The sequence below is a fragment of the Squalius cephalus genome, assembly GCF_949319135.1.
Source record: "Squalius cephalus genome assembly, chromosome: 10".
In the NCBI taxonomy this organism is placed as follows: Eukaryota; Metazoa; Chordata; class Actinopteri; order Cypriniformes; family Leuciscidae; genus Squalius; species Squalius cephalus.
In genome coordinates, this window is record NC_137131.1 from 11,103,824 (window position 1) to 11,222,070 (window position 118,247).

The following is a 118,247-nucleotide window of genomic DNA, read 5'->3' on the forward strand; positions in this document are numbered from 1 at the left end:
TCTTGAGCCACTCCCTTCACTCCATATAAGAGTTTGAGGGCACGTCTGACATCCCACCACTCTGACCCCTCAGTCCTCTCCAACTCTGACTTCTGTGTTGTCCAGAGATGCTGAACACGAAGAAAACCGTGAGGTCTTACAGCAGTCACTCCTCAGCGGGTGTGAGGAGCAACAGGCGGACCCCCCTCGCCCGTTCAGGGATGGTTTCGAGGGAAGGTTGGGGCTCCAGTCCTGTTCTCTGCCCTCCAATTACAGCTGTAAAGGTCAATGAAAGTCTTCTGGCACCTCTGAACCTGGAGATTGACCCAAACATCCAGGCCATTAGGACTGATGAGAAAGATCAAATCAAGACGCTCAACAACCGTTTTGCTTCATTTATTGACAAAGTAAGTTACTTCCTTCATCTTCCTTTTAACCTTTTGAGTAGACCTTTTATATTTTCACTTCTAACCGAATGCATGTGCATGTGTGTGGTTCATATGCTGGTGTGAGGAAATATGTGGTTGTAATAATACTTCAGTAACAGTAGGTCCAGTCCTATCAGTGTCATATTTTAGCAGGACCCCCACTTCACTGACTTACCTGAAGGGGCAATGTCCATTCTCTGCCATAAACACACCTTTGTCGTTTTTTGGGTTAATATCAGTTTACTATCAGGTGCAACGGCCGCTCCCTTATACATGCCTTTATTGAAAACACACACACGACACACACACACACACACCTATCTGTGCACACATCTTTGAACTCACATAATCTGTGAGGTAAAGGACAGAGAGACATTTGCACTTAGGCTGCATTTAACATTTCATTTGAAACTCTGCATGACTATTTAAATGAACTGCATTTTTTTATTGTCTCTCTGTACATTTTATTATTGTCTCTCTGTACAAATGTCTCTCTGTACATTTTATTGCAAAAAAAAATATTTTTCTTAAATAGTGACCAGTTACAGTATCTAAAAATATATCCATAAACATAGACCTAAGTCAAAATAATGACATATTTATTTGTTGACGTTAAAACAAGGCTGTACAGTGAAGCACAGTGTATTTAATGGATTTTACTGTTGTTTAACATTACAATTGTTCAGCTGAGGAAACACTTTTAGTGGATAGAAACTCCATAAAACAGGTCTGATAGTTACGGCATATGAAAATTACATTTTTCATCTAGGTTCGTGCCATTGCAATGACTAAGTTTTTCGCTCACAGCCTTGTTTTCATTTGTGTTAAATTCAATACACCCTGACAAAGGTTTAGACAAATTTTAATCTAAATCTTGATAAGTGTTGAAAAAAAGTTAATGTATGTCCAACTCATTTGTCAACTACCCAGATGCATGTGTTATATTTTATCATAAAAAAAACTGTAAATTCTCTCTTTCTCTTTTTCACTCTCTTCTTGTCTTTCCCCAGGTGCGCTTCCTGGAACAGCAGAACAAGATGCTCGAGACTAAATGGAGTCTCCTACAGGAACAGACCAGTCGCCAATCCAGCATTGATATTATGTTTGAGAGCTACATTGCTAACCTGCGCAGACAGTTGGATGGTATGGGAAATGAGAAGCTGCGTCTGGAGTCTGGGCTGAAGGACATGACCAGCCTGGTAGATGACTTCAAGATCAAGTGAGAGCATTGGAAACATCTGCACAAATCTTGCGTGTTTGTACATTAAAGAGTTTAAGGATGTTCCAAACAAACTTTGTATATTTGTCCTCAGGTATGAAGATGAAATTAACAAACGGAATGATTCTGACAATGAATTTGTGCTGCTTAAAAAGGTTAGCACAAAATAAGTGCACACAGATCAAACACTTTTACCCCCGGTTTCACAGACAAGGCTTAAGCTAGTCCCAGACTAAAATGCACTGACAAATCTTAAAATATGTCATTGTTTTGTCTCAGGATGGACACCAGTAATGTTTTTTTTTTTTTTCTAAGGCACATTTATAAAAGCTACTTTAATGCCCTAATTGAACTAAGGCTTAATCCTGGCTTAATCAAAGCCCTGTCTGTGAAACCAGGCCATAAAAACTTGTCAACAAATTATGATTACCATAATTCTATTATTAGAGATATATTTTGTACTGTTTTATGTTTATGCTAGGATGCTGATGGTGTATACCTGAATAAAGTGGAGCTGGAAAGCAAATTGGATTGCCTAACAAATGAGATCAACTTCCTTTGGCAGATTTACGAGGCGGTAACATTCACTCCCTTGACATTTCTAATAAATCTTTTCCTTCAGTCACATATTCACTTTGCAGATAGAATGTATTAAGTTAACTGATAGTAAAACATAACTCATAAGAGCTTATAAAACGTACTGAGTGAAAGCAATGTAAACCTTCAAAAATAGTGGTAAATGGATGCATAAACAAGATTCAGAATGAGTGTTTTCAGTAATTCTTGTTCCATGTTTATAGGAATTACGTGAGCTCCAGACTCAGATCAAGGACACGTCGGTTGTTGTAGAGATGGACAACAGCAGAAACCTGGACATGGACTCCATTGTGGCTGAAGTTCGTGCTCAGTATGAGGACATTGCCAGTCGCACTCGTGCTGAAGCAGAGAGCTGGTACCAACAGAAGGCGAGTTAACATTATTGCATTGTGTGTGTGCATGTCACAAATCACACATTTTTAAACATGCTTATTTTATTGTATTATCACAATTATGTGTCTGTACATGACTGTTCATGTCTGCTATAAAATGTTAGTATGAAGAAATGCAGTTGACGGCAACCAAACATGGGGATGACCTGAAAAGCACAAAGGCTGAAATTGCAGAGTACAACCGAATAATTGCACGTATACACTCCGAGATGGAACTTATAAAGGGACAGGTGAGAACTCTATTCAGGGCCAACTGTCAAAAAAAAAGAAAAAAAAAAAAAGATTAATACTTCAAAATGTCAGAAAACAATGCACAGCATACTTAGAGCTTGATTTTTTGGGGTGACATTTGACAAGAATAAAGCAAAGGTAAAGCAAGGTAAAGTGTATTATGTGAGTTAATCTCAGATGATCTCAATTAATCCCAGTTGATCTCAAGTTTTATGTGCCAGTGGGTGGGAAGGATGTAATCGTTTGTCTCCTCTTATTTTAGCATTCAAACTATGAGGTGCTGATTAAAGAAGCAGAAGAACGTGGTGAACTAGCTGTGAAAGATGCAAAACTCCGTCTGCAGGAGCTGGAAGCAGCTCTTCTGAGAGCTAAACAAGATATGGCTCGTCAGGTGCGCGAATACCAGTCATTGATGAACATCAAACTGGCTCTGGACATTGAGATTGCCACCTATCGGAAACTCCTGGAAGGAGAAGAGAGCAGGTGGGTGCAGCTTGAGACATCAGTGCTTGTTTAATACTATGAAACTTTAGTGAATCACAATACACTCCTATTAACGTCATGTACTTTTTGTGTGTTCATTCACAGAATGTATAGTTCATTCCAGACTTTCTCCATCTCTAAACCAAACTGTGAGTTTCTTTAGGCACATAAAGCATTTCTTTTAATATACATGCTTTTAGAAGTATTTCACATCAGCTACCCACATAATTCGCTGCATTTGACCAGCATTTGTGACTGTTTTATGTCCTTTTTTCTTAGCGTTGAACTATGACATTGAAAGCAGCCACTTCTCATCCCAAAGTGCTGGGAAAGATGTTCATAACACAGGCCTGGTTAAGAAGGAAGTCACGACTGCTAAGGGTGACAGCGCTAGCAGCTTCGTCAGCAGCACTGCCACTGTTACCAAAAGCACAAAGACCACCATCATCACCAGCGAGAACAAACTTGCAGCTATAGAGGGAAGTATGCAAGTGATGGATAAGTCTGCAGGCAAACTAGAGGAGGATGTTTTTGAATGACGGAAGAACAGATGAAAGGATTGTCTTGTGTACAGGGCCCAGGATCAGATTTATAGGTTGGCCTCCAGCTCCACCCTGGGCTCCGTTAGCATGTCGAGTTTAGCATCTGTTGCCAAGGTGTGGCAGATTAAAATGAATTACAGTTAGACAGTATATCATATTAAATATGTTGTAAATTTTTAAGGCCCTACGACAAACTCATAAATACTCTTATTTCTACTTAACTCCACTCTAAGTCTGTCACTCTAAGCACATTAAAACAATTGGAGAAACATCCTTTGTGTACTTTTCTGATTACTATTGTATTCAAATAAAGTGAATGGAGCAAAAAATAAATGAATACATTTTCGACCATGAGTTTTGAAGTCTTTATGCTTTATTTTATGTGCTCTAGTCTAGAAAGCCTAACACTGATGCAGCAGAAATATGAAGAAAATGTATTCGCATATAATATATGACTTTATACGGTCTGCTTGACGGTGATTGTCACGCTCCTGGATTGACATCTTTGTTGATCCTGGAACAATATTCCAATCAACCAATCAGATTTGAGAGACAAGTTTACAGTTTATGTCAAGTTTAGGCTTACAGCCAGGGTTAGGTGCTCCTACATCAGTGTTATTCACCTATCATTTCCTTTTTATATTAGTGATAAGTAATGGGTAGAATTATGTTTAGAAATAGGATTTGGTTTACAACTAAATTTTCAGATAGGAATGTTGTTCCAGGATCAACAAAATATGTTAATCCAGGAACATGTCTTACTTGGCAAAATCATGGTGACACTGCTTGACAGTCAGTTATGAAATAGGCTAGAATACAAATTAAGTGGTCAAGATTGTATCCATCCCTTCAGTTGATATCTCTATAGAAAAAAACCTGTGATGTAACGCAATAAAACTACTTTCTTTGAGCTTTCACACGTCTGCAGTTCAGCAATTTACTTTGAATTTGCCTATTTGAAGGAGAACCAACCTTGATGGCACTTCTATTCTGGACCAACAGGAGTGGTTGTGCACAGAAAAAAAGTAACCAAGAGTTTTTTTACTTTAAAAATGTATAATGTTAAAAATATTTACAAATATTTCTGGTTCTGATTATCTCAAGAAAATTAAATCAATTGCTTGCTCTTTTAACTCAAAAAAAAAAAAAAAAAATTATATATATATATATATATATATATATATACTTTTGCACAGACTAATATTAGTGATTATTATAAAGCAAATGTGATATCTGGAACTCTGTGAGTAGCCTGGTCATAACTGCATTTATGACAGCGTCTCCTCCCCTTTTAGCTAACACTGCCGTATAAGGGTTTGCAGTCGTAAGGGAATTTAGACTCCACACCTATGAACTGGTGTAAAACTCAAACTGCTCAGATCCGACTAACCTAATCCTTCACAATAATTTTAGCACTATTGAATTATTTTAGAAATAACCGATTACTTTTACAAATCTATTAAATGATTATATTTATATATTATGTATATGTATGCATGCATCAATGATGTATTAAACTAAAGAAACTGACAATAACCATATTCGGACGGGACTATGTTGTTAGCAGAGATCGGCATAAATACATGGAAATGTATTTAAAATAAAAATACATGTGAAATTGGCCATCCAGTGCAGGTATAGGTCACAGTGAATGAAGAAACTATATAGGCCTACTGACTTTTCATTCCTAACCTCATCTTTGCCCTCTCTGTCATTCTTACTTTCTTTCTGGCAATTACAAATAAACTTATGCAAAATAGCAGCCATTTATATACTTATTTCTGACCAGGTTACAATGTAGTCTATCACTTGTGGTGAACACTATTAAAAAAATCATACTGTATGTAAAACTGTGGGAACCTTTTCTGCTATCTAGCAAATGGGTGATATGACCAAAATATCAATTTGACTTCACAGTAACAATATATATCATGGTTTCACAATTCTCAATATCAGTTTTGATACCACAGGCTATAAACTGAATTTCAAACTCTTTTTTTTTTTTAAGTAATTTTATATTTATTTTATGTAAAGTTTATGCTTCTATGAGTTTATTGAAATTACAAAGTTTATCTAAAATTTTAAATTAGAATACATTTAGATTCATTTGACACTATTTACCCCTTTTTTATTATTGTTTTTTATGAACAATAAAGCTAAAAACTGAAGATTTGTGTGGTGTATCATTCATCAGTGTTTGTTTTTCCACTCCAACGTTCCAATAATTCCTGCCCACTAAAAGCTGCACGGTGCTTACCACACAAAAGGCCCAGGGCCATCTATGCAAATGATTTAGAGACAGTTCCATCGATTCACACTTTATATCAACGCTATGATATGTAGTGTCATATCACCAAGCCCAAACATGCAGTAATGCTTTAAACACATTTGACATCTGATCAAGAATGATTGGCTAACGCTATTTTCCCACTTATCTGTGCTCTTTTATTCTTTCATGTTAACTGAAGGCAAATCTGAATAATGCACTATTTTAACTTTAATCAACAAGTAGAATTGATCATGACATCCTCACCTTATTCCAGATTCAAATCACTGATCCAATGCTCAGTTGTAGGCTACTACAGCTCACATGCATGAATGTTGGTGTTGGTGTTGGGACTGGGAGGGAGGGACGGGGCGTGTCTGAACTAGTTGATGCACTAAATCAGTACCTTGATAAAGAGGTTTACTGGCAAAAAGTATTTTATGTATTTTGAAAATACAAAAATACTCATTTTAAATGTATTTAAATACAAAATTACATTTGATTATTTCCTACGACTTTAAAATACAAAATAGTTCCAATTCCAGGGCAAATTACCTACTGTTTTTCGGAAAACACAACGGTCCTCTGAGAAATCTAATGAGAATGTCTGTGATTGCTGATGTTGTATTATCCTAACGCTTCTCCTCATGTGTTTTGACCTACCTGAGATACCGTCTGCGCACCAATCTTCTGCAGTGCTTTAATTTCGTTTCGATATGGATGGTATCCAACGAAAAAAAGTTAATTATAAAATTAATAAATAGAGCCAAGTCGCGGAAACTGCGAAGACTGCCCATTTTTATAGGCTATGTCAGGTAAGAGTAAGATAGGCTACTTGTCTAGATTCCTCTGCTCACTTATTTAGCAACAGCCACTACTATAAACTCGTGAAGTTTACTTAAATGTTTTTTTATATATATATAGGCCTATAATCAATTAAAATCATATCAATAGATAACAGATTAAAATACATATAGCCTACGTGACGCACGCAGCACAGCACATGACCTTCTGTGTCCGAATCGGTAGCCTACATGAAATCACAGACGTCGAGTGATAAGAATTGTAACTCAAACGTCGTTTAGAAAACTAGTCGCGTCCGAATAGGTCTATTGATAAAAAAAAATTAAAAAAAATAAAACCTGCCTTTGTGGTTATAAATGGTCCTTGTGGTGGGGACAATCACAATAGGTTACACTGGAATTTCTCAAGTCTTGCCACAACATGCACTGAGCCATTATGTTCGGTTGCATGTGCCCTCATTGACTATAATTGTGCAGTTATTTAGAAGTTATTACTACGATGAGATACAAAGCAGTTATTGTTTTCTGTGGTTTGTTATACAAAATGTTAGCTGAGCTGAAAGGTGAGGTAAGAAAAAAAACTGTGAACCCTTGTAGAGAATGCCACAAATAGCAACAGTTCAGTGGATGCTTGATTTTGGTGATAGCCAACACTTTGACACATGTGAGCCCTAGGTGTTTAACCTTCTAGAGTTGTACCACACCTAAAAACACCCACCTAACCAGTCCCTTCAGATCCATATCTTCCCTCCCCCACACCCATCTTGCAACACATCAATCTTTATTCACGCTGACTTTCTTCTATCAACAGCTGCAATCTTTTCTAGTTTCTCTTTGTTTGACCTTTCACTCCTCCCTTTTATTGATATATTATTATTTTTATAATCTCCTGTCAAGTAGTTAAAAAACTTCTCTCTTTCTTTCACTCTCTCTATGTCAGTCTCTCTCTTTCTGTGCAGGCCTCAACAGGCCGATACTTTTTTTGAGGATACCAACAGAAACTCAAGGGATTACAGGGCTGATGCTCTGGTCAAGCCTCTCCATAAGCCTCCTACATCTGCACTCATTCGGTCACATATTGCTCCTGAATTTCATTTCCCATTTATGGATAAGAATGTGCAGTTTTTCTGAATTGCTAAAACACATTTCTCAAAAACATCACCCACTTTTTCAAAACCTTAAGCACAAAACCAAATCTTCAAACTGCATTGAGAGAACATCTGACTCTTTTGGTAAAATCAAACATTTCCTCAAAAACATTTTATCTGTGCTCAAAATCAAATAATGCTTTCCAATCTTACACACAGCCAGTCAAAATATAAACACTACAGATAATTCATTAGGCACTATACATCAAAGTTGTGTATAACACAGTGAACAAAGTTTGCAATTACGTAAAAAAAAGTATAGTAATTGAAACTTACAGTAAAAAGATGAATAAATTGTATACTGTATACACTGCAAGTATAGTATTGTACTGAATATTACTGAATGTCTGTATATTGAATATAAAAATATAAATGCAGTATATAAAATGTATATAAAATGCAATAGTCCAACTGCAAAAGCCAATAAGGTTTTGCAACACGAGTGCATCACAGTGCAATGTGTTTTAGTGAGTGATATTTGTTTTGCACAAAAAACCACCCAAACTTGTTTAAGGTTTTACAGAAAAAGTAATTTGGCTTTTCTCATGAAGTAAGCTTGCTCGGTAACACACCTGGTACAGCACTGATTTTATGATGCAGAAAGATCAGTTATAGGATTCCTGTGAAAAATGAGTCAAGATAAAAGAGCTCGAAGACTTGTAGAAACAAGCTATAATAGCATGGTTGCACTTTTGTTTCATGCATGGGGAGGGTTTGATGTAAGTGGTAAGTTATTTACATATAATAGCATATAGCATACGCGATATAGCATTAACCATTTAGCGACATTCACCAGACATTCATTTATGATCTGCCATGTTACAACAACTAACGTAATAAATTGTAGCCAGATTATCGTTCATAATTATTGGCCCCACACCGGATGGACTGACGACAAGTTAACGCGGTTGGGGGCTTGGGTGGACGCTTCTGTTAACTCGCACTGAGCCCCGCCCCATGTGTTTTTCCAATGGATTGCATAGTAGTTAGTAGTTACAGTACTTAGTTTTACATAGGCCTATTAGAGACACTTTAAATGTGTATAAACCATTTAGAGCCAAAAACCTGCAAAGATTTACAGTAGGCTAATGTCAAAACATGCTGCATAATGTCTGACTTTTTTCATTATTAAGTGAAAATGTGCTGTTTTTATCTTTTATCTATTATCTATTTCTTCATAAAATATTGCCTTAACTCAAAGTGGGCAGGTCTATTCGGCCATATTACATACCACATTCCAAGTACATTTGTGAGATACCTAACATTCTTGAAAATTTGTACATTTTCAAGATGGACTCAACTGACACCTTAACTTCACTTTTGCATGCACACACACAAACTGCATGAAATTGCAAAAGACAAATGCATACACGCAAGGGCGTAGATTTGGTTTGAACATTGGGGGGGTTGAAGTTTGGGGTCTGCATATTTTTCCTGTGATCATGGTATAAATATTGAGGGGGTTGTAATGCATAGATTTAAATATTGGGGGGGTTATCTCCCCCCCAACCCCCCCACAAATTACGCCCATGCATACACGTGCAACTTGCACCAATATGCGCAAATGGAGTGTGTTTGTATCTCTGTTTTACTTCTTTTTTTTAAAATGCTTATGCACTAAAAGTAGTTCTTGATGCCCACTCAGTGAAACCATTCACTCATGTACCTAATCTTCAGACCAAGTCTGCAAAATTGCAAGCACATTATATGCTTTACACTCGATTTACATTTGTAAAACAAACTTTTTGCAAAATGCTAAACACAGTTCTCTACATTAGACACGTCATTCAAAACTAACAGCTCTTGTGTTGCATGTAGAAAACACTGCCATTTAAATGCCACAATAATTACCTACACCCAACGATCATGTGGGGAAACACTTATACATAAATATAACATAAAAACGAAATGTTTTGAGAAACAAATACATTTTTGACCCTTGCATTTCTGTTTATTACAATTCAGATTGTTTCAAAGTAGCTTCCCAATAACAAATTCCCAATTCTGCTTTAAAGCAGCTCTAACAAGCCAATAGTGTCATTCTTCAGCTCAAGTTCAGTGTTGATTCAGTTTAGTTCAATAGCTGTAAAGTTTATCAATTGTGCATACAAACTGTATGTCCAGTGTATTTGTGCATACATGTATGTGTGACAAACTCCTGTGTGCTTCACTGCACAATGAACTAGCAAAACACACAAGATAGTTGTGTTTTACAGTTTTCACATCTGTGTGTAGTTTGGCTGATATGTGGCTAATCATTTAATGGTTTGTGTGTAGAGTTACTCTGCAAAAACACAATTTTATTGTTTTGAATGAAGTGTTTGCTTTTGCAAGAGATGTGTTCATCTCAGCCAATCACAATTTGGAAAATTAGCAGCTTTCCTTATTCTTTCGACAATTCTTGTGGTGTCCCTCCCTCTCCACAACTGCATCTCCACCTTTAATTTACAGTGTAGTTCTGTCTAGTATTTGCCATATTTTCACAGCACTTTTTACAGATGTAGTTCCACAGTTTGTAAATAAGTACATTTGCATGCATAATTATAATTGCAGCAGGTTTTTGCATAGTCGAGCAACAGTGTTCATTTCTCTGTCCGATTATACATGATACAGCATAATTGAATGTCTTTCGGAGCATGCCCACGAAATAAGACCATCTATTATGATTAATGTGTATACTTGCTGGATGAAGCAGAGCTATTATTGCATTATCTCAGTCCTGTGACGAATTCACAAAATAATTATGGGTACGAATTTAGTTGGTCTAAAGTGCTTAAATGGTATTTTATAAAGGTGAATTATTGCTTTAGTCAAATTTAAAATCTACCCTTTAAATGTCCCTTCCATTGCAGACAGCAAACACAACCTAATTACCTCTTTCTTAATCACTTTGATAAACATGCTCAAATGTGAATCTGTGAAACACAATACACAGGCTAAAACAAACTTGATCTAGGGCAGGAGGTCAGTGTAGAAAGAAAGAAAACAAACTGGGGAAAGCCCACTTACAGCCTGCTTTTTGTAAACGCATGTGTAAACTGCTGCTATGGTCCCAAAACTCTCTATAGAATGTATTGTGTGTGTGTGTGTGTGTTTGAGAGAGAGAGAGAGAGAGAGAGAGAGAAAGAGAGAGAGCAAGGAGCAGCATAAGGGCCCCTCATCAAGATTATGACAGAACATGTTGTTCCCTCCCACCTCCTCCCCCACCCCCACCCCCGCCCTCGCCCACGCCCACACACACACACACACACATTTTGACATTCATGAAGGACAAAACAAGGACAATTTCTTTACATAATAAATTTGCATAATGTTTACTGACATTTAATTCCTTTAACCATAGAAATACAGATAATATTTAATTTTTTTATTGAGGCGAAAGTGTTTACAGTGCATTTTTTGAGTCATTGCACAGTGGGCAGAGCACATGCAGATGGCTTGACACTTTCTTGTCTGCTCTCTACTGTCCTATTCTGTCTACAAATGTAGTTGAGGAAATGCATAGTTCTTCAAACTTTTGGAAGTACTCTTGAAAAGCTACTGAGGTCTGTCTGCAGAACAGGTTGCTTGCAAGATCACACAGAGACAAAAGCATTACGTGAACGTTTGAAAACTCTATTGTTCATTTTCCATTTCTCCCAGCAGAGAAATTGAATTTTTTGGCTCTGGATTTGCTTTTTGTCTTTTTCATGTCAAAGGGCCTTGAGTAACAGGTTTGCTGTTTCTTGCATTCCTTTTACTTTGGCTGCAGGGGCACATCAAACATCTTTCTCACTCTCATTCTCTTTATTTGCATAAGCTGATGGATATTTCTGACAGGTGTGTCTCATTCTTAAGGTGTGCTAAACAATGAAAGTAGCTATTTCAGCTATTCTGCTCCATTCTCACAATCAGTTGCTTATTAAGTGTTAAGGTCCACCCGATACTGGAATGAAACTTGAAAAACCAACAAACCAAGGAGCTGAAATGACTGGCTCAAAGTTTTCTTTGGGAAAATGTTTGTTGCGTTAGATTTATTTTAGTTAACGCTTCTGCATTTATTTACAAATCTACAAGGGTGTACTGCAAGTGATACTGCAAAATTCACTCATGTGAATGCAATGATTAAGTATACTGTAGGTTTTAGCCACATAGTGCATAATGCATATAGTGGGATCCAAAAGTTTCAGATCACATATAAACCTTGAAATAAACATTGTTGAATGTGATCCTTTTTTTTATAAATATATTTCAAATATTATTTTTTTAATATTTTATTTAAACATAAAATTAGCCATTTTTAGGGTTAAAACAAAACAATGAAGATGCAATTTTGTGCTAATCTGCACTATTTCTTGGTTACCATTTAAATGTAAGCAAATTTGTGACTATGTAAACTCCTTTGCACAAAAGGTCAGATTTAAAAAAAATACATTCTTAAGATTTTAACTTTGCTAAGATTATTTGGATCATTCTCAAGTCATTCTTAACATCATGTTTATTAAACATGAATATGTCTAGTGGTGTGGGTTTACTCTGTAGAGTAAGGTAAATGGAACATTCCTTCGAACTTACATATGTGTATGAGGTCAATGTGTTTTCAACACAAGACTGCTGCTGCAAGCCTGCCAGAGCTGTTTGTGCATGTGTGTGTGTGCGTGGTCCAGGTATTCCATATGTTGTGGGGACCAAATGTCCCAGCAAAGATAGTAAGAATTTGACATTGTTGGAACAAAATTCCTATGAGTATTTATTTTTATTGAAAACTTAAAAACACAGACCCCCGGTTTTTACAGACAACTTACACTGACTTATCTTAAAATATGTCAGTGCCATTGTTTTGTCTCAGGATGGACACCAGTAATGTGTTTTTTCTAAGGCACATTTATAAAAGCTACTTTAATGCCCTAACTGAACTAAGACCTAATCCTGGCTTAATCTAAGCCCTGTCTGTGAAACCAGGCTAGAATGTTTTTCATAGGGATGCACCGATACGAACATTTTGGCCGATACTGATAACCGATAATTCTTTATATGTGAAAGCCGATAACCGATACATTGGCAGATAACTCCAAATCCAAATTTTTATATACATTTTGAGAGCCTGATTACGAAAACAAAAATCTTACCATTAAAAGCCATGTCTCAAGCACACAATTATAATGTTTTCATTCTAATTTTATGTAGCCTATATGACAGACTTGCACTGCATATGTTGCACTTTACAGTATTTTTCTTTTTTGAAGAGATTCAAATCATATTTCAAGCAATTCAAAAACATCATGGAGAACAGTGCGCATCTGAAGTGTCTCAGCTGAATGAAATAATTTATTATATATTGGCTTTAATATATCGGCCAGATTTTCTTATTGGGCCGATAACGATAACATTGAAAGTGATCAAATACTGGCCGAGACCGATATGATATTTATAATAAAATCATTATGAAAATCACCTTTAAAGTTGTCCATTTATGTTCGTGATTGTGCTGCTTTCACTCACAAAATATTTACGGTAGGAAATATACAAAATATCCTCATGGAAAATGATCTTTACTTAATGTCCTAATGATTTTTGGCATTAATGAAAAATCTATATTTTTTACCCATACAATGTATTGTTGGCTATTGCCACAAATATACCCGTGCTACTTGTGACTGGTTTTGTGATCCAGGGTTACATATTTTTTCTTTGGGCATATTTTTTGCATGGGCGAGGGTGAAAGATCTTATAAAGGTTTGGAATGTAACATTAGGTGTTATTTGTTTTGTGTAACTCGTTTTTTTTTTCTTCAATCTGGTTCATCTTTTAAACACTGTCACACTTTAAGATACACACACCTTCTTGTGACAACTACTTGTATGACCTGTGTACTTAAGTTCACATAGTTTTCTTAGTTGTCAATGCTGAAAACTGAAGGAGCTTATAGTGACATTTCCCTTCTGCCAGAAGCGGTAAATCCTCACACTTGTCTATCTTTGAGACAGTGGCGGCTTTGTTCAAGGCCTGTCAGCTAATCAAACTTCCAGTGTCCCATAAAGGCGAGTGTAACCTGAATGGGTGTAGATGTGTGTGGAGGGAGTGTCCACTTGTCCAAACACATACCCTCATCAGGGGTGATGGGGGGGGTTAAATCTTTGATTAATGTAGTGGCACATATGAATGTGATAAGTAGTATACTTTTTTTATATACACAGAATATGTGAAGAAATAAAAATAAACTACAAGAGTGAAACTAGTAATCCCCTCGACACTCCACCCGCATTTTATGAGTTTGGATGACTGCACTCAGAAAGAGATAAGCTTGAGGAACGCCTCAGCATGGTATGATCCACACCCTCATGGGGATGTGACATTAACTGGGTAACTAAAGACTGAAATAAAGGATAGGGGGGGGGGGGGGTATCAAAAAGTAATAAGAACAATGTGTATGCACAAATACAAGTGCAACAGATTAGACACAGATAACAAGCAGCAGATGTTTCAGTGGCATTGGGCAAGAAAAGCTAGAGTTTGCATGTTCTACTGTGAGGTTGATATGGTGAAAGTGCTTGGCTATGGTTGGCATGTGTTACCAACAGGGGTGTGTGTGAATTGTGACTGTATGTTGCCATGGAAATTGTCTTTGGAAACAATGTGGAAACAATGATTTTAGATAAATAATTCACCCCCTTTAACAGAAAAAAGGTAGAACTAGAAAGACTGGAGTTACATAAGAAGACTGATGGGTAAATATCTCAGTATGTATATTACTTAGGAAAACAATGACTGAAATACATGATTCCCTTCAAAAAATGAGTTTATATGGCAAAAGAGACTCAAACATATTTATAAAGTAAATTTAAGCTACAGCAGTAGATTCACTGTGGGCTTTAGTCTTATGAATGGGGAGCATATGAATCAAATGGAGAGAAGGACTGAAAGCTCACTGTGTTACTGTGAATGGGAAGTCTTCGTCATAAACTCTGAGGTTGCTAGGCACTGAAAAACAAAAAGCAACAAGAGTAAATGCTACAGGAATACCCTCTTCTGACTGTTGAGACAAGTCAGGTCTAAGATATTTTATCCTTTGTAAAGAAATATGATCTGACTGCTTTATGCTAACACTTCAAAATAGGAATCCAAAACTAATTTTAGAATAGAGAAGCACTTCCATGGGAAAAACATTCTGTGGTCATGTCACTGTTGACTGCTGGATTATAGTGGCATTACCATATGATGGGAAAATATGACTGTATCTGCTACTGATGTAGAAATCAACAGTTGTCCACCACCCAGCCATCCTTCTCTGACTTCATCTCTCTGACTCCATCACTACATAAAAGACTGTCAAGACTAGACAATGTAGTTTAGGGAGTCTCTTCTAGACCAAGGGGGCAGTGCTTAGTTCGTCAGCATGGTCTAGTTAAGACCGTCTCACACTAAAAGATTTTTTAAATCTTATCAGATTTCAGAGTCCACAAACATAGATCATAGATTTCATAGATCATAGATTTACCAGTGTGAGTTTCGCAATGTGACCAAGTCAGCACAACACACAATAACAGATTCCATTCCCAAACAACCAGATTACGACTGTAACATGGGAAATCTCGCAAAATCTCTCGCCGTCAAACGTGCCTTAGAGTAAACAAACATGGCGGACGACGGGGAAGATATTTGAGATCGATGCGACCCCGACGACAAAGAGAACCTTAAAGGGATAGTTCACCCAAAAATGAAAATTCTGTCATCATTTACTCACCCTCATGTTGTTCCAAACCTGTATGATTTCCTTTCTTCTGCTAAACACAAAAGAAGATATTTTAAAGAAGGTTGGTAATTAAACAGTTGCTGGTCCCCTTGACATCCATAGTATTTTTTTTCCTATATGGAAGTCAATGGGGTCCATCAGTCGTTTGGTTACCGACTTTCTTCAAAATATCTTCTTTTGTGTTCAGCAGAAGAAAGAAAGTCATACAGGTTTGGAACAACTTGAGGGAGAGTAAATGATGACAGAATTTTCATTTTTGGGTGAACTATTCCTTTAATGTAAAGTGACATATAAAGCATAGAAAGCAACATTCATCCATCTATCCATTTTCCAAACTGCTTGTTCTAGGGTCATAGAGTAGGTCAGGTCATAGAGAAAATGTAAATCAACTTTGCTCATCTCATCTGTGTGCTAATGTTTTGAGCTACTGTATGTGTTCTGTTTATCTCTGCTTAACAGCTGACCACACCTGCTGTCAAGGCCCTTTCTCTTAGAAGTTTAAGTACTATTATATTTTATTACTTAATTTTTAACTGCACCTTTTTAGGCTTACACTTGTCTTGTATACCTATCATAATATGGACAGCTCTGAACCTGTTTTATTTGAAAACAGAAGTGTCTATATGAACGAGTAATTGCTCAACATCATGTTGAACAAGTAGGTAATTGCTCTAATGATATCCGAGTGAGTAGTACATGGCCATTAGCTACTGGCAATGAACTGTCTTAAAGCAAATCCTTTCATTCGTGAAGTTTTAAAGTCTGCCTGGAGCTGCAATAATATTCAAACACTCATAAATTTCCTTCTCACTCTTTTTATTTCTGTTCTTCCCTGTGTGTATCTTGTGCATTTTTATAGAATGAATCACACATATTGTGAAAAAACTGAACCTTGTCATTTCTTTTGGTCAAATTTAGTTGCCTAACCATTCCAGCTGTTTTTAATTCATTGGCCTTTTGAAATGGTGTATAAATGTCAGAAATGCTCTTAAAATAACAAAGTCTTACATTTCTAAGGGTAGATTCACTTAGTTTCTGTATAGGTCATAGGTTGTACCTTAAAATCTAAAGTCTAAAAAAAACATTTCCACATTTATTACAACGAGAAAATGCTGCTTTTTACTTATTTTATCATGTTTTTAATATGAAAAGGTCCACAAATATCTATATTTAAAATGTTTTATAGGCTACTGGATTTTCATAAATATGTAAGCAGAAAACATACAAATGTTTTAACAGCAAGTAACATACAAAAATGTCAAACCATGCATGTTTTTGATTAACATAAATAATAATTAATGGATTGCATAAAATAAAATTATTAAAAAAAAAAAATCAATACATATGCCCTGACACTTTTTAGGTAAAGTCCACCTTCAAAAAATAGTTGAACCTGTCCTCCCCAATTTGTGTGTGTGCAATATTTTTCCCCTAATCTTTATTGAGTTCAATAGTAAATCTGTTGAGATTATGGGTGTGCCTGAATCCCATAAAAGGCGGCTCTGTAAACTGGCAGACTTTGATGATTGTGGCTGTTTAAATGAGCACCCTCATTGTTTCAAGGTACGCTGGTTCACAGGCAACTCGCTGAATGAGTAATGAGTATACTCCAGAGTGAGTTCTCTAAACAAACACCCATCCACTATAAGAAGGCATGCTCATGTTATGAGGTAGGAAAGGGAGGAGAAAAGAGGCATGTAGAGACAGAGTCATTCATACACTTCTTGCACTCCTTGGCCTTTGAAACAAAAAAAACAAATACATTTTTTTTAATAGATACAAAAGTATTCTGGCTCAGTGCTGCACTTACAGTCATGATGAATTATATTTTTTATGCATTTCTATTGTAGTTTTTTAATGACATGATATCTGAAGAAATGGTTTGGTAGACCCCTAATATAGACCCACCAACTTAAATAACTTAATAACAGCCACAAACTAAAATTTACTTCTTTCTGCAAAATTACTTCTTACCTCTAAATTACTAACATTTACATTTGTGTGTGTGTGTGTGTGTGTGTGTGTGTGTGTGTGTGTGTGTGTGTGTGTGTGTAAATTAAAGTGATTTCATTAAGTTTTAGGGTGTTTCTGGATCCACCTAATAGATTGCGAACACATTGATGGTCATTATGAGTGTTGTAAGAAAAGTCTTGCCTGTGCAGATGCATGGTGTACTTTTGTTTAGGTGTTGGTTGTGTGTCTTTATATTATTAGGTCTCACTTTCGTTAACATTATTGCGTGTGCACAAAATATCTGGTACATATCATGATGGCCTTCAAAAGAAAAGGTTTGACAATAGCAGTTTTGGGTGGATGGAATGTGTGTGATTAGTGACACCTTTTTATTCAGTGCTTCTTAAGAAGCTCAGTCATGCCAAGCTGGGACAGGTTTAGCAAAACATGGGAAGTGGGCTTCAGTCTACCCTCCATAATCTGGAAATACAGACCCGACTGGTTTCATTCATCTGAATTCTTACTATAGAAACCTGAGATCTAAATTTAATTTAGTTTTGCATATTGGGTACAAAGCTGGTTGGATCAAGTCTGTTGATGTTTCTCATGAAGTCCCAAATAAGTCTTTACAAAACAATGCTTTTGCATGATCAGCATACCTTAGAATTTACATATTTTACTATTAAGGAAACATTGTGTAATCTATTAAAATGTTATATTATAGAATGCTGAGTGACTCTCCATTCTCCTTTTTTTTAAAAAAAAAGAGAAAAGAATAAAAAAACTCTGCTTTTATGCAAATTACACATACCACAGCATCTACAAGTCAAGTAAATCCAGGTATTCAACATTTAACAGTAGACAGGCATGTTCTGTTCTTGATATTGTTTAAAGATCAGTTCCAAAGATTTGAAAGATCTGACTTTGGTGTTTTTAAGTATTGATATCGCTACAATCCAGAAATGCTTAACAAGAAAGAAAACCTAAAATAATGAGTCCTTTTCAAAGTGGGTTGAAATGGAAATACTGAATGTATCATCCATGAATAGGACAATGAAAAGATAATAACATCCCATCCCCACATGCATTATTAAAAATTCAAATGAATGAATGTGCTGTTCAGTTGTGTTTTTGTTGTATTGACTTTTGTTTTGCACGCTTTTAAAATGCAGAAAGATGTTTTGTCTGTTTCTCTTGTTAATTCTCTTCAGAGAAACTACTGCGACTAGACTTAATAAGATTAAAAACAAGATTTTGGCTTTATTTTATCAGATCTAGACTATTGGGTGCCATTAAAATACATATCAGAAGATATTCTGTTCTGTCCTATCACTGTTTGATCTGCAAATATGTCTGAAATGTCTGAAAATGATTCCACCCTTGTGACTGACTGGTGGCCTGGCCGCATATTTTACAGTCTTTTTGTCTTTCTGATCTTACTGAAATAAAACTGTATTGAGAAAAATTATTGTGGGTAAAAGTGTGGGTCCAACCTATGAATATGTTAATCCATTTTTTTTATTTTTTTTTATTTCAAAGCATAATTTCAAAGGTGTTTTTAGTGTCAGTTGATGACCCTAATAAAGGGTGTGTCCAATCTTGTCACTAGTACTTAAACTAGGAATGTGCCAGATCTCTCATTAACAGACATGGCACTTTACATTTTTGGCACATGGCACTTTACATTACACACAATTTCTGAAACTATGGCTCCATTCCTCAAAACTCTACACACAAAACCTCAAAACACGCACATAAGATGTAAAACATCACACATCTCTTGCAAAAGCAAACACTTCATTCAAAACGATTTTAACTCTTTTGAAAATGTTTTTGCATAGTAACAAACCATTAAATGATTAGCCACATACACGCCAAACTACACGCAGATGAGAAAAATGTAAAACACAACTAACTGTACAGAGTGTCATAGCACTTACACACTTACATCTATGTGCACAAATACACTTTATATAGATTATGTATGCACCATTGATAAACTTCACTGTTATTGAACTAAACTGAATCAACACTGAACTTACGCTGAATAATGACACTATTGGCTTGTTAGAGCTGCTTTAAAGCAGAATTGGAATGTATTACTATTGTGAAGCTGCTTTGAAACAATCTGTATTGTGTAAAGTGCTACAGAAATGAAGGTGACTTGACTTGAATGCATATTCAGTATATATTACAAAATAGACAAATGCAAGGGTCATTTCTTTCATGATCATTGGGTGTAGGTAATTGGGAAATTATTGTGGCATTTAAATGGCAGTGTTTTCTACATGAAACACACGAGCTGTTAGTTTTGAGTGATGTGTCTAATGCAGAGAACTGTGTTTAGCATTTTGCAAAAAGTTTGTTTAACAATGCAAACTGAGTGTAAAGCATATAATGTGTTTGCAATTTTGCAGACTTGGTCTGAAGATTAGGTATATGAGTGAATTTTTTCACTGAGTGGGTCTCAAGAACCTCTAGTGTGAAAGCATTTTTTTTTTTTAAAAACTGTAAAACATAAATGCTCATTTGTGTTCTATATATTTCCGTGTGTGTGTGTGTGCATATTATTTAGTAAGATATCTACTGTCATCACCCTCGACACAGAAATATTTGCATATTCTTTTCACATTACTAGCAAAGAAAATGCGTGTGCTTACTGCATTGCAGTAATTCCAAGGTGCCAAGCCCTGTTACATTACCGAAGCAAATAATGTACACATTGGAAAATATGCATAATACACCCTAACTTCAGATCTACTAAAATTGCAAACACAAAAACATGTTTGCACACTAATGTGTGCACATGAATAATTTCCAAAAAGTTGATGATGAGTCTGCACCCTGCAGATAGCTTACAGTCTCTAGCCAAACCCCAGGCCAAACCCTTGTCTGATTACTGTAATGGTTTGCTACAGTAAACTTTCTCCACAATGTCCCGGAGATCCAGCCCGGACATGCATTCTCTTGCCTTACCTTCCCGTCTGACGTCTTTAAAGGGGCTTGTGCACGCCATAGCTAAAGACATAGCTAAAGCTTATTACTCATCACAAACACTCGGACAAAGCGATGATTGCTGTACCATGATCTCACACCTTTCACACCTGATTTATACTATCATAGTGTCATGATAGTTGTAGATGATTGTGTAATACTATGTAATGGTGGCTGTGACACCCAACCGTTGGCTTATCATGTTGACTTGAACTGGAAATGAGAAATGGTCTGACTATGTAGGGCGTATTGCGTGGGAACGCTGTATGAGTGATCATAAAAAAGTTTAAAGGTAGACCGAAATGTACTGTACTTTTGTGGCAAATTTTCTCGCTGTTGTTTTCTCCCAGCTCTATCACACCACTTTGCTCCACCTCAAACACACACACTCATATGTACACACATATGGTGGAGTTTAGAGTCATAAAATACATTAGCTGCATTAGCCGCTAGCGCTACAGTGCAGAAGAGTGTGTGCACATTTTCCAAGATCAATCCTGACGGAAACTCCGCTCTCTGTTCTTTTTCCCTTGTAAATCTCAACAATGCAACTCTTCTTCTCTTGGGGGAAAAAAGCCCTGCCAGTTCCAAACACTGGCAAACGTAGATGGAAAAAGGCCATTCATAAATGTGAAAGTTGCAACGTGCCCCACCCTGCTGAAAAGAGCAGAGGTTAACTCACTCTCTACGGCTGCCCAGCCAACCAGATACTGAGGCAGAAACACTCCCGCTGGCAGTCTGTGAGAATTACACAGTCTTGTCTGAATTTTTTTGTTTTACTGAAATGTCTGTCCTCAAGTCTCTGCCTCTCCTCACATTTTCTCACTCCACCTGGGGCAAAGCCTGGGGCTGGGTGTGACACCATTTATCTTGAACTTTCTCTCTGTACCTGTCTAACAGGTAGGGTGTGTGTTGATGTAAATCTGTGTGTGTGTGAGTGAGTGTGTGTGTGTGTGAGAAGAAGCTAGCTCCGCCCCCTAACCCCCCTTTCAGTGTGTGTATAAAATCAGTCAGCCAGCTGCAGAGAGACACACAGAGGGACTTTGACTCTCCTTTGTGAGTAACCTCCTCCACTCCACTCCTCTCTCAAAGAGCACTCTCGTACCTCCTCCTCAGCAACTGAAAGACACAGGCACCATGGCAAGCACCAGGTCTATCAGCTACAGCATAGGTGGCGGCAGCGGTGGCTCCGTCAGGAAGAGCTACTCCAGCCAGTCAGCCTATGCAGTTCCCGTCGGCTCTACCAGGGTCAGCTCCGTCAGGAGATCTGTTGTGGGTGCCGGCCCAGGCTTCGGTGCTGGAGGCAGCAGCTTCGGTGCTGGAGGCAGCAGCTACGGCTTCAGCAGCAGCAGCATGGGTGGAGGATATGGTGGTGGTCTTGGTGGAGGTTTCGGTGGAGGCATGGGCTTCGTTCCAGCTCCCATCACTGCTGTAACTTACAACCAGAGCCTGTTGACCCCCCTCAACCTGGAAATTGACCCCACAATTCAAGCTGTCCGCACTCAGGAGAAAGAGCAAATCAAGACCCTCAACAACCGCTTCGCATCATTCATTGACAAAGTGAGTATTCATGCATTTGTTCACTCTTGTAATGACAATGTATTTTACATATTATGCAAATATATGAAATGATATAGCTCTGCACAGTGCCTGGAGTGCATTCAAATGCGGAATTCTCATTTAATTTCTAAGTATGACCTTTGAACCAGTGGCTCTTAACACTGAATGCAGCGAGTGTTACTACACACCATAATAGCTTGCAGCTGTAAAATTATAAATTGAGTGACACTTAAATATGTTTTCCATTGCACAACAGCATTCTTTGAGAATATCTGCAAGCTAGGCTTTTTTCTTAGTTGTAAAGCAAAAATCATCTGCTTACACCAGAGGCCTGTGTGGTACTATATTTACTAATTGGGCAGTACAAGCATAGTAGTAGTTTTCAGCAAATAAGCTAATGTAAATTCTACAAATGTTAAACCATGTGTGCTAGATCTCTCAGTATGGCTTTAGCCTTGGAAAAAAGTACTCCAAAAACCCATGACTGGAGCTATCCAAATATGGGTGGAGTTTAGGTAATAACCTAGCAACCATGTGAGTCATATATACACACATACATAGAGAGTGCTACTAGTAGCCAGTGTGTGCATAGTCCAAAGTCTAGACTTTATTACACCGCAAAAAATCACACAGCTTGTGAAATGGATAGTCAATTAGATCCCTTTGTGCTGTAGATTTTATTTCACTTAAGTCAGCTGTATGTTACACCCATATTTAGCTGCAAACAAACACTTCATAACTTTCTGAATAAATGTGGACAGAAGACACACCCTAAAGGGCATGGAGTCTACACACACACACACCTCTATTTTTTAGTGCCTGTGGGAGAATTTGCAGTAAGCAGTGTGTGACCAGGATGAGTCACCTCGGCCATAGATGCTAGATGCTCTAAAAACGTTTACCCTGCTTTATAACTTGCTAGTAGGTTACAGGTCAGGCTACCTTTGAGCCTTTTCTGTGGTTTAAGATAACAGGGAAATGTAAATCATTGTTAATTTAAGATTATTAAATCAAGAAATCTTGAGGAATAGGGCATTAATATTTCTAGGGTACATTCATACTGCAGACATCTAGAAAATATTTTTTAAGTAGATTAGCTAGACAGGTGCTGTCAGGTATGGCTGATTTCCAAAGACCACACACAAAACCTGCCTTAGGGTGTGGCAGGTATGTCTTGTTTCTCTGATGTTGCTGTTTTATCTGTGAAGCAATGCAGGCTTGGGGCGAGGCCATTACTGAAAGTTTTTTTCTAGCCTAGGAGTATGTAGCTTGTGTACAGCACTGCCACACCCAGTCAGTCCACTCTCATCTTCCCCTCCCCCTTCCCTCACTTCACCCTGCAGGAAAAAAAATGCCATCTTAAATGACTCATGACCATTTGTATTCCCTTAAACAATGCTTCCAGAGAGCATACACAAAGTTACTTAAAGAGCCAGCACTACAAAGGAGTCATACAAGCCAGACAAAACCACCAATCCACTTCATTCAGTCATTTCTTCTTCTTTTTTTTTCAGAATGCAATCTTCCTCAACTACATTTAACCCCCATTTAAGGAGCTTGACGGTGAAAATCATAAAAAAAAAAACCCCACTAATTTCTTTCTTTTTTCCCCCAGGTGCGCTTCTTGGAACAGCAGAACAAGATGCTGGAGACCAAATGGAGTCTCCTCCAAGAACAGACCACCACCCGCTCTAACATCGATGCCATGTTTGAGGCCTACATTTCTAACCTGCGCAGACAGCTCGATGGCTTGGGAAATGAGAAGGTTAAGCTGGAAGGAGAGTTGAAGAACATGCAGGGCCTGGTTGAGGACTTCAAGAACAAGTGAGTGAAGTTGTAATTTTGAAGGTGAATAATTTAACCGATAAAGCACTGAGAACAGAATTGATTTACTCACATTTTCCCATGTCTTAACAGGTACGAAGATGAGATCAACAAGCGTGCTTCCGTAGAGAATGAGTTTGTCCTGCTCAAGAAGGTAATGACCATTCATATTTTTTAATGGGTTGCCTCCCTTTTTCACTGCATTAAGCTTTTTTTTTTTTCGTCTTATTTTGTAATAGCAATGGGGAATAATGTCTTCTCATCATTTTTTTCAGGATGTTGATGCAGCCTACATGAACAAGGTTGAGCTTGAGGCCAAGGTTGATGCTCTCCAAGATGAGATCAACTTCCTCAGGGCAGTCTATGAGGCTGTAAGTTCAATTCTGTTGTGTTTGGCCAACAAAAACTACTTAGCATATAGTACTGCTGCTTTGTTATGGCGTGTAATTTACAGATTGTTCGGTCTGTGTTTGCAGGAACTGCGTGAGCTCCAGTCTCAGATCAAGGACACGTCGGTTGTTGTAGAGATGGACAACAGCAGAAACCTGGACATGGACTCCATTGTGGCTGAAGTTCGTGCTCAGTATGAGGACATTGCAAACCGCAGCCGTGCCGAGGCAGAGAGCTGGTACAAACAGAAGGTGGGTCAAGCTCTTATAGGTTCAACTCTTGAAGCCCACCTCATCTGTAGCTACGTAAGTGCTCATTGTCTCAATATGTGTTACAGTTTGAGGAGATGCAGTCCTCTGCTGGTCAATACGGTGAGGACCTCCGCTCAACCAAGGCTGAGATTGCTGAACTCAACCGAATGATCGCCCGCCTGCAGAATGAGATTGATGCCGTCAAGGGACAAGTAATGATGAGCAAGGATTGATTAAAAAATATTTCACATTCTGTTTATGTGAAAAAGCTGACTTTATGTATGTTGTTGTCATTTTAGCGTGCCAACTTGGAGGCTCAGATCGCTGAGGCTGAGGAGCGTGGAGAGCTGGCAGTGAAGGACGCCAAGCTCCGCATCAAGGAGCTTGAGGAAGCCCTCCAGAGGGCCAAGCAAGACATGGCCCGCCAGGTGCGTGAGTACCAGGAACTCATGAACGTCAAATTGGCTCTGGACATTGAGATCGCCACCTACAGGAAGCTGTTGGAGGGAGAGGAGAACAGGTAGGAAGTGTTAAAAAAGTGTTTCTCTGATATTACACTCTCAGAACTTTTCCACCAACCTCTGGGTGTTGAAAAACATCACTAAGCAAATCTGTCATATTCTTTACTCAGACTGACCAGCGGTGGATCTTCAGCCACCATTCATGTGCAGCAGACCTCTGGAGGTCTGTCATCTGGTAAGTAAATCCTCACTCTCTCTCAATCAATCCACCTTTTTTATGACCTTATTCTCCAGGTCATGTTGGATATGTCTCTGAACATTCATTCTCTTGCAGGTTTCTCTGGTAGTGGCTCTGGATTTGGCTATGGCGGCGGTTTTAGCAGTGGTTCAGGATTCGGAGGTGGTTCTGGATACAGTGGTGGTTCAGGATACGGTGGCAGCTCCATCAGCAAAACCAGCGTCTCCTCTGTCAGCAGCAGTAGACGCTATTAAGAAGAAGCCCTCCAACCCAACCCAACCAAGCGTCCCACCTTCCTTACCTGCAACCAGATCACTTCAAACCTTTCTACAACTCAAACCATCTATGGTGCTATATTCTAGCCAGACAGCTATCCCCTATTAATGAGGAGATGAGGACAATGATTTCTAAAAACAAAATATGTTTTAGGTTGTTCTGTGCGTTGATGGTAGTGACCCTTAACCAATAATCCATTGTCTGGTGGTATCACTGCCATTTTAAATCATCAACGCAACTACACTTAAATGACACCAGGAAGAATTTAATGGAGAATCTGTATTCCCAGCCACTGAATTTTTATTTCTGCACTGGTATGTATGGGGAAAGAGAAACTTGAATGAAATTCACATAGAAACCACTGAAGTGAATTAGGCCTTTCCCAACAATAGGATTTTAAGTCTCATTAGCATGACCACAAGCAGTACCATGGTTTCACTGGATCAGGGATGTGCTATACAGGTCCTGAAAGTCCTGGTTGAATGTTTTGTGCTGTGTTACAACTCCCTGCTGTATTTTAGTTGACTAATATGTCTTTTATCATTATGCAATGGTTGTCAGTGTCAGTTTACCGATTTGCTATAAAAACATGACCCACAACCTGTAACTGATGACAATGACTTGTGGGCTACCAAAGTCCAGTTATCTCACATTCAAGGGGGATCTGTTACAGCAAAAAATAGGCACAATGGCATTTCTGTGGACCATCCCTCCTTAACTTTGAGTACTTGCTGAGTTGGAAGCTGAGAGCTTCATTTACTATGTGGTGACTGTACTACCTTACACTTTCCCCAGTATTCAAACTGCTTCCAGATCATATTTTACAATCCCTGTTATAAACTGAAGCAACAACTCTGAAATCATGTTCAACCAGATTTATTTTGTATTGATTGACTTGACACCAACTTAAAATCTAAATACAATAAATCTGAGACCACAAGTTTTGCCTTGTTTTGTCTTTCACTGTTTTTTTTTTTTGTTGTTTTGTTTGTTTGGGTCCCTTAAATTTTCAAATCATCAAATAGCTGCATATGGCTTAAAATTAGACAATGGAACCACCAAGAAACTATAAATAGTAAAAGATATTTCAACGGATATATATTTTCACTTATGTTGGCCTTAAACTATGATGATGACACTTGGCTCTATCTCCCTCAATTAGTCTTCATTAAAATCCTACCTAACATGTTAAGCATCTTGCAAGGCAGAAATTACTTACTGCAACCATTAGACTCCCTTATTCTTAATACTCTTAAAACACTAGGTTAGTTAATTTTTAAGATATAGCTTTAGCCACATTTAGCTGTCCATAGTGGACAGCTATTCAAAAAGCCATTTTCTTGAGTATGCATAGGTTTTGATGGCATAGTTGCACATCAACCACTACAGTGGACACTAGTGCATCATCCTATACACTGTCACCAAGTGGCAGGCCATTGTATGTGGATTTTATTTCTCCAAACCAAGATGTCTGACAGCTGACTTGCTCCGGAAAATCCATCTATTTCTTCTTTCCTAGGAGGTACTTGCAGGTAAAAAAACAAAAACGTTGTAACATCTAAGGAGTCATATCATTGTTACATTATCCAAGTATTGATTTTAGATTGGAAGGAAATTCTGATTAATCATCTGTCCACTAAATTGGACATCATGCATCACTAGCTGTATTTCAGATACAATTCAAACTATTACTGTGACTGTTGTTCTTTAAAATACTCCAGATGTCAAAAAGTAATCTGATTACACAATGTGTTACTTGCAATGCATTACATCAAAGAAGTAATCTGATCACGTAATGCACATTACTTGTAATGAGTTACTTTACTCGTTTCATCAAAAAAAAAAAAATCTGATTACATATTACTTGTAATGTGTTACATGAGATTGAAAACACCTGATCACTAGTTTTTCCACAGTCTGAAAACATCAATAGATCAATGTAGATTTTCTCTGAGGAGAGCTATGGTAGAAATTTGTCCATTTTGAACACTATTTTAATTATCAGCTAATACGAGTAAATTGACGTGGGAGAGCATTTTCTACATAGTCTGAGTTGGGTTTTCACAGAGTTGTATCTTCACCACAGTTGTAGAGATCTTTGATGGAATCACATCCTCGTGTTATCAAAAACACGCAAAGTTCAACTTGTATGAAATTCTCGGTCTGTTGGTCGAACGGGAACAAACTCAATTGTGTTTGCAATAGTTGAAGCTGTATTCATTTTTTTATATATATTTTGTAGTTTTCACATGATTTTATATAATTGTATTTATTGTCTTGTTAAATACACACAGTATTACTATTTTATTATGTTTAATACAGTATATCTTCAGTCAAAAACAAAAGCGCATATTATCCACTCAATCTAAAAATCTTTTAGAAAAATGTTTTAAAAATATCTTATATAAGAGCAATAAAAACACAGAGAAAAAAAAATCATGACTGAGGTTGTCATAACTAATGCAAGAAAGGGTTAATGAACCTTTCCAGGAACTCTTTGTTCAACTGCATTGCAAAACTAATCTCTTAACATTTCTCAACATTCATCAAACGTCATATTTCATGTGGAAAGTTGTTGGGATGATATATTTCTATAGTGACATTTAACAAATTTCAAGCCATAAATTATTTTTCTTTGGTCTACAGTTGCTGTGGTATGTGGACATTGTAATTTGGGTTTTCAGCATTTGTTGCTGGGTCCTGGGAATGTGCTGGAAGCTCATTGCCCTGTACCTCTTGTGTCGCCGTTCTATAGATACAAATATATGTCAGAATTGCTATCCCAATAACAGTTGTGAGAACACCTGCAACAATTGGTACCGGATCCGGAGGATTGTAAACTGCAAAAGACAAACAGAAGTGAACATCAAAGTATGGCAAAGTCAGGACACCATTTAGGGACACAGTCAAAGTTACATTTTAAACCAAAGGACCTTGCCAGTGTGGCTGAAATTAATATTGTGGCAATATGGTTTAACCTATCAGTCCTTAAGAAATGACCTGCTCCATCCAAAATAAAACAGCTTTTATTAGGTTACAGATTTGACAGGGGTCTTGACAGAAAGAACTTCATTCTTTAGGTGTAATTTTCAATGACGTAAAAATTACAATTTAGTTGCTCAGCACTGACCCCTGGTGTTTGTTCTTTAATAAATCTACATTAAGCATTATAGATTACAGATCAAGAGCATGACTAGATGCAAAAAAAAGTCATTTATGTTAGTTATCATGGATTAAAAAGTTAGTTGTTTATAGGCACTCACTGTAAATGAAGACTGTATTGCTGGGCTGAGTCTCAAGTTGAATTTTTGAAGAATAAAGTCGGTATACACAATCATATTCTCCAGCCACTTTGTCATTCAGTGTGATAGACGCAGAGGTGCCTGGATTTCTGTAATGATCACTTAAGAAAACACCATTCTTTCTAAACACGATGAACCCCTAAACAGGAAAGAAAAGACCATTGTAAAGAAAACTGCTACATATGTTCCAGAAACAATATTTGCAATGTAATTATAAAACAATTCAGTGTAACAGTATAAGTGTGAATGGGGTGAGTTACATAGTCTGTTGGTTTTAAATAAGTTGAGTCAAAGGAGCAGGAGATTTCCACACTTTGTTTGTCCGTGACATACAATTTAGGGACAGGACCGTAAGTCATCACAGACAGTTTAGGAAGGGGCAATGCATCTGGCAAAGAGGAGAGTGAAAGAAAGACATTTATTATAAAGGTACAAAGTATGCGTGAATTAGTCAGAGCCCATGAATTGGTGTTTTGTGGCTTTTGGACCATTTTTATAAAGCCATACCTAAGCTTATGTGCTAGGTAGTGTACTCCTAAAAGTCAACATAATTAACCTTTAGCTGATATACAGGACACGTACATTAAAATTGGCATTAAAAACTCTCTCTTCTGGCAAAATGGGACAAAATTTTGATGATTCAACTTGCACTACACTGATTTTTTGTCCAGTTGTATCCCTCTAATAGTACCTGCAGCCAACTAGCAAGTAGAAAATTATGGTTCATGAAAACATTTCATGGGGTCTTTAAAACATTTTCGGGTAAAATGACATCGCAAAACTTTTGTATTATTAATCTCAATCTGTCTCACCTGAACAAACTATGTAGAAAGTGCCTTCATTTTTGCACGATTCAATTTCATTTATTGGGCAATCTCTGGTCTTTTCTTCTTTCCCACTGCATCTGAAACCCCCGATTTTGTCTGAGATATACTGGTTTTCGGAAAACCTCTTCCAAAATCCCAGCACATGCCCACATCCCAATTCCCTGCACACCACATTAGCCGTAGCATTACCGACAGATCCATCGAATCCCTTCTGACAAATCGTTTCCCAATTGGCTTTGATCTTGACAGCCAGGTCTCCCAGACAGCTTTCTCCACGATTTTGCTCCCAGAGGCGAACCGGAAGCTCTTCTGCACAAGGGAAGACAATGCACCATGTCTTTAGAAAACATAGGTGCACTTGAAATGTGTATAAGCACATGGGAAATAAAATCTCAATTGTTAAATTGAGCGTCAGTTAAATAATTTGGTCACAGATTTGGCATCTCAGATCTTAAAGCCCCTATTAATCTCAACCAAGTCTCCTTCTTTCAGAAAAGATCTGAACAATCTAAAATTATACTCAGATTTCTAACCAATTTCCTTCCAGACAAAATTATCTCAACTATGCTATCCACATTAATTTTACAGTTTAATATTCATTTTTACATTTCTCCTAAAGAGGTTTAGAATAAATATCCTGAGCTCCATTAAGTCTTTTGAGTCAATCTTTGGGCCGTGTGTGTGTATACTATAAGCACACATATTAACTCTCATACATGCAAAGAAATGTATTGCTTCTCTGTACCTGGAAAGGCTTGCTCGATTTTAGACTGCAGTGAATGCAAAAGTTTTCCATTGTACAACATCTCCATAGTGCAGACAAACTCTATTTGGACGACTGCATTCGTGTAACTTGAATAGATCCTATTGCCATCTGTGAGAAACACCGAACCAGCAAAGGTCCAGTTGGTCCCGGGTGTGACAGGTAGGATGCGGTAATACAGACTTAATGTGAAGTTTGTGACTGGACCAGCAGTTGAATCACAGTACACAGTGTAATTCCCACCCACAAGAAAGACACTGGGGCGCAAAGACACTATGGGAGGAGGGAGGGCAGCTGGTAAAGGGAAACAAGAGAGAAATACAGTGACATTTCAGTAGAACATTTTTTATATATATTTTTCAAAACACACTTATCTATGCATAATCAAACTTACATACGACTAAGGGAACAGTGTTACTGAATTCAGAGTAAGAATTCTTCAGTTCCGTTCGAGTGGGTTGGTACCAGCACACCATTTTCCCTTCGTACTTGGGTAATGCGGGGATACTGAAATCCACTGAAGTCGCATAATTGACGACCTGAGAGGTCACCCATGGTTCTGTGGTCTCTGGGGTCTGTGAGGGGCTTTCCAGCTTGCCCACAGACAGAGTTAGAGGATACGGAGCACCTCTAGGAGCGTAACAGGAAACATGTAATAAAGTGTTTAGCACAATATTACTTTCATTCACCGAGTATCCGAACTTGAGTACAGGGGCTGGAACAGATGCTAGAGGTGAGAGACAGAGTGAGAAAGGAACAGAAAAAGAAAAGGGAGGACAATACATATTAATGCAATATTGGACCAGAATTTATAGTTTGTCATTTAGTTGCTGTGTGCTTGTTCATTTCGAATCAATCAGCAAACCGCATAAGCAACACTAAATAAAAACAAATTATGGGATTTGCTTGTATTTAGTGTTAGGATTTTATGTTGCACTGACCTTAACAGGCCATTTGAAGTCACACATACACTACGGTTAAAAAAAAGTTTGGGTATTTTGGAAAAGAAGAGAGAATTTTTTTTTTACTTTCATTAGTCAAGGACATTGATCAGTAAAGACAGAAAATGTTACAAAAGATTTCTATTTCACATAAATGCTGTTCATTTGAGCTTCCTATTAATCAAAGTATCCTGAAAAGAAAAATGTATCACAGTTTTCACCGAAATATCAAGCAGTACAACTGCTTAAAAATCCTTCTCTCAATCTCTTTTGATGTCCGTATACCCCGCTTGTTTTAATTATTGTTATTTTTTCTTATCTTCTTACTGTTAATGTATGTATCTTTCAATAATAAAAAAAATAATTAAAAAAACCAACTGCTTAAAGGGATAGTTCACCCAAAAATGAAAATGCTGTCATCATTTACTCACCCTCATGTTGTTCCAAACCTGTATGATTTCCTTTCTTCTGCTAAACACAAAAGAAGATATTTTAAAGAAGGTTGGTAATTAAACAGTTGCTGGTCCCCATTGACTTCCATAGTATTTTTTTTTTCCTACTATGGAAGTCAATGGGGTCCATCAGTCGTTTGGTTACCGACTTTCTTCAAAATATCTTCTTTTGTGTTCAGCAGAAGAAAGAAAATCATACAGGTTTGGAACAACATGAGGGTGAGTAAATGATGACAGCATTTTCATTTTTGGGTGAACTATCCCTTTAAGCACTAAATCAGCAAATGAAAGATCATGTAACACTGACAACTGGAGTAATCAGCTTTTAAAATTAAAATAAAAAAAAAGAGTTTAGAGAGAATAGAGAGAATTTATCGACCCAAAGCGTTGAACTGTAGTGTAGTTGTACAATAAAAAGAGAACCTGCATAAGTTAGTGCAGGCATGATGAACTTAACATTATGAATACTGTTATTTATCAGATTTTATGATCATTCACATTTTTCACATTTATGTAGCTACTTTTTAGGCTGCCAGATCCCTAATCTTTTAGATAAGGACAAGTTGGTGAGAATACAGTACTTCTATAAACAGCATGACATTTGTAAGATTGTATGACCTGTCACCTGAATGGAAAACAAAATTGCCATTCTTCCCTCGTACTGACCATACTATATGTGTTTCTGCCTCTGTACAGGAGTAGGTTATTCAGGTGAAGTGATTCTTACCCTGGGACACTGTGATTCTCACACACACTATCCAGCACACCACAGCTAGCGCTATGAAGAAAGAGCGATTGCAATATATTGTGAAAAACAGGACTTCACAAATTAAAGTACATGAAATGTGCAAGTTTCAACATTTCATAAATGATTTTAACCATTAATATAGTTTTAGGCTCCTGGTTGAAAATATATTTTTACTTTACAAAACAAACAGTCAAACAAATTTAAGATTCAGAGGAGTACTGTTTTCAACACTTGCTAAACTGACTGGTCTGTATCTAAACAGTCCTGCTAACTGAAATGGAAATGTTATTAGCTCAAGCATGGGGACTTTTTTCAGAATCAGTCATGATATTTTCAGAATCAGTAATAGTGCCAGCTCTATCTATCAAGCCAGTTCTCTTCTAGTAAATGCAAATACATTGTATATCTTGTTGCAGAAAGAATTGGGGGAGAATATAGCAAGTTCACTGGGTAGCCCTGATTCATATACTTCAAATTTATACCATTAGTTGCAAATTTAATGAACTGAAAACCACAATCGTTAACTGGAAATCAGAGCTACATGCTTTTGCAATTAGCTCAATTTAATTAAACGTTCCTCTGATGGACATTGTACTGCAATGAGATGAGCAAGATGTACTTTAAAAACATCAGGAAAATGAAATAAACACTTACCTCTTGTGTTGGGGAGAAACATCCTGACAAGTAAAAGTACCGGTAAATGAAACTGTGACAGTACGAATGAAAACTTAAAACCACAACAAAGCTGAGCAAAAAAACCCAACTGGCGAAACACTGTATTGAGTAACTAACGGGAAGTACATCGACAAAAAAAAAGGAGGATATTGACCCCCCCAAAAAAGGATGTGACAGTTTTTTTAATTAACCGTAAAATATCCTTTTAGTCCACTATATACTGTGTGTAATGTATTTAAAATAATTATATTTAAAATATTTTTTTTAAATCAATCTTGAGTATTTTTTGTATTATATTTAATCTATTTATTTATTTTAGTTTTGCATTAGGATGATAAAGGCTTACATAAATGACCAAGAACAGTGTTATTTGCACACTTGAGATATTTAGATTTTTTTTCTTAGCCATAACTTATATTGATACCTCTGTCCATACAATAGAAAATGTATATGAATATCACATCATATTTCTTTTAAAATTGTATACCCCTTCACATTCTGCTTGTCTTTTATTTAAAATCTAGTCCTTTTGCTTTGTAATAATGGGTGCACAGTATTTCTCTCCCCTTGTTGATGAAGATCTTATCACTACAAAAGTGATTCCAAAGCACGTCCTTTAGAAGCCACACTTAGAGGCCTCAGCTTGACCTGAGTGAACCGGTTAGATCTCTAATCCTGCATGGCTTTAACTGCTGCTCTTAGGATGGTTGTGTTGCATAACTGTGAGAGAGCAGATTACTGACTGTTCAGTCACATTTGTCCCTGTCATTCTGTCAGAGATGCTACACAGGTGGAAGAGAGTGTAAGAAAAAGTCTAATAAGACCATTTTTGTGTACTACAGGATACATAGTTTATTAAATCATATTTACAGCATCTTACAATGGATCATACATATTTACAAACATAATACATGATCAAGTCAATCATGATAGCATTTTGTTAAGAGTTCACACTGTACAAAACCACTAAATGTTCATTTTATTGGCAGCTGAATTACGTCTGCAAGTCTGCTGTGGGATAATTTTTCAAATATGGAATCCACAGCATTTAAACATAATTTTATAGATAAGCTATGGTTAATTTGTTGTTGTTTAATTATATGTTAGTGATGGACTATGCCTAATTAAATTGTTCAATATATTAAATTACATATTTATAGCATAATTCAGTTCTGATTATGTTGGTGTTTATTTAAATACATAATGCAGAATTCATTTAGGAACTATCCTATATTGCAAGTCATCCAATCAGATATCTTAAACTGTTTGCTTAAGCCTATGAAGGACTGAAATGATCATAGATAAATTTCCCCTTTAAACTGGCAGTTATAGTAGGAAGTGATTTCGTGAGACAGGACTGCACCGCTGTGGTTTCAAAATGCATTTCTCCTCAGGACCCATGCGTTCTTCACTGCATTGCTTCACTGATTCTGTCATCAAGCATTGCCCCACAACACTGAGGGCATCTACACCCTCATTGAGACTGAGTGCTTATCAGAATTTTGCAAAGATTTCAGAAAGCCCTTAATCATCACTTTTCTTTTTTTCTTTTATCCTTGTCTTTGCTTTTCTTCTCCTTTTCTTTTTCTTCTTTTTCCTTTAACGCTTTCTTCTCTTTCTTCTTCTCCTCCTTGGCCTCCTTATACTTCCACTTTGGAGGCTCCAGGTAACCTTTCTGCTTTTTATTCTTCTTCGCTTTCTTTGGGGTGGGCTCAGATGATTTAGTGACTTTGATCTGTGGGATACAGCCCGAGGGGAAAACACTGTTGCGCCTTGACGCTGCACTACGAGGAATGAATGTGCGCATACCGGACTGAGCAATGGACAGCACACTTCCACGCCTCTCTGTATCGGCACAGCAGGACACAGAGACGGACTCCTGAGAGTGGATAGATGGAGAAATGAAGGAGACGGAGCTGTTTCGGTGGCACAGCGAACTCTCCTCCAGCTGTTTCTCTGAGTGCTTCTGCATCAGCTCAGCCACAGCAAGCCGACGTTTACCTACCTGTGGAGGGCTGCTCGGGCAAAGCGGGCGTGTGGCCGTGGCTATGAGCGGGCTGTGTAGGCTGGTGGTCATTCGCACCATGTGATCCATGACGCCATTTTCCTGTGGGTCGCGTGGGAAACTGAAACCGAACGTACTCTTGAGATGATGAGTCAACTTCTGGCCAGCACTCTTATTGCCTGTTGCTTTGCTGACCAGCAACTTAAGGTCGGGCCACTCCGGGACGTAGGTGTCACAGAACTGTTCCGCTGTGGGATGGAGTACAAGGTGGCGCAGACGTGTCAGCGTGTCAAAGCGACCCGTTTTCAGTGCCCAGTCACGTGCACATTTACCACGGTTGGTGTCTACAGCATTTACATCAGCACCTAAGATAGAACAATACAGAGAATAAAAAAAAGAATATTGTGTATTAGAGGATGCTGCTGAAGCAGAGTATAGCAGGACATTTAAAGACTACATTAAAATGTGCATATTGACAGGCCTGAGTAATTTAAAGAATAATGTGGAGAGAACAGGAGAGTCATGTCATGCAAACATTGGGATTAGTTTAGAAGCACAATTATTTTAGGTATAAAAAAAGAGTTTGTCTAAAATGCAGTGTCAGAAGAACTAATTTTGCGCCTTCCACAGATCTTTTGCTTGGATGCTTAATTAATCCAATAGGTGCTACTGAGGTGAACTGGGTCTATGCCAGCATATGCCATTCTTGATTGGCTATGTGGGTCACTTGGTGATTTATTGTCTCTCCCAACCAAGTGATATGATAAACATATAATCAGTATATGAAATGCTCATACCTCAGAGATAATTTACAGCATATCAGCATGTGAGTTCAATTACTAACCGTGCATTATAAGACCTGCCACCACATCAGTCCTGCCCTGTATGGCAGCTTTCATGAGGGCAGTGAATCCTCTGTTGTCTCTGATCTCTGTCTCTGCTCCAGGGAAGTAATTCATGATGTAGTTGCATATGGAGACATGACCTGTGTACAGAAAGATTTAAAAGGTTTTCACATTGTATTTCCGAAGATATACAGTACTGTGCAAAAGTCTAAGGTATGTTAATATCCCCCCCCCCCCCCCCCCCCCCAAAAAAAGGTTTTAAGTCAGTTATTTATATCTTTTGCTGTAGTGTGTCCGTAGGAAATATCAGTTTACATTTCCAAACATTCTTTTTGCCATTAATTGTAATAATCCAGTGAGATTTCTGTATGCACAAGGAATCTGACAACAGCCAGGATGATCTGATCTCACCATCATCGAGTCCGTCTGTGATTACATGAAGAAACTGAGACAAACTAAATCCAGAAGAACTGCAGGAACGTCTCCAAGATGCTTGAAGAAACCTTCCTGCAAAGCTACAGTACTGTGAAAAGTACTGGCACTTGTGTTAAAATGCTGTAAAGTGAGAATGCTTTCAAAAATAAAATCACAAATTAAATTTATTTATGATTTAACTTCTATTAACTAATTCAAATCAATATATGGTGTAACGACCCTTTGCGTTTAAAACGGCTTTTGTCCAGGTACACTTGCGCATAGTTTTTCAGGTAGCTTTGCAGTAAGGTTTCTTCAAGCATCTTGGAGATGTTCCCGCATTGTTTGGAAATGTAAACTGATATTTCCTACTGACACACTACAGCAAAATATAGAAATAACTGACTTAAAACCTTTTTTTTTGGGGGGGGGGGGGGGTATTAACATGCCTAAGACTTTTGCACAGTACTGTATAGAATAAAGAAATGGGGTGAATTCCCTAAACAGTAAATAGTAACCTTAAATAGTATTTAACGTAACTTCAACAAATTTTACATAAGTATTTAACATAAATTTAACATTTATACAAATACACCTCCATTTTATGATAATTGTACTTACTGAACCATATTCACAAAACTCAACAATATCAGGCTGTATATACTGTAACGCTATTACTGCCAGCAGAATCCATGCAGTAGCTCCTCTAACTACCATCAAAAAAAGTGAATTGACATCACACGGTAACTGACCAGCTTGAGCAGCGATCATTAGAGCAGTGTTGCCGTCATTGTCTTGGTGGTTAATGTCCAGGTGTGGACAGCCGTGCAGCTCATAAACAATCGGAAGAAATCCTTTATATGCAGCCACCATCAGTCCATTCTAGAAGAGAGAATCATGTTATAAGGACCTTTATCAATTTACAGTTAAAAAGGTTAGAGACATAGACTGCAGCACATGGACACTCCACACCAACAGGTAACACATAATAACATATTAACCCAGCAACACTTTGAGTCATAGGTTTCTTCAGGAATTTCCAACGATCATTTAATAAGTGTTTTTTTGATTCATGATTACAATTAGGTATGTTAATATTCCTTAAATTGACTTCCACATGCTGTTAAATTTCAAATGAAATGCAATCATACCTCAAATATGAATTTTGTTAAAAAGTTGCTACAAAGACTGCAATGGTTGTCCAAGTTGTAAACATAAAAGTCTCTTCAAGAAATACCTCAGACCCCATTTTACTCATAAACATTTGAAACTTTCATAGAAAACCATATCGAAATAGCCTTTATCGATGACCAACAAATTTGTTTAAAACATTGGTCACACTTTATATTAGGTGGCCTTAACTATATACTTAACCTTTTGATGCAATATACTTATTACATACATGTGGGTGCATTGCAATTGCATTTAAAGTTTTGCATTTAAATAAGATTTGTTGTTGCATTGTTTACTTTTCTTCGAACTGTAATCCAAACCCTTACCCCCAAACTCTAACCCTACCTTTACTCCTAACCACAAACAGTAAATGTGGGAATTTTCCAGAACATGTAGTTACACAATAAACCCAGTCTTCTTGTAGGCATTTAATGTTAGTAGTTAAGGCCATTTAATATGTCCCCCATGTACATCCTATGTACTTATTATAGTAATTACAATAATTGGGTAATAACTAGGTACTAACCATGAACTTACCCCTAAACCTACCCTTAACCCATGTTGTTACCTTATATTACCCAGTATATTCTTAGGCAAGTACACATACTGTAAAATAAAGTGCAACCAATATGAAGGTAGACCAAAACATCATTGGTTGACAATGATGTTATATATTTTTAATGGTTGACAAAAGTTGTTTTTAATGGATTACCTCAATCTTTCATAGCTCACTCCTTCTGTTCAGTGATAAGACACTCAGTCTTTAATACTCTTTAATACTAATTTGCAATATCTTATAATATCTTACCCAGCCATTAATGTCAACTTCCATGACCTCATCCCGGGTCACACTACGTTCCAACACTCTCTTCAGTGCTTCTGTATCGTTTTGGACACATGCCTCATATAGTGTGTTGGCAGTTCCCTTTTTCCTGTCCTCTTGTTCATAATCAGGGAGAACAGAGTCTTCAGAGAGCAAACTTCCAGAGTCAGACTCTTCCAACAATGATATTTCATCATCAGCTGGGCCTGACCCCAGGTTTGGGTCCTCAAAGGAAGAGCTATGAACTGCTGCCATGTCTCAAGATTTTAATGTTGCCTACATCATCTTTTCTGGTATTTGAGGAAAGTGTTCCAACGCGACTGTGGTAGGTCAGCAACTTGAGGTGAAGGAATGCACTCCAAGTGTTTACGGCCCCTGTCTTAAGGCAAACAGACCAACAGAGATAAACCACAAGACTCTCTAACCAAGTGAGAACCTTCATAAAAAGAATTCATTTGCAGCGATTGCAACCATTACAGTTCAATTGACTCAAAAGCTTCTGATGCGAGAAAATTGGGAGTTTTAATAGCTCTGGATTTAGCCTGGGAGAGCTGTGCTTTAATTGTCAGTGCTAAATCTGGCCTGCTCAGGCTTAAAATACACAGATACCAATAAACAGGCTTACATACTCTTGTTACCTCAAAAAGCATGTTACCTCAGTGAACTGTAGCATAAATATATCTATACATTTATTTTAAGTTGTACACATATTTAGTTTTGCTACAAAACTGGTATTTCTATTTCTCAAAACATCAATAAATAAAACATTTCTCCAGTTGTGCATGTCACAAAGCAAAATATAGCAAAATACAATCCAAAGATTACAACAATAAAGCAATAAACATTCTCTTTAGAGCTCTAGTGTACCAGTATGAAGACAATCAGATGCTCTTGTTTTTACTTTATATGGAATATGGAGTATGGGGTAAATATGGAGTATAACTCACCTGTGTCCACCTTTCAGAAGAAAAGAAGAGCCTTCGGTGAGCCCTGCTATACTTTGAATCAACTTTCACATCCTTATCATCAGAAATCTCAGCTTCCAGAAAATACAAGTCAGCTTCATGTCTTCGTAGTTCATGTATGTATGTGATCCTATATATACATGCTCCGTAACGCCTCAGGTTTAGACTAATGCCTTTCAGGATCAGAAAGGACCCAACACGTGCACTCAGAGCATAATCACCTTTCTCACACACACACACACACACACACACACACACACACACACACACACACACACACACACACACACACACACACACACACACACACACACACACACACACACACACACACACACACACACACACACACACGCTATCTAACTGGGGACATTGCAGAGACTTCTATTCTTTTTATGCAGCTAGTTATAAAAATGATAACCTAATCCTAAATTTTCTGCATTTAAAAAAAAATTACTTTATTTTTATATTACACACTCAAAATGGTCTCCTTTTCTTTCTGTCTCTTACTGACAAACATTTAAATATTAAAATTATTATGAATCCAATGATGCTGATAAAGTTAAGCATGCAGTGGGTGGGTTTCAGGACTTTGTGTTTTTGTCTTATATATTGCTTGTTTTATGTCACAGGGAGGGACCCTGCATTTAGTTTAGAGGATTATATGGAATGTGAAGCTGTCTTTGATCAGATTTCAAGACGGAGTGACATACTTTGCTGACAAAAATGTCCTTACATGACAGGTTAAATGTTTATCCGGTAATGAACACTTGCCTCTACAGATGGTCAAAATAAGACAATCCATAAAGCAGTCTGATAAAAAATTTAGATTTCTGCGCATAAATAAATTCCAATCATGAATATCTAATTAACACCAATGTTACGACAAACTTGCAAGCTGACTTGCTTAAATTCTTGCGATTCTGAAGGGACTGAGATAATCTTAAATGAACTATTTTATCAAATCTTAACAAAACATCCTAAGTACCAAAATTAATAAATCCTAAATTTAAAATGTCAGTCATCACTGATGTACAAGCAGGACATATCCTGTATCATATTAGACATATAACATTACTAAATATGTTGAGGATGACAGTGCTAGAAATTAATGAAAAATTATAGTAACAGATTATTCTTTTATTTCTTATCAAATAAAAACTAAAGCAACACAAAATACAAAGTAATAGAATTTCACTAGAATCAAATTTGCAGTTGTACAGAAGAGTACAAAAAGAAAATAGAAATAGAGAGAAAGCAACATGTTTATTATTATTTTCACGTAACTGAACTCTGATTCTTTCTTGAATGAATTATTCATTTAAGGATAATCTCATATTCTTAAACATAACTCTCATAGGAACCTTTCAACATTTATGGATTTTTTATTAAGACACTATTTACTATGCTTATTGAAATGTTTTCCTAATGAGGACATGGATAATAGATCTAGAAAATCCTTCCTCAAACAAGCACCCTCTGCCCCCCAACCACCAACCCCTTCGCCTCCAAAAACCCATACAAACACATGCACATTGTTTTTATATCATGTCGGTGGCCTCCCACTGACTTGTTGTTCTAAGTTAATTAGACTAACCCTAATCCTAACCTTTGGGACTTGTACATGTTGAGTAAGACTTTAATTCCTTTATTTTACAATAAATAAAAAATCTCTCTCTCTCTCTCTCTCTCGGAGGTTAAGATGGAGCAAGAGGGTGTTGGAAAAACAGGAGGGAATGGGTGGTGGACAGCAGAAGGAGATAGATAAGAATGTGTGTCAGTGAATCAGGGAGAGTGGAGTAGAGATTAAACTGGACAGTACTGGACTAGTATAGAGAAGACACAACACGCAGCCAAACATTTCCTTCATCCACCTGGAGACAAAGAAAGAGGAAAATGAAGAGTTTGGCCAAACTTCAGGGAAACCCAGAGCAACTGCTGGTGTCTTTATCAAACCCTTCTTTGGACTTGAGTAACCATCACGGGGTGAGAAAACACATTCACACACATTTACTTTATGTAGACACTTTATGTGTAGATTTTTTTTGTACAAAATTGATCAATTTTAAGGTCACTTTTGGAGACTAAACCATAGTGTAAAGTATACACATATTATTGACTGCTATTAAATATACACTGAAAAATATGAGATTATTTTGAGGCCTTATTTGGTATGGCTGTTATTATATGTGTATTTTGGTTTATTACAAACGCAGTCTGACATTACTGAGATAACCAGATGTGTTCAAAGTCTGTTAGCGCTCTTTAACAGACACGTTTCTACAGGAATTTTGTCGCTTTAAGTTCAATGGTTTATGAACGATTTACACAGAAATGACTACATATACAATTCCCTAACATTGCCCTACTAAATGTTAAGTATATGGGTAGTTGATGTCCATAAATTTATTTGGACCAATTCATCCATTTTAATCCCCCTTTTAAGTTTATTTTATAATGGTCCTGTAGTGTAAAAATGAAATAAATATTCCATGCTGTCTCTCAATTAATATTAGATCAAAAGAACTGTATAAGTTACAACATATGCTAATAAACTAATTTATAACAACAATATGCTTTAGCAAAATGTAGTGGTTTAGCTAGAATACACCATATCACACCACAGGACATGACATGACATGACCTGACTATCTTAATCAGTGCACTACACTTACCCCCGGTTTCACAGACAAGGCTTAAGGCTATCCTCCCAGACTAAAATATGTCCGTGTCATTGTTTTGTCTCAAGATGCACACAAGTAATGTTTTTTTTCTTCTAAGGCACATTTATAAAAGCTACTTAAATGCAGTAATTGAACTAAGGCTTAATCCTGGCTTAATCTAAGCCCTGTTTGTGAAACCGGGCCTTAATTATTATTATTTACCCTTCTTGTAGTTATTTCTCAATTGTTTGTGTAAATAGCTTGAATGCTTTAGCAATACTCTAATAACTCCAAGAGCAACACACACCAGTCAAAACAAGAGTGACTGAAAGCAGGCCTGTGTCTCTTATCTTATGCCTTAGGGATGCTTCTTATTTTTACCTATTCTAAATTTTCAGTCTCTCTTACCAGCATCAGATCAGCAAGAATTACATGGACCACATTATCATTTGTCCCAAGTATTTTTTTAGTTAGTTGCTGTCTCATTGAAAGACTTTTTGGGTTTCTTTGTACTTCCAATCGGAAAATGATTACTTCATGGTTAAGACTTAAGCCTTCAATAGAATTTTGCCAAACTTGTCACAACAAGTCATCAGCTCAATACTGATATTGCTCCAACTAGGCCAACTTACCAAATGTTTACTGCAAATGAAGGAAGCAAGCACAAAAGATAAGGCCTCCTCCAGTACACTGTACTTTGGATGTATTTCTACAGTAGATACTCAAGATAAAAATATTTAAAAAAGTGTTATTCTAGCTTATGTGTTGTCTGGAATGTTTGTATATGGAATTACATGTAAATATATACCAATTAAATTAATGCCTTGACAGTGGCACAGATTTACTTTATTTAGATTGCCAATGTTTTAATAGAAAGGTAAATCTTTTAATCAAAATGTCATGGTACTATATTATCATTCATTTATGCTGATTTAAATAAAAAGAAACAGTGATCAGAATCTAAAGAAAATTACCATTGAGAAGTCGAATGTTCAAAAGCATTAGGTACTGGGTATTTATGGGGAAATGCAATGGTCCTTACAATAGGCTTAAAGCTACACTGTGTAACTTTTTTAGTTGATTCTTAGCAAAAAACACTTAGTTCTTTCAAAAATATATGTGCTCATTAATGTATATTTACTTCTTTCAAGTAATAAAGTATTCTCTTAAGTTTATAATCTGCCATTGAAAGTACATATGGGTGAGGGGTTCGAATGCCGGTCGCCATGTTGCGCCTCCATCTTGAAACTACATTAGCCAAAGAGGGACATACCTGTAAATTCAAGCTTCGCCTTTTGCGTTTTTCACTCAGTGACACCGTGACGAATGCGAGGGGGAGATTACTCGCGAGCTCGCGAGTGCCGGCAGATTTGAAAGATAGTGTGGTGTGTGGTGTGTGTGTGTGTGTGTGCGTACTCACATTTGAAAGAGAGAATTAAAACGTCAACGCGACAGACAAATCAGCAAGACCATAGTCAATATTGGAGTAACTTTTCCCAGATGGAAAGAGCTCATGAGGAGAAAAGATTTTAAAACGGACGCCGAGGTTGCCTGCTTTCTTCTCGACAGGTAATTCAGCCTGTTGTAATTCATTTGTGTAAATTCGAAGTTTTATAGTTGCTTGTCTAACCATAGCATGGTTGTGCATAACGCCAGAACGACCTCTAGTATAACTTCATCCTCGCGTCAGTGGTGAAAAAGTATTGTTTACCTTGTAACATAAATCTGTGCTGCGACGGATCACAGGTGATGAATAGTTTTAAAGGCGCAATTTTTTAAGCTATATAAAAAAAAGGACACTGTAAATTTTAGTTATTTTTAATTGCTTTTACTTTGTACACATTGTAACGTTAGCCTAATCTGATTATGCTGGGATAGCCGATTCCAAGGGTGACGTTTACCTCCTGACATCTGTCCTGTAGTTTTATTCATTTTAGACGTATTGTTTATTATTGTCATGGACGAAGTCGATAACTGGAAGCCATGTTAATCTTGGAATAATACGGCCACCGTAGGAGTTAAAACGCCCTCGGAATTGAGAGGAACAGAAACTAATATTCACTGGGTAGTCATATACAATTTCACCGCTAGATGGGGGTAAAAATCACACAGTGTAGCTTTAATTTTGTACATGCAAAATATATTTTTTATTTTAATTTTGGGGTGAAATACTTTCTCAAGACTCACCCAGGAGTGCCTTGTTGGTCTAATTTGAGGAGTTATGTGGTCTTTTCTGAGGTCATACATGTATATAAATTGCTCAGGTATAGACATGTATGATAGGAAAGCTAGTTACAGCTCTGCCCCTTCAGAGCTGAAAGATAACACTAACTTTTATGACCAGTTTCAGATCCAAGAAAGCCATGAAGGGTGTACTTTACTGGAAGACAGCTGTGGTTGTTCAAAGAAGGGCGCAAAATTGGAAACTGGAGAACAAAGCTGTAACTCAAGACCCAAACGCATACCTGAGGGCAAAGGTGAGGGGTCACACATACCCTTTCATAATATTTAAGAATTTTGAATTCTTTTTCACACACAGTCAAAACATGCACGCATAGTCTTTAACTGGTTCCACGCCTAGTGCAAGACAAAAAAAAAAAGGTGAAAATTAATAAATATACTTTGTCAGTTTGTAGGTTAAAAGAGCAAAAACAACCATGTTTAAAAAATGCCAAATGTAACTAACAAATTACCTGGAGATGACCGGAACAATCTTCTGGTGAATATTTGACTTCACAAATATGGGCAATATGGCAATATGGCAAAATATCATATCACGATTCTTTTCAGTAAAATCACGATTTTATCACGATTCTCTTTCATGTTGGTTTTACTATTTTACAAGTGAATGAGCATTACAGCCAAACTAATGTCCCTATTTTAAAAACAAAGCCTTATAACAAAATATGAAATAAAAAAGAATGGCAGACAATTAGGCCAAAGTGGCGCAAGTAAAAATAGGCTACACAACATAATATACAAATGAAATAAACAGTGCTTTATTTTTTTCAACTACTACAGTAACAGTTGTATTTAACTGTTAAATGCTATTTAACGGTAGCATTCAAGAAATAAATTAAATGAACACAATAAGTTAACCAACTGTGTTTATGTAAACCTTGTGTGTATTTGACAGAATTAGCGCAATAAGACTTGAAAGGTAACAATCCAGTAATAAGGCGCTGTTTGACGTTTAGTGTGTGTGTGTGTGCGCTTCGGGTGTATGCAACGCGCTCAGAAAAGCGCATGTTAGTTAGAACCGCGCGACAGCACGCGAATGAAATGTTTAACCGGCAAAGCTTTAATGCACAGGCAAATAATGAACTTTATGAAATGCAGTGTCCCGTCCCGTGAGTGTAACTCTACCGCTGCGTTAACATGTGATGTGTGAATGTACGTCGCGTTGAGTATGTTGAGATGGAGGCGCCAGAACTGCAACTGATAGAAGGATATATAGTACGATACTACGATATTTCTTCAAAAACAAAAAACCGTGATATCGCTCACCCCTGATTTGACTGTGTAGTCTGTCTGTACAAATAGGCTGCTAGGCTCTTCATAGAAAGTTTTGCCCCGATGTTTCTTCACAAGATGGCAATATTGTGTTCTTTTTTTAACTATGGAGATTTGTAGGCCTAACGTTAGTACACGGAGAGAGCAGTAACGTTAACAGTTAAAGCCTGATTATTCGTTTTGACGTCTGTCGTTACGTCTTTTCTAACCTCCATATCAACCATTCGACGCACTCAAACTAGCCTACTACTACTGCTTTGTGTTAAAGGGGCACCAGGCAACTCTGGAGTGTTTTTTCTCTACGAAGCTCCCCCTAGTGTCTGGTAGTAAATGCTTTCATACACTCTGTCGTAAAAACGAACTGTTGTCACCCCACCCCCCTCGCCACGAGCAACCCAGCTGATCAGCTGTCAACCAGCTGAGCAGAGGAACCGGCTATTTCAAAGCCAGTTATGTCTACCGAGGCAAGTAAAGCAATATTTTCTTTCCAACTGATGGCGATTTTTTTTTTTTTTTTTTGTGTTGTCATGCATACTAGTATTTTTACCGGGAACGAACGATATGAACGAGGCGAACTACTGCTTTCGTGTTTGTTTGTTTTTGGGAGAGTGGGCATGAGCATAATATATATATATATCGGAGGCTAATATTTGTCTAAAGTTATAATAGCAAGGTCTATAAGTTCATCTGGTAGAATGATGGTTTACCTTTGCTTGTCTAAGAAAACATCAGAACGTTTTTTCTAGCTCGATCATGATATGTGCAACATGTTTATTGCCTATTATCAGACGCGTTGACTTAGTGACATAAAATAAAAGTGTAAGTTACACAAATAAAACCGACAGAGGAACGGCCACACAACTACAGAAATCAAACGTGTTTGCTAATGACAATGCCTAACATCAAAGTTATAGTATCTAGCGTAACGTTACTAGTAAGCCCGTAACAGACAGCGATCATAATAAAAAAACTTTATGGACAATAGCAAACATCCTGAGGTCGCAATTACTTGAAATTTAAATATTAAACACAGTTTATTCCAAAGATACTTACAAGTGCAACAGCAATGGTCAGCATCCGTTTTGCAGGCTTCTGTTTCTCTCAGTTCTCACCATTCTGAAAAAGCCGGTCCAATATTTACTCGAGTCTGACTTCTTGCTCGGTCAGTCTCCCGTTTCCTCTTTCGTTGGTCCTCCGACAAAGATTTCCTAGCTTTCTGCTTCTTTTTTACAGGCTCAGCCATAACTAAATCTATCGTTGCCCTTTGCTTAGCTAGCTGGTGCTTGAATGGGGGCGTGTAATTACGTGTGCAGTGCCGTCAAGCAATTCGTTACATCGCGAGACCTGATATCACGCGATACTTCCTGGAACACGACCCGCGTCCCAAAGTTGCAAGTGAGTTTTTTCCGCTCTCGGGCACCAGGGGGGTGCGAAACCACCACCATTCAACCCGAAATAAGTAATATAACCAATCCACTGACTCCGAAGCTGTTCAGTTAAGGTTAAAAAGTTACCTAGAGCCCCTTTAATCCACCTGACCTGCATAGGACAGAAAACACAGGTTGCTTTATCTTTTAAACTCGAGTTGTACAAACACGGTACCTTAAACCTCGCATATGTCCACTTTGTTGCTTCTGTCTTCTGTGGATTTTATTAGCGTTTTTCATCGTCGTCTTCGATTAAGTTCCATAGATTTTAGAAGACGGTGCACTCATATTACTTATGGTAGAAAGTTCAACACGCAAATGCAGTATGTATCCCGCCTTCTAAATAAAATGTAAAAGTGATGTTCAACTGTCCCGTCCTACATTTTTTCTTGTTCGAGAAGCCATTTCACTCGGATAGATGGAGAAATTTGCTTTTTCTTCTAGCGTTTTATTGCGGTTAGCAAACAAACGATAGGTGCATTCCCGCCACCTACTGTGCTGGAGTGTGGACCATGATAAACGAAGAAAAAAAACAAAAACTGTAGCCAATAGGCAAGCTTGTTTCAAGCCACCTTTAACTCTCCCCTCCATTCCCCGTCCCCATGATGTACCAGTGGGTCTATGTGGATAAAAGCAGGGATTATACAGATGTTGCGTGTGAATTCAGAGCTCAGGGATTACCCCTGAACTGAGAGTAGGAGTGTGTCTGCTGTAAATTATACATCAGTGTTTACTCGGCTGGTATGAAGGGGCATCGTGCCCCACGGGTGTGTTGCTGTGGACGCTTCTGCCAGAAAGTTTTGGCCAGGTGTGATTGCTGCTTCAGACAGCAAGGTAAGAGATCCGTATGTTGCTCTGTCACTTTTGACTATAGTCAGATGTTGCATTGTCAGATCTCTTCAAATCTTATTTGTATTTGCATTGTGTTTTGGTAGGCTTTGCTGTTTTCAAGGGATGGAAATTCTGAATATGTGCCCATCATTAAGCCAAAAACATTCCTACTTTACACTTTTTGGAGCTTGAAAAATATTATTTGCTCGTAAACCGAGTGTATTAATTATACCATTGTTTTGTTGCTTCATCATAATACCTGCAGTTTGTAAAAGTGATGAACCCATTTCTTAATATTGTTATTTTGTCAGTATCATTTTGCACAGATTATCTGTAGAAATGCTGATGCATTGTGTATGTAAATGGTTGTTTTGTGGGTTATTGCAGGATTATGGTTATTCGACCTTTAGAAACAGCTAATCCATGAGCAGAAAAAGTAGAATCCTTTCTGTTTTGTCCCTCATTCTCTCTCTCAAAGTCTTTCCTTCCCGTTTGCCCTTCAGTTAGGGCATGCTTTTCCCACATTGCGCTGTAAAGCTTTTAAATCAGGGGGAAAAAACAAACCATTTTTAAGCTGTATCATCTGCTTATAAGGCAGAATCTCATGTGTTGCCAGTTATATTTATACTCCACCTTTTATGACTATGTGGAAAATTCAGGACAAATAACTGCAAGATGAATATTAATGGTGGAGCTGGAAATTCCCTTGTGATATATCTCATTACTTCTCCCGATTCTCTCCTTATTAAATCATTGCACAACATACACTACTATTCAAAGGTCTGAGGTCAGTAAGATTCTTATTATTATTCTTTTTGGAAGGAATTTAATTATGCATTAAATTGATCGAAAGTTACAATAAATAGACTTTTAATAATAAATAAAAAAGCAAGGAAAAAACACTTTATTTATGGCAAAAGAATGGCCAGAGTTGATGGAAATAAAGGTCCCTTCTAAAGAAATTAGGTAAGTCTTCTACCCCCTGTTTTATCATGGTGGTTGTCAGTACAATCGAGCAGTGTATATTCACTGTATATCATTTAATTATGCATATAGTTATAATTTGTTATATTTGTAGACCTAAAAATGCCATCTAATAATTTGTCAAAGGTTGTTATAATATTTTTCTAGCAGAGTTCTGACAATCATAGCCTCCATCCAATTTTTGCTTTACCATAAATATGATTTTTTTTTTTTTCAGTGCTGGTTTTTGGAAGTGTTGCTTTAAAGATCGAACTATTTCCTTTCTCTGTCTCTCTTTGTCTCGGTCTCTGTAGAGTCATACACGTTGACAGGGCTTGGTGATGTCTCCTTGCCTACTGAAACACCTTCGGCCTCCGTCTCCATTGATGACCTCTCTCCAATCTCACCCAGCAAATATCAACCACTTTCCACTAGACGGCCATCTACCACATCTACCCACTCTCTCAAGGCCCTCAAGAGATGGTTGAGCAGCCCAGTTCGAAAGCTGAGTCTGGGAGGAGGTGGCAAGGGTCAGAGCTCAAAGGTCATTCAGAGCCCAGACAGGTCAGCCTATATGTTTCTACCCCTCTCACCAGCTCAAAGCCCATTGAGCCCAACAGAGAAGTCCAAAAAACTGCCCCACTCCTTCAGATCTCTGGTATGCACATCATTTACACTACTGTTCAAAAGTGTGGGGTCAGTACGATTTAAAAAAACGAAATGACTACTTTTATTCAGTAAGTGTGCATTAAATTAATCAAAGAGACAGTAAAAACTCAACCTTTTTAAAAAAGTCATTTTTAAACAAATGCTGTTCTTTTGACCTTTCTGTTTATCAAAGAATCCTGTAAAAAAAAGTATCAGGGTGTTCACATACATTTTAAGCAGCACAACAGTTTTCAATTGTGATAATAATTGATAAAAGCACCAATCAGCATATTAAAATGATTTTGAAGCATCACGTGAACATTTTGAAATGTGTTAAATAAAAAGCGCTTCTTTTGAATTTTAATAATATTTCACAATATCACTGCTTTTTCTGTATTTTTGAGCAAATAAATGTTGCCTTGGTGAGCATGAGACTTCTTTCAAAAACATTTTAAAAATCTTACCGACCCAAAAACTTTTGAATGTTTTATGTATATCACAGATAGAGAGGGAATAAGTGTAATTTTTTCATACTGTATTTTTATACTAAAACCGTACACTTTCTTGTCCTGTGGCATGCAGGACTGTGATGAACTTTCAGGGCCAACATCTCCTGACAGTCCCTATTACCCAAGATACCTAAATGATCTCTTGCAGGTAATACAATAGAACTGATCACTGGACAGTGCTGAACAATTTTACTTAACTGTCTGCTGATTTGTGCTTGTGATGGCTAATGAGTCCAATTTCAGAGGCATCAGTCTTGCGATGTGCATTATGGGGAGAGAGGTGCCTCCTTAAATGATGAGACACACGTACAATCGCTGAGCCTGGAGGATGAAGAACAGGAGAAAAGAAGTGCATTAGAGAAAACCATGTAGGTATTTGATTGATGGTGACCCCCAACCCATGGTTTGTGGAAAGAAATACTGTTAATAATCCTTCTCCAAATCTGACATTCCTCATATCTTACTCATAGATATGTGCTGACAGAGCTGGTCGAGACAGAGAAGCTATATGTGGAAGATTTGGGGCTTGTAGTGGAGGTAACACATAAATGCATTCAATCCCACGCATAGAAGAGCTTAGTCATTCTCTCTTTTTAACTCTCACTTTCTCCCTTCTTCAGGGTTATATGGCTACAATGAAAAGTGTTGGAGTGCCTGAGTATTTGGTAGGAAAGGATAAAATAGTGTTTGGGAACATTCATCAGATCTATGACTGGCACAAAGAGTAGGTCACCTATTGATAGAATCTGTGCCCATTGAGGTGTGGCACCTGACCTTCTTACAGCTCCTACCTTTTTTTTTGTTTTTAAACAGCTGTTTTCTTGGAGAGTTGGAGAAATGTGTGTCTGAACCTGACCTACTGGCACAACTGTTTATCAAACATGTAAGTCTAGGTTTTATTTCCTTCATCTGCTAATGATGCAGTCGATATTTGTAGTACATAAATTGAAACATTTGCCTGTGTGGCAACAAATATCTCTGTGTGTTTCCCAGGAGAGGCGGCTCAACATGTATGTGGTCTACTGTCAGAACAAGCCGAAGTCAGAGCACATCGTCTCAGAGTACATTGAAACCTATTTTGAGGTAATTTGTGCTGAAATGAGGTCAAATCTGAGTATAGTTATGTGACCATGTTTACTATTTGGTGTATGAGGGAAAGGTCTATGACTGTCCTGTGCTCTTTCACAATGTAGGAACTGAGACAACAGCTGGGTCACAGACTGCAGTTAAATGACCTGCTCATCAAACCTGTCCAGAGAATCATGAAATATCAACTGCTGCTGAAGGTGTGTTAGTGTGAGCTTGTACACAAGTACACACTCATTCAAAATAGAGACTTCTTATAATAGTGCACCATTTTTTCCCCACCTCTAGTTTCAGTCATTCCCTATTTTCCTCCTCTGTCAACCTAACAGTTTTTGGCCATAGCTGAAATATTATTATAATTTGAAATAGTTGTTTTCTATTTATATGTTTTAAAAGGTAATCATGTGATGGCAAAGCTCAATTTAGAAATCTTTTGTAACATTATAAATGTCTTTACTGTCACTTTTAATCAATTGAATGCATTGTTGCTGAAAAATTTTTAATTAAAAGAAAATCATACTGACATCAAACTTTTGAACATATATATGTTATTCAGCAATTCCCATTACAGAAAAACAATACCTCAAATTCATACTGTATAGCCAATATGTCATAAATCTTGTCATTGTATGAACTGACATGAAGTGCATAACAACAAACAGGTATTTAGGAAATTATTTTGATGGCTTTTGTTATTTCTTAGTGATTTATATGAAAATCAAATCAAACATGCCATGCCTTGTGTGCAGTCTTGGCCAAATGGTTAGAGAGTCAGACTGGTAACCCGAATGTTGTGGGTTCGACTCTCAATACCGACAGAAAATGACTGAGGTGCCCTTGAGCAAGGCACCAAACCCCCAGTCTCTCCCCGTGGGCCGCAGCAAAATGGCTGCCCGATGCTCTAGGTGTGTGTGTCCACGGTTTGCAGTGTGTCTGTGTTCACTACTCACTACTCCTAATGTGTGTGCACTAAATTTGATGGGTTAAATGTAGAGGACATGTGGGTTACCATATTTGGTCTTCATATGTCACTTCACTTTTTCACTTTATTTAACCCTGATATATATATATATATACACACAGAAACTGTTAATTTATCGACTTAATTTGCATATTTATTCTTGTCCTTCTTTGCAAATTATGGAGCTGAGTTGAAGTCCACATGCCTGTTAGTTAGTATTCTGCCTAAATGTTGTTTATTTACAGGATTTCTTGAAGTACTACACTAAAGCAGGCAGACAAACAGAAGATCTTGAGGTAGGTACAGTCTACTATACTGGCTTCTAAAAGTGAGGACAAGAGAATAAACTCATTATCAGTTGACATATTGAATTATTATTCCGTTCTCTTTTTGTGTCCTTATCACAGAGGGCAGTGCAGGTGATGTGTTTTGTTCCAAAGCGATGTAACGACATGATGAATGTTGGAAGACTACAGGGTTTTGAGGTAGGATGAGACTCAAATGCACTGCAGAAATAGAAATGGTTTACCTCACCTTGGACTGCTTCAGTATTTAAAATGAGCACAGCATGAGTCCATTATTTATAAAACAATTATGCCATTTATAGTTCTTTTATAGTTGTATTAGCTCTCTTACCAATATTTGAAGCTAAAATTTCACTCAGATCACCTGTGATTGATTGGGTTCATAGGGTCAGCTGAGAGCACAAGGGAAACTCTTGCAACAGGACACCTTCACATTCATTGAGAATGAGAACAGCATCCTCTCCCGTCCCAAGGAGAGACGGGTGTTCCTCTTTGAGCAGCTTGTCATCCTCAGTGAGCCAATTGACCGCAAGAAAGGCTTTTCCCTGACAGGATACATCTATAAAAACAGCATCAAGGTGAAAAGCAGAGAAGAAAAAAGTGGGAGATAGTAAGCAAAATAAATATGAGGGTAAATATTTGTATCTTTCACAGATTAGTTGTTTGGGCATTGAGGATTGTTGCCCAGACGACTCATGTCGGTTGGTGTTGACGTCTCGTAATGTAGATGGAAGCATGCAGCGATTCATTCTTCGTGCATCAACTCCAGAAATCAGAATGTCCTGGGCAAATGACATCATACAGATGCTGGAGACACAGCGCAACTTCTTAAACGGTATCAGCATCATACTTTCCATGACCCTTGTGTGACCTTGCCATAGATCAGAGTTCCTAATGGACGCTGTTCTCTTTCATCTCCTCTATCGCACCCATCATAGCTCTGCAGTCTCCTATTGAATTCCAGAGAAAAGAAATTAAATCCCTCAGCCTGGGAAAGAACATGACAACATCACCATCACTGAACTCTGACCTGCGACCCTATAGCTCTGCATCAGTGGACCGCCAGGTTCTGCCCTGTCTGCGCTCCTGGAATTCCTCACAACCTTCCACGCCTCTTTGAAAGGTCAATGTTTGCTTGATTTTTGAAATGATCATAATTTGTTCATTAAAACCCCCCAAACTTTCCAGAGGTCCATCTGGTCTCATAGCGTTATATTTTTTTTGAGTATTTGTACTAGCATATGTTTTCACTCTATTCCTTAAATTTTCAGCTTTCTGACAGTCCTGCAAAGGCACTTTCTCATCTTCCTCTGCCCTCAACCCAAGCAATGGACCATCTGTTACCCTCAGGAGAACATTTTAAGGAGATAAAGGAAGACTTAGTCCATTTCCGAGTTAGTTATGTCCAATAAACAAAGACTGAATTATTCTTCCGCCTGCCAGTTCAATATGATAACACAACCTTCAGTACTTGACAATAGCAACAAGTATTTTAGGCCTACAAGACTACATTTTCTTTTACCATAACAAAAAAAGAAAGAAAGTATTGGACTATATGCACTAAACTTTGCGTCAGTGACGATATAATTTACAAAAGATTGAAAATGTTTATGTAGCTACTGATAATTCTATATTACTGAAATTGTGCATGGAAAGGTTAACTTATTCCTTGTTCCAAATGATGCATAATGTGACAGTACTGTAAAATTTCAGGTATTTGTACTACCTGAAATCAAGCTATCCAGTGTGTTACTTTTTCTTATTCAGATGTTTTATTTAGCATTGTATATTCACTGAATGACTCTAGATTGTCCTTTTGAAAGCTGTCAATTAAAAGTTTCTTAAGTGATCCCAGACTTCTGTATGTATATATTCTAACTTTACTCACCATACAAGATTTACACTTTTCTTCAGGAAGACAGAAACCATGACAAATGTTATCACCAAAGCCTTTATCTCATTCCATTCAACAACAAATGCTTTTTCTTACATTTACAAAAGAAAAAGAAAGAAAGAAAAGTTTTTTTTTTTTTGTTTTGTTCTTTTCCCCTTTTTATATTTAAGGGACCTTTGCCACTACATTGTTCTTTTAAAAATGAGCAATAGGCAGCCAAACTTTTTGGGGAGACAGAAAATTATATTTGTATTACAGATACAAAACACCAACAGAAAATAGTCATGCAGACACAGTGAGAAACCCAGAGATGAGGAGTCAGAATCATTGCAGTGAAGTGAGGAGGAAGCAGGGAATTAAAATTGTAATCAAAACGTCGATCTCATCATAGCCAGAGTATCAGATGTTCAGCTTTACATCTGTTCAAGCTCCCATCCCATTAAGCTCATCTGAAACTAACTGTGTAATCAAGTAGCCTTAAACCAATGCTTTTGCATGCTCCCTTTTTGACCTTACACTCATGCACCTGAATATGCAGGGCAGATAAATGGAAGCATTCTCCAGACAGCATCATAGTATTGCAGGACTGCATCCTCCACTTGTCTTTTTCAGGACTGAAATAAGCTCAATGACTGGTAGTGAGTGATAAAGTACCATTTAAAAGAATTTTAGGTAACACTTTATTTTAAGGTGTGCTTGTTACAGTGTAATTATCCATTTAAGTACCGAGTAATATTAATTAACTATACTTACTATAGGGTCACTTGCATGTAATTATGCATTATTCATAGTTATTACTATAGTAACTACATGTAACGCTCAACAAGGACACTAAAATAAAAGTGTTACCAAATTGTATTCCCTTTTCTGTTTTAAGGGGGTGTCACATGGCATTTCAGATATAAAAAAAGTGCAAAAGTGTTTTCAATTTCATTTTAAACCATTGCATGATGTATTCAACCTGTGTATTAATTTAACTTCATTACGCTCTGAACCTCTGAGCTTTCGTTTCCTTCACCTCTTTAAGGCTTTTTAGACAGCCATGCACTTATTTACTCCTGTATGGCACCATTTTTAGACAGGATGTAACAGGAAAGGAAGAGAACTATCACACACGCAACACACACTCGTATAGAAATGTATAATCTCTGACATGGTATTAATGTTGAATGTTATTTGAAGAATTTGTGGTTCAATGGATAATGCAGCAAACAGTCATTAGGGCCTCATGTTGAGACAATGTAAAGCTCACTCGATGTAGTCTCTCTCTCACACACACACATAAAAACAAACAAACATAACCAAAATTATGCTATACATTGGATTTGACAGCAATTACACCAGATTCTTACATGTTTTTACTCTACAGAAGGTGGCTGCATACAGTACTAGTCAAAGGTTTGTACAAACTGTTTCTCATGATCTTAAAGACCTTTTGATCTTAAAGCTTTATTTTGGTTGAGAAATATACACAGTGCGCCTAAAAGTCTTTACAAAACATAATTTTTAAATTAAATGATTGGGCAGAGTTTGGCAACTTAAAAAGCTAAAAATTATTACAAAACAAGGAAAATAATAATTAAGAATGAGATGTATCCAAATTTTTGACAGCTACTGTAGATATCACCTTAATGATCATTTTATTTTATAGAGACTTCTTCATTATTTGCACATAATGTGCTATTTACTCTGAAGAGTCTATTAATATCGCTTTTTTTGTGTTGGTTTTAGTAAGGTTAGTTGTCTCAGCCATTCTGCATAGCAAAAGCAACTGACTGGAGCTCCCTCCCCCCGGTGGACTACATGCTCACGATGAGTGATTGCTAACTAAATTTATAAAAGGTGGCATTGGACCTCACATTGCTGCTTCACATCCGGCTGATATTTAATCAAGGCTGCATGCTTCAGTACACAGGGACGAAATCTAAAAAGACTCCAGAATCAATTAAATAAAAATGTACAAAAAATAAATAAGATATACCAGGACAGTGATTCAGCCTTTGGCACAGTCACTCTTTAGAACAGAAAAATATCAAATTCAGGAGGTTTTACTGATATACAATGAATCACCCCCCTATCTCTCGCTTGAGTGTGTATGTGAGAGGGAGAGAGATAATGAGAGTGATATGTTGGATTGTCTGTGGTTTTAGCTTGCTAATGATGTTCACTATGTTCCTTCTTTCAGTGACGCTGAGGGTCTGGTCTCTCCAATTGAAGTCCATTTGTTTTAGTGCAAACGTACAGAGAGACGACCCTCAATAAAACCCACACAGACTAACAGGTACACACACGATTCGATTAATGCCAGACGGGGAGATTATGTGACATTCCATGCGAACGTCCCAAAGAAAGTGTCTCCCTTTATCTGGATTGAAAAATTCTAAAAGTCATGGTTCGAAAGTTTGCCTCCACAGTTTTCTCTTCGTTCCTCAGTTTCAAAAGAAACTTCTGTACTCTCGTCAGTTAAAGGACTAGCCTAGTTCGTTCAAAAATAAATATTCTGTCATAGTCTTACTCCCATGTCATTTTGGGGCTTGGAATGTCTCTTTTACAGTTTAAAACAACATTCGCGTGAGTAAATAATGACAGAATTTTCATTTTTGGGCTTACTATCTCTTTAAATGTGATATTGAAACATGATTGGCTGAGGAGAAAAAAAGATGGCTGTGCATAATTTACGGAATGGTTTGATCTGTATCTAAAGAATTCTTCTGAACAAAAATAAAGCTAAAGAAAGGAGACACAAAAATACGACATCTTCAGGTATCAAAAAAATGTTAATCAGCCATCACTGCACATCTCATCCGCCAGTCATGTCTGATCACCTTAAGACACTTTCCAAAAGATCCCCCCCTTACTCACATGGGACCATATAAAGTTACACAGCACACCTCCAGTGTCTTCACAGGCTCCTTTAGCTACTCATGGAGAGAGAGTTCATTTGAGGGAGGATGAGAGAAAGGGAAGAAGGCATTGTCAGAGTGGGTTCAGTTGTGTGTTAGACACTGGAAGCGGTTTTTGAAGTACAAGAGGCCATTTTTGGTGTGTGTCGCATCAGATGAAGCAGGAGGGTAACGGAACTTTGCGTAAGTTTTGTCGCTTTCCGACTGGCCCCACGGTAGCTTGATCTTAGTGGCGTGGTTCACAATGACATCATCACACGACCCAACATGCAGGGAGCCAAGCCCATCAATAAAGAACTCTGTAAAACAAAATATGGAAATGAGAAAATCTGTTTTGTCTCTATGAACGACATTTTTTTTTTCATGTCCGTGTGACTAATTTCTTCAGTCTACAATTATGATGACAATTGCTGTTTCTATAATAACGCATAAAGTCATATATGTTTGACATAACATATTTACACACAGACACACACACACACACACACACACACACACACACACACACACACACACACACACACACACACACACACACACACACACACACACACACACACACACACACACACACACACACACACTACCATTCAAAAGTTTGGAGTCAGTGAGATTTTTTTTATGTTTTTGAAAGTATGAGAAAGTACCAATAATGCATTTATTTGATCAAAAGTACAGTAAAAACACTAATATTGTAATATATTACATTTACACTTAAAAATTCAATGTATTTTATTCCTGTGATGGCAAAGCTGGATTTTCAGCATTATTACTCCAGTCTTCAGTGTCACATGATCATTTAGAAATCATTCTAATATCCTGATTTATTTATTATCAATGTTGAAAACAGTACTACATAATATTTTTGTAGAAACTGTTGTGCATATTTTTTTCAGGATTCCTTGATGAATTGAAAGTTTAACAATATTTATTTGAAATAAAAATCTTTTGTAACGTTATAAATGTATTTACTGTCACTTTTGAACAATAATGAATTCATTTTCAGATCTCAAAATTTATATTTTCATACTGTACATTATGATTCACATGTATAACATTTAAAAGCATTGATCAGGATTTTTAGTATTTTACTATAGACTATTTTACTATACATAACATGAAAACAATTATTAGTTCATCAGTATTTACCAGAATTGAGTTTAATTTTTGCTAAATTTCGCAATCCTAGAATCACCTAATTGTGTGTTTGCACTCCATTGAAAACTCACCCAAGTGAGCAACACGGGCAAGCCGGGGGTCAAAGCCAACCTGCTGCACTTTATCTGTCCTGGCAAGAAAGAAATTGATGACTCCATCAGTGACCACGCAGTGTGGAAACCCCTGGATGATATGATGGAAGCCTCGCCGCATGTGCAGACAGTCTCCGTCTTCTTCTCCAGCCTCAATTGAGATTGTCTGCCTGTAGGTGGCAGTGTAGCCTGTAACTTCACGCACTGCTCCTCCAACCTAAACACACACAGAAGCCAAACACTAAGAACAATTCAGAAAAGATGAATTGAAGTGGAGAACACTCTTTGGCACAGGGTAAAAACAGTTCAATCTATTTTTGTATCTTCCTCTTTAAGAAAGAGGATGAGCTTGTCTCCTTTCTCCAGGGCATGTCTCCAGCTGGGTGGTTGTGTGCGCACAGAAGACTCGTTCACTGGAAAGGTCACATAGATGACCCATTCCAACGCAGTAATCTGCCCTAGATCTGCTGCTGCCTAAAGAAAACTAATGCAAATATTTATTGCACTCTTTCCTTAATCGTATTATTTGATACAAACAGACCCTATAGAAATCTTTACCATTCAAAACTCTTCCTTTATAAGCATCAGAGCACTCAAAATGTAACAAAATGCAAACAAACATGTGTTGTTTTTTTGGGCCATTTTGAAGTTTACAGACTTCGATAATCTTCTCTGTTTGAATTCTAGCAATCACTGCCAAAGACGGAGAGTAGGAAGGTCTCACAAAGCCTGTTTAGCTCTGCTGTGCTGATGCTAAATGTGCTGATCTCAAAAGGAATCAAATCAGCAGTGAACAGTCCTGAGATTCAGAGATTTGCCAAAACCTTTGTTCTGATTCTGAAAAATAATGTGAAAAACAGGAGTCAAATGTAATTTGTCAGATGACATACTCAGCTGGATGAACTTAAAGCTACATTAAGACTGTAGTGTGCAGACAGATGCCGGATGCAGAGGAATGTGGCCGCTCGGTCAATGTCTTTGTGGGTGTTGGTTCTTTTGCTGTTGTAGGCTTTCAGGACCTTTGAAATAACTGAAATCATTAGCCGAAGTGATATGGAACTTCAATGCGGTCAAGACCTGCCTGAAACTACTTCAGCTGGGCGTTTACTAGAATTTATTGCACACCTTAGAACATTCTTCAACCAGTCAGAATCAAGCATTCAACAGCCCTGTATTATAATTATTTTTAACCAACTAGTGTTTTTTTTAAATATATCTTTAGTCAGTTCCCTTTATATTCACACAGGTGTCCTAACAAAGTAACCACGGGTCAAGTTCATCATATGTGAGTAGGTTTCACAAACACCTAGAAAGATTAAATTTGAAAAATATATACCATATATTTATGATGGTGACTTAAGTGTCAATTATGTTTTGGTGCCACTGTATATAGGGCAAAAATAAATAAAAAAAAAGAAGAAAAAAAAGATGCAGGGTTCCATGATGCATTTTTACCATGACACAGTGTACCATGACACTAAAGAAAATAATACCATTATGTATAACTCCAAAAACACTTGGTATTTTTAATTAGCAAAGACAGGTTGTTGTTGTTGTGGATATTGTGAGGTGGGATGGTTTCTTTATTAAAGGTTTAACTGGGGACTCTGCCAGTGCCAAAGGTGCAAGTTCCTCACCACAAGAGGGACCTAAAGAAACACTTTGCTTCTTGTGCAATGGAAAAAAGTCCTCAAGGGGTTTTTAAGCCATTGATGTGCACCTGAGCCACCCAACACATACAATGTCTCTGCAATGGCTCTTCACTAGACTCGATTATAAGTGTATATATTGTTTTTGTCTTTATTTGATGAAAAACATTTTATGGTGGAAATTTGCTGTGCAGGAAAACCCTGTACATCATGCTACATACAGTATATATTTGAATGTTTTCTCACCAGGTCAAGTGTGGTTTTCTCCAGCACATCCACCAGCTTCTCTAGCTTTGTGTTGGCAGTGAAGATGAAGTCATCATCCACCCACAGCACATACTTGGTTGTGACCTGTGACACGGCCAGATTACGACCAGCAAACCAGCCCTGAGACATAGACACATATCAGAGCCCATCATACGGCATGCAAACACAGACAGGAATGGGTCATAAACTCTAAAATATCTGGTTTAAAATCTGGGGTCATTTTGGCAACCCAGTGCTGGGTCAAAAAATGGTCGAACCCTTCAATCAAAAGTTGAACTTTGATTAGCATTAAAAATATATAAGAGACAAGATATAAAAATAGTGTTTGTGTATGTCAGTGAGAAAAAGTGAAGAAAAGAATAGCAAGTTATACAGTTTATACAGTTAAACAAAATTGCTTTTTAAAAGTTTAATATTAAATATCTACCGCCAATAAACAGTAGGCTCAGTACAGCCACGAACCACACAGAGAGGAAGCCTGTAATAAACCCTGGAAGTCAGGAATAAACTATTTATTATAGTGAATCTACAGGATTTCCTTTCCATTTAAATTCCTCCTCAGCGTCATTCCGGCTTGTTCATTTTTCGTTCACCAGACACCAGTCACCGCTCGAGTGATTTGAATATGAGAAAAAAACACTCAGACAAAACCCTCCAGTTTTAAAAGAACACGCTCCTCGTTACAGGCAGTTTCAAAGTTTTCTTCTATTTTCCACACATATTACGGTCATGAGTGACTCAAACACAGATGTGGTATCGGCACACAGAAAACCTTTGTGTTTGAGTTTGCTTGACATTAATGCTCTCATCTTTCACAACCACATTCTAAACCCAGCACCAATGAGTTACTGATTATGAAAGATTATCGACCCAAATTAAGTCAAATCAACCCAGCTTCCTCATGCAACCAAGCGTTTGGGTTTAAAAAATAACACAGTTTTTTTTTCAAGTGATATATAAACTGATATTAAAAGGATGTGACCTACCTTTCCAAAGGGCATGATGTAATGTTCAATATATGGGCCTGACACAGTTTTCGGGTGTTCGCTGTCGTCAGCTATCACAATTGTAACAGTTGGATAGTACCGTCGTATGCTGTCAATTAAATCCTGGAGCTTGTCATAGCGCAGGAAGGTTTTGGTTGCTATGGTCACAAGAGCACTGATGTTGTACTCTTTGAACAGGGAAAGGTAAATGTGAGAGATTTAATTACTATACCAATTACACTAAAATCACAGAATGAAACAAGTGAATCAAGTGATGATGAAACAAGTAATGACGCCTCTAATAACGGTTTTCTATTTTAATATATTTAAAAATGTAATTGATTCCTTTGACAGCCATTACTCCAGTCTTCAGTATCACATTATCCTTCAGAAATCATTCTAATATGATGATTTGCTGCTCAAGAAACAGTTCTTATTATTATCAATGTAGAAAGCAGTTGTGCTGCTTAATAATTTTTCTATCTTTGATGAATAGAAAGTTCAGAAGAGCAGCATTTATTTGAAATAGATCTGTAACAATGTAAACATCTTTACTGTCACCTTTGAATAATTTAATGCATTCTTGCTGAATAAAAATGATTGATTTAATGACAGTTTTTAAATGGTAGTGTAACTGATTAACCAAGTTTGAACTTACTAATCATAATTTGAAGTTTAATCCAATGTCATTTAAAGTCTCTAAGAAGGACAAATACTGCATTATAGAATTAATCTTCAGATTAATACATCGTGGAGAAGTGCAACTAACATGTAAAACTGTAAATGGTCAAGTAAAATATATAAGCACACCTAAAGTCATGGCATTCAAGCCATGGTCAATCTGGAAACTCACAGCCTGTGCAGGGCTTGAATTGCTCATGAATATTACAGTAATGCGTTTACTTTGATCAGGAAATTCAGGAAGGTTACCTAGCAACATCAGCATGACCTAATTAATATTCATGATATAATCCATCACCATGTTGTGATGTCACAAAAAGTCTCTGTTAGTTATTTTAGTATTATTTATATACTATTGTATTTATTTTAGATTTATTTTTATATTTGTTATGTGGATGTATGTGCATTTATATCAGTTATCAGTATATTTATATTTTCTTTCAATCCAACAAACTATTTTCAATAGTTTTAGTTATAATTAACAATAACACTGATGTATTCACCTTTATCTGCATCAGAGCCTGTGTTGTAGAGTTTAGGTGTTACTCCATGACGAATCTTGATGGTGAAAAGAGCCTGATGTCCTTCTGTGTCTAACTGCACTGAATCATAAGCACACACAAAAACAACATATGAAATATAGATTACCCAGTCCTGAGTTTACATGCACATTTGGGATGTTTTTTTTTTTTTTTACAGGAAATACTAAGAAGATGCATACCTGTGTCAGCTGTGCTGGGGTGGAAAAGTGTGTTAGTATATGTGATAAACTGGAGCTGTCGATTCAGACTGGACAAAAGGCCGCTGCTCAGGGTCATGTGCATCTCGCCATCACCCCTGACCTTTACCCCCTCCACCTCGGCTGCCACATTAAATGTGCCCAGAGATGCTGAAAAATTCAGCTACAGAGAAGGACAAAAACAGTGTTCAGGGAGCATCCACAACACACGGGCACAGAAAACAGACATAAATTATTTATATCACTTACAGTATAGAAATCTCTGGGCAGCTCTTTTAAGGCCAAACCTGAAACACATTACAGCGATGCATTGTTACTGTCCAGCCTCTATAACAAAATGAAAATCCACTAAACTACCTTCTATTAAAGACGTGGTTTATTCAGAAATCTAATAATATGCTCTTTTCAGATTGTGAAATCGTGAGCGTTATGTTATTATTCTGCACAAACATATATGTACTGTATCAGACTTCACTTCAGTCTGGAAAAGATCAAGCTATTATCTAATTCAGATTGCATAATTTCATTTTTGTGTGAATTATCCCTTTATTCAGTGTATGTCAGCGTTAATAATCATTATATTAGAATAAAGATTTATTAATATAATGCTTTGCAATAGTCTCATCACATCTCCTCAGTCATATGGCAATATTAATCTAACAAGGCACAAAAAGAGTAATACCTGGTATAAGGATAGTTTTAAGTGGCCGAACCTCCACACCCTGTGTTGGGTACTGCAGGGGGTTGTTAGCTTCAGATACAATCAGCAGATCAGCAGGGGTCTGCGACCTATACACACCAGAGTTATCAATCACTAAAATTAAAACGAAACATTTTGTTACTTGAAATTAAATAAACATTAACAGAAAAATAAAATAAAATACCAAAAAACATATTTTATTTTAGCCAGTTGCCGTACTAAAATAAATAAAAATAAATAAACTAAAACTTATACTTAAAAAATACTATGTAGATATATTTGTTACATGTTCCCTTGTTTTGTGTTTCTTGTTTTTGTTATGTGGAATTTTATTTTGGTGTGCATTTTCTGTTCCCACTGTTCACATCCTGAGTTTAGTTCCTGTTTTACTTTGTTTCTATAGTCAAGTGACCTTTATTTTTATACTGCATTATACATGTCACGCTTTATGAATTCACTAACTCTTCCTGTGTGTATGTGTGGGTGTGGCCGCTGATTACCACTCATCTGATCATCAGCGCCAGCTGTGACTGATCAGCCTTGCCCTTGTCTATTTATACTCATGTCCTTTGTCCTGTTGTTGTCAGATCGTTGTTTGGATTCCCCTGTGTCGTGTTTATTGTCTACTGACTTCTGAGTGGTCGCATCCTCGTGTTTGGCGTGAAGTTCCTGATTTTCTACATGTTCCGTCCTGGTTTATTCTCTCATCTAGTGATGGCAAAATGAGGCTTCCTGAACCACTGAGACCTCGCAGCCCATTGCTTCAGCCAAAGGTTCATTACTCGAAGCTTCATTCAGCATTGCTCACTAGTGACACCTAGCTACTGTGCAAAGAAATAGCAGACAAATAAATTCATTCTGAACCAGTGTCGCGCCCCACCCCACCCCCTCCCTCCCACCCACCCAATGCATATTTTATAAAAATACTTTTTATAAATAAAATTATTTAGTTGTAATGTAAATATACAAATAGATATTTATATTTATTTGTATATTTATATTTACATTTATATTTTATAAAAATATTTTTATAAATAAAAATATTTATTTATTTATTTTGTACTCACTGTTGATGTCTGTAACCTTTCATTTGCAATAATAAAAAGACATGATCAGACATTTGTCCATTACTGTGTATAATATAAAATATGTATCTTTCTCTGTCTGAATTTACTTGTGCCGAGTCACACACATAGTTAATTAATTATTCATAAATTGTTTCGGATAGTGACAGTATGAACAACAATAGTAACACTGTGTTGAGTGCAGTGCTTATGTTAGAGGGAGTGTAATAAAGTACATTTTGTTCATTTAGCAGATTATAGATAACAGATTAAAGTAAACTGCATCAGAATAGTCCCGAAGGAAGGATTACAATAGATTTTTTATTGAGAAACATAATTATTTCAAGTGTGTTGGGGTAGACGATTCCTCTTCTTTGACAAAATCTCTCTAGCCTTGGAAAATATCCTTTCACAAGGAACAGAGGATGCAGGGGAACGTAAAAATGGCAGTGGTACAAATGAGGATATGCTTCTGTTGAGCCCAGACAGTGGAGGATTCCCTCTTTCTTGCTGGCTCCATTACCAGGAAAAAGGAAGAGTCACAAAAAACAAACAAATCCAAAAGGGCAATCCAAACCAAAAGCAGTCCAGTCCAGATGCAAAAATCCAGAGTAATCCAAATAATCTTATCTAATTAATATAACAAGACTATAATATAGCGAGGCCTACTATAATAATAATATACTACAACTATTCTAACCTGATAATGTAATAATATACAGCCCTCACATATGACACAATAACGACACTGACACTGACAATGATAGTTTTCTAACTCTCTGTCTCTCTGACACTACTACAACTGCTTCTACTACTCCTGCAACACCCACAAGGTGGCGCGAGTTTCGAACCGCATTTTATCCGCAAGCGACACTCAGACCGAACCGATGACGTATCCACACAAACCGAGGCCTCGTTTGTCATTAGTCACGTGATTTTCACGTTAACAACACAAGCCTCGAATCGCGGCTTCATCTGGCACGCCCACTTTTTCTCGACACACGCTCCGAAGCCTCGCTTCAAATGTCACATCACTACTCTCATCTGGAGACCTGTGGACCGCGCCCGGATTCCCGATCTGACTATCAACATGGATGCAGCGAATCCAACCGATCTGAGTGAGTTTTTGTCCCGGAGCGTGGCCCGTATGGATCAACAGGAGAAACATCTAGCGAACACGGGCAGCGCAGTACAAGCTCTGGTGGCGCAGGTGTCCGAGCTCACCAAACAGATTCAACGACTTCAGAGTCCCGCTGCGCCACCCACACCGCCTGTTCAACTCATTCCTCTGGAGCCCAGTCGTCAGCATGAGCCACGTTTGCCCACCCCAGAGGCGTATTCAGGAGAGCTGAACTTCTGTAGAGCATTTCTTACAAAATGCTCAATGTTTTTTTCACTGCAACCTCACACATTCAACAATGAACAGTCTAAGGTGGCCTTTGTTCTTACTCTGCTGACTGGACGAGCGGCTCTGTGGGGAACGGCGGTGTGGGAGAATCAAGACCTCTGCTGCTCCTCGTTCCAGGCACTCTCGGAGGAAATGAAGAGGGTCTTCGACCGTGTGGTGGCACGGCAAAAGGCGGCCAGGCTACTCGCCGATCTCAACCAAGGAGACAGATCGGTCTCTGATTACTCCATAGAGTTTCGCACGCTGGCCGCAGTGTGCCATTGGAACGAGGAGGCACAGTGGGACATGTTCCTGCATGGGCTGGCTGACTGCATCCAAAAGGAGATCTACGTGCTGGACCTCCCTCAAGGTTTAAATGGACTTATTGAGTTGGCTTTAAGGGTTGATTAAGAAATACATTTCTGATTCTCTATCAGCTGGATTCATCCTCCCTTCCTCTTCTCCAGCGGGGGCGGGGTTCCTTTTTGTGGGGAAAAAGGATGGCTCTCTGCGACCGAGTATTGATTACAGAGGGTTGAACAACACGTTAAAGAATACTTATCCTTTGCCGTTGATGTCTTCAGCCTTCAAGCGGTTGCAGGGAGCATCCGTCTTGACAAAATTGGATTCACGCAATGCTTATCATTTGGTTCGCATAAGGGAGGGGGATGAGTGGAAAACTGCGTTTAACACCCCCAGGGGCCATTTTGAATATTTGGTCATGCCCTGGTCATGTCTGTCCAACTCCCCAGGCGGTTTTCCAGGCACTCGTCAATGACATGCTGAGAGATATGGTAGACCAGTTCATATATGTCTACCTGGATGACATATTGATTTTTTTCTTCATCTCTCCAGGAACACGTTCAGCACGTCAGACGAGTGCTTCAGAGGTTGCTAGAGAATGGGCTTTTTGTCAAGGCGGAGAAATGCGCTTTTCATGCACAGTCTGTTCCTTTCCTAGGTTACATCATCTAGTCTGAGGGAGTGTGCATGGATCCCGACAAGATTAAGGCTGTGATAGATTGGCCAAGTCCAGATTCCTGTAAGGCCCTACAGAGGTTTCTGGGGTTTGCCAATTTCTATCTGCGTTTTATTCGCAATTTCAGCCAACTAGCCGCTCCTCTGACTGCCTTGACCTCCCCCAGAACGACGTTCAGGTGGTCTGATACAGCTGAAGCTGTATTTTCCAAACTGAAAAGCCGCTTTGTTTCGGCTCCCATTCTGATAGCCCCTGATTCTTTACGTCAGTTCGTAGTGGAGGTCGACGCGTCAGAGGTGGGGGTAGGTGCGGTTCTTTCCCAACGTTCTTCCACAGACGACAAGATGCACCCTTGCGCGTTTTTCTCCCATCGTCTATCACCCACCGAACGTTGGGAGTTGTTGGCAGTCAAGTTAGCGTTGGAAGAGTGGCGTCATTGGTTAGAAGGGTCGGGGGTACCTTTTATCGTTTGGACCGATCACAAGAACTTGGAATATATTAGATCCGCCAAAAGACTTAACTCCAGGCAGGCTCGGTGGGCACTTTTTTTCGGTCGTTTTGACTTTTCTCTCTCGTACAGCCCGGGTTCCAAAAACATCAAAGCCGATGCCTTATCGCGTATTTTTGATCGATCCGAACGCCTGTCTACTCCCGAGTGCATTTTACCTGAGAGGCTCATTGTCTCCACACTCACATGGGAGATCGAGTCAAGGGTCAAGATGCTTCCGCCCGGTTGCCCACCGAGTCGGTTATTTGTGCCGGAGGAATTACGGTCCGACGTCATTCGATGGGGTCATTGTTCCAACATAGCATGCCATCCAGGAGTAAACCGTACCAGTTTTTTGGTAAAACAACGATTCTGGTGGCCATTAATGGCTTGTGAAATTCACAATTTTGTTTTGGCTTGCTCGGTTTGTGCCACTGGTAAGACTTCCAATCGACCCCCAGATGGGTTCCTCCAACCGCTGTGTGTCCCTTTGAGACCCTGGTCCCACATAGCGCTAGATTTTATCACCGCCCTCCCGCCCTCTCAAGGCAAGACGGTCGTTTTGACCGTAGTGGACCGGTTCTCGAAGGCGGCACATTTTATTTCCTTGCCCAAATTGCCTTCAGCCAAGGAGACAGCGGTGACTGTCGTAGATCACGTCTTTCGCTTACATGGCCTCCCGATGGATGTGGTTTCCGACAGGGGGCCCCAATTTGTGTCCAAATATTGGCAAGAGTTTTGTAGATTACTGGGAGCGACTGTCAGTCTGTCTTCGGGGTTTCATCCCCAAAGCAATGGCCAAACGGAGAGAGCCAACCAAGATTTGGAGAGAGTTTTGCGATGTTTGGTATCCAAGAATCCTTCCTCTTGGAGTCAGCAACTCTCAATGGTTGAGTACGCACATAACACGTTACCAGTGTCATCCACGGGCCTCTCTCCGTTTGAGTGTAGCTTAGGTTACCAGCCAACAATTTTTCCTAGCCTGGAATCCGAAGTCGCGGTCCTCTCCGCCCACGCTTTCGTCCAGAGGTGTCGCCACACCTGGAACAGAGCCCGTGAGACTCTCCTCTATGTGGGAGCGTGCACTAAGGCTAAAGGCGATCACCACCGGTCGAAGCCTCCCGTATACATCGTAGGTCAAAAAGTGTGGCTTTCTACCAAGAATATTACACTCCGGTCCGTTTGTAATAAGTTAGCTCCCAAATTCATAGGCCCGTTCACTGTCACCAAAGTCCTTAGTCCGGTGGCAGTCCGACTCAAACTCCCTCCTACATACAGGAGAATTCACCCTGTCTTTCATGTTTCTAAATTAAAACCCGTCTTTCATTTACACATTAACCCGCCAGCCCCGGTCCCAGCCCCGGTCCAGCCCCTGTGTGTATGTGTGGGTGTGGCCGCTGATTACCACTCATCTGATCATCAGCGCCAGCTGCGACTGATCAGCCTTGTCTATTTATACTCATGTCCTTTGTCCTGTTGTTGTCAGATCGTTGTTTGGATTCCCCTGTGTCGTGTTTATTGTCTACTGACTTTTGAGTGGTCGCATCCTCGTGTGGCGTGAAGTTCCTGCTTTTCTGCACGTTCCGTCCTGGTTTATTCTCTCGTCTGGAGACCTGTGGACCGCGCCCGGATTCCTGGATTCTGTTCTCCGCGTCATCCAGAGAGATCAGGTTGTCCTTTGAACGTCCCTGCGCCACCCAGATTGACTGTTACCTGCACCATATTTATTCTGACTTGTTTATCTCACTTTGCGGTTAATAAACCTACTGTTTATTCGCAATTGCATCTCCTGCTTATTTCCATTGTGACAATACATTACAGATTGTTTCAAAGCAGCTTTATAGTTACTCTTGTTTGTTGCCATAGTGATTGATTACCCACACCTGCTTCTTGTTTGCCTCTTGTTACCCTGTGTGTTTATATCCCAGTGATTCTTTTGTTCATTGTCTGGTAGTAATGGGAGAAAATAAGCTTTTCAAAGCCTCAAATCAATTTAACCAATTGCTTCGCAAAATGATTCACTGTTTCAAAGTGTTCGAAATGCTACATGCTGGTGACCCCTGCTGGTCAGACAAGTGGAAATGCAACAAACTTAGGCCAAACATGCATCAAAACCACCTTTTACAAACACATTGCAAACAAGAGTATACTAATGTCTAATTAAAACCTCAACAAAGGTATAAAACTGATCAGGTAAAGCCCATAGACACTTGTTCAATGGTTCGCCACTGGGGGGTGATCTCATGGATTCACCGAGAACATAGCCCCCCAGCGGCAAACCATTGAAATTTCAAAACAGTTATGACATAACAAGCCTTGTTTACTGAAATCACATGACTTTGGCAGTTTGATACACGCTCCGAACCACTGATTCTAAACAAAATTTTCGTAAAGGTTTCGAAACTTCATGAAGCAATGTTTTGAAATCGCCCATCACTAATGTCTGGTGTTGTCCATTGTGTTTGTATCATGTACATTGTTTTTAGTTCTGTTTTTGCCTGTCTGGATTTACTATTGGTATTTTGTTAATAAACTTTTATGCTGCTCTTTGATCCTATTCACCATCTTTTCTGAAGCACCACACATTAAAGTATTAAAAAAAAAAAAAACTAATAAAAACGTAAAAAATTGTAAAATGACAAAATTACTAAAACTTTCAAATAAAACCAGCAAAAATTTAAACAAGCAATAAAAACTCAGTGAGTGTTTTAGCGCAATTTTCTGACATCATGGGATCACAACACTAAGAGATAGTAAATCTTTTCCTGAATTTTTTTTGTGCGTTCCCGAGATTAGACCTTCCTTAACATAATGCCGAAAACCCGAAGTCTCTAGGTGGTCTGGTTGAGGAGTAGATAGAAGTGCAAGATTGGTGCGCACAGACAGAACAGAAATCATGAGTTAACAATCGCAATTTTGTCCGGTGGAAAATTGCGCTAAAAATGTATCTAATTCAAAATATTAACAAAAACTATAACAGTATATAAATTATGTTAAAAGGATACACACATGTATGTATATAGAAACTTTATTTATCAAAACTTGAATAACTCTTGCCTTAAAATTGTCCCAAGTTCAGACATTCTATTTGATAATATATGGATTTATAAACCAAAATTGGCACTGTCATTAAATGATTAAATGGACCTCATTTGGAAGCTCTGATACTCTTTGGCTCGCCGTTTCTTCATCTCATGGAGCTGGGAGGCCTGGAAGGCAGTGTGCAGGGGATGGGCAGACACTCTGGGGAACAATAGCTGAGCAAAGGGCAGGTTGACCCCTCGGCTCTCTCCTTCACAAACACACCCGTTGCGAGCCAAAAGCCTTGCGGAAGAGGAGAAAAGTTTTCACATGATCATTCTGTGACTGTTCTGAGTTTTTGACTTGAAGAAAAATGTTTGCATCCTCCTTGGATGTAACAGAAGACAATGCATGCCTCTATGTACAACTGTGTAAACAAATAAAGGATTTACATACTAATGTTTAAAGATAGAGATTTGCAGACTTCAGAACAACTTTAATTTGTAGCGTATAAAAGTTTGTGGTCAGCTGTCTTTTATCCAGCAACGACACACTAAATAGAACAAAAATGACAGTAAAAACATTTCTAATGTTAGAAAATATTTCTGTTTCAAATAGTGATCGACCGATGTATCGGTTTACCGATATTTTTCCCGATATTTAAGCATCGGTTTTGTAATATCGGATTCGCCGATAAACGGCGCCATCTTGTGGCCGTTTCGAGAATTCCGCCATTGCAGCCCGCGTCTGAGGAGATCAGTCAACAACAACTCTGTGCACAGGTAAAACATATGTTCTGCTTGCTTTGCTTTAATTATTCAACTTTATTTAACATAACAGACATGCAGAAATGAGATTTGAGACATGAATGCCTGATATAGTCTATTTATGCAGCTTGGTTCTAAAAAATTGAGACGAACTCATGGAGTCACGAAATCCGGCATGTCCTGCCCCAGTAAAGACGTAAATTTACATGGATTAAATAAAACAGACATGAATGAGTGAATGTTGAAAATAAAAGCGCTGAATTTTATTCTCTATCTGTTGTATTTGCTCACCATTAGTCTCGAGAAAAAAGTTCGTTCATTCATATTGCTGAGCACTCACTGGGTTGATGACCAGGAATGCTCAAGCACGGCCACTGAATGAAACTTTTGACAAGATTATCTTGTTTAAACATCCTAGATTATATTATCATTTACTACATAGCAATTATTTCGCTAATACACATCTAAATATACCGCTTTGTGGAAATTAATTATTTATTATCTCCACGCGCGATCGCGGTTGAGTAGTTCTGTGTAAAATAAATGCATAGATAAACAGCACTTTGTCAGTTGGCATCACTAGCGGCGCCAGGATTTTGATTGTAGGTGGGCCTCCAGAAAACTGGATGGGCCAGTTAAAATAAGGCAAAAAAAAAAAAAAAACGGGTTCCCCTTCAGCTCCGTTTCAGCGCTTTTCTGCGGCACTGAGGACAGCGACTCATAGCCTATTTAATGCGTAATTAGCACAGGTAAAAAAGAAAAGAAAAACTTAAAAAGGAATTTAATTTAATGTATTGTTTAATAAAATTATAGGCCTATTATTTTTAGTTTATTAACAACAGCAACAGCTGTAAAGATGAAGTTGTCGATCGTCAACTCCGTGAACGCGCCTATAGAGAGAAATGCACATCATGGATTGCATAATCAGAGAGTAGGCCTAGCCTTTTTCTTTTCGTTTTAAATTGTTAAAAAGACATTTCAAGCTTTAAGATAGATTTCATGTCTGTGAGGCATATGCTGAGTTTCGTTAAGTTAGGATGAGATGCGCTCCTGTTCACGAGCAATGCAAGTGACCGCGCGGGCGCGCCTCTTATATTGTCTCCTATTTGCTTCATTAAATACAGGCAATTGGTTGATAAAAAAAAATATTAAAATTAAGATACAATTTATACAAAACGAAATTCACTTTAAAAATGGCTTTCTAACTGAATTAAGTGGTCAAAATCATGTCTGACCCGCTCCATGTCTCTCGATATTGCGTATCCTATACTCGTGCGGTTCACTTTTCATAATCAACTTAGATGAAAAAATAACATTATAATATTTTAACAAATATGAAACTAAATGAGCTTGATGGCTACAACACATATAGTAGGCCTACAGACTCTCTATTTGTACAAATTGCTGCACATTAATTTTATTCTGAATTTTGCACACATAAGTTAAAAGGCATTTGTTTGTGCATGCATAGTAAAACATATCTGCAACATTTATCAAGTCCACTGATAATTATGGACTTATTAATTATTAATAAGCATTTATTAATTATTATCTTAATGAATAATGTAACAAGGACGAAGCATGTAGGCTAAACTGCGTTGTTTGTTTAGAATGGAATGGATCGCAAATAGATCCGAATGAAGAAACGTACAAAACCATAGTAGAAAATGGGTGGGCCCGGACCTAAAATGGGTGGGCCCAGGCCCACCCGGGCCCAATGGTAGCGCCGCGGCTGGTTGGCATTTCATGATCTAGATTCAATCTAGATCATGAAATGCCAACTGACAAAGTGCTGTTTATATAGTCTCGAAAAAAATGCTGATACACATCTAAATATACCGCTTTGTGGAAATTAATTATTTATTATCTCCACGCGCGATCGCGGTTGAGTAGCCAAAGTTATAGTTCTGTGTAAATGCATAGATAAACAGTACTTTGTCAGAAAGGATTTCATTAATAACATACTAGTTGGAAAATGCAAATATGCTGTTTTGTTTGTTACTTTCCTGACAATGTTATATTCCAGCTAATATTATTCAGTGAATTAATATTACCCAGTGAATTATTCCTCACTCTTTAAACCTATTAAACGGCACATAAACCTTCTAAAACTGTTTAAAATAAATTACATTTCAATACAAAATACAATACAAAAAATACCTCCAACATGTGGAACCACTTAAAGATACATCACTCAACTATCTTTGAATATATGTTAGAATCATTTTTGTGCTTTATTTTTTACCTCATCAAAGCTTTTATTTTGAAACAAAGACACTTAGTAACAGTGCACTTTATTTTTTGGACTCAGACCCCTCTATTTATTTGTGTATAAATATAAAGTTTTTTTTATGTATGCAAGGAGGGAGTGATTGTTATAAATAAAATTGTTTGTTCAGTTCATTTGTGTTGTAATAATTGTGTAAAAAACAGAAGTATAACAGTAAATAAATATTGGTTCTGCATATCAGTAATCGGCACATAAACATGCAAATAATCGGTATCGGTATCGGTTATAAAAAAATCAATATCGGTCGATCACTAGTTTCAAATAAATGCTGTTCTTTTGAACTTTCTATTCATCAAAACATCCTGAAAAATTATCATGGTTTTCACAAAAATTACTGAAGGATCATGTGACACTGAAAACAGATTAATACAGTTATGGCCATTCAGCTTTGCCATCACAGGAAAAAAAGAATAATAATATTAATGCCTATCATTTTAAAATATATTATAGAACACTGTAATTTTAAATTGTAATAATATTCCACAATATTACTGTTTTACTGTATTTTTGATCAAATAAATGCAGCCTTGGTGAGCATAAGAAAAAAATAAACATACAACATATCTTACCAACCTCAAACATTTGAATGGTAGTGTATATCAGAAAGTTAGAAGTGGAAAAAGGTTTTATGACCAATCTTAGTGTCCCTTACTTGAACTGATGTTTGTGAGGATTAACTGACCTGGCCACACTCTCCCTCACACGGTAAGGGATGGTACTAGCACTGGGATCCGGTTCAGGAAGTCTCTCCTCCAGTAGCCGCTCAGCTCCAGGACCTGGTCTGTATCGGACATCCACAGTGCTGTAGACCCGCGTGGGCCAGGAATGTAGCACAGCCAAAACCAGGACCACTGATGCTACCAGAGCTAACAGCACAGTCTTTCGTAGGGAACGCATGCTACAAGCTACAACACAAACAGAAACACAGTGTTGAAACATCATTCAGTTTAATTAGATTAAATGATACAGAAATGATATGGGTTCTTCATGTGAAACTTCATACTCCCTGAGTATCTAAATCTCTTAATTCAAATAATAAAGCATTACCTTCACTTCAATTTTCTAATTAGCTTCCATTTGATTTCCCTTCACTTAATAACAATGGGGGAAAGCACTTCAGTAATTCTTAGAAACACTTCATTATATACTCACTCTATCCAATCAGAGCGAGTAGTACTGCAAGTTGCCATTACTGCTTCTAAAGGTCCATGGTACTGATTGACTCAATCTTAATGTGATTGACAGTAGTTGATGTGGCTGATGGAGGGCTCTCTCCATCTGCTGAGGAAGAAAAAACCCTTAGTTGTGTCAGTTGTAGTGCATTCATATACAAATGTATTTATTACTGTACATAAAATCAGTCAAGTCTACTCATTCGCTATTCAAAGTCTTCTAAAGGCAATACGCTTTGTATGAGACAGGGCCAAATGTCAGGCTTTATCACTGGGAAATTAAAGTATTTGACACAATAGTGTGGACATTTTTAAAGATAATTTTACACAAGATTCAGCTAATATCAAACAAACATACTAAAACACTGTAACATAAACATGTTCTTGGGGAAACTGTCACCCTGCTACAGCTAAAAGACAACTAAAATAGTCTAACCTACAGCGCTGGGTATCTTATTTTCAAATTGCAGTCTGTTACAGATTATAAATTAAATGACGAAAACTGTTGTTAGTAACGTAATCTATTATATTACACATTTTAGGTAATGTACCTGATTACTTTTAGATTACTTTCGAACTTGTTTATTACTGTCACCATTATGTTCAGTGGTATTCAGTTCAAGGACTTTTAGTTTGTTGTCATTTCTGTCATTTATATGTTCCTTGTTCCTATTTGCCGCCTCTCATCTGTCACCATGGACACTAACACAATCATCACAGCTGTTCGTCGTTTAGTTAATCATCTCTGTGTATTAATGTTCCTGCCTGTGTTCTAAAAATAGAAATATTTAATTATTTTACCTCGATGTCAATGTAACCATCACAAATCTCAGGGAACTCAAAGACTTTCTGAATGTATACAAGCGGAAGGATTATTTAGGGTGAAACATTTAAAAGAGAAAAAAGAATTAGTGAGAATAAATGAATTATAAATAGTAGGGATGCTCTGATCGATCAACCGCAGATCGGTATCGGCCGATAATCACATTCTTTGACTCGATCGGTAGTCACTAAATTTGGCCGATCTCACGAACCGATCCCAATTTGATGAAGTAAAACATGTGATGACGTCAAACTTTAGCGCCACAGTAACCTCTAATAAATAGTTTATTCCATTGTGTGAATAATATCATGTAATCTATAAAAAAGTTATGAGCATTTTAAAATGTATTATAATTGGATTACAAAAACATCATTAATTATTTTTTATTTTTTTTAATGATACAGTTAATTTGACAGTTAAATGATATTATTACAGTATCAGTAGTAGATAGTGGATCAAAGCTTGCAGGCTTACTAAGACAATGTGACAAAGTCTATCTGGGGTTCTCGTATCTCTGTTTTCTGAAGCTTAATTCTAATCAGTAGCTCCTATTATAAAATTTGCAGTGGTAATCTAATCCAACAGTTCCTATAACACATAATGACAATGCCCAGTCTCCAAGAGAGTAGAGCTTACTATCAATAAGATGATTTTTGTTGTGTTAGATGGACATGTTTTACTGATAATAAGACAAGAAGAATGTAAAATCTGAGACATTCTACCAAAACAAGAGAGATTATTTCATTTTCTTTAACCATTACAACAAAAACATATTTCTGTGACTGAAAAGGCCTTTTCAATAATGTATTTCAATAATCCCCCTTGTGATACTGCATGAATTAAGCGACTGATGACAAGCTTCGACACAGATACATTTGCGGCATGAAGCTGAGATGCTGACAAAAATGCGTGAAAAAATTATGAAGAATAATATTTAAAGGAATAGTTCCTTGAGTGAGTAATCAATTACTCACCTTCATGTTATTCCAAACCTGTATGAGTTTTTTGTTGTTGTTTAATGCAAAAAAAATATATTTTAAAGAATCTTGGTAATCAAAGAGTTGATGGTAGCCATTGACTCCCATAAAAAAATACTATGAAAGTCAATGGCTACCGTCAATTGTCTGGTGAAGTGTGGATTCTGGAATCTGGAATCTGGATTCTTCAATGTATATCTAATGAGTGATTATAATCAAGGTATTATTAATCAATATTTTTCCTTCTAAATATCACAAGAGTTGAATGACTTCTCTAGGCTTATGATATTTTACTTTGTTATAGAAGTTTGATTATCAAAAATGTTCCTTTCATGTATTCTTTCAAAGTCTAAAATATCTGAGAGGTGACTGAGGGTCTGGCTCAAATGCCAGGAATGCAGTAACAGTTTAATTTAGCCCGGCTACCAGAAATGAATTATGGACTTCATTAACATGTGTCAATACATACATCTGTTTTGCTGGGGTACCCTGACAGCAATGGTCACAGGGGTCATTGGAACCTAAAGTTGAGTGACCATTTCTTAAAGTCTTTATTGTGTTAGATTAAAGTGTCCTCTCCTAGGGAGAAAGAACGTAATATCTTCATGTTTTGAGAAGACTCTCCTGTTTATAGTTAGAGCCTGGCCAAATCCAACATTGGAAAAGCTGTGTGTGTTAGTCTTCTTGGTTACAGGTTAAGGAACAACTGCATTATTGGAGATTGACTGAGTTGTTGTTCTGGACAGGCTGGCGCCCAGCAACCCAAATCTGCGACCTGGAAGGTCACGACGTGCCTAACTTCAGGGTCCGAGTGTCAGCTGCCTAATCGATGGAGATATGCTTCAGTCTATCAATTTATGTGTGGAAAATTAATATGTTTATCTATTTTCTTAGCCAATCAGAATCATTCAACCTGAAGCAAGGACGTAGCTTAGACCTTGGTGTATAGTATAATCTATGGTATGATCTTTGTAACTGTAAGCGGGACGGCCTACAAACGCCTTGTGAGTCTTGAAGCTGACTTCTGCCTGATGAAACTGCAAACTATCTTCAGTAAAACTTTTCTTTCGTTTATTATAATTCTGACTCTTGTCTTAAATTGACTGCACTTCTGACTCAGGGTCTTAATTAATCATATCTGGTCCTTGGGTCTTTGACTGTAAATCCCCTTACACTGGTTACCAACATTCTTCAAAATATCTTATTTTGTGTTCAATAGGTTTAGAACAACATGAGGGTGAGTAAGTGATGACAAAATTAAAAAAAAAATTGCGGTGAACTATCCCTTTAATATTCACTGTGGTGAGCATTGACTTACTTAAAATGCCCACATCCTTTCTTCTTGGGCTTGGGAATCAGATAAACATTAAATAAACATAATTTATTCAGTACAGTGACCGAGAGAGCTCAAAACGCTGCAACAGCAGAAAACACAAGCAAATAGAAAAAAACACCAGCAAATTAAGAAAACATCTTCATCAGTTTGACAACTCATGTTCTGAAAATACTCACAACTCAACCGAATACAGAAAAGCGCTGCAATACTATCAGGATGTTAAAATAAACAAAACAAAAAACACCAAGGTCATGGACAACACCACTGACGAGTAGCCTAGACATTGAACAATAAGCATGTCCCAGCCAGGTTCGTCACTAGTTGGGGTCCCCTAGAAACATTTCCGTTGTGGTTTGTGCTATTGCAGTGCGTTTCTGTATTTGGATGAGTTGTGAGTATTTGCAGCACATGTGTTGACAAACTGATGAAGATGTTTTTTCTATTTGCATGTAATTTCCTTAGTTGTAGTGTGTTTCTGTATTGGGTTGTGTTGTGAGTATTTGCAGGACATGTGTTGTCAAAATGATGATGTTTTTTTTAGAGGTGGGCATAGATTAATTTTTTTAATCTAGATTAATCTAGATTAATTTTGAAATTAATCTAGATTAATCTAGATTAAAATGGCTCATTTGAATTCTGCCGAAGGCATTCAGAGTATGTGTGCTACCCAAATAATGACTATAAAAGTAAGTCTTTGAGAACGGGTTTCTCAAGCCAGGTGGCGCATTAGACCAGGTGCTCATCTCCTGTTTCCAAAATGCATCACAAACTGCTTGAGAAAGCTGTTCTACTCATAGACTGTAAAAGGTTACTACTGTACTGTTACCGTCCGTAGGCAACATTAGGTAGGCCTATGTTATTATCAACTACTATAGGCTATCAATTAGGGATGGGCGATATGGCCTAAAATCCATATTGTGATATACATTGCAGCCTCTTGCGATAACGATATTATAATAAAACCATTTCAGAACAGGTTACACAGACCCTGCTAAACAACTGCTGTTTTTTTTTTTTTTTTTTTTTTTTTTTTGAAAGGGTGTATGTAGTTTTGAGAACATATATTGTGCAAAACTGTAAGTATACAACATAATTTTGCAGATAAATCAAATTTAAGTACACTAGCTGCAGAGACTTAAGTAGGTCTAATGTTTACTATGGCTTGGAGCTTATGAAACCCCAAATTTAAAATTAGAATATTGTCTAACCGATGTCTTTTCAGTTAAAAAGAAACACAACAACGATTCTTAAAATCGGGCGCTTTTAATAAAAAGAGATTATGTGCTACACCACTCACTAAGATATATTGGGAATAATACGCGCGCGCTGGTATTCAGTTATATGTTTCGTTTTGAATTTGAGGTGGTAGAACGGATTAGTCGTGTGTTAACTTACCGAACTGTTACACCACACAGTCTACGTCGGACGGCTTAAATACAAACCAAGTCCAAATAATGGATGTTGCACGGATCTTTTACACCAGCTTTCACTTTCAGCCGTGTTTACTTAAGATGACGACGAATATGATGCGTTGCAGCCGGGTGTTCCTCGCGGCCGCGGGTAGATTGCGTCATCATAGCTTGTGTAGCTTGAGCCAGCTCCCAACCCAATTTGGAGAATAGATTAACGGCGATATTTTTTTTATCGCGCGATAAGAGTCTCGCGTTAACGCAGCGCGTTAACGCCGATAACGGCCCACCACTAGTTTTTTTCTATTTGCATGTATTTTCCTCAGTTGTCTTCAGTTGCAGTGCATTTCTGTATTGGGTTGAGTTGTGAGTATTTGCAGCATGTGTGTTGTCAAACTGATGAAGATGGGGTTTTTTTTCTATTTGCATGCATTTTCCCCAGTTGTCTTCAGTTGCAGTGCGTTTCTGTATTGGGTTGTGTAGTGAGTATTTGCAGCACATGTGTTGTCAAACTGATGAAGATGGGGGTTTTTCTATTTGCATGCATTTTCCTCAGTTGTCCTCAGTTGCAGTGTGTTTCTGTATTGGGTTGTGTTGTGAGTATTTGTAGCGATTTCTGTATTTGTGAGTATTGTGAGCAGTTGTGAGTATTTGAAGCAAATGTGTTGAAAAAAACTGATGATGATTTCTTAATTTATTGGTGTTTTTTATACTTGCATGCGTGTGTGTGTGTGTGTGTGTGTGTGTGTGTGTGTGTGTGTGAGAGAGAGAAGAAAAGAAGACATTGCGCAACTAACGCACTTAAACAACCATTCACTTCATCATTCCATCCACAACCGTGAAGATAAAACCATATGCGCATTCCTAAAGAGTGTACGCCCAATGGAGGCGACTTCCTTACTACTGATATGGTATAGTCTTTACAGCAGGCCAGTGTGCGGTGATTCCCTGCCTACTGTAAACTATATCTCACATAGGCCGCACAGCTGACAGCATGCACCGTTGGCTAAATCAGTTCAAAGCCTTGGCAAATAGTCAATAGCCATTAAGGGGCATGATAACTAGCCTACTCATCATTTCCACTGCCCATTCTGCCGTCTGTACAGAAATACAGAGAGGTACCGAAAGCCTCTTGGCCTGTTGTCGCCATATGTCACATCATCCACATAAGATTCTATCAGGCAACGCAGAGCCATAATTCCAAAACGTTACCATGGAATCCGGATCAAATATTTTCTATTCAAACACCAGAAAGTGAGAGCGAACAATTAGGTTACTTTAGCGGTGCTTATTTAATTGTATTTATTTACTTAATAGTGCAGCAGAAACAAACAAAATGTGTCGTAAACGACTGAGAAAATTATATCAGAGCTAATCACAACAGGGCGGATGAGCGAGCAAACGCGTTCAAATAAATCTTACCTGTAATGTCGCGACCAAGAGGGATCTCCTACCCTTAAAATACCCCCGGCGCTCTTGTCATGTGAACGAAAACAGCTGATAAATGAAGAAAATCCGATGGCATGGCATCCACCTCCAAGGGAGAATGGAGGAGAGCGGAGAGTCGGGCTACCCCTTCTGTGAATAGCGATGGAGGGCTGCAGCCTCTTCAAACGAGGAGGGGAGAGTGATGTAGCTGAACACAACATGCGATCACGCCTGCCGCTCACCACAAGAAGCGGGTTTAGCTCTAATGATTATTGAGATTGTTTTATTCCTGGTCAGAGTTGTCACTGTTTAACATAACCTTTCCATTCCACAAAAAGGTTCTTTATAGCGGAAAAAGGTTCTTTAGATTTTTTAAATGTTTTTCTGTCTAAGAAAAGGATCTTATAAGAAATGTCCACTGAAAGGTTCATTTGGGAACCAAAAATGGTTCTTAAATGGCATTGTTGCAAAAAAAACAAAACCAAAAAAAAAACATTAGGAACCTTTATTTTTAAGAGTGCAATGTGGTACAATCAGTTAGGCTTATGCAAAATAGGGTTATTAGTGCACTGGTCACAGATTTGACCACTGACATGTTTACATGGATTATGATTGTAATTTATATGATCATAGATAATGCATCCTTAATGGACTGACATCATCTTTCAGAGGCACATGAAAAAAAAAAAATCTGGTCACATTTTTTTGGACACCAGCAATGTAAAAGTCCTTTTCCCACTTATCTATTTAGGGTTGCAGTGATGCTGGAGCCTTGTCTTGAGCTGAAGGCAGGGAAAAACCTTGGCTGGACGAATGACCCAACAGGAAATCCATGTCAAAATGTTCACATGCCTATCAAGACAGTCTGAAATACCATAATACGTTTATTTCAAGCCAAGGCAGTCAAACAAGAACATCCACTGCCCTATAACTTCAACAAATGTTGGCAGTAGCCATGTGTAGCTTATTCCCCTCAGACTGCTTTTGATATTACGATGTATAAAATGTTTTATTTATGCATTTATTTATGGAATACTGTTATATATATATGTGTGTGTGTAAAACTATAATTCCTGGCCTACACTTTCGAGAATGCATTTCAAGAGATGTTTGTTAGCTTTGTTAATCAAGACATTCTTAATAAATCTCACTAAAATGTATGATTTATTCTAACACTGTTGCAAGTTTTAAAATGAACATATAAGCAACAGCCAGTAAAAAGAGAAATAAAAACAAAAGCCAGTAAATCAGGAACAAAGAAAATAATGTAGCCTAGATGCATAATTGTATGAATTTGTGCTAGAGAATTCATGCATGTCAGGTGGTTCAGCAAACAAAACAGGATGCAACTGTTTTCTAACGAGGAAACCACTATATAGATTAGTAGCCTATAGATAAAGATTATCTTAGTCATCAACCACAAGTAAACAGAGATCTGTATGAAGAGATCTCTGTTCTCACAAAAAAAAAGATACTGTTTATCTTAAATATAATGGCAATTTATTTTTTACTCACAAAGACTGTGACAAAAAATGAGAGAGAACTGAAGTGCCTTGAGCGACTGTGCGTTCTCACAGGCTCCACAGCGACCCCATGAGTCCAAAGCTTAACATTACATTAATTCACATTAACTCAGCGGGTCCAATAGAAGTCAATTTCGTGGCTGGTGGGTGTTTATTACCGCACGTGATCCAATGAATACACGTTCTAAACATGACTGTCGTTGGTAATAACCAATCATGTTTCAGCTTTCAACAACGTTGTCCAATCCACGTTGCTTGGCACATATTGACATGCACCAAATAACAAATCATTTGACAACGCTAGTTTGCGATATGAGAGAACTATGGCTTCCTCCTTGATTAAGTGGTTAAGAGGATTATATGTTTTTTTCTTAACATGTCTACTGTCTGTTTTTGCTTTTTTGAATTTAGAAGAATTAAATGAAATGAAATATGGAATACAGATTCTGCCCGATCCTGTTATTATGGGACAGGTAAGATTGTTTTGGCCAGAGATGCAGCTAGCTGTTTGTTTGCTACAGACAGTTGTTATCTTTGTGCACAGCTTGACGAATCAGACATTAAAGCCAATGCTTGCCTACGTGATACTGTTTCCTACTAAGTGTCTACTCGTCCAATACAGAGTAGTAAAGCTGGTTAAGGAACGAGTGGGGAATTAGCTATAGACTGTGCCTCCACAGGTATGATGTAGATCAGGGGGTTTTCAAACTAGAGTCCGGGACCCCGAGGGGGCCATAAGAGAGTGATAGGGGGTCTGTGGAAATGTTTACAGAATAGTAATAAAAATAAGATGAAAATAAATAAATAATCAAAAAAATATTAAATATAACAGTACTACAATGAGTAGAAATAATAATAATAATGTAGAAAATAACTATTTTCCAAGTAATAGACATATTTATAATATTTATTTTTCACAGTATCAATTGGGTCTAACGTTATATACAGTAAACTGTAAATTTTTCAGTTGTCAACCCTCGCGTGAGGATGGTCATATTTGAGGGTCTGTGGCATTTAAAAAGTGTGAAAACCCTTGCTATAGATTTTGCTTAATTATAACTATGAATTTCGGTGAAAAACAAGATGGTAGAAATGTAGTAAAATGTTGCCACCTCTCCCTGGTTCTCCATTTCTAGTTAAATTTCTCTGTGTCTGTCATCTTCTTTCTGTTCCTGTTTTTAGATGGAAGATGTGATGTTGGTCTCTAACAAATACAAGCAGCTGTATGAGTGTCGTTTGCCAGCTCAGGCAGTGCGTTTCCATCAGGACCCGGTATCAGAGCCTGACATGCAGGGTTACAGTGGCCCTGGAGTCCCTGACCTCCTCAAGCCCATGCAGACCGCACCATGCCTGATTAAGGTGGACATGGCCTCCCTTCAATTCTATGTCACAGTGACTAACACACTAAATATACACATCCACTGACACTGATCTAGATATCACTGACTACTATCACAAATAGTTATTTAGAAAAAAGCACCATTGGAGTGTCCATATTTGTGTAAATAATTTTTTACATAATTTGCAATCAATACAAACTACAGTACATGTCACCGTGACTTGAAACTTATTTATTTTGTTCTGTTTATAGACCAAAGACTGGTGGACTTATGAGTTCTGCTATGGCCAGCACATCAGACAATACCACTTAGAAGGTATGTTAAATCATGTCATGCATCTTTGTTAAAAAATTATGTCTGAATTATGTTTTGCAATGTCTAATTGAGTTGAATTGCATAGGTGTACTGCCTGGTAGAGGTTTGGACAGAGAGCCTGTCTGACTAATTTTCAATATATGTTCCATTTCTGTGATTTATAGATTCAGAGATCAAGGGAGATGTGCTCTTTTTGGGATATTATGATTCAGAGTTTGACTGGACCAATGAAACTGCAAAGGTAAGGCCAAAGGCTAATGTGCTGAAATTGTTTACTCATGGAAGATGTAATTCATCTTTTGAAAGTTTCTGAAAATGGAGCAATTAGGAATTTTGGTACTACCAGTAATTATTTTCAATTTATAGCTGATAATTAATATTTGCAATATTATAAACTCATGTATGTGCAAGAGTTTTCTGTTTGTGCACGAAAGTGCACTATTTGCATGCTCTGCCATCTTTGTAGTTATTGTCTATATATTTATGTACTTTTTATATATATAATATTTATTTATTTTATATATATTTTTTTTTATTATTATTTAGATTTGCTGCTATGTTTTCTTTTTTTTAGGCATCTAAGCAGCATAAACTGAAGAGGTATCATAGTCAGTCATATGTCAATGGCTCTAAATGTGACTTGAATGGCAATCCCAGAGAGACGGAAGTCAGAGTAAGATTGCACACACTTACAAAGTGCCACCGCTTATTTCCAGGCCAGAACATTTTATCAAGAAAATTTACTATTGAAGTCAATCTGAAAACACAATAACCCCAATGTGGATTCTAATGAACTGTTTTGTCTAGTCTCCTTTATTTCAATTAAGACTAATCTTAATACTAAAGTATACATTGTTTAAGGTTTAAAATAACTTTTATTCAGTGCATTAAATTGACCAAAAAAGACAGCAAATACTTTTACATTGTTACAAAAAAAAATCTATTTCAAAGAATCCTGATTTTTTTTTTATCAAGGTTTTCACAAATATATTAAGCAGCAAAACTGATTTTAACATTGATAATAATAAGAAATGTTACTTGAGCACCAAATCTGCATATTAGCATGATTTCTGAAGGATTGTGTCACTCTGAAGACTGGAGTAATGATGCTGAAAATTCAGCTTTGCTGAAAAGTTATTTTTAAAGTGTAATAATAATTCACAACATTACTGATTTATTTTCTGTAATTTTAAATAAATGCAGTCTTGAAGAGCATAAGATACTACTTTTTTAAAAACACAAAAAATTGTACCAACCTCAAACTTTGAACAGTAGTGTACAACAACATACAGTTGCATTGTGCATATGAATGGGAGCAATATGTCCCAACATCTATTGGAAAGCCTTCCCAGTGGAGTGGAAGCTGTTAAAGAGGGCCAACGTTTTTTTTTGTTTTTTTTTTAATGTTAAAAAGACTATATAAATTTGCTAAAATTGATGCTACTGTTTTATGGGCAATGAAAATCACATTTCCAATGAAAATGATAATCTAAATGTTTTCGTTGTTCTTTTTAAACAGTTTGTGTGTGAGGAGGGTTCGAGTGACTATATTGCACGGGTAGATGAACCTCAGTCCTGCCGCTACGTCTTGACAGTACACACCTCTCGTACCTGCCAGCACCCCCTCCTTCAGCCACCTTCCACTACCAAGCCACAAGGCATTGTGTGCCAACCCGCTCTCAGTCCCCAGCAGTATATGGACTATGTCAAGGCTCAAGTCTGTAAGTACGAGAAGTTCCGTTTTTTTTGTGTGTTTTTTTACCTCCATCAGGGCCTTGTCATAGTCATATTGGGCAATATATCAAATATGGATAATATGTTTGAAATATATGTATGTGTAATATATATATATATATATATATATATATGTATGTGTGTGTGTGTGTGTGTATATGTGCTTCTTGCATTTTTATACATCAAGATGTTGGGTCTGGGAATTCACCATTGGCAGGGCTCAATCCGAGGGGCGGGATAAACGGTTGTCTTTCAAATTCCCTCTGCACGCAATAGGATCGTGCTACAACCAACCAGGGGTGGGTTTCCCGAAAGCATCGTTGGCCAACTATGGTCGCAAGTTCCGTCGTTACCAATAGAGTTCAATGGACATTGCGATGAACTTGCGACCATAGTTGGCCAACGATGCTTTCGGGAAACGCACCCCAGAGCATTTTCCCACCAGCGGAGCTAGTTGATAGATTCAACTTTTGCTGTATCCGGTCGGCAAAACTCCGAATACATCTTCCTTTTTTAAGAATGACTTCAGTGCCTTTGTTCTTTTCTCAAAGAAAAGCTTAACTCCAAGTCTTCCAGAGTCGCGGCCAAAGCTGATTCGAAAGACCGCTGTTCTCCAGCAGCAGCCGCCATTCTTTGTTTTCAAGTAGCAGGGAATTCACGCGGAACCGTCACAACTCTGTCGTCATTATGTTTAGCCCGCACACCGATTCTATACATGATGTGATTGGCCTGACTAGAGTTTGGCTTTTCCAGCTTGCAAGCCAACGTAGAGTTGCTAGACGACCCTGGCTGCAAAATCAAATTTGCTGCCGCTAATGTGCGTCTAGATTTCTAGGCAAGCATTTTTAATCTATTTGAATACTTTTATTGTTTCGTAATTGTTGGAACAAAAAAAAAACCTTTAAATATCGAAATAAACTTTAAAATGTGAATCAGCAGATGAATAAAGCATACTGAGATAGATATTTTTAAGATATATCCCTCAACCCAGATCCAGCACAGTGTTTTTTTTTACCTAGGAGAGATGACCTATATCTTATCATTTGTTAATTACACCGAGGGGGCCTACATGGTTACAATAACAGGATATTAATTGCTATGAGAGCAGGTAAAGCCCAGTCTTCTGTAACTCAGTTCATTATAACAGTTGCCAGATTCACCATTTCATATTGCTGTTGAAGATCATTGTGCCAATTGGCTTAGACTTGCTAACATGGAAAGCATTCAGGTATAGAGAATTCTTTAGAAGCGTAATCAGACATTTTTATTATCACCCATTATACCATTCATGGAAAAAGTCCCCGGTGCACAAGTGGTGTCCTGTTAGATGAGATCTCCAGAGATGCAATTAGCCTGTATTTAATCATACTCTGTTCTCTAATTGATGCATTATTTTTTAGCACATAGACATCTCTCTTTGTATCACTCTCTCTTCCTCATTTTCTGTACTTAGCTGACACTAAACGTAAAGTGGAGCAGATCTCGGAGGAGCTCAAGAACTTGGATGAAATTCTGTCCAAGGATGACAAGAACAACGGATTGCAGGATGACAAAACAGATGAGGTCCCTGTAGTCCATTCAGATGAGCCTCCAGTTTCAGTGTCAGAAACCAAAGGTTAGCATCCTAACAATGATTTGGGCTAATTTGACTTAGATCAGTTTTATAAATCATACAGTTGCAACTGAATGCGTTGGGTGGCACTGTGTGAAAATGACAGTGAGGTGGTGAGACTTGATGCCATGTGCTTTCAGTATTCTATGGAAGTAAAATAATGTCAAATGTTTTTGAAACAAAAAGCCTGTTGAATTGCACTACTTGAAAAAAAATAGGCATTGCATTAACCATGCTTGCATTTTAATGCATTGTATTTTTAGGGCTTGCATTTTAATGGGCTGAAATTCAACATGGTTGAATATTTAAGCTGTGAATATTTCAATTAAAAACATTTCAAACACATTTTCATTATTAAAATTTCAATAATCCATATTCACCTTTCATATTTCACTTCCAAAATATTCAAACTGTTTAAAATACAACCTATAATATTCAACAGGCAATTTTCCGTCCATTTTATTTCGCTTTGCAAATTCGCTTCCACAAATTCAGTGGTTCAAATTCGACAGTAAATTCAACGGAACTGCAGGAAAAGCAGTAGATTACCGAGATACTCTCCATCTGCTGTTAGTCGACCTCACCAGAAGGTGGTGCAAAAGCGCGTGTTGTTGACGAAGACAGAGCAACAGTTAGAGCAAGCCATTCATTCATAAAATGAAAATGATTATCTGTGTCAGTATATATGCGGAAAAGATGATAAAGACACAAAAGCTGTGTTTATGTTTCATTCAATAACTTCATTGTTACTTTCCCTGTGTAGCCTACATGTCACCAGCTTTCTCTACATGAACAGGATTATAATCGGTTTCCCTCAATACCTCACACTCAAGAATTCCCCTTCTGTCGGGACAAAACGCTTAACTTAGCTTATGGACTAATACAGTGATATGAAAGACCAAACTCGCACCTTATTGGGGATGTAGGCTGTAGGCTACTATATAGGCTAGATGGACTAAGAATATGAACGTAACGCGCAAAGTTTCATGCAGAGCGTTTCGTGATATAGGGGCATAAAATCAACACTTGATCGACACTAACACTTTCTTCTCTCTCTCTCTCTCTCTCTCTATATATATATATATAATATATATATATAGAGAGAGAGAGAGAGAGAGAGAGAAGGTATATATAGTATAGTATAGTATAGTATAGTATAGTATAGTATAGTAGGCTATGCCTACGTGTATTGCATTAGCTTAAACTGGGAAGAGTCATAGCACTTGCATATTGTCCTCCTATTGTTAGTTTAACTGTAAATCGCTTTGGATAAAAGCGTCTGCTAAATAAATGACTAAATGTAGCCTAATAAATGTAAAATTGGCTTGACATTGGACATTCGCACATTTAGGGACCGTCTCTAAAGTGTATACAACATTGGCATACACGTTTCTAACTTCAATAGCAAACTTTAATTTATTTGAATATCAAAAATCCAAAGGGTGCGCATTATGCCTGAAACTACATGAACACTTTACAGTTGGTTTTATGACTGTAAGTCGTTCTATTCAAATGCTATTGAAGTTAGAAACGTGTATACCAAAGTTGTATACACTTTAGAGACGGTCCCTAAATGTGCGAATGTCCAACGTCAAGCCAACTTTATGCCAGTCTATCACTGGGAAACGCTCAGCATTAAACTTTGCGCGTTATTCTGAGTCCATCTGCTTGCCTGCGAGTTTGGTCTTTTATATCACTGTAATTAGTCCATTAAGCTACGTTAAGCGTTTTATAGGCTATGTCAAGAAGGGGATTCCTTAAGTATTGAGGGAAACCCTAATAGCCTGCATGCAGCACATCGCCACAATATAAAGTTAAGGCCACTAAACAACCAAGAGAAATATATGTCAACCTCAAAAATGTAACATTGGATCTTTATATCCGCATCCGGGAATAACATTATAATCTTGTTCACGGTAGAGAAAGATGCTTGTAGGCTACACAGGGAAAGTAACCGTGAAGACACTGAATTTAACACAAAACCGCCGTCATAATAATCACAAATACACTTACATTGCTCGCTGTAAAAGAGTTTTATGAATGAATGGCTTGCTCTAACTGTTGCTGGTCTTCGTCAACAACACGCGCTTTTGCACCACCTTCTGGTGAGGTCGACTAACAGCAGATGGAGAGTATCTCGGTAATCTACTGCTTTTCCTGCAGTTCCGTTGAATTTACTGTCGAATTTGAACCACTGAATTTGTGGAAGTGAATTTGCAAAGCGAAATAAAATGGGACCGAAAATTGCCTGTTGAATATTATAGGTTGTATTTTTAAACAGTTTGAATATTTTGGAAGTGAAATATTAAAGGTGAATATGGATTATTGAATTTTTAATAATGAAAATGTGTTTGAAATGTTTTTAATTGAAATATTCACAGCTTAAATATTCAACCATGTTGAATTTCAGCCCATTAAAATGCAAGCCCTAAAAATACAATTCATTAAAATGCAAGCGTGGTTAATGCAATGCCTATTTTTTTCAAGTAGTGCAATTCAACAGGCTTTTTGTTTCAAAAACATTTGACATTATTTTACTTCCATAGTATTCTAGGCAATGTTCAGACTGGCAGCAAAAATCAGCTAAAAATGTTTTGTTTCCATTTATGTATATGTAGTTTGTAGTCTATTTCGGTCTTGGTTTTACTTCCTTTCTCTTTTTTTTAGCTTTCTACTTTTCTTATCATTAGCAGTTTCTGTGCAGCATTCAAACAGGATGACATCTGTGTGCATGTTTGTCTGTTAACAGAGGCCGAAGTAGCTGAAGTGGACTCCGTGAGTGAAGAGCCGGAGGACAAGGACTTCTGGGAGGGAGTGACCAAACCAGCAAGCACAGAAACAAGCACACCACCTGACTCAGAGGTACAGCCTCGTTTAAAGCACCTCTTCACTCGATATATGTAACTGGTCCTACTTGACCTGCTCCAAGCGGGATTCGACCTGGATTCTCCAGCGTGGGAGGCGGGTGTGCTAACAAGGACGCTAAAGACTGCAGCCTCTAGCATGCCTCTTGAGGCCAGGGCCTTACGTCCGTTACACTCACCCCCCCAAACCTCACTCTCTTCCTGGTCATGGCACCAAATGTAACCAGTCCTACTCAACCCGCTCTGAGAGGGGCCTCTGGTGTGGGAGGTGGGCGCGCTAACAAGGATGCTAAAGACTGCAGCCTCCAGCGTCAGTCACTGGCGTCAGTTGCTAGCGTGCCTCTTGAGACCAGGGGAGTGAGGTTTACACGCACAGCTCTTACTGGCCTATGTTACACTCACCCCCCTAAACCTCACTCCCATCCGGGTCACGGCACCAAATGTAACCTACTTGAATGCTAGTCGCTGGTGCGCGTCTTGAAGCGAGGTTTACACGCACAGCTCTTACTGGCCAACATCCGATACATATACTCGATCCTGTTGTGAAACTTATACACTTTCTGTTGCTTTTAATGAAACTTTTAAGGGGGCACTGATCATTATCATGTTTTACAACTGTTTTGCAGACCCCTCAGGAGCCTCAGGACAGCCAATTACATGAAAATGACTGTAAGACAATTATTCAAAGTTTAAATAGACCTGGTTTTAGTCATTTGTGTTGAAAACATTTTTTTTAAAGCATCAATCAAGTTAAAAAAATTAAGACTATGCACCTTCCTCACTTTCTCTGTGTTCATCTTTCTCTTTTTGTTCAGTATTTGGGGAGGAAAAGTTTAATTTTAAAATCATAACAGACCCTGCAGACCTCATGAAGTTTGTACAACACCTAAGAGAGAGCAACCAGAAGGTGTGTGTAATCGGGACACTGTCACAGACTTTCAGCCAATATCTAGCCATTTGGCGAGTATTCCCCAATAACGGCTCTTGTTTGGCAAAAATTGTGAAAAAGCCTGCTTATGGCATTGAATTGTTTTAAAAAACAAATATCAGTCGACCATTCATTTTTGCGCTCTATGTTCAGAACAAGAAAGCCGAACTGGAAAAAGAGAGCCAGCAATCATCTCAGAAGAGAGAAACGGAGGAAGAAGTAAAAAAAGAGAGGACATCAGAACAGGAGGAGGAGGTGGAGGTAGAGGAAGGGGATGAGGATGAAAGATTGCTACAGGAGTTTGAGGATGAGATGGCAGATCTGTCCGTTCCCTCCTCCAAGATAGAAGAGATAAAAGAAGAGATGCAGAAGGAGTTCGACAACATCATAGAGGAAGTATGAATTATTACTGTTATAGCCTGTATGCACAAATCAGCCAAAAGATTTGGCAGTGAATATACGCTGTTTTTAACTTTCTTATCTCCTAGGCTCAGCAGGAGTTAGAGAATGAAGGTCTTAAGGGTGAGTTTGATCGCTCTCAAGCTACGCAAACTCTAGAAAACACACTGGGGAAACTTCTGGACCGTCTTGAAGACAAGACCGAACATGAGAGTGAACCAGAAACAGAAAAAAATACAGAAATGCATAAAAGCACACACTCGTCGCAAAAGACAGAAGGAGGCCCTTCTCCTGGCAGCCCAAACCTGCTTCCCAAAACGCCAGGTAAATATAGAGAATGGATGCTGAGTGAACGGGTGCATGAATGAACAGATGGTAGAATGGATGGCTCATTCACATTGCTTGTAACTTTCGCCTTTGGACCCCAGGCATTCATATAACCTGCTTATGAGCATATTATACTGTACATATATATAGTATAATATCTGTAAATGTGTGCATGATGCATATAAATGTATTATACACTGGCTCCAAAACAAACAAATTATGCTAGACCTTTTCGCTTCACTTTTAATTTAACTGCTTAACCTTTTTGCTGCTCCCAAGGACAAGTTATTCGATGAAAATATTTTGAGTTTAATTTTTAATGATATACCACTGTTCAAAATTTTAAGGTCAGTAAGAAATTCTTTGTTTTTGAAAGAAGTATCTTATAAATATAAATAAATGCAGCCTTGATGAGCGTATCTAAAATACAGTAAAACCGTAATTTTGTGAAATATTTTTCTATTTTGATCTGTTTTAAAAAGTAATTTATTATTGTATACAAAGCTGAATGTTCATCATCATTACTCCAGTCTTCAGTGTCAGATGATCCTTCAGAAATCATTCTAATATGCTGATTTGGTGCTTAAGAAACATTTCTTATCATTATCAATGCAAAAACAGTTGTGCTGCTTAATATTTTTGTGAAAACCATGATAATATTTTTAGGATTCTTTTGAGTAGAAATTATTTGAAAAAGAAATCATTGGTAACATGTTTTTACTGTCACTTTTGACAACCCAACCTTTTGAACGGTAGCGTTCTGTTAACTTTTTCTCAACAAACAATGCTCCAAATACTTTTTGGGGCCACTGTATACTTAATATTCATGATCAAATCATTGTCACCACTAACACTAATACTACACCGTTTCATGCTTTTGTGCAACTTTGACTTAGCCATTGATGTTGTTAGAGAGAGACTATAATACGTGAAATGGGGAGGGGGAATTTTCCGCTGTGTCTGCGGTAACCTCCCCTTCCCTCTGTCTCTCATCACCCAAGCCCAAGCGGGCAGCAGTGGTGAGCAGGTAAAAGTCAGGGTGACTAAGTATAAGTTGGGCGGAGGTGTGGCTGCAGGAGCGGTTACCGGGGGCAACGATGATGATGAGGGGGGTGTGAAGGTGAAGGAACTGGGCGAGGGCGACCCCCAGTGGCAGCAGATTCAGGAAGTGGTCAAAGAGCAGCTAGAGAGAGCCGGCATCAAGGCCGAAGGTAGGCCGGAACACACTAACACACACATCTAAAGTATTCTTATTTCCCTGTGTGTGTCTGTGTGAGTGGAGCAAAGACTTTATTTTTCATTCTGAAATCTTGAACTATTCTTCTGCCTGGTCTTTGCTTTGAGTACATTTACATTTATTCATTTAGCAAAGCGACTTAAAAATGAGGAATACAAGATGCGATTCACCTTAGAGGCAATTAACATGAGAAGTACTAGTAATATAAAGTTTCAGACATCGTTTAGAATAGTACAAACTAGAACAGGGATGAAGAATTTTCTTTTTCTCAGCAGGATGCAGTTACAGTATGTGTTCACGGAAGAGATACGGTTTCAGTAACTTTTGTCTGATTGTCTTCTCTTTGACTCTATTCTACTATTCAAGATTAAGGCACTTCTAAACTTCATGATTTTCATAGATGCCAATGATTTTGTTTTTCCCTTGATGCTGGCTTTTGCGTGGGTGCAGAGTAATTCATGGTGGTCTTTTTCTGCCTTAAAAATGGCTTTGGAAGAAAAAAAAATTGATAGGTGTGTGAAAAGTTAGTGCACACTCACTTTTGTCAGTATAGGCTGTTGCTCCACTTTCCTAGGTTTGGAGAAAAAGTTCAGCCTGATAGAATGTGAAGATTTAGGAATATGACAGTGCTTCATTTGTCCTTCCCACATCCCACAGCCTTCATCACCTTCTCTGCATGCATCATTTCTATCACTACTTTTTTCCTCTATCAACTGTGTGCGCATGGGAATGAAAAATAGTAATTTTGTTTCTGTTTGTGTATAACAGTATATTTGTTTAGATTAATGTATGTCGATAATGACTAAGGATTTTGGGCCTGTTTTTCAGGAAAGATTGAGGTGAAGATTTTGACCCGTAAGACAGCAGAGGAAGCGGGAGATCAGTGGCTCACTGAGGAGGATACAAAATCATTTAGAGAGCTTCTCATCAACCTTCTGGTATGAATCTGCACACACTACTATATAGGCCGCATGTAAAAAGCAACACCTGGGAGTTCTCTATCTAGTCACAAGTTAAAGAAGACAAAAGGGCAATAGTACAGCGATGCATGAAGCACAGCTCGCGCAGAAGTCACTCACTGCGAATTCAGGGAATTTTTTCACCCTCACACAAAACACATGACTGTGCAGATTCCTATTTAAATGACTGAATATCACAGTAGTGTGACCACACCTTAACAACAAGCCTAATTAGAGGAAAATGTGGTAAAGTTGGTTGAACCTGCAACTCCTCGTATTGAATAGGTCATGAATTGAGAAAAAAAATGTTGGTCATTGTACTATTAAAACATCCTGAGAAGAGAGGTACAAAATCATTGGACTAAAAATAGCATTACCTTCCAAAGGATCCTAATGCTAGGAAAGTGGTTATTTATTTTCAACTATGTGAATGTCTCAGTAGAGCATTATTTGTTTGTTCGGTACATTTCACTGTGGATTCTTTGGTAAATCAGTCGCAGTTTCGGCGCAGACTTTCTGTAAAACTTTTACTGTAAGATATGGAGCTGACAGTAATGACACATGTAATTAACCATGTTAAAATGCCTAATCTGTGATTTCTGATATGTCAGACGTTATTTGTCTCTCTATTCTTTTACTGCTGTTTATGCGTCAGTAATTTAAGCCAGTGACTAAATGGTCATTTTCACATTGTTTCCCTTAGTATGAAAATGTATTTAAATTGTGATTTAATTATGTATAGAAAGTGATCAAAGAACGCTCCCTTTATAATCGCTGGAGGTGTCAATTTTTAAGGATTTTTAAGCATTCGTTAAGGTGCATTCATGTGCTCAACAGATATGTCTAACATCTGCTCAATGCTTATCGCAGAAAAGTTTTATGTGACGGGAGTAGATCTAAATATAATGCTATAATCATCACTTTTCATGTTTAGTTAATCTCGACAGCTGTAATGGTAAAAATGTAGTAAAAGATTTCTATAGAGTTCCACGTGTAATACTTATTTAATCATAGCATTGGCCGTTTACTTTGAAGTCTCACAGCAGACACGCCCCTTCCAACAGAGCATAACTTTAAAGGTGCATTGCGCAAGTCTCTGAGTTTTTGCAGAACTAGGCCCCCTCTGGCGACAAGCGAAACTGCAACACTGCAACTGAACGCGCATGACGTCACGCCCAGTCTCAAATTCCGACCTGAATCCCTCTTATTTATTTTACTGTACAGGATTATAGAGGCAATCGCAGTGATCAGAGAAGGGCTCATTCAGCCCATCAGGCAATTGTTTAAGCATGTATGGGTTAGAAAAACGGGTATTTTTAACATGAAATGTTGCGCAATGCACCTTTAAAAAGGTTAACAAGTTATAATGGACTCAACAGCAAACCCATAGTTTGCAAGTACAATAAATATTAGAAGGCGGCCATTAGAGGCAAACTTAAAGGCAAATCGGCAAAAAATATAAGAGGCAGAGAGGCTGGCAACTACATTGACTGTTTTTGATGCAAAAAAACATTGTTATTATTATTAGTTTAAATAATTTAAAAATGTTGATGTGACCACTTAAATGTAAATGCCCCTTACACATTTCAGTGCAAGTTATGAAAAAAGGCCTTTTCATGCCTTGTTTCTGGTTCAACAGGTAAATAAATTGATGTTCACTCTCTTTGTGTGCAGACTGGAGGTACAGAGGAAGTTTATAAAGAGCAGAAGAGACAGCAAGAGTTGGAGAATAACTACAAATTTGTCTGGGGAGAAAAACAGGATGAGAGCCAGTCCACAGGAAACAGTGATTCTGATGAAACAGACTTTTGAGCCTTCTCTCAAGCACTTTTAACTTGAAGAAGGGCAGCCAGCATTCTCTGAACTCCGAACTCCTAACTCTAAGCCACTTGGTTGTCACTTTACAATGTGTATGGCAACCAAACTTCTCTTTCAGACTGTTTAAAGGGATAGTTCACTTTGAAATTAATTTTTGATATGTTTTAGCTTACCTCAAGGGCATCCAAGATGTAGGTGTCTTTGTTTCCGCAGTAGTTTCAATTTTGATATTTTTAGGTCAAACTGTTCTTGTCTGTCAGTCATATAATGCAGGTCTATGGTCACTATCTCAAAACACAAGCACAGAGTCTAAATTAAAACAATTCCCCATCGTCCAAATTAAACAATTCCCCATCATAAGTACACATTGATGGCCTAAGACACGAAACGAGCGGTTTGTGTGAGAAAACGAACAGTATTTATATCGTTTTTAGCTCTTGAACACAGCACACGTCCAAATGGTCTGACGGCGCGGGCGGGTATAGATGTATACATAGATGTCGCCTTGGCTACTGCAGTTCATTGGAACGAAACCGTAGCAAAGCGACATCTAGTGTATATATCTATGCGGGTATAGATATATACACTAGATGTCGCCTTCGCTACTGCAGTTCATTGGAACGAAACCGTAGCCAAGGCGACATCTATGTATATATCTATACCCGCCCGAGCCCTCAGATCATTTGGACGCGGCTGTGTTCAAGAGCTAAAAACGATATAAATACTGTTCGTTTTCTCACACAAACCGCTCGTTTCATGTCTTAGGCCATCAATGTGTACTTATGATGGGGAATTATTTCATTTGGACGATGGGGAATTGTTTTAATTTGGACTCTGTGCTTGTGTTTTGAGACAGTGACCACAGACCTGCATTATATGACTGACAGACAAGAACAGTTTGACCTAAAAATATCAAAATTGAAACTACTGCGGAAACAAAGACACCTACATCTTGGATGCCCTTGAGGTAAGCTAAAACATATCAAAAATTAATTTCAAAGTGAACTATCCCTTTAAGTCATGTGAGCCCTGTAAAGGGTTCAGTCCACGGCCGTGAATTCTGATTATCCTGTATGAGCATCTGTAAGTTGTTTATACTGTATCTTGCCTGTTTTCAGTTTGGGATTTTTTTTTTTAAATACACAAATATACTTCATGTTTCAGTTGTGTTGCACTTTATGTCTGTGTGTGACAGTCTGTGAAACAGACCTACCTTCTCTCTCACATGGAAACAAAACATCAGTTAGTATGCATGTCAAAGTTTATTTTGAAAAGGCAGTCTGGACATACACATTCTCATCACTGGACAGTGCTATTAAAATGCTGTTGATGATTGATCTGTGCAATATGGAGCTTGTTGCAGAGTCACCGTAATGGCAGGACACTGACAATAACTGCTTCAATTATTATTATTAATATGTACATTGGACTTTTTTGAAAACACCTACAGCTTCTTTGACAAATCCTTGCCATGCACTAAGCAAAATATTCAGTATACAGCTTCAGTTTTGTCTTAATTCATGTTTTTGACAAGTCTATTTGTACAATCAGTCTTCAAAGGATTTATGTTTTACAAAGGATAATGTCCAGACTTAATTTAGAAATTGAACAAAAACTTTTGCCAAACATTGGGAATCTAATACATTTAACCGCTGCTTCCATGTCCCCTGCAGATAAGGGCTCTTTTTGTTGTAAATGCTTCGAATGATCATCATAGTTTGGTCGATTTTAAATAATGTTGCTACAGCACTTGATTCGTTTGTTAATAAGACATACTTTCCATTTCTAATTCTTAACGTAAGCACACTTTTTGTGAGGGAATGAGAGTGGGTAAAGCTGCTGTAAGCAATTAATCATTTCTTTTAGTATCTGACGGATACCACTGAAATATTTATGTCCACATTGTCTCTGTGGCAGCCCCAAGGGTGGGCGGGCAATTAGATCAATAGATAGATAATGAAGAAGAATGTGACCACGGCCCGTGCATGCTAGCCAATCAGACTCAGAGAACCTAGTGGCGGATCTCTGTCAATGGCAAACATTTGTTTGTAGTTGTCGGCTAGTTATTTGTTCACACAACAGGACATTGCTGGTAATGTTGAGACATTTTTGAGGCTCAGAAAAATCGCTTACAGCAGCTTTAGGTTTTCGGACTTCACCACGAAATGCACAACTGTACATTTTGTACTACTGAAGAAACGTTTAATAGCAACCTGTTGAAAATGCATTCATTGCATAGCCTATATGGTGAGAAAGATAATTAAACAATAAAATGTACGATATGCTGTGGTCTACTATAAATAAATTCCACAATCAATTACTATGTTTAAACCGTTTAATAGCGTTGAAGTTCTCACACATTTAAATTACTAGTTCATTTGTCGCAACAAATCAATGCCTTCTGGGCATTGAGACAAAAAGCCTGTTTCATTCTGTTGATCTGTTCCCAATTTTACTGTCAGGAAAATACCTGTTAGTACATGGATATTAATTCAATAATAATTTTATAATATTATAAAATGAGGTATAACATGGCAATTAACTTAAAATAACCTAAAAATACAGACCCCCATTACTGACACCTTTTCAAATTAGAAGTTAGAATTTGTTTATATAAAGCTTGATTTAATTTATATAAATAAATATAAGTTTTGGGTTACTAAAATTACTTTTATTAATTCTGTTCACTTCGTGCACATGCGCATTTGTGAAGTAAACATGACCCAACTTGATTTCTCCTCAACCATTTTTTTACAATCTGGCTGGATCCCAAATGGCACACTTCATGTGGACTCACGGTCTCGTGGCCTTAAATTGCACATGCTCGCCAAGTGTACGAGTCCGTAGGGTGTCCCATTCGGCATTTCAGCGCTCAGAAGTGTGCTCTCGAGCGCCGCCTTTGTGCCCTCGAAGCAGACTTTGGCGAAGCCCGCACTTTCGCACCCTCCACACGAGTTACCTACCCAGGAATCTTTGCAAACGCCCAATCAGATAAACGAGGGGAGGAGTTTCGTGGCTGTTTGACCCGGGGGGGGCCAATGTTTCGGAAAAAACTGAAGCTTCCCTGGGCGCCGCCATTGATTAGCGGACCCCCACCTGCTGTTAGCATTCCATTGACTCCCATTCATTTTGGCGTCACTTTGACAGCGAATAACTTTACATCTGAGGTGTTTAAAGACTCCATTTGTCCATTATTTATTTCTAAAGAAACACGAAAATGTATAAAAGGCACCATTACCGTATCTTATGTTATGGTCACGTAGAGGCAGTTTTTGTAAAAATAGGCTAACGATTGCGTCATAACCACGCAACTCTCTGTCGCACAGTAGAGAAATTACCAAATGGACAGGAGGAGAAGCTCGTGTGCAATCGGGGGGACGTGGAGGCAAAATGACAAAGTAATTAGAATATTTAGCAAAATTTTCACCTGCTCCTAGCTCATGGACACCTCCTACTCACTCTCCGTCTCTGCAAGGGAATGATTCAGATTTGTCTTGGCACAGCTACTAGAAGACAGACAGGTTGCTCACGTCACATCTACGTCGTCAAGCTCAGTTTGAGTCTGCGCAGTACGGTCAGCCATCAGGAAGTGACCGCTTCTAACTGACTTCACTTTTCTCCGTTGAATCCAATGGGGTCGCTGTGTCCATTTCTTTTACTGTCTATGTGTTTGACTTTCAGTGGCATGATGTCATCAAGCCTGTCCCAAAATATTGATTCCTGGGTAAGTAACTCATGTGGAGGGTGCGAAAGTTCGCCGAAGTCAGAAGGCCGAAGTCCGGACTCGTATACTTGGCGAGCACGCGCAATTTATAGGGTTAGTTCGCCCAAAAATACAAATTCTGTCGGTAATTACTCACCCACCCTCATGTTGTTCCAACCCCGTAAGACTTTCATTTATCTTCGGAACACAAATTAAGATATTTTTGATGAAATCTGAGAGCTGTCTCACTCCTTCATAGGCTGCTAGGTAATTGCATCTGCTGGCCCAGAAAAGTTAGTAAAGACATTGTTAAAATAGTACAAGTGACTACAGTGGCAGTTTATAAAGCGACGAGAATATTTTTTGTGCGCAAAAAACAAACAAAAATAACGACTTTATTCAACTATTCATTTTCATCCGTGTGGGCCTCTGATGTGAGTTCACGAGCGCAGATGGGTCTTGATTTAGTGTTCAAAATGGTTCTAAAGTGTGCATTTCCTGGATGTCCGAATCGTGAGAAACCAACAAGAAAACGTAAAAGTGCCTTACCAATGCTGCAAAATGAATGGCTTACTTTTCACACTTTCCCATCAACTGATCGTGAGCGTCATCATCTCAGTTCTCACGCATGTGTCGTGGCGCTCTCGTGAACTCACGTCAGAGGCCCACACAGAAGAAAATGAATAGTTGAATAAAGTCGTTCTTTTTGTTTGTTTTTTTGCGCACAAAAAGTATTCTCGTCGCTTGATAAACTTAAGGTTCAGCCACTGTATTCACTTGGACTGTTTTAACGATGTCTTTACTAACTTTTCTGTGCCGGCAGATGCAGTTACCTAGCAGCCTATGAAGGAGTGAGACAGCTCTCAGATTTCATCAAAAATATCTTAATTTGTGTTCCGAAGATGAACGAAAGTCTTATGGGGTTGGAACAACATGAGGGTGAGTAATTACAGAATTTTCATTTTTGGGTCAATAACCCTTTAAGGCCATGAGACCGCGAGTCCACATGAGGTGCCATTTGGGATCCAGCCAATGTATGCTCTCAACCCTTCCCCGATTACACCAGCTATGCTAGGCGTAGTTGTTGTAGAGCAAGAATCTTTAACCCTCTACTACACACATTTTTTATTCATTTTTGGAAAAAATAGAAAAAAATTTCCACATAATTTCTTTGTTCATTTGGGAACTTTTTATTTTTTTGTTTTTTCGTTGCCCTAATGGTACAGAATCATAGAGAAAAGTATTAATTCACATCATAAGACAGTCAGAGAGCAATACAAAAAAATCACAAATCTTTTTAAAAAATGTCAAGGAATCATAAATAAATAAATACAACTATATTTAGAGCTTATATTGTGCACTAATATGTGATAACATTGTCAGCAAAGACATCCTTGAAAAGTATCCCTTATCGCACAATGAAAAGAAAAACTTAATTTCTGAAAATGCTAAATAAAAAAACTTCATAAAAGGCTTCTCTACACCTTCAATGAATACATATTTTGTATATATAGTTTAATTCTAAATAAGATTACTAAAGCAAAGCCTTCTTCTGTGACCATGTGTCAGTAAGGAAGCTCAACTTCCAAATGGCGCTTAGTGGCTCCCACTTCCACACCTTATTGGACTGTTCTTTTATCCTTTTTGACCATTCTAATTGATTGCAATCATTTAAAGAAACGTGTACATGGGGCTTAATACAACTTTCCGTTGCCTAAAGGGCTGTACTATTGGTTCATACTTTTCTTCTTGGCGTGATTTCATTTGCTCTGTGCCTTCGCTTGATGAAACCATGATGTGTGTGTGTGTGAGCGAGATAATAACCCAATCATAACCCTCCGTTCAAATGACATCATCGTTCAGTCCAAGATCGACAGGCGATTCATCCAATCAAATGCGCTTCCGTATGTCCTGTATTAGATGTGACGCGAACAGTTCACAGTTCGCAGTTGAACAAGCGTCTACTTTTCTAGAATGGTGTAGTCGAAAAGATTTAGTTTTATTGTTTAAAATAAAAGCATCACAATTTAGTGGGGTGGGTGTGTGTGTCACTGTCCACAAAACACAGACTGACAGAGAGTAGCTCTTAAAGAGGCTGGCTAATTAAAATACGGAATTGAACCGCCCCCATACCTCTCGGCTTTACTTGGGGAACATAGGAAGCACGTTGCTAGTTAGCTTCAAGTAAAGCGTAATATTATCTACCAACCCAAATTTGCATTGGGCAGAAAATAGGAAGGACATGATTTTGGAGCCGATGTTCCTGGTTAGGCTGCCAAATTTCTTCCATTTAAGTTGAAAACCATAGCCTTACTGTTATGCTAGCTCTATGAGTTGGACTGAAAGGCACCGGAGCCGAATATTGCAGTGTTTTTTTCACTTCAGTTATGGAGGAAATCAGCTGTCTGGTAAGATTGTGACAGTGTTTCTTTCGACACCTGATTGTTCCGCATGTAGGCTAAGATATTTCCTATGGTACTTCTGCTGTAATCATGACATAGCTAACAGTTAACTTACTTGTTTTTAAAACTTTTTATTATATAAAAAGATTAATTTCGTGATTACAGAAGCTGTATGTTTTTTTTTTGTTTTTTTTTTTTTTTAAATATCAAAAGCAACAATTGATTATGTCAGTCTACATGTTGTAACGTTATTACGATTACATTTTTAACAGCTATTATAACGTATTTAATGTGTTATTTTGCGAAAGTTTGCCAAGGGCCCCCTCGTTGCACGACTACAGTGCTAGTAAACGAGCCATAGGCTATATTTATCTTAAATTTGCCTAATTTGTCTTAAGTATACAAGACAAATTTATTATTTTCTAGACAGTAATTGTTTTACATCTGATAGTGTTGCCTACACAAGTAGTAATTTCCCAAAGTTAATAATCTGAATTCAGTTGAATTTGTCAGCTGTCAGTAGTTGTATCCTGGTATGATGACGTAAACTGCTCTATCGCTACGTTGCTTGTTGTTTAATCAGTCCTATCAATCACGGAGCTGCTGTCAAGCGGACTGTACGCGCCTAGCATCGGGTTTATTTTCGGGTTAAAGTCAAGAGGTCTTGATTTTGAAACAACCAGATGATAGGTGTGATAAATACTTACTACGCCATGATCCTCTGCTCACTCTAGTCTTCCTTGTGTCTCTGTCTAATAGTCACACTAAGGTGAGAGTCTCTAGAGCTCGTCATGAAAGCTCTCGGTGCGCGCTCCGCGTTTTACGTGGGCTTTGTGGTGGGCACGTGCAGTCTGTACCTGCTCCTGAGTCAAGTTGGGTTCACGCGGAACTTGGGGTCTCGTAAGACCGAGGCCCACGTGGAAAGCCTGCTGGAGATGATAGAAGAAGAAAACAAGAACTGGAAAAAGGAGAGGTCGGCTCTCTTCAACCTCAATCATCCGCACCATACAGGTAATTACACTGTAGAACTAATTGAGATGTTGCAAATAAAAACAATTATTTTATAATGAGCAAAACGCATGGCAGTATAATAGAAAGAATACAGTAGAAACTATATACCCATAAAGTGAAACTGTATATTAGTGAATCATTTGCCCAGAAACAATTTAAACCTGTATGTGAAACTTTAAAAAAGGTTGGGCAATAGGCAGAAGGACAGCCTCAGTCAGGATTTACTGGCATCTTATTGCAAAAAAAGATGCAATTAATGTGAACGGTAGAAAGTGGTCATACAGGTTTGGAACAACATGAGGAGAGTTGAACTGTAACGTTAATAGGCCTACCACAAATACATTTGAATGTCATATTTATCTTCATTTTTTTTCCTTTAAGAATATTTAATAACTATGATTGGGACTGTCATATTACATAACATTATAAAGAGAACAATATTGTAATAAAACGTTGTGAATTCTTTGGGTTTAGTTGCCATATTGTTCCAGGAAGAGCTCGTCAACAACTGGCGATATTGGTGACACGTTGTATCTATTACTCGTTATATTTGATTATTAAATAATTAATTTAATTAAATGGTCGACTCATTTTACAACCCTACTAGCCCTTTATTTAGACTAAAAACCCTTTTCATTCATTTGATGAGGAACCTGTTTTGAGCAGGATTTGCACACCCTGTCATAAGGTTGGCTATATGCTACAAAGCTAACGTTAATTTAAACGACGATCGATCATTGGAATTTGTGTAAATTGACATTCTAAGGCATATCTGTGTATCTAACTGGAATATTTTAAATGGCACTGAATTAATGGCATGCATTGTGCTCTCTCATTTCACCTGTACAAGTTGTTTAACTTGTTTTGCATTGTTTCATTGTCAACCAGAAAATGAAAATTGCTTCCAGCTTGTTACAGACAGTCATACACATTGTTTTTATAAAAAAAAATAAAAAAAAAAAATTGTTATAGTTATTATTGTAATAGCACTGGGATGGCATTCCCAGAAGAGGTGTGTTAGACTGGTAGAGCCAGGTGATGTATGCAGCACTTCAGCTTTATTACACCCTTTTATTTATATGATTTGTGGATATAGCTCCACACCCCGGTGTCACAATTTAACTAAGAGTTAACTGTTCCATTTGATCAAAGCCCTCTTTGTGAGAAACTCTTTTTGGGCATATGTTTGTGTGTGTTCTCCCTGGAGAGATGGACTTTGCTCTTATTTTGAGCTTGCATCTAATGTTTTGTCCTTGGTAAAGTATAATGAAATGGACTCTCATATACTGACTCTAAATTGTATGCATGAGTAGTTGACAAAATTTAAGTAGATGAAGACATTCTTTACTGAATATCAATGATATTGTTTATAAAACAATTTTCTTCAATTTCTTCAACATTTTTAAAACCCGATTTGCTTTTTACTAGTTTCTAGTTTTACTTGTAGGGTTAGTTCACCAGTAACATTTTGTCATAATTGCCACACCCTTGTTGTTCATGACTTTTGTTCATCCTTGAAAAATACAACTGAACTGAAGATATTTAAATGAAACCTGAGATATTTCTGTTCCTCCGTTAAAAGAGCATGCAATAAAAAATTGACACTTCATAAAAACAGTGTAAACTACGTCATCCATATGAATCGAGCAGCTTAATCCAAGTCTTCTGAAGAGACACGATCACTTTATATGATTAACGGATATAATTTAGGCTATTTATTAATATTTAAGCCTAAATATTTTATTCACATTTTATTTAGCATGCACGGTTGAGCTGCAGTTTGACAAATTAATTTTTAGTGTCATTAATTTGCTACTTTGTAGAATTTGATTTTCATTCATTTAATGTATTTTTCTGAGTAATCTTGGACTATCTCTTGTAGGTGAGGATGGCAAACTGGCTGATGCTCTCTATAAGCGTGTACGCATTCTGTGTTGGGTTATGACTGGCCCTGATAACCTTGAGAAAAAAGCTCGACACGTGAAAGCCACATGGAGTCGCCACTGCAACATTGTGGTCTTCATAAGCTCTGTGGATAACCCCGATTTTCCCACGGTTGGCCTAAACACCAAGGAAGGTCGGGATCAGCTGTACTGGAAAACCATTCGTGCTTTCCATTATGTCATGGAGAAGCACGGGGACGAGGCGGACTGGTTCCTCAAAGCGGATGACGACACTTATGTAATCGTCGACAACCTGCGATGGATTCTGGCCAGCCACTCTCCAGAGGACCCTTTGTATTTTGGCCGGCGGTTTAAGCCGTACGTAAAACAGGGCTACATGAGTGGCGGCGCTGGCTACGTGCTCAGCAAAGAAGCTCTGAGGAGGTTTGTGGAGGGCTTTCGTACCAAAGTGTGCACTCACACTACCTCAGTGGAGGACTTGGCTATGGGTCAGTGTTTAGAGAAGGTAGGCGTTGTGGCAGGAGACTCCCGAGACACCATACAAAGAGAGACATTCCACCCTTTCGTACCCGAGTCCCATCTCACTGGCACATTTCCCAAGACTTTCTGGTATTGGAACTACTGTTATTACCCCATTGTGCAGGTGAGTCTGAATTCAGTGAAAACATTTTATTTTATTTTATCAATATGTCATTACTTGATCTTCCAGTAAAATGACAGACTTCTCTCTGGTGATGTATGCCAGACTTCTCCAATCATTTAGTCCACTTAAACCCCGCCCCAAGTTCAGATCTGCCTCCATCCAATCTACCACCGATGAATATAACCAAGATCCCGCCCCACATTTTTTTCTTTCCATTATCTGTTTATCTTGGTTGTACGACAGAATACGAAAAAAGATCTGTCGCTACATTCTTTACAGCGCAACTTTGTGTTTCAGATCGGTCTCTTTTGAAGTTTCTGTTAAGATGCTGTCTATGTAGACAGGGAAGCAAATATGATGTCAACGTTTTCATTTAATGCACCCTGAAGGTGTGATCGTCACCCTTTACATACATCCTGTTCAAATAAATGACACAGACCAGTATTGACTATGCAGTCTTTAATTCTTTGTGTCCTTGGTCCAAGTGTGCGTGAGTTTGTTTTGGCAAAGATCATAGTCTATTGAGTAAATCTGCGCTGTCACCACATTACTTTAAGCACTGTTGCATGATATTAAACACAAGAAAAGACTAGCTAAAAAAAATAACGCTGATTATCTAACTAACCCCAATGTTGTTTGAAAACTGAATGATTTTTTTTTTCTTTTGTGGAATACAAAAGGAAAAAAAAAAAATGCATTGTTTACTCAGACTGATGCCATTCCAAACTCATTTAATTTTTGTTTTTAATTTTCTTTTTCCGTTGAACACAAAAGAAGATTATTTGCGTAATATATGCGCTCTTAAATGGGCTCCATTACAATGAATGCTTTTAAATGCCCCTAGCTTTTAAAAGGATGCAAAAGTACCACAAAAGAAGTCCATTTGAATGGTGATCTATAAGTCTTCTGAGAACTGACCGAAGTCTTTATTCACTAAAAATCTTCCAATCCAGTTGGCTGGTAACTGCTGCAACTTCTATTGTAAATTGCTTTGAATAAAAGCATCTGCTAAATCCATGATTGCAAGTGTAACTGAGTTAATATATGTATGTTCCTATATTAATTTGCATAATTCTTTCTCTCTCTTTCTCAGGGGCCACAGTGTTGCTCAGACCTGGCTGTTTCTTTCCACTATATGGATTCGTCACACATGTACCTGCTGGAATACTACACTTACCACTTGCGTGCCTTTGGCTACAAATACCGCTATCAGCCCTCTGAACCCAATGTCATACAAGACCTCAAAGCCCCTGTCCCAGACAAACTGGAAACTGGAGACTCGGAGAAAAAGCAGGGGGTAGAAGCACAGGAAGGAGAAAAACAATCCTCTGAACATAATGAAAAGTCTTAGCAGCTTTTTGCATAGGATTTTTTAAACAACATTTTAAATCTTCTTCCAAACGAAGTCTTTTTTGGGGGGATGGCTTTACATTTTTATTTGGATGATGTCTTTAATTGTATCCTATATTGTGCCACAGAAATGTGTGCATGACATGTTTGTGTGATTAAATGAACTGGTACTGTGTGAGAGGGTGTTCCTTTTAATAATGCATTTGTATGTGAATGTTTAAATATAACCGCAACCCTAACAGTGCATAATTGTATGAAATGAAGGTTAAGACATGTAGAGCCAGAGTATGCGGTTCTTGAGATGTGATTCATTTAGCCTATGAGCCTGCCTTAACAGTATAATAACATGGGATAAGAAAGGCTGCCGCTGTATTTGTTAGATTTGGCATTCATTTGATTCATTTTTATTTTTAATACATATGTAAAATTATGAATCGTGTATTTGCTCTGCACTGTGTAATCATAAGCACACCACCATGTATGATTTAACAGCAATTTCATAAGAACAAGGGGCCTTGATTTTCCTTTAATTTGCTCGTTCCCTTGAATTAGTGCCTCTGCTCTGATCCAGAGAAATCATTCATTTCCATATGTTCCTGGACTGCGTTTGTATTGTAATTAGGCAATATTTAAACACAGAGCAGATTATATTGTAGTTGTTTTAGGGCTGTGAAAAGATTAAACGCATCCAAAATAAAAGTTTGTGTTTAAATAATATATGTGTGTGTACTGTGTATAATTAAATTTGTATATATAAATACACACACATGCATGTATATATTTAAGAAAAACTGTTATTTATATATAAGAAAATTATACTTATATATAATATAAATTATATATAAATATATACAGTATATGTATGCAAATATTTCTTAAATATATACATGCATGTGTGTGTATTTATATATACAAATAATTATACACAGTACAAACACATATATTATGTAAACACACACTTTTATTTTGGATGCAATTAATCTTTTCACAGCCCTAAGTTGTTTATATCTGGCAAACATTCAAGCTCCAGCATTGTCACATATCTTTGCCAAATTTGACTATGTACACATTACTTCCCGTAACATTACGTCAATATAAAGATTAACCAGGATGTAGTCTTGATGTAATCAATTGATACCCTTCTCTGGAAGTTAATTTGAAAGAATACGGATTAGTACTCCATTAAGATCCTGTTGGCTGGCCCAATAGTTCATGAGCACCTAGGGAAAAAGTAAAGGTAGATAAGACGGCTTAGGGATACACTTTATCCATGCTAGTGGGAATTTTGGTCTTGTTGATGAATGGCATACTGTGACACACTGTGTGAATTATTGGATTTTTCAGACCACATAATGCTTTATTTAATTGACTGAAGTGGATCGTCTGGTTTTGCTTCATTTCACATCGCTAGTGTGGCAACTACTACAGCAGTTTGTGTGTGAGATTAAAAGTGCTGATTTTACAATTGATGCGAGTAGTGAAAATAATTCAGTTTCCTTGTGATGTGTGTTTTATGTCTCAATTTCTCAGTTATTTGTGTGTATTTGCTATACTTAAAGGGACAGTTCACCCAAAAATGAAAATTTACTCAAGTTTACTCACCTTCATGTTCTTCAAAATATCATATGCCTTTGGAAAGACATCAGGCTGAGTAAATGACAGATTTTTTTTTTTTTTACCAATGCCTTTAAATGTTCTGGTGGTGTTAAACTTTCCTTTTAAAATAATGCACACTAAACGTGTATTAGTGTGCATTATTTTATCAAAAATCACATTCACTTTCTATTAAAGTATGGTAAAGCCAAAAAATGGGGGTAATCTGTTTGCATTGTTTTGTTGATTTAAAGAGGAAAAGTAATTCAGTTTGTGCCACCTACTTCAAGTATGATCTAATTGTTTTGGGGATTTTTTGTGGTAAAGTTCTATTATTTTAACAAGAAGTTTGAAACATGACTTTGAAACGTTTGAACATGCTTATGCTTCAGTATGTTGATGACTTCAGAAAAGCTCTTTAGCTAACATTCCTTTGTAATCATTCAATTTTCGTTGAGTTTACTTTTGTTCCGTTATTTTTTCAGATTGGAAATCTGAACAGAACAATGAAATGCAGATACCAAAAGTGTTTTGGGAAAGTGCGTTGACAAAGAAAGCCCATAGAAATTTGGGAGATGTGTAGTGGATTATATAACGAAGAGGGAACTCAACTTGTCATAAATGAATCAGAACCATTCATAGTGCTAACATAAAAACCAGCAGGAAGATGCAAATGTCCTTTCCAATCTTTTTAAAGCGCAGTTGCATTTCTGAATTGATGCGTTTCATGCCCTTGTCTTTAATCCAAAAGTGTTTTGTTTTTTCAGTAGGGTCTTTTGTACAAAGTGAATCCTGTACAGCACTTTCACTGCAATCTTTAATTTATAAAAGAGTGTGTGAGGCAAATGTGTGACAAGGATAATTCAATGAGGAATAATAACCAGCATATTAAATAAAGACTTTTTTAAATAAAGTTTTTTCTTGTGTGGACTTCTTTATGAATAAATAAAGAAATAATTGAGGGTGGGTATGTTTTACAGCGCTTTAAATAAGCATATGTTAAAACGAATAAGGTATAAGCAAGAATATTTACAATGTGGGGCTTATATATTCTTCAATCTTCTTATATCTGTCCAATCAACACATTGTTGTCATCCCTTTAAAGAAAACATCCTTTATCTGATTTGAGATTAAGGGGGTTCAATGTAAGAATTATTATCCTACATAAAAACAACAACAACAAAATATACTAGAATGAATGCACTTTGACAATAAACAAAAAAATCATACAGCTCAGTTATCTTACAAAGAAAGATATTTTTTCTTCGGGATGGTAAAATTCCATAGATGAGTTCTGGACGGATGAGATAAGGCTTCATACACCACAGCAAAACCTTCAAAAAAAAATTCAATACAATTACACAGAAATCTCTGAAAAATAACTTTTACTATGTTGATGTAGCTGCAATTCATCAACTCCACAATAATTAGGCCTATACTCTATAACAAAACTTACAAATTCTCACCTTTGCCTTCTGTCCTTTAAGAAAATGTTACCTCTCCTCTCTCTTCTCCAAGCAGGAATGGCTGATCAAACCAAAACAAACAAAACATTTCTATTCATTTACTCTAATTCTCCATAGTAGCCACTAGAGGTCAGTGTATTCTCTGCACTATGTCCTGCAGTCCCTTATTCTGCATTGCGCAAGGTTTGTTTGAGTATGATGATATAAATACACAGACAATAATTTATTAATGCAATCTCTTATTCCCCACTCACTCTTTCGGCTAACTCATATTGACCACCATTAATTAATCTCTTACCAGACACAATGTTTCTCCGTCCCAACAGTCCAACAAAAATGTCATTCATGTTAGCTACAATTGGACCAAAGAAACAAAGCTCTCATCAGCCTCTGACATCAATATCAGGATCACACTGAAGCAAGATAATGATGAATATGGAAACTTACGTCTAAATGGTGAAATTGTGTCACGATTTGTTCCTGTAAAATAAAAATGAATAATAAAACCAACTTAAAATATCATTGGCCTTGACCTCTAAGGAATAGTTCTTCCAAAAATCTCAATCCTGTCATTTACTCATCCTCATTTTGTTTCGTTATTTTTCTGTGGAACAACATGAAGGTCAATAAATAATGACATTTTTATTTTTGCATGAACTATTCCCAATCTTCTGAATGTTTAAAACTATTAAAAGCAAATTTCATCATTCATATAATTTAGTCTTTTTGTGTCTCACCGGCACTCCTCCTGCCCATCAGTCCAATGAAACTGTCATAATCCATATCACCATATCGTTTGTCAAAGCGCTCAGACTGGGGGTCGCTGTTGTCCTGAACATAACACACAAACAGGATGGTTCAAGAACTCAGAAAATGAATGTCTGACTCACTAATGTGAATGACTCAATAACACGAAGACTCCAAACTGTGATGATCTTTACAATTATAAAAACAACCAAAAGAAAATGGACAGGGAACTGCTTCGAAAACTGATTTCACAAAACATTAAAATAATAAAATAAAGCAGTGAGTGGTATAGGCCATAATGTCTAGCCTATCTGTGATCCCATACATTGTTTTAGCCATTGTGTGTGTGTGTGTGTGTGTGTGTGTGTGTGTGTGTGTGTGTGTGTGTGTGTGTGTGTGTGTGTGTGTGTGTGCATGACTGAACCTCTGTTTGAGCCCATATTTAACAGTCAGATATCACATTAAAGAAACCATCAAGGTTTTAATGGAATCAGGATTCATTCTAGCAACCTCCATACATTATGTCTCAAGAAACATTTATTATTATATCAGTGTTTTCAGGATTCTTTGATGAATAGAAAGTTCAAAAGTGCTGCATTTATCTGAAATAGAAAGCTTTTGTAACATTAAACACTATACTGTTCAAATAAGTTTGGGGTCAGTACTTTTTTTTTTTAAAGAATTTAATACTTTTATTCATCAAGGATGCATTAAATTGATCAAAAGTGACAGTATAGACATTTATTATGTTGCAAAAGCTTTCTATTTCAGATCAGTGCTGTTCTTTTGAACTTTCTATTCATTAAAGAACCCTGGAAAAAAACCTGTTTTCAATATTGACAATAATAATAAATGTTTCTTGAGCAGCAAATCAGCATATTCGAATGATTTCTGAAGGATCATGTGACACTGAAGACTGGAGTATTGATGCTGAAAATTCAGCTTTGCCATCACAGGGACAAATTACATTTTAAAATATATTCAAATAGAAAACAGTTCTTTTGAATTGTAAAAATATTTCACAATAAAACTTTTGTACTGTTTTGGATAAAATAAATGCAGCATTGGTGTGCAAGAGACTTTATTCAAAAACATTTAAAATTCTTACCGATCTAAAACTTTTAAACGGTTGTGTATATGCCTATAATTGTAACAGAATATATTTTTTTTATTCCAATTTAATTGACATTGCGGTGGAAATGTTCAAATATTTAGTAGCCTATGCAAAACTTTTAAGTAGCCTATAACCTACTGACTTTTATTCACTAGAGTAAAAAAAAAGAAGAGGTGACAACTAGCTCCTAAACTCACTTTTTTCGATCTCATATAACAGTCCGTCTAACAAACGAACGATTTCCTTTTAAAAGAGACTACTTACTGTGAATGATAGGTAGTCGAGTGCACAGCGCGAGAGTCCAGGACACACGACCAACAGCGAGAACAGCACGAGCGACCAACTGCAGGACATCCTCAGATCCGCTGCTTTTCACACACCTGCATCAAACTTTATTTAGCCTATGAAATCCAAACCAATAACTTTGTAATTAATCTAAAATAATTGAATAAAACAGGAGGTATTAATACCTTTAAAATACACTGAGATGAGTTGGTATTCAGGAGGATGATGTTCAGGTTCTTCTCTCTTTAGAGCTGTGTAAAGGCTCGCAGGTGCGCGCGTTCTTTTATCTGTAGAGTTCGCGCGCTCCGCTCACACAAGCTTGGGCAAGCTGACTCTCCAATACGAACCAAATGATGCTAACATATCCTAGTGACGCAAAGTCATTAACACACCAGAGCCTTGACGTATTTGTGCGGTTAATTACATTGCAACCAAACTCACACCTCATCTTAGTCTCTTGAGCTTCGAATCGTGTAAAATTCAGTCTAATTCAGTTTAAAACTTTGCGAATTGACTTGTGAAGAGTAGGCTATACGAGCCAATCTATAATCAAATGGACAAGGGTTTTTTGCTTTGTATTCTGGTTCTGGTAACTAATTTAGAGAAGGTTAAGCAGATTTTTGACTCAGAAGGGCACATGTGTGTGATTGGGGGTTCAATGCTTATTATCCAGTGGGATTATGAGTCATCTATACTGGTCATACCATTCACTCCATCTCAGATATGTCCTTCATCAGGACAAAGCTGTGGGTAAGCTATAGAAAAGGTGATGTCTTGATTAAGATCTGTAGGAGCCTGATTGATGAATGCTTAGATGCATGGCTTTTACCCTAAGCAAGGTTTATTTAACATACAGTCTCTGAAATTGAGTGAAATATTCTTTCTAAAAAGTTATATACATGTCAAAAATGATTAGCAGACATTTGACATCTCTGTTTAGTCTTTTTCTGTGTGACAAATGATTTATATCTTTAATTTTTGTTCCATACCTACCTGTGTTTGTGAGACTGAGATGAAATCATGATTGGCATTTGCCATCAAACACCTCAATATCAAACAGTTCAGTAGTGAACTTGGTGTTGTGTTAATGGAAAAAAAGGAAAACTAAATGAACAAATAAGAGAAAATTTATTTAGTCACCATGACAACAGTGGTCGGAATCACCATCTATTTCTTTCTGGAGAAAAAAAAGTGACACCTCTTTCTCTCTTTCTTTCTCACAACCTCTCTCACTTTATCTCTATAATCACTCACAAACACATTCTGCTTTTACTAGTCTTTTTACATTCAATTTGATTGACCTCCGGTTTTTTTTTTAGAGTAGGAAAATCTCAATTCATTTGCATAACGAAGCCCTGAACATTTAATTAGTTTTTCAAATTATTCTTATTTCTCTCTTTTGATTTCTCAGCAAGCATGCAAGCTCTTATACACCAACGCACTACAGTCTTCCGGAAGCCGGATTTACTGTATACAACGGACGTGGAGCTGGAAAACAGGACTTTGAAGTGATTAAGTCCGGTTGTTTGCATTGAGAACAAATGATTCCCTCAGTTCTTAACCATCAAAACAAGTGATTACTTTCTGATAGACTTGTCAGTGGAAGTAAGAATCATTAGTTCGCCTAAGACTGATTTGTTCCTGGATTTGTGAGAAAGTGTGCATGTGTTTGCTGAAGCAGACGTGAAGTATTAGAACAGTTCGGAAGTACACCCACACTCACTACAGTCCAGTCAGTGCTTCTCAATGGTGAATGACACCTACCATCTTTCGCTTACGCAAATAAACTCTCACAAACACGCAAACACACACACAGAGCTTCTCTCTCATTTCCTTTCTTATAGCGTAATTTCCTTGAATTTTTTGTGTATTTCTTGTCTCATTCAATCACTAAATGTTGATTCATATAACTTACATTTATGTGAATAACATTATCTGTCAGATTAGAATGAAAGATTGAATGCAAAGAACTTCAATGCATGTGCAGACTTTGTTCTGCCAGCTAAAAAAACCCTGCACTTTCGTCATCATGATCATCACTTTTCTTATAGGCCTATTATTTACTATATCCAAATGTGGCATTTACACTTATTATTGGTATATTTTATTTGTGTGCACTCTGTCTCAATGTCATTCAGCTAGGTTGTTGACAGCTTGCATCCAACCCTCGTCCACCTACATACACACAAACACATCTTTGAGTCTTTAGATCAAGGATAAAATAGTGGTTAAATGCTTCCTCTGTCCATTCAAACAACCCTTATTTTGAAAAGGAAACTGTCTTGTCTGTCTCATGGTCAGTGGTCATTGAAAGTGTAAGCATATACAGAGCATTCATTAGAGTTTGTGTCCTCATTGAAAATTTAAACCAAGGTGACCTAGGTTTCTGAAAACTTTGCAAAGATGATGCATCACTTTCCCTGAATCACACGCATGTATGGATGGCATTACATGCAGCAGTGAGAGAAAACCTGAATTTCAAGGCTTTCAGTGTAAATTAATTTCATAAATCCAAAGAATTTACCATGGCCCAAGGATTGCTGCTGGATACTTTATCCTATAGGGCTGAACTGATTTAGGGGACTATTGAAATGAAATGTACACAAGATTTACTAGCACAAGGGTTTGGAGTTTTATATGTGCAAAGGAGTGTTGCTCATCATTTGGTTGATTCAGAAATAATGCATTGCTTTGATGACGCATCCTGAGGCTACTCCAGGTAATTTTGTTTAATTCAATTATATCCAATTATAACTAAATAAGATTGCTTTCAGTCCAATCTAACACATTTTACTACTCTCTGGTGTCCATAATGACAAATGTATATCAGGGACATATCTGACATATTTTCACACACATGGACACACACAAAATCACCCAAAGCCCCCCCACCCCCATGATAATAAGGATCTGTTAACGCTTGATATTGCACTGTGTGTGTGATCTTCACATTGTGTGTCAAATGTGACTCCCTTTGTGTTTTGGGCCAATAAGTTGGCATGTGAAAATGAGAATCACACTTCTACATATTTCTTCTTGTACATCACTCCTCCCACCCGTTTCTGAGTTTCTCACTTAATGAGAAATGATGCCACTGACACTGGATCCATTAGCGAATTTTAATAAGCCCTACGTAACCAGACAGCTCAGCATAATGTGTTAGTCCATGCGGGTGCAATGAAAATGTTCAAGTTTATACTTACATAGGAGTCTAGTTTATTGTCTTAAAGGAAAACTTTAACATGTATTTGTATGTACAATTAAAACTGGTAAGCAATTGTTTTAAATAATTGTTGGAATGAAATAACCAACAACATCAAAAGTCCAGTGAGTTAGTTTGGTGTGTTTGGGGGAGTACTAAGTAACTATAAGGTTAAGCGTATTTGGCTTGCTGTCCGCAGTGGAGGGGCTTGAGGAAGCAGCTTCAACTCTAGGTTAGATATACCCCCCAGTGGCACTACTAATGCTTGGATGATGAGTATGGTAGCAAGATGCCTAAATTATGTGGGTGAGGTGGGCAGGGCGCAATGCCAAAACAGCTGATGCCAGAGCAAGGTGAGTGGCTGCTTATATGCTCCGGCAGTTAGCTGACAGATTAGATGGGTTCACTCATCCCGAAATTACGTTGTGAACTTCACTTAGGTCTATAGAAAATGTGTATCTGGCTAAGCCTTTTGCTAAACATGCTGATACATTTGCATAATCTAAATCATCAGATTTTAATTCTGGTTACCCATGGTGAGTCTTATTATTGCACTGATTATTTTACTTTTATTTCTATGCTGAACCTGGGGAAATGATGGAGAAATGTTTGTGTGAAATGTTGCAATGCCCTCTCATGGCAAGTTTTGCACTCTGAACGTCTTGGTTACTGATGTAACCCTTATTCTCTGATGGAGGGAAGGAAGACATTCTATCGACTGACAAATGCGGTCTCACTTGGGAGGTCTAATCAACTCTGAGTTTTAGAAAAACGGCCAATGGAATTGGCGTGTGGAATTTGCATGCGGAGCCACTCCCCGTATACGGATATATTAGATGGCGGCACTCATCCACTCATTCAGGTTTATGGTGAGGAGCCGAGACGAGGGCCCCGGCCATTCAGCTGTGTTTCAGGGTTGTGGCAAGGGGAACATAATGTCTCCGTTCCCACCATCAGGGAATGAGGGTTAAATCAGTAACCAAGATGTTTTCCATCTGTCATTTACTACAACGTTATGTTGACTGACAAATGGGTTCCTAATGGAAAGCACCACAACCACTGAACTGTGTGTTACAAGTGATGGATATGCAGATGCTGGCAAGCTGTAGCGTGCCCTTTTGGCAACTGCTCCAGTTGAGTCGTAACCTACCCAGCACCCCATGTAAGCCCAGAATGTTAGTCCTCCATGCCAACGGGATGGAAGTGACAGGGCTTACCATGGAGACAGTCATAGCTGCTGTTCCTTTTACATTATTATTTCATGGGAAGAGTGCTTCGTTTCTTCGTTCTCCTTTTTTTTTCAGCCATGGTCAGTGTTATAAGGCTGGGGAAGCGTACCTAGTCCCATGGAGAGGGATGTTATCGAGACCACATCCTATCCATAGGGAGAAACATGTGAAAATACACATATGAACTGACCCATGGGGCAGTGCTACATATGGAAAGATCACTGCGGCACGTCCTGCCTAGACAGGAATGGAACAACTAGACACAGAGATGGGACAGAGCAATATCTGCCCAGGGAAAGACACAGGTTTACTGACAGGGAAATCCATGTTGGTACCATGGAAGAACACACATATGGGATTAACAAGGGTGAGTAAATACACATGGGGCATCTAGCCCAGTACAGGGGCTGACCGAGCGTGCATGCACTGGGTAATCACTGGGGAGTCAGTTCCTCAGAGGAAACTCAATCCAGGGTTCGCCAAGTGGGGAACTCACCTGGAGAGCCAAGAAGGTGCTCGTATCCACCCCTTAGAGGGGAATGGTGCTGCAAAGCAAGACAGCGGGCCAGCCTTCCCGCACATTACTGGTTTGTACCCAACACACAGGAAGAAACCGGCTCTACCCAGAGATTGTAGAATCTCACGAAGGTATTAGGTATCGCCCAGCCCACAGCTCTGGAGATGTGGAGATCTGGAGATGGAGATGCCAAAGAGGTGCCGCGCACCAATGCTCAGGAGGAGGCAACACTCAGAGTACGCCAAGGCAATGGCAATATGGCATCCACTATCCAGTTGACCAACCTCTGTTTGGAGACAGCCTTTCCCTTCTGCTAACATCCAAAGCAAACAAAGAGCTGCTCAGAGCTTCTGAAGCTCTGCGTGCGGTCCATGTAAACTTGAACGGGACACAGCAATGCAAGAGCTGGGTCTGCCTCCTCCCGGGGCAGCACTTGCAAGTTTACCACCTGGTCCCAAAAAGGAGTGGTGGGAACTTTAGGCATGTATCCAGGCTGGGTGTCAGGAACACTTGAGAAGAGGCCGGCCTGAACTCAAGTCATGATTCACTGACCGAAAATAACTGCAGGTCCCCCACTGTCTTGTTGGAAGTGAGTGCGGTCAGGAGCACTGTCTGTAGAAACAGGATCTTAAGCTCAACTGACTCAAGCAGTTTAAAAAGAGCTCTCTGCAGACCAGAGAGGACCACTGAGAGATCCCAGGAGTGGATTTAATCTCCTGGCGCCTCTCAGGAACCTGACAACCAGGATGTGCTTTCCTAGTGACTTACAGTCAACTGCATCATGATGTGCCGCAATGGCGGGGGACAGCCTCCACTCCAACACTCCTTGCAGGAAGGAAAGCACTGAACCGATTGGGCCTCTCCGGGGGTCTTCCTCCGGGGGTCTACCTCCAGGGGACTCCACTTCAAAGCATAAGTTGCCTGGTAAGTGAGCTCTGTCTTGAGAGACAGTGTCTACAACCGCTGGTAGTTGGCCACTTTAGACCACCTTGTCCTGTCAAGAAGCCACACGTGGAGGTTCCAGAGATCTGGACGCAGGTGCCATATGGTGCCCCATCCCTGAGAAAGAAGGTCCTTCCTCTGGGAAATTCACCAGGGAGGGGCTGTTGCAAGGAGCATCAAGTACAAAAACCTAGTAGATTTACTGGATGAAACATGTTTTTGCGTAGGCCCCAGGTCCAGCTATGTGCCATCACGTCAGTGCCGAGGT

The 118,247-nt window shown here is 37.9% G+C and overlaps 9 protein-coding genes across 15 annotated transcripts in view; 5 read left to right on the forward strand and 4 right to left on the reverse strand.

Annotated features, from left to right (window-relative positions):
- Nucleotides 1-4,224, forward strand: part of LOC307165859 (keratin, type II cytoskeletal 8) — a 4,453-nt gene extending 229 nt beyond the window's left edge. Inside the window, exons 1-9 of the mRNA XM_079883893.1 lie at nt 1-386; nt 1,418-1,626; nt 1,721-1,781; nt 2,108-2,203; nt 2,427-2,591; nt 2,720-2,845; nt 3,109-3,329; nt 3,435-3,478; nt 3,609-4,224. The exon at nt 1-386 is cut by the window's left edge and continues 229 nt beyond it. Coding sequence (XP_079740019.1) covers nt 108-386; nt 1,418-1,626; nt 1,721-1,781; nt 2,108-2,203; nt 2,427-2,591; nt 2,720-2,845; nt 3,109-3,329; nt 3,435-3,478; nt 3,609-3,868 — 1,461 coding nt within the window. The 5' untranslated portion in view covers nt 1-107 and the 3' untranslated portion in view covers nt 3,869-4,224. The remainder of the gene's footprint in view (nt 387-1,417; nt 1,627-1,720; nt 1,782-2,107; nt 2,204-2,426; nt 2,592-2,719; nt 2,846-3,108; nt 3,330-3,434; nt 3,479-3,608) is intronic.
- Nucleotides 4,225-21,591: 17,367 nt separating this feature from the next.
- Nucleotides 21,592-26,600, forward strand: krt4 (keratin 4). The gene is made up of 9 exons (XM_079883892.1): nt 21,592-22,327; nt 23,943-24,151; nt 24,245-24,305; nt 24,427-24,522; nt 24,628-24,792; nt 24,879-25,004; nt 25,092-25,312; nt 25,424-25,488; nt 25,588-26,600. The coding sequence occupies exons 1-9, from the start codon at nt 21,905-21,907 to the stop codon at nt 25,743-25,745; spliced, it is 1,524 nt and encodes a 507-aa protein (XP_079740018.1). The 5' UTR covers nt 21,592-21,904; the 3' UTR covers nt 25,746-26,600.
- Nucleotides 26,601-28,005: 1,405 nt separating this feature from the next.
- On the reverse strand, nt 28,006-33,568 carry LOC307165857 (uncharacterized protein). Its single transcript, XM_079883891.1, has 8 exons — nt 33,455-33,568; nt 32,780-32,830; nt 31,054-31,386; nt 30,642-30,953; nt 29,882-30,205; nt 29,330-29,457; nt 29,031-29,208; nt 28,006-28,607 (listed from the first exon to the last, which is right to left on the reverse strand). Exons 1-8 carry the CDS (start codon nt 33,474-33,476, stop codon nt 28,408-28,410), a joined length of 1,548 nt encoding a protein of 515 aa, XP_079740017.1. The 5' UTR covers nt 33,477-33,568; the 3' UTR covers nt 28,006-28,407.
- Nucleotides 33,569-34,306: 738 nt separating this feature from the next.
- On the reverse strand, nt 34,307-40,024 carry ankrd33ab (ankyrin repeat domain 33Ab). Its single transcript, XM_079883894.1, has 5 exons — nt 39,683-40,024; nt 38,721-39,114; nt 37,492-37,621; nt 36,325-36,465; nt 34,307-35,845 (listed from the first exon to the last, which is right to left on the reverse strand). The coding sequence occupies exons 2-5, from the start codon at nt 38,988-38,990 to the stop codon at nt 35,007-35,009; spliced, it is 1,380 nt and encodes a 459-aa protein (XP_079740020.1). The 5' UTR covers nt 38,991-39,114; nt 39,683-40,024; the 3' UTR covers nt 34,307-35,006.
- Nucleotides 40,025-41,402: 1,378 nt separating this feature from the next.
- On the forward strand, nt 41,403-54,459 carry arhgef25b (Rho guanine nucleotide exchange factor (GEF) 25b). 4 transcript variants are annotated; one of them, XM_079883880.1, is made up of 16 exons: nt 41,403-41,686; nt 44,708-44,840; nt 49,412-49,755; nt 50,328-50,402; nt 50,498-50,622; nt 50,725-50,791; nt 50,875-50,978; nt 51,068-51,137; nt 51,248-51,337; nt 51,448-51,540; nt 52,547-52,597; nt 52,709-52,786; nt 52,993-53,184; nt 53,261-53,441; nt 53,545-53,729; nt 53,878-54,459. In XM_079883880.1, the coding sequence occupies exons 1-15, from the start codon at nt 41,597-41,599 to the stop codon at nt 53,724-53,726; spliced, it is 1,875 nt and encodes a 624-aa protein (XP_079740006.1). In that variant the 5' UTR covers nt 41,403-41,596; the 3' UTR covers nt 53,727-53,729; nt 53,878-54,459. The 4 variants fall into 4 exon arrangements, with proteins under 4 accessions (XP_079740006.1, XP_079740007.1, XP_079740009.1 ...); XM_079883881.1 differs by having other exon boundaries at nt 41,523-41,686; nt 44,714-44,840; XM_079883883.1 differs by lacking the exons at nt 41,403-41,686; nt 44,708-44,840 and adding an exon at nt 47,528-47,626.
- A 1,190-nt stretch (nt 54,460-55,649) lies between these two features.
- Nucleotides 55,650-81,060, reverse strand: b4galnt1b (beta-1,4-N-acetyl-galactosaminyl transferase 1b). Of its 2 annotated transcripts, none has more exons than XM_079883887.1 (12): nt 80,810-81,060; nt 74,823-74,951; nt 74,353-74,575; nt 70,740-70,916; nt 63,658-63,764; nt 63,225-63,262; nt 62,958-63,138; nt 62,740-62,838; nt 61,556-61,743; nt 60,549-60,689; nt 58,633-58,870; nt 55,650-57,702 (listed from the first exon to the last, which is right to left on the reverse strand). In XM_079883887.1, exons 3-12 carry the CDS (start codon nt 74,565-74,567, stop codon nt 57,488-57,490), a joined length of 1,599 nt encoding a protein of 532 aa, XP_079740013.1. In that variant the 5' UTR covers nt 74,568-74,575; nt 74,823-74,951; nt 80,810-81,060; the 3' UTR covers nt 55,650-57,487. The 2 variants fall into 2 exon arrangements, with proteins under 2 accessions (XP_079740013.1, XP_079740014.1); XM_079883888.1 differs by having other exon boundaries at nt 74,823-74,948; nt 80,810-81,002.
- Nucleotides 81,061-82,623: 1,563 nt separating this feature from the next.
- os9 (OS9 endoplasmic reticulum lectin) lies at nt 82,624-98,147 on the forward strand. 3 transcript variants are annotated; one of them, XM_079883877.1, is made up of 15 exons: nt 82,624-82,811; nt 83,521-83,697; nt 83,930-83,993; nt 84,158-84,234; nt 84,568-84,666; nt 85,513-85,714; nt 87,181-87,342; nt 90,089-90,201; nt 90,830-90,872; nt 91,019-91,110; nt 91,285-91,527; nt 91,620-91,854; nt 92,865-93,068; nt 93,923-94,032; nt 95,728-97,026. In XM_079883877.1, exons 1-15 carry the CDS (start codon nt 82,662-82,664, stop codon nt 95,863-95,865), a joined length of 2,109 nt encoding a protein of 702 aa, XP_079740003.1. In that variant the 5' UTR covers nt 82,624-82,661; the 3' UTR covers nt 95,866-97,026. The 3 variants fall into 3 exon arrangements, with proteins under 3 accessions (XP_079740003.1, XP_079740005.1, XP_079740004.1); XM_079883878.1 differs by having other exon boundaries at nt 82,637-82,811; nt 92,859-93,068; nt 95,728-98,147; XM_079883879.1 differs by lacking the exon at nt 92,865-93,068.
- Nucleotides 98,148-101,492: 3,345 nt separating this feature from the next.
- Nucleotides 101,493-107,593, forward strand: c1galt1lb (core 1 synthase, glycoprotein-N-acetylgalactosamine 3-beta-galactosyltransferase 1, like b). The gene is made up of 4 exons (XM_079883905.1): nt 101,493-101,982; nt 102,736-102,987; nt 104,870-105,534; nt 106,628-107,593. The coding sequence occupies exons 2-4, from the start codon at nt 102,768-102,770 to the stop codon at nt 106,883-106,885; spliced, it is 1,143 nt and encodes a 380-aa protein (XP_079740031.1). The 5' UTR covers nt 101,493-101,982; nt 102,736-102,767; the 3' UTR covers nt 106,886-107,593.
- Nucleotides 107,594-109,453: 1,860 nt separating this feature from the next.
- tac3b (tachykinin precursor 3b) lies at nt 109,454-112,380 on the reverse strand. The gene is made up of 7 exons (XM_079883907.1): nt 112,275-112,380; nt 112,069-112,184; nt 110,681-110,774; nt 110,391-110,423; nt 110,242-110,295; nt 109,944-110,004; nt 109,454-109,811 (listed from the first exon to the last, which is right to left on the reverse strand). Exons 2-7 carry the CDS (start codon nt 112,156-112,158, stop codon nt 109,793-109,795), a joined length of 351 nt encoding a protein of 116 aa, XP_079740033.1. The 5' UTR covers nt 112,159-112,184; nt 112,275-112,380; the 3' UTR covers nt 109,454-109,792.
- Between the last annotated feature and the right edge of the window lie 5,867 nt (nt 112,381-118,247).

Excerpts from the sequence above, each read along its gene's own strand:
- krt4 (XM_079883892.1), top strand. The coding sequence starts at position 21,905 with ATGGCAAGCACCAGGTCTATCAGCTACAGCATAGGTGGCGGCAGCGGT. Across the intron at positions 25,005-25,091 it reads TTGATGCCGTCAAGGGACAA|CGTGCCAACTTGGAGGCTCA; the intron begins GTAATGATGAGC and ends TTGTCATTTTAG. Across the intron at positions 25,489-25,587 it reads CTCTGGAGGTCTGTCATCTG|GTTTCTCTGGTAGTGGCTCT; the intron begins GTAAGTAAATCC and ends ATTCTCTTGCAG.
- LOC307165857 (XM_079883891.1), bottom strand. The coding sequence starts at position 33,476 with ATGTTTCTCCCCAACACAAGAG. Across the intron at positions 29,458-29,881 it reads TTTCTACATAGTTTGTTCAG|ATGCATTGCCCCTTCCTAAA; the intron begins GTGAGACAGATT and ends CCTCTTTGCCAG. Across the intron at positions 29,209-29,329 it reads ATTTAAAACCAACAGACTAT|GGGTTCATCGTGTTTAGAAA; the intron begins GTAACTCACCCC and ends TTTCCTGTTTAG.
- ankrd33ab (XM_079883894.1), bottom strand. The coding sequence starts at position 38,990 with ATGGCAGCAGTTCATAGCTCTTCCTTTGAGGACCCAAACCTGGGGTCA. Across the intron at positions 36,466-37,491 it reads AATGATCGCTGCTCAAGCTG|GTCATGTCTCCATATGCAAC; the intron begins GTCAGTTACCGT and ends TTCTGTACACAG. Across the intron at positions 35,846-36,324 it reads GGCAGGTCTTATAATGCACG|GTGCTGATGTAAATGCTGTA; the intron begins GTTAGTAATTGA and ends GTTCTATCTTAG.
- arhgef25b (XM_079883880.1), top strand. The coding sequence starts at position 41,597 with ATGAAGAGTTTGGCCAAACTTCAGGGAAACCCAGAGCAACTGCTGGTG. Across the intron at positions 41,687-44,707 it reads ACTTGAGTAACCATCACGGG|TTTCAGATCCAAGAAAGCCA; the intron begins GTGAGAAAACAC and ends TTTTATGACCAG. Across the intron at positions 52,598-52,708 it reads GACAAACAGAAGATCTTGAG|AGGGCAGTGCAGGTGATGTG; the intron begins GTAGGTACAGTC and ends TCCTTATCACAG.
- b4galnt1b (XM_079883887.1), bottom strand. The coding sequence starts at position 74,567 with ATGCGTTCCCTACGAAAGACTGTGCTGTTAGCTCTGGTAGCATCAGTG. Across the intron at positions 63,765-70,739 it reads TATCAGAGCTTCCAAATGAG|GTCGCAGACCCCTGCTGATC; the intron begins GTCCATTTAATC and ends TGGTGTGTATAG. Across the intron at positions 63,263-63,657 it reads TAAAACTATCCTTATACCAG|GTTTGGCCTTAAAAGAGCTG; the intron begins GTATTACTCTTT and ends AATGTGTTTCAG.
- os9 (XM_079883878.1), top strand. The coding sequence starts at position 82,662 with ATGGCTTCCTCCTTGATTAAGTGGTTAAGAGGATTATATGTTTTTTTC. Across the intron at positions 90,873-91,018 it reads CCAATTACATGAAAATGACT|TATTTGGGGAGGAAAAGTTT; the intron begins GTAAGACAATTA and ends CTTTTTGTTCAG. Across the intron at positions 91,528-91,619 it reads TCGACAACATCATAGAGGAA|GCTCAGCAGGAGTTAGAGAA; the intron begins GTATGAATTATT and ends CTTATCTCCTAG.
- c1galt1lb (XM_079883905.1), top strand. The coding sequence starts at position 102,768 with ATGAAAGCTCTCGGTGCGCGCTCCGCGTTTTACGTGGGCTTTGTGGTG. Across the intron at positions 102,988-104,869 it reads CAATCATCCGCACCATACAG|GTGAGGATGGCAAACTGGCT; the intron begins GTAATTACACTG and ends TATCTCTTGTAG. Across the intron at positions 105,535-106,627 it reads GTTATTACCCCATTGTGCAG|GGGCCACAGTGTTGCTCAGA; the intron begins GTGAGTCTGAAT and ends TCTCTTTCTCAG.
- tac3b (XM_079883907.1), bottom strand. The coding sequence starts at position 112,158 with ATGTCCTGCAGTTGGTCGCTCGTGCTGTTCTCGCTGTTGGTCGTGTGT. Across the intron at positions 110,775-112,068 it reads TCGACTACCTATCATTCACA|GACAACAGCGACCCCCAGTC; the intron begins GTAAGTAGTCTC and ends TGTTATGTTCAG. Across the intron at positions 110,296-110,390 it reads CACAATTTCACCATTTAGAC|CTAACATGAATGACATTTTT; the intron begins GTAAGTTTCCAT and ends GTCCAATTGTAG.